This window comes from Aulonocara sp. 'chitande type north' Nkhata Bay, linkage group LG22 (assembly GCF_057382095.1).
Source record: "Aulonocara sp. 'chitande type north' Nkhata Bay isolate Kocher_YH1m ecotype deep benthic linkage group LG22, A_spYH_male_GT1.1, whole genome shotgun sequence".
In the NCBI taxonomy this organism is placed as follows: Eukaryota; Metazoa; Chordata; class Actinopteri; order Cichliformes; family Cichlidae; genus Aulonocara; species Aulonocara sp. 'chitande type north' Nkhata Bay.
In genome coordinates this window covers 24,887,953-25,032,131 of record NC_141364.1, presented here as the reverse complement: position 1 = coordinate 25,032,131, position 144,179 = coordinate 24,887,953, and the positions used below count along the sequence as shown (strand labels likewise).

The following is a 144,179-nucleotide window of genomic DNA, read 5'->3' as shown; positions in this document are numbered from 1 at the left end:
AGTCTCGTGTTTTTTGTATTACTGTCCCTGGAACACTCTCTCACAGTCTGTTTCTAAAACCTAAAGAGCATTATGGATTTGATCAACTGGTCTCTGAATGCTATTGACACCCTTTTCTCAACGAGAAGTATGGACTTGGGAGAGCTCGAGTGCCCTGGAGGGACTTTCCCTGCCGGATACACGATGGACGGGTGGCAGAAATGGAGGATCGTGTGCCTGGCGGGACTGTTGATCGAGGACGCTGAAGATATCTACCTATTCGAAACCATGATAACAGGGTTCTTGCTGATCGGAGCTGGCTTGGCCCTGGCTTATCGGAGAATTAAGAAAGCGGTACCGGCTGTTCAAACCCCCCCAAGGCTGAAACTCTCATTGAGATTTAAAGTTTCAGCTAATCTAATCTAATCTAATTCAGTTTCATTTATATATTGCCAAATCACAGTAACACTCCCCTCAGATGCTTTATATATATTGTAAAGTAAAGACCCTATAATAACCCTACAATATGGAGAAAACCCCAACAATCAGATGACCCCCTATTTTAAAAGAAAGCAGCTGGTGACGACAAAATGTGTTTCTGGTCTTGTGTAGTTATTAACACTTCTAACGTGAAGAGTGTGATTCAGCCCTGGTTCACATGTACAAATAGTTCTCAACTCCAAGCGGCTTTGGAGACCTTCACATAGTCTACATTTTTCAGCATGGAGTAAATGATTACTCAGAGTGTAAATGAAATATGTGAAAGTTATTAAGTTGTATATAATTGTGACTGAAATGAAACCAGGTCCAGTTTTAGGAATTGTTAAGGTTTACATATTTGTTTCTTGTTGTTGTTGTAAATGTCTGTTTTCACAGGCAGTCATTTATTTAAATTATGTAACTATAGGGCCTTAATGAGCCTTAATGTTTTGAATAGCTCTGCTTGCTTATGCAACTCTCAGTTTTCTTGTAAGCAAAGCTTTCTAAGAGGTTTCATATTCATATTTTAATTTTAGAATGTCCTTACAGGATAAATTAGCACTGAGTCAGAGTGGGGGCAGATGTGCCTTTCTTTCTGTGGCACTCTAAATCATGTTGAATGCTGGAAGATGGGGGCGTGGCCAGAAGTGAAAACATACTTGAAAAGTCAGTCCATAAAAACAGCACCTTTGTGACTGAGAAATGACATTTCATTTTAAAGCAGTAGGATCTTGACAGACATACTAAAATCCAGCTCTAACATTAAATTCATGGTGTTGTGATATTTATGTAAGGTCAGCGATGATGTTAATGATGTCCAAGTAAGATTGTGAGTTTTTGTGCGTGGTCAGGGACCAGAAGGCCAACTGCTTTACTATGCTTTTTCAATGCACTTCTATTTTCAACATGTGCTTTTGAGATTTTAGACATGCTGCATTTTAAAGCCTAACTTAATTTAACATCATTTTTTAGCTCCCTATCTTGTGTTCATCTCACCCAAACAATCATTCACTATCTGGTCACTATTTTCTCCTGCTGTCTGATAGAAATAACGCATGTGCATCTATATCTACATGTTTGAAGGATTTTACTATGTTTCTTGACAGTAGATGACTTTTAAATATCCAATGGAGAAACGGAGGATAACAAGATTCTCTAAACTGGTGAGTTTCCACGTTTGAATTCAAAAGAAGGGATTAACTTAAAAAATTCAAAGGGGGAAAAGTTTTCCGGGGCCAGTTTTATGCAGACTTGTGCTTCCATAGCAACGACTGCAATCGGCTGCATGTACACTGTTATTGCTGGCTTCAAAGCTTTATGCGTGATAGTGGCATTTGAGACATTCTTGGCTGCAATATACAGGCTTGAAATGTCACAAAATGAGGGGCTGTTGTAATTTACTGTGAAGAAAGTATGAAAATTGTAAATGCAAGCACTCACTGCACTGCTCTGACTTTGATTACTTCAGAATAAAGTAGAATATCTTATATGCAGTCTGTGTTCAGACATTTAAGTGGGATCAACATTTGATTTCAGTTTCTCTCCTTTGAGAACTTGTCCTTACAGCAAGGATACATATTGTACTTTTGGAGTAAAAGTACCTTAATAACTCTGTGACTTACTTACATCACATTTCTACGGCGTCATATTATAGTGGTAAAACTGTGTTTTAAAAAAGTTTGGGTTTCTTTGTTTTTGTGTGAGTTTACAACACAGAGATTAAGAGAAATGAAAAATGGGACAAAACATGCATGACTTAGATGGACTGATTCAATAATATGGCACTTTGCTTCTTCTTTAAGATGTTCGATTCAGGCTCATTTCCTGATACTGTCTACGTGACCACCGCCTTCCTCAGTGTTTGCATTTGGGTCTTCTTCCTCCCTCCCTCCACACGGTCTGCCAGTACACATCGTGAGATGTGAGTCATAATGTAAACCAAAACTAATGACAAGCCTTTAAAAAAATCAAACCGTAATTAATAAAACCAATGAAAGTCTAAGAAAACATATTTTATATTCCTTTTAACAAAGGAATCAATAGTTTTTATAAGCTATCCACTTTGGGAGAAGCTCGCAGCAAGCAAGTAAAGTCACTGTAAGTGGGTAGCCACTTTCTGAAATGTAGTGACAGTCAAAAATCAAAAAAATTGATTAGTGGATGCATATAGCAATCACTCTGAAAACACGGGGGAAGAAAACGATCCACTGTCTGTCTGAGGCTTCCTTTTCTGTAACGACTGATCAAAACAAAGTTATTAAAAAGATTTTGATCGCTGCCTCTCTGCCACTGAAAATGATCCACACTGAAGCACAAGCGCAGAGTTTTTGTGGAACTTTAATCAGAAAGACACAAGTTAAAATCAGCTACAGTGTAACTTAGTGCCTGTCCAAGAAAATAGCTCTTTCTTACAGAGAGTCTGACAAAATGTACAGCTCTGTCTTTTAAAGTCAACATCCAGGTGAAGGAACTTGTTAATTCATATTGTGAATTAACAAATTGCCTTCGTTTATTTCGTAAACAGAGGTGCCTTTGCTCTTGAATATATTTTAGCACTGGTAGTAATGACTGAAGAAGTTCTTGGACTGATACAGTTCGTCCAACAGTATTTGCAAACATATGTTCCACATGGAATAAGGAACAAAGAAAGCCTGAAGTCTGCTGTAAGTAGGCTGGGTTAGTCCAGACTTTGGCTCAGACTTTGTCTTTGTTTTTATACTTAAATATGCCAGCACCAGATGTATGTGGGTTTCCTTTTATTTTCCACAACCCACAAAAAATATCCACAAAGTCCAGTATTATCCACAACAAAGCAAGTACTGATTATCTGTCTTTGCTGGAGTGTCCCTGCAGAAACATGCATGCAATTGTACTTGTATTATAAAGTTAAGATATAATAGGAAAGTTAAGTTTGTAAGTCTATATTGAAAGAAAGAAAATATCAGAAATACAAAACTCTTTGACACTGATCATTTCAGGCATCATTTCAAGCTAGGAGTACCACTGATTATTAGGATGCCTGGGTCGTTGACCCAGGGTTTTGAGTTTATTGTGTTATTTATCATTTCTATTCTTTGGTTTCTTTGTTAGAGTTATGTCTTATGGTTTATGTCTCTGTGTAATCCTTAGTTGCTATATCCCCGTGTCCAGTCAGTGTCTGTCTGCCCTGGTCCCATGTCTCTGTTCCCTCTGTTGCAGTGCCTGCATGTGAGTTTGTGTCTTTACTTCAGTCTGTGTTATGTTTTCTGTTTTATTTTGAAGGTCCTTGTCTGATGTTAATGTATCTTGTTTTGCTTCCCCTTGTCTTGTTAGGCCTGATTTGCCCCAGCTGTGTTTCCCTCCTGTTACCCATTCCCTGATTGCTCCCTCTGTGTATTTAAGCCCTGTGTTTCTCTGTCTCTGTGTTGTGATCTATCCTCATCTTGCTGTGTGTTCTGCGTGCGTAGGTGTATTTTGTATTCTTAGTTTTGTTACCCTTTTGAGTTCAGCATTAAAGCTGTTTTGAGTTACTTTCTGTCTCTGGAGTCTGCACTTTGGGTCCTTCTCCTGCCTGCACACAGCCATCACATAACACTATTGTGGACATAAGCCCTAATCAGAGTATATAAATGATCAAAGTGATGTCTCTGAATTCCTTTTTTCGTATGACCGGCGGTCCACAATGAAAGAAGAGATTGATGATGAAAAAAATTCCTTCACAAAAATGTATTTTCCGTTGAATGATTATATAGTAGTTATGGGTCCTTTGTAAAACCCAAAATATAATACCTAAAATTAAAATGGAAAAATGCACACTGCTAAGTAAACATTTGTATTTTTACTTAAATTTTGAAAGTGTGGGAATCATAAAAATGGCTAGAGACTCATTTTATCTGTGAACACATGACATGTTCATGTTGCATTTTGAGCATCAGTACTGTTGAATATGCATTATGCTACTGTTCATCTTCTTCTGCGTAACCCATTCAGGGAAGGAGGCTGAAGCCCGTCCCAGCTGCTATAGGGTGAGAGGTGCGTTACACCCTGGAAGGTCACCAGTCTGTCGCAGGGCTAATAAGGAGACACAGACAACCACTCACTCATATCTATGGGCAATTTAGAATCAGCAAATCACCTAATGCCACTAACTGCATGCCTCTGGACTGTGGGAGAAAGTATCCAGGAAGACATGAGAAAGGGCAAACTCCACAGAGTCTGAAGTTTCAGCTGGCGATGATTTAAGTGTCTATCAGAAAGGCTCCAGCCAGATGGTGGATTCAAATCTAGGACTGTGAGGCAAAATGTGCTAACCACCACAACACGTTTGCTTCATGCACTCTAAGGTATTTCAGTAAAACCCTGAGCAGTATATACTTTTACAGCATACGTTTAAGTCTCTTAAAAGTGTGACATGAGATTTCTAAAGTTTAGATTTCATTCAGCTTCTCTTGGCCCTAAAAACCCAAATCCTGTCCTGCTTTCTCCCACAACTCAATCTTCTGAAATATAAAGCAGCCTTTTTAAAAAAAAAAACTTCAGTGTTGGTTGTTGACAATCAGGTAACCTGATGTAAGCCAACAAATAAAAACTTGCATGTTTTTAACTTAAATTATTCTCGGTAAAACAGTCTGGCACGGATGTGGCTGAAGTTTCTCAAGCCTTGTTAGTAAAAATATTAAGTCAGATTTTCCCCGCTACAGCATTATTGACTTACAAATCATTTTTTATGTTTTCTCACAGAGAGGTATTTCACAGAGCCAGGAGAGGAGTAAAATGTCTCTTTTCTTTTGACGGACTGTTTTATTTTCTCTTTATTTAATTTCTATATCTCTGTGGAAGAAGGTTATTAAAGCTATCTATTTCTTTTTATACAGTGTCTGAAGTGGATTTATAATGACTGAAAATTTGAGTTTTTTTAGTCTTTGAATGTGTGTTTTGCGTGTCTTGTGAGCCTCGTGCCAAAGCTGCAAATTAGGAAATGAGTAGCTGAAATGCATACGGATTTCTCTGGGGTGAGGCTTTGCAAAACTGAAAGCTGGTAATATGTCAAACACTTTGTGTGCCTAAACCATCATTTTGCACGTGTTTCATCTGTGTGTGTTTCACAGTGTGCAGGTGCACACCTCCCCTTTTTCCGTGCTTGCAGTTGCCGGTTGGCAGTGCATGCCAAATCACAGTGTTGTATTGCTGTAGTGTGTGTTGTACAGGCCCTCTGATATGCCAGTCATGGATGAGATAGTTAGAGACTTCAAAGTGGCTGAAAGTAGCTCAGAGTCAGTCTCAGTCTTTAGGCAGGCAGGTTCAGGTTTACCTGTCAAGCCTCTTAAAACATTTAATCCTGTTAATTCACAATGTAAGTCTGTTTGCTGCACAGTTCTCATCCACAACCAGGAGCTCAGCTTTTACTGAGTTTGTCTGAGACAAGTTAAGCTGGAAAGTCTTCCCAAGAAATATTACACGTGTCTGTGTAAGTGTGTGTACCAAACACAGGGGCCATGAGGGTTATTTCATTGGGCATGGCTCAGGGGGGTTGGGAAGCGCATCTGTAACCGGAAGGTCGCCGGTTTGATCCCCGGGCTCTCTGTCCTGGTCGTTGTGTCCTTGGGCAAGACACTTTACCCTACCGCCTACTGGTGTTGGCCAGAGGGGCCGATGGTGCAATATGGCAGCCAGTGTGTGAGAGTGAATGAATAGTGGCATTGTAAAGCGCTTTGGGTGCCTTGAAAAGCGCTATATAAATCCAATCCATTATTATTTCCAGGCAGGTAAAACTTAGGATCATTTGACTCTGTGATTTTATTCACACTGCGTAAAGACACAGTGTTAGCGTAAAATGTAAGATTCATTTTGAGTTTTTTTCTCTTGCTCCCTGGGACTTCTCAAAAGGTACAATGTAAATCTCAGAGATTAGAGATGTATTATTATGAGTTAAACTGAGTTTTGTCAAATGTTATTTTATCTTTTGTAGGTGAGTGCAGAATTCAAGAGAACACAACAATCCATTCACAGTCTATGTTCTTCTTCCAGCTGGATAGTGTGAAGGAATTTCTTTTATTTATGCATTGATCACATTGTTTATTAGTAATGCTTTTAGGTCACTTTTTTTAGCATGTCTGCCTCATACCCTGTTCAAGCAGTTAGACAGATGGTGTGAGTCTGCTAAGGAAATGGGGACATTCACACAGGAAGCCTGGCACCACAGATAGTGGAGTCTCTTGCCTTTTCTCCATTGTAAGAGGTAGCAAGAGACTATGAACATTTCTTTGGGGGAAGACCAAAGGTGTGAAAACAGCTGTGTACAGCCTTTTGTTTCTGTAGGAGGTATTTAAATCCAGAGCTGCTCTGGGTTCAGGAGAGACTGCCGGTCGTCTTGTCCCGCGATGATGGCTGCTCTCACCAAGCTTGGGTTTTTTTAATTTATTTTTTTATTAAAGGATGTTAGCTACCGCTCACTGTTTGTCTGCAGGCTTTATTAAATGGAAAACCTCCACAACAATAGTTTATCTGGAAACTCTATGAAGGCGTATGCAAAGAAAGCTGGACTACAAGAGAGAAATTTCAAGACCATTGTCCACATACTAGCCAGGTATTATAGCAAGGGAAAAGTGGGAGAAACTTCACTAAAAATGTGGCAATTTACTTTGAGTATCAAAGCCATATTGAAATTATGGATTGTTGTATCAGAGAATGGCAATGAACATGGGAAAAAGTAAAATTCATGTATACTTCTTCCCACTCCCTTTCAACATGTAAATTAATCAGAATGTTATTTTGTATGTAATTTGTATAGTATTTTTTTTCTCTTATTTCTTTTCTAAATGTACTTGTATATTGTTCACATGTTGAAATAAATTACCAATCAATCAATCAATCAATCAAAGTGGCACTAAAATATCTACTTTCTACTTACAGTATCTACCCTCTAGAATCTGGTAATAGTAATTTGTAGTGGGGAAACTAGTTCTAAACAACAGTATATCCACTGAAAGTGTGTACTGTGAACATGTATATTAAAACCTAAAACATGGTACATCATTGGCACCAGTCTTCAGTTAGATAGCAATTACCATTAAAACACAGGCTTCTACGTTTAAGCAGTGATACATGAAAGATGTGAACCCTTTTGGAATAGTTTCTCACACATTTTATGAACTGCTGAACAGATCGGTAGTGTCATATCTTCATGTAAGATGCATTTATACAAAACCAAATCCAAACATGGCAACCAAAAAAGTAAATAGCATAGAACGATTTGCAGATCTCCACCCATCTATTCTCTGCCTGCATGTCTTTAGACTGTGGGAGGAAGCCAGATAATTCGAAGGGAACCCGTGCAGAGGACACGCAAACTTGACACAACTTGAAACATCTCGGGCCAGATGGTGGATTCAAACCCAGGACCTTCTTACTGTGAGGTAAGAGTGCAAACTATTGCACCATGAGATGGGAAAATTGACAGCATGGCATTTGCACCACTCATAAACCCACATTTTATTTGCTATAGAAATTAGAAAAAAATATTGTTGAAACTAAATTAGGGCTGCCACAAACGATTATTTTGATAGTCGACTAGTCACCGATTATTTTTAATTAATCGACTAATCAGATCATGCATCCATTGGACGTAAAACGTACAGCTTATTGCACCAGCAGCATCTGCTCTTATTAACTATCATTACCTTACAGCTTTAAGTGTTTAAGCTATGTGCTAGCTAAAAATAAAGACAAGATGATAGTTAGTTTATTAAATTTTAATGACATCTGCAGATTGTTTCGGTGGAGTTTAATAAACTCAGCCGTGTGCTCCTTGCTATCTAAAATATAACAGGACACCGGAGTATATTCTTGAGCATCTCACACTTCTGATAATCAGCTGTCTGCTTGACGTTTATTCACCTGTGTAAAAACTATAACTTTAATCTCAGCCAAACCGATTTACTCAGGAACAAATAAAATACTGAAAAAAGCCAAACAATAACATTTTTAAGATATCCAAGTGACTTACATCATCTTTAACCTGAGTAGCGAAAGATGGCGGTGGGTTTGAAAACGATTTGCCGGGAGTCCGGTGTTCTCACCGGCTCTAGTGAGCCTTGAACCCTGGCTAGCTATCGAGCTGGTAGGAAACCGACGTCTCTGAAAACGTCGGAGCGCTTTTGAAAATATGTGGTGTCTTGATAAACTGAGCAGATATTTGAGGTTTACACAGTTACATTCTCGCCTGAAAATATGTTAAACGTTTATTTTGTGACCCAGAAAGAATAATAAGAGTAATATTAAAACTAACTAGCTGCCGCCATTGTTGGAAACTGAGCAGGTCCATGCTGGGCCACGCTATGAATTCTGGGATAGGTCGGGCCACGAAGTATACACCCGACCTATCCTTCAAATCTGGGGAAATGAAGGGCGCATTTGTCGGCCGCATTTGTCGGAGTCTTCGAATTTGGACAGTCTTCGTCGTGTCGCTGTAACGTAATCGGCCTACAAATGCGGGCACAGGAGAATGTGGTTCCTGAATTTGGACTCAGCTACGATACCGGACACTGCTTCTTCTTCTTCGGGGTTTAACGGCAGCTGGCATCCTTGTACATGCAGTGCTGCCATCTTCTGTTTCAGTCTGTTATTACACGCTTAATTCCTACTACTTATTCCTGCGTCTTTTGGGATCTTACAAAGCTTCAAACAACGCATCGACTATTATATTAGTCGTCGACGATTTTGATAGTCGACTAATCTTGGCAGCCCTAAACTAAATAGATCCTTTTAAGAAAAACTGTTAATTGTGAATTTGATGCAGCAACACAGCTCAACAAAGTTGGGACAGGACCAAGTTTCCCACTGCGTCGCCTCTCATATTCTTTTAACAGTCTGGAAATATCTGTGAACTTAGGAGAACAGCTGCAGGACTTTTAGTAGGGGAATCTCGTCTGGTACAGGATTCTATCTGCTTAAAAGTCCTGGTTTGTCATTGTTGTATTTTTTATTTTATAATTAGCCAAATGTTATCAGCTGGTGAAAGGTCTGGACCACAGTTTTTTTTAGACTAACTTAAATTACATGGTTTGGGTAAACTAATTTTAAAATTCCAATGTAGTACTCCAAAATTGGAGTCGCTATAGCTGACGCTATTAAATTCAGTTGGAGCAAATATAGCACATACGTTGGACAAACCTACTGAACTGAGCAAAGTTTGGATTTCCACTGTAGGAAGACCAAAGGATTTTAAGCCTATTTCTATAATAATAATAATAATAATAATAATAATAATAATAATAATAATAATAATAATAATAATAATAATAATAAAAAAAAACCTTGTGGATGTCTCAGTTGTGCATATTACACACGACAGACTACACACTAAATGAAACTAATTCAAGTGTGTGCTTGTGTTTTATGTGAGCCTCCTAACATGTTTTCTTTACTCAGTTAAACCCAATATGCAGCTCCCACGTCTCCGCAGAGGGTAGTTCTTAACTGTATCACAGCTGCCCCTGTCATGAGTTATGGCACTCTGTGATTCATTGAGCAATTCTGATGAGGTTATGAGCGAGCCAAGGACAAAGTTATCTCTCCTCTGCCCAACAGAAACACTGAGTTTATTAGCTTTTGAAGCAACAGACCTTTAAAGAAATGTTGAAAAAAAAAAATCGAAGCCTTTGTTTCCACACGTTAACTTGCCACTTCATACAGTATATGCATTAGTTGGCAGAATACATAACGTAGTAGGCAGGCAAGGAAAAGAAGGAAAAAAATGGAATGGGGAAAAATCCATTATACTGCTGCCTTGACTCATGGAACCTATATAGTGTAATTTATCCTGAAGCTTGTTCAAGTCAAAATGGCCCTATTTACAAAGTTCCATTACAACAATAAGATGAAAAAGAGAGAGGGAGTTACTGATAGGAGGAGAGAGCGGTGTCGCTGTGTGGGTGTGTATTTGTGACTTGTGGAGAATCATGTCCACAGCGTGTAATTGAATGACTTGAATTGGGTACTCCTCGATCCTCTGTTATTCCACCTGAACCCGGGGCAGAGAGGAGGAAATGGAGGAAGAATGGAGTCCAGAGGCTGATGAATTACCTCAAAGTAATCACATATCATCATTGTTCCTTTAGCAGATATAATAATTATGATAATTATGATGTAGTAATGTCATGTGTTCATGAGTGGTTTCATCTAAACAATAAAATAATTTTGGCCTGTTTTTCTTTTCGGCGTTGCCGCGGTTCTTAGGTTTGTGGATGTTTGTTTATGCACAGCTGTCTTAAGGTCCTACCACATTTCAGTCAGGTTAAAGTTTGGACTGGGCCAGTGAAACATACCGTCTTTTCTTTTTTAGACATTTTGTTGTAGATTTGCTGCTTTGTTTTGAGATGATTGTCCTGCTGCGTGGACCAGTTTCATCCAAGCTTTAGCTGATAGATGCTATATTACATTTGACTTTTGTGTGTACAGGAGTTCATGGCCCACTCAGTGCCCACGTGCTTTGGCTACAAAACAAACCAAAATCATCACCCCTCCTCCACCGTGCCTGATAGTTAGTATGTGGTATTTGTGCTGATGTGAGTTTGATTTTTACTACTGCACCTTATTGCCATTCTTTGGCAGTTATTCTGCCAATCCATGTACAAAAGAAAAGAGGTACAAAGCCCTTGCGTCACTGGATAATGTAAAGATTTATAAGCAGTTTTTTTGCACATTTAATAAACTCGTAATTGTTTGTTGGTAATAATTTATACTATAAATTCATGGTTGAGCCACAGTTATGGTCATACTTGCTCTTGGTTTGTATTTTTCTTTTTCTTTTTGGGTGAGTCAGCGTGAGGGTGGGGCATATATATTCATATATTCATAACATAGCTGTCAGTGTCGGGGTCGTAACCAGTGTTGGGCAAGTTACTTTGAAAAAGTAATTAATTATAGTTACTAGTTACTTCTTCAAAAAAGTAACTGAGTTACAATATTCTAAAAGTAACTAATTACTTGAAAAGTAACTATTGCGTTACTTTAAAAAAAAATGTCCAGGGTATAATTGGCCATTTTTAACTACTTTTGAGGTTTCCTCTACATTTCACCTTTAAAAACTGTTTACTTTGCCTTGTTTGGTATCATCCTTTTCAGCACAACCTCACGTGTCTGAATTTATAGTTATGTATTCATTTTGACATACTGTATTAACACAATTGATCTAAAATCAGACAAAAAACAAAAAAATTGGAGTAGAAAAAGTTATATTTTTTACTGTAACAATCAAAAACATGTTTAATGAATCATATTTCATAACTTTAAATGCAAATAGGGTGATCGTGGCTCAAAGAGTTGGCAGTTCGTCTTGTAACTGGAAGGTTGCCGGTTCGAGCAGTTAATTAAAAGTAGTCTAACATAGATTTAAACGCTGTAATTTGATTATTTTAATAAACCATGTAACTTGGATGGATTAGATGCTGGCATGACCACAGTGCACACATCTGATGTCGCTCACAGTGCTCCAAGGGACCGCTCAGGGAGTTTGTGTGTTCGCTCAGACACGTGAAAAATTAGAGGGAACATTGGTTATGTTTATACAACCCATAGTGGTCTCTGGGTGAAAGCATAGAAAGTGTGAAGGGCTCAATTGCTGTGTAACCCCTGAAGGCAGAAAGTATAAATCTGCTTGTTGTCAAATGTAGTTCAAACTTCTGCCATTCAGTTTTATAGCATGGAAATGGCATTCTCTCAGCATTTGATTTACTGTAAGCTGTCACTACACTGACCCTGAGAGGACAAAGTATCATAACGGGCTGGTCATCACGGAGGAGGAAGGTGCCTGTCTGATTCACACACATCCATGCATTAATATACACCAGCCCCTTATCGCTCTTGATCTTTTTCAAAGCTGGAGTAAATTCAAACAATCGCATTCACACAACCGCATGCATATGCATATACAGTTCACTTCTAGACACTGCCTGGGGAAGCAGACCTTCCTCCACTGCTTGTTTATGAACTCATCTGTTTTCTGTAGACGGGCCAGCGATGAGGACATTTATATCCTGTTGTGGTATGGCCACGTATTCGACATAATTAATCTGCTTTCTAATTTGCTCTCAGCGCTCCCGACTCATCGTGTCAACTTGTACAGCTATCTCATAACATGCCATAAAACTGCCTGCCGTTCACAGCCATCATCTGTTTCATTTGTAACATTTGAAGTTTCCTGGAGGGTTTTTTGCAAGGTTTTTCAAAGCACTTAGATGCTGAGGTGTCACATGTTGTTTGGTTAAAAATCATCTGAAACAGAAAACTTATTATTCAGAAGTGTATAGAGGAATTGTTGAAAAGAATAATCTGAATGTGTTACACATGCACCAAATATGTAAGCAGCAGTCAGACCAAAACTCTTGCACGAGCTGGCTTATTTTTCTTTTGTGTATTTGTACCAGTGTGTATGGGATGCGTTACTCCACCCACAGAAACCTTCACTTTTCACCCTAATGGGAGCCAGGGATCAATAATGCATCAGGCAACAGATGGGTGACTGTCCCTCCTATCATTTGTTGCATTTCCTCATCATTTCCCCATCCCATGTATTAGAAAACAAAGGTGAAAGAGGGAGATGAAGACAGGTTGACAGAAGAGGGACACAAAAAAAAGGGTAGGAGTGAATGAGCACACAACTCCAAGGCTATTTCTTGAAAGGCTTAAAAAGAACTGAAAAGTTTCACTTTTTTAGGTCAAAGCAAAATCTGTACCCACTGATCTTTGTGTTAGGAGAATTGAATGATTGACTATCAACATTGTGAGTATGCCCTTGAAGAAATAATTTCCAATGTTTTAGGTCAACATGTCTTCTTTTACTATGTATTTTAATGGAGTCACTGTGGCTGGATAAAATCAAAGTTTTCAAGGACAATACAGAATTTGATAACACACTAAGATAATGAATCGATTCTGGAGCATTTTTAATGCTTGGCATAAGAAAAACTTGTCAAAGTCTATACAGGTACATGCCAATGTTCAGTAAGGGCACAGATACAGAGAAAATGCAAACATTTTCTGTATCTGTCCTGTTTGAGTGACAGCAGGAAGGAAAAACTCCCTTTTAACAGGCTCAAGGAGGGGCAGCCTTCTGTCATAACTGGTTGGGTTCAGGGGGGGTCAGGACAAATGACAGTATCAGTTGTTAAACACTATAGCCTTCACGTAAGAAGTCATGGAATATTTTCAGACATCACAGATGCTGCTTCAGATTTCCAAGCTGTATGCATAGGGTAGAGTACAACAGCACAGGAAAGTAGCTATCAAGCTGAAGGACAACCTTTTCTGCAACCATTACAGGATCTTATTTATTGTCTTTCCATAAGTGTAAGCCTAACCACTGAGTCTGTTGGAGGCTGCCAGCAGCAGGAGAAGAGGAAGACTATAGAAAAGATTCATGATCGAGATGAAGGAGGACATGCAGAGGGTTGGTGTGACAGAAGAAGATGCTAGGGGCCGGGATGGAGGCAGATGATCTGCTGTGGTGACCCCTAAAGGAATATGCTGAAAGAAGAAGAATAAAACTGCTCAATGCTTAGTTTCCCCTAAAAATCTTTCCTGTCTTCCGTCCCTCTCCAGCAACTTTGAATGTTGTTCTGACAATCAGTAACAGACAAATTATGTGGTGTATCTCGAGGAAGCATGACTAAGATGGTGTAGCTGAATTGCTGCAAGCAGGTTACTCACCCGTTCATGTTTTACATGTTAAGTGCTACAAACCTCACCTTCAAAGTACAACCCTCAAATCAGAGGATTTTTGGAAGGCAAAAGCATTCTCCTGGAACATAATTCTGTAAGCCCACCCAAAGAGTAGAAACATTCTCAGCATTTCAATATATAAATTGTGTTTCGAGGTAAAACTTATGAGGCAGATTTTTTTTTTTGCAGTAGCATTGGTTTCAAGGTTTTTTGGCTGGTCTGCCATATTCATGCCACCTAACACAACAACCAATCACAGCAGATTGTCCTCCCAGCTGATCCAATTTTTCACAAGCCATTCTTTAGGTTCTTCTATTTCTCCTTTTTCAGTGGAAAATGCTCTAAGAGACAAGCATTCCAACTTTCAAAATAGGGTTCCAGATATAACAACAGAATAAAAAATGAAGTAAATGTAAAACATCCAAGTATGAATGTGACATTAAGTATTTTTTTTCGATGATAAAACACACTAACACAGGAGGTTTCTTTATCATGTTTGGTGCAACAGGAGGAACCTAAACCAAAAATCACTCCCAGAAGAACACACTGCTTTAATTTATATATATTTATAATAGAAAACTGTAATTACATTTAAATTATGTCAGATTCTTTAAAGTAGCTGAATCAAAGGCAGCACACTGATTGTATTTAGGTTTGAAGCACATGGACCTAATTGATCTGCGGTCTTTTGAGAACCAGCTACCAAAAGCTACAATAATTTCTTGAAATAATGTAATGTGTATGGCTTTTGAATCTTACGTAGAGTGAGGATAAAAAATACTAAAGCATGGGTCATGCTTTTCATCAATGTTTCACAGGAGCAGACCGGTCTCTGTGTATGACTCAAACTAAAGCAATGTTATACTGGCTGTGTCGGTGAGCCTGATCTCAACTTAACCTCTGCAATCACTCACCCAGAGGGTGTTCCTCTGCCTTGCTGCCCACAGGGGTTTTGTAGTCCCTCAAATCTATTTCCATGGATGTCCCAGTGGCACTGTCAATCATCCACGAGTGGGTCTGAATGCATACACAGCCCATGTCGCACTACCCTGTAGGGAACCTACCTCATCCATTTCCCTCGATGGGGGGTCACGTATTCTTTTACCTGTTTCACTTCTTCACTCTGCTCACTCTCCTTCCCTTCCCACTCCTGCTCTGTTGATCTTTCTCACCCCATCTCCTTTTAGTTTCCAGAAGGTAAGGTTGTGTAGTTCAGATGCTGCAGCCAGTTGGTGAGCCTGACTGCTTTAACATATCAAAGGTGCTGTGCAGGAAGAAAGCTCCTCATTATATTTCAGCCACCAACATCAAGCAACTGTGCATTTGTTAACCACACGCACTGGAGGGATTGGTCTTGGGGAGGGGATAGAGTCCATGCATTAAATTAACAGATTTGGAAAACATGACTCATTACTTTTGATCACTGTGCCTCACAAGTGTAACTTTTTTTTTCTCCACTGTTTTTGAAGTTATATTTTCAGTGACTCCAAAAGGCAGATATACTCTCTAGTTTAGGAACTAGTGCGACCTTGATACATACACAATTGTGACTGTCATTTTTCGTGCTCGTTTCTGTGCCTCGCTATCTGTTCGCCCACATCTCGCAGCAGCTTTAAACAATGCTCCAACTTTCTTTGAGTTCCTTGTGACTTTTTCCCCAGGCCCGTCTGTCCTTTTGTGCTGTCTGTGTGCGTCGTGATTCATTAGCTGTGCCGGGTAAGACGTTTGGACACCTTTTTTTGTGTGTGTGTTTTTCAAAGGAGCTGAAAAATGTAAGTAATTTGTTAGACATACACTGGACTGTTGAAGTTCACAAAAATGAACAGAAAGAAAAATGTCCCTTTGCTGCGCAGCAAATAATATATTTCATTTATGATTACAGTTGTGCTGCAGACACGGAGCCTTATTTGCACAGCCGCAGATGTACATGGACATGGCTGAACGCATTCTTCAGTCTTTTGACAGAGTAATTACCACTAGCACCGGATCAGTATTTTCACCTTCAGAGGTCTAGTTTAGTCATTGTATCTAATCGACTCCATTCTATTTAATATAATTCCATTCATAACTGTGCTGGAGGGGGGCACACTAGTCACATTACACTCAGTGGGACATGGCCTCGGGTTCTACACAGGTTTTTTGTGTGCGTGTGCGTGTGTGGTGGTGGGGTTACTAGCAAGAGGCAGAGCCAGTAATGTGAATTAAACTTGAATTTGCAAAGTAGTTCAGTGATGTGAACAATCTGTATACAAACATGACTCATTCCTGAAGGCTGTGGCACATATTAACATGAGGAAAACGCAAGTAAATACACAGCTGAGGTTGCTGGCTACATTATATCATATTCATAGGCAATAATTACCATATCCATTATTTAACATTATTCTTCATTAACTTGAGCTTGTGTAGTGGTTAACACATTTACCATACATGCAAAAGGAGACAAAAACCCAGCCTCAGGGGACGGAAAAAACAGTGCTGTTTTATTTTTGCTTTTTTGAAGGGCATCCAAATCAAACATGTGGATCCATCCACTGTGGTGACCCTTTGGGAAACAAGGAAACAGCTGAAATTACCTACTTGATTAATATGAACTTTACAAAAGTGTATTGGACTTTAAACGTAATTCAAATGTAAGACAAAGCAAATGGGTAAATTGCTGAATTGGTGGGAAACACAAGATTGCCATGTACTGTAAGGGATTAATCCCAGGCAAGCCACCTCCAGTGCCTGCCAGCCCACACTCTCTGGCTATATCCACATTAGCCCGGATAGATTTGAAAATGGCGTTTTTGTCTGAACACACGCCGCGTCCACACTAGCGTTTTCAGTCGTTTTCACAGAATTGTGCGTCCACATTGAAATGGCCAAAAATGCTTACGTACCAGTACTGCGCATGCGTGAGCCGACCACCAACACCCTGGTTACATGCTGCTAAAATCGGACCAGATTAAAGACCCTCAGCGATCCAGAGTCAAAGACAAGAGACCATCTTTTACAATGCTACTGCAGGTTCCCCTACAGACTCATATTATGACTTTGAGTTCCTCTGAGGCTCAGTTTTTTTTTCATATTGGGTCAAGCTAAACTACACCACTGGGATCACTTGATTTATATCATGAGTTAAAGCGAAAGAATGGCAGAGAAAATAAATGCGAAAGGTAATATTTACACCCTGAATATCATATTTTCATTATTGTTGTAATCCAACATCATAACTGAAAGAAAAATCAAGCCTATCAGCTGTACAGCAGTTGTTACAGGCAGGGAGTAATGGTACCGTGACATGTAAGAGAACAAGGTGGAAAAGAGTTATAACTGCAGGGACAGAGCGATGATTGATATTGTGGCATTACATCTAAATGAGAGGGGATAGAAGGAGGGGAAAGACAAGCGCTTGGGTTGCAATAAAGCTGTTTATCATATAAATGAAGAGCCCAGTTCATCTGCGCTAGAGGATAATAATCAATCGCTTGGCATGCAGATCTGTTTCTATATCCCTGCCATTTCTAGCCATCCCCATAATTTCAGTGTGTGTCTCAAACAAGTCTGCCTGTGTCTGTTTGCTTTGCTAATGCCTTTTATTTCACTTCATCACCTTTGACATGCTGTGTAAGCAAGAGGAGCTGTTGTCTTTGATAACACATTTAGATAATTTATTGATCAGCCAGCAGCATAATCTGGGTGTGTTGATTGTTTACATTTAGAATAATCGTTTCAAAACTGATTGTGAGAGGAAAGCAAATCAACCACACTGACAGTGCATAGCTATATTCTTGTATACAGTTGGCCTTGTTAATAAGTGTAAATCTTGTGAACAGTGAGTACACTGCACTCATATGAAACCAGGTCATCTTAGTTTGGTTGCCATCCAGCAGCAATGCATTCAGCAAATATGATTTGATGGATGCTGATAATGAATTACACTAATCAGACAGCTCTACAGCCATGATGGCCGTGTACACACTAACTGTCAATCTGTTTTGTGCCCACTTATCTGTGTCTGGACCACCAGTTCAGTGAGCTCAGCAAAGTATCCAAGATGTCTTTCTTTCAAGTCGCGTCCTCTACTGTTTCCTGGGAGATCTCAAAGGCAGTTCCAGGCAGGCCAGATATGTTTTTCCTATTGTACTTGCGGATATTCCCCAGAGTCTAGTGTGATGTGCTGGAAACAAGCTGATAAAAGCAGCCCGATTACATGCATAAAACACCATGACTACCGTTTTTGAGTATTAAAGAGCAACAGTTCTGCTCCTTGTATTCTATTGTACTACTTTCCAAATATATATATATATTCTTAAAACAACCACATTTTCAAGAAAGAGTTAGAATGTATAATGTAAAACTGGGGACAGTCAATTCTGGTTTGAGTAGACCTGAAGACACCCACAGCTTAACAAGGACCTGTTAAGAATTGGCTCCAAAAAGATGAAAATATATAAAAAATATAAAAACCTGAGAAACAGGAATGTAAATATAAACAGCATGCAGTTTAACAATGTCCTTTAACCCTGTATTAAATTCAAATTACAAATTTAGAAAGCTGGAAAAGTTGCAAAGTGGGAGCATGTTAATAATTCTTTGAAATTAACTTACATACACCAAAGTCTCCAAGGTCAACTTAATATGTTATTGGTTGAACGTGATGCCTTAAAAACTATGGTTCTTACAAATTTGGTGTGCATTGTCAACATATAGAAAGAACTGTATAAGAATTTAAAATATGTTGGATCTGATCTCTGAACTCCCCTTTAAGGTCAATAGATTCCTCTGAAGGTCAAAGTGTTGCACGAATGAGTCTGAAAGGTGGAATGACAGAGAACACAGATTTAAACTATGCAAAGTGGAGGCTGATTGGGCTAGAGTAACGATGACAGTACTGAGATTGTAGGGGAAGTGTGAGAAACTGTAATGGATGTAGAGAACAGAAAAGCAGCCTAATACACAGGAAACAGGCAGATGACTGATTGCAAATCTTATTGAACCTGTTGCATAAGCTTCACTTCATTCTGCTATGTTGGGCCAAATACCATAACTGAATTCTCTTCCATTCCTTCTCATGATCTGTCCTTATTTAAATGATATACAAAGCTGTCTAAAGAGCTTGGAAAAGAAGCATCTGGACTTCTTTAAGTTTCTTGAAGACGTTTCACCTCTCATCAGAGAAGCTTCTCGGAAAAATGGATGATGCCAGGACGTACAGTATAGACAAAAGTGCTGGAAAACCCCCATACCTTGCACCGAGAACAGCAGCTAAGCCATGGAAACCCATACCATGAAGCTACCGTGCACAGATTTTGTGGTAATGTTAATGCCAGAGAAAGTTTGGAACTGTGCAGTCATTAAGTCAGCAGCACTGTGTGTCTCAGCAGTTTGCAATCCTGCTCTCTGTCATTTTGTGACTTAGTTTCTATGGTTCCCTAAATGCTTCCACCTATTCAATAATGCCACTTACACTTGATTGTGGACTATCTCGGAGAGAGGAAATTTCAACAACCGACTCATTGCAAAGGTGGCATCTTATTACAGTACCACACTGAAACTTAATGAACCGTTCTTTCAGACTACAGCACCCATGACTTCCAAAAACAATTTTAAATTTACACTTTAAACAACAGGACAGTTTTCTATTTCACCTGTTAAATGGACAATATGAGAGAAAGAGTTTTCTTCTTTACATAGGGTTTCGGTTGGCATGGTCACATTTTAACTTGAATTTGTGCTCATTAACAGTGGTTTTTAAAAGTATTCCCCAGCTCATTCAGTGATTTCCACATCACTGCATGAGCTGAGGAGGTTATAGATCACGGCCACGTAGTAATGATTTTCACCCTAGTCCCTTGAGAATAGAGATTTCTCATTATTCTCTAAATCTTTTAATGATATTATGCGCTGTAATGACGAAATCCTGAAATCCTTTGCAGTTTTGATGTTGAAAAACAGTCCTAAATTGACAACTATTTGCTAAGTATTTGCTCTTTCACAGTGACAAATCCTTCTACATTCTTTTACTTCTGAAAGAATAAGCCATCCCTAGGATGATTTGTTTATCTCTAATCACATTATCAATGAACCTGATTTGTTGAAACATCTTTTTTTTCAGCATTTTGTGATTTTTTTAGCAACTTTTTAGTGTTTCTTTGCTTTTACTAATACTACAGCAATCTTCTTGGATCGTCAACTTGGGGTTGGTGGGAGCTACAACTTTCCAAGTTGGAAATCCCAAGGGGGGTGTTGATGAAAAAGAAAATTCCCACTGGGAACTCAATAAATTCCAACTTAACTGACTTAATCTGGAATGCACTGTGACATTAGCTGGTATAACGTTAGTTTACAACCAGCTGTTGCTGTTGAGTCGGCTCATTATCATCAGTCTGGAGGTGGGAGAGTCACGTCTTCAATCTGCTGAAAATCAGTAATTTGGGGAATAAATAATGCATGCATGTTTCCGTGGGTTAGAGCCCTAACGTCCGTTCAGGAGATGAGGTTTGAGGTTGGGAGGAAGAGGATGAAGTGGAAATAAGGGAGGAGAGAGGGCAGTGATGGAGGAGGAGAAAGACATGATGCGAAAGAGATGATGAAAATACACATGTTCAAACACTAAATGGTCATATATATAGCTTGAAATATCTATTTGTGATCTTTAAATGAAAAATAACTTAGAAGGTGTACTACGAATGTGACGCAAAACCCTTGCTGAACTCCAGGAAAACCAAGACGTGTAGAGCAGGGCGAGAGCAGATCAAACGGAAAACACAAAAACACAGAGTCAAGAGAGAAGACTCAACAAACAAACGTGACAGAGAGACAAGAGCAAGAGGAACTTAAAGGACCAAAAAAGCGACCTAACAAACTTATCAACAAAACTAAAGCGAGGGAATGAAGGCATGAAATGACAAAAACTCATAACCACAATCAAACCACTAACAGAAGACTATAAAGCCTGAACATTTATCGCTTCTCAATAACAAATTGCGAATCAACCAAAGCTCAAAACCATGGACCAAAAACCCAGAGAGCATGCGGGCATGAAACCTACATAAAGCGTGAAGTTTATAATAGGTTTATTGTTTAATGAGTCCAGATATATTCTAAGCAGTGTTAATTTCATTGGCCAGTAGCTTTACTCATAGTTTTCATCAGCAACCTTTTTTGTTCTTACGAAAACAAGATGATTTTTAGACTTTCATATACCCAAGTCATGAGTGTACATAAAGTGCCGTGTACCTCTGATAGTCTTATCTGGAGAAACAGCTTAAGTTCCAGCTGTTCAACTGATAGACTTTGTGTTTTGCATGTTAAAAGTTAAGCTCTATTTTACTCTTTTGAAGCAAACCTCTTCCTCACTTTTTATCCCATTAAAATCTTTGTTCTTTTGTCAGCTTGAACTGTTTCAACAAAGCTTTTGTCCAACCCACTACCCAGCACCCTTTGACTTTAGAGGCTTAACAATTACAAATCATGCTGAAAGTGCCACAAAGAGAAAAATACTGAAGATGAATAAAAGCCTGCTTTAGGATTTTCCTTTAAACTTCACTAAGGCAAGGATAGAGGGATTAATAACAAGGGATGCTAATGTGGCACAGCAGGGAAGCCCCTGCATTGTGGTATGTGACCTCTACTGTGTTTGATTATGGGCCTTTTCTTTTTCTTCAAATCTTTCTCTATAGAATAACCACTGCATTTAAAATAAAAATGAGTTCATGTCACATTCTCATGACATGTATTTTGATAAAAGTAGGAATGCCAACCATGCAGTAGCGCTGTCCGCTGTGATTGATGGGTGCCGTAAACGTGCACGCTGAGATGCACATCTTTAACCTCTGACATTGTCACATTCATTTCTCTTTAGATACAACTCCATCCCTGCGCATAAAAAATAAACAAATATTTGAATAAAATAAATACTATTTGTGACTTTGCTGTCTCCTGAATATAAAGTGAAGTGATTAGATGGAGACCTCCCACTGCTCAGAGAAAACTGCCGGTTGTGTAACTCACATTGGCACATCGACACCCCCCCCCCCCCCCCCCCCCATCCCACCATGCTGTCATTAACATACAGGCCATGTCTCACTGGCTGCCAACCTTTAGGCAGTGATTCCATCTTGTCGTGATACGCAGCAAGGGACTGCAGTAAAACTGCCATACTGCCAGGCTCTGACGGCTACAAAATTGCAGGAAGGCTGTGAAAGAGGAAAAGGAGAACAAAAAAAAAAACAAAAAAAATTACTACCTGCCTGGCACAACGTCAAGAAAAAAAAGGGTACTGAACTCACAGAGGAGCTACTTCACCTTATTTTCTTCTCTTGGTGTTGTTGTTGGGAGTTATTGATGTAACTGACCAGCCTATAAGGACAAGAGAAAAATCTATAGCGAGGAAGAAGATTTTCTTTCCCTTCAAAGTGGAAGCATCAGTGAAGGCAGCCAAGTTCCACTCATATGTTGTAGGTCATCCTATTGATTGTAAGTTAACTGTAATTGAACGTGACTGTGATCTGTTGTTAGGAAGAGACATGGCTCTTAGGTGTGCAGCTCACACGTCCCACAAGTAGTAATGCTCCACCGGTTTATGGCCGTCAGGGTTACAAAATTCAGAACCTGCTTCTCGTCAGCCTTTATCATCTCATCTCAGCGGATTTCTCTTTTAACCCCGGTGTCCTTGTTTTCTTTTTTGAGAAGGAAACAATATTTAACACAAAATGATCACCGGCAACCGCTATCTGAAGTCTGTAAGTCTGCCTGAGGCCAGTCTGTGTTACCTTCATGGAAGCTTTCAAGATAAGCCTTGATCATCAAGGACACTTTCAACTTGCATTTCTTAAGTACACTAATTAAGTGGACACATGTTACGAGGAAAAATGCCTGGTTCCAAGAAGAAGGGGACAGGCCTTAGACTTACCACGAAAACGTCTTATCGCAGATAATTTGCATACTTTCGCATTTGTAACATATCATAACCTTCAAAGGACACAGAGCAAATGCAAAACAGAAAAATCCACAATCTTCCATCTTCTGAAGCAGTTACCCTACTTACAGCAAAATTAATGCTGCAGAAAGCAATCCTCTTATGGTCTTTTTAACTTTCATATATGTGGGAAAAAATAATCGTATTATTCTGACTGTACATTTTGCTGCGATCTCTATGCTCAGATGCTAAATCATGCACATGTAGGTAATGTTGTATTTGGGAGTATTTGTCATATGCCATAAATAGAGGGAACCAAGGAGAGCTGAGTGAGTTTTCTCTTGCATTGTCAATGTATAACACTGCAGGCAATTTTACACTTGGTATACTTACTTACTTATATACTTACTGACCTTTCCCATATGGAAAAGAAATAGGAAAAACTTATAAAAGACTTGCATCAGCTTTAGCTCGCTTCATATAGTGAATCATATAAGGCTTATATGATTTACTCATGAAAGTGGCCACTTTCTCATTACTTTCGTATATTGTTTTTGTCACGGTCCTGGGTTGGTGACCCAGTGTTTTTGGTTTTGTATCTTTACTTTTGATTTTATTACGAAGTATGACTGTTTGTTTTGGTTTCTGTGCTAGAATTTCAGCTTCCTAGTTTTGGTAGTACTTCCTGAGTTCTTGTTTTTAGGTTTTGTTGTTTGGTTTCCCAGTGTTTATTCTGTGCTCCCTCTTCTCTGTGTTCCTTCTGTCTGTCCATGGTGTTATTTTGACTGCTCATGAGTCTGCTTCTGTTTAGTTCCGCGTCTCGTCTGGATCGCTCTGTCTGTCGTGTACTTCCTGTTTTACTTTGTAGGTCTTTGCCTTATGTCTGCGCGTTCAGCTTTGTGCTCTCCCTGTCTCGACAGTGTAATCAGCGTCAGCCGTGTCTCCCAGCTGTTTCCTCTTAGCTCTGTTCACCTCTTGTATTTAGTGTCTGCGTCTTCCCCTTCTCGTTGTAGTACCAGATTTTGCCTGTGTGTTCTAGTTTGTGTTTTTTGATTTCTGTTTTCTGCAGTCAGTGTTCAGTTCATGTTTTGTTTATCACCAGCAATAAAGCTATGGTTTTCAGTTGCAATTTGGTCTCCGCGAGTCCTGCTTTTGGATCCTCACCTCCGCCTACCCGCACACAAAGCCCTGACAGTTTTAGGAAGTATCCAAAACATACAAGTTTCATTTATATAATTTTTCAAGGGATCTTATATCTGTTTTCACTCTTGTATGCGTTTCACACAAGACAGATACAAACTATATAAGATTTATATATATCTTTTCCATATGGGTTTTGTCTTCCTGAGAGACGGAAACTTGTATTAATTATAATTATATTATATTATAATATTTCACATATCTTCTTTATGATTCTGAAATGTTGATTGCTATTTCACAATTACTTCCACTGGATGAAATGGCAAAGCCAATTTTGACATTTAATATAATCTTGATCTATTACTAATTTGAACTTCCAGTTGCCTCATGTTAAAAATATTGATCTTGACTTTTCCCTCCTGCAAGCTCCACCGTTGACAGTGATGATCAAAATGTTCTCTGAATTGTGCCAAACTTTGATCAAACTCGGCTGCCACCGTGCCAAATTACCAGCTGTAGGATGATAGGCTTTGGCCCCATTAAACGAACTGATAAAAAGGCGGCTTCATTCGGATCCGAATCCCTCTGTCAAAAGTAATTCCTGCTCTCGCACCATCCTTGAATTTAGAAATAGGATGACTCACAGCCTTCTTTCTGCCAACTAAAATCTGTTCACGTCTGTACAAACACATACGCGCATACAAGGACAGTTTCTTTCCGTCGACTGTCTCCTTGCATGCTTTCTGGAAGACCATAAGAATGAGCCTTGAAGTGGGCAAATAACAGGTTATCTTTTTTTCTGATTTACCCTCTTTAAAGCAGCCTTTGTCAATCATTTCGAGGTTCACTCACAATTGCAACATTTGCTGTCGTTATCGTGAATGATAAAATCACAAATGCAGACTCTGTGCCGTAAGTCAGAGAGAGGAAAAAATAAAAAACGTACAAACACAATCGATGGAAACTGGAGAGCTGGGCAACGCTATAGTGCTGCCGTCTAAAACCAAAACCAATCGTCATGACAAAGTATTTACACCGATTAACAGCTGTTGGAATAACACTTAACGAATTGTCAGTTTGAGTTGCAGTATCTTCATTTTACCTGACTCGCCCATGTCTGTTTCATTGAGGCACACACAGAGAGGAGCTGACGTAAAGCAGAGGAGACACATGCACGTAAACAGGGCACAGATGAGAGCACCAAAGCAGAATAAGAATGACTCTCACAGTGAGTAAAAGAAAGGAAACAGGATAAAGTTTGCTCCGGTGACAACGTTGGTTCTTCAGGTTTGTTACCAGTGGAACGCTGGCTGTGTTATTGAGACTGTAATTGGCACACTGCAGTTATAGTGCAAAAACAACGCTCAGCACCCTGGTGTTGACTACTTGTTTCACTCATGAGCGCTTAGAGACATGGTCTGCTGTTGAACTGTGCCCTGTGCGGAGGAACCGGGAAGATAATGTTACTCTTATAGCATTTTCTTCATTCTCTTTGGAGCTTGTTTCTCTTTACCATTTCTCCATATTTCCCTAGCTGTACTCTAACTTAATATAAAATTGTGGAGGAGGTTGGAGGCATTTAGTGCATTTATTTCTATGTTCCTTTATTGCAAGTATGCCATAAAGGACTTAACAGAGACAGGAGGGGAAAAAAGCTCACAAAATAGAATTCAGCACATCACCAACATTTGTTCATATTAGGTTGGTTTTGTTGCTATGGTAGCTCAAGTCTTCACAATAACACCACGAACATGGATGACATTATTTCAAAATGGGTTAGAGAAACACAATCACTCTTCTGTGACATAATAAAATTATTATTTAAAATAATTAAGGTAATCTCATTTGAAATGACAGCTAATTGTGTATAATGTTCATCAAAATGTCCCAGAGCTAAGCTTTGAATGCCTGGTTTAGTCTCCCCAAAAATGTTGAAATATCCAATATGACAAAGAAGCCAAGTAAATGATTTTCTTCAACCCTGGACCCAGAAGAATAATGAATTATGTTGGCTGACATTTGATACAGAGAAGACATATTTTAGACAGGGAGCTCAATTTGAAGAGAGATATATTTATGCAAATCTGTTACTCTGAGATAGCCACAAGAAGGAAGAATGAATCAAGAATTTTTTTTTTCCAGTGCATTTTTTTTCTCACTTCCTACAATGGAGCAAAACAGGCTGACTCCATTGCCTGTTCTCTGCCGATGGCCCCGCAAAACATGCAGAGAATGCTGCTGGCAGTAATAACAATCCAAAAAACTCATGGCCATTATATTAAGCATTCACTATCAAGTGTAGCTTATGTATTGTCACAAACAAATACAACTATGCAGTCATTTGTATACGTTAAATATCTCGGTTTAATAAAATGGAATGATGGAGTCTGTTGTTTGAAGTTCATTTCTTTAGCACTTTGGCATTCACTTGTTCCCAGGGACACGGAGACAAGTTTTTCATGGCCCATTGGCCTGATCTAATTTGGTGGAGGAGAACGCTCTATGTCTAAATTTGTCACTGCGGCCACAAGGTTGGCACCAGTGGATGGATCACTGAGCAGCGCCCCTGTCTCCCATATCAATTTCAAACCAATCCCTAAAAATACACCCAATTATATAGAGGAGAAGAGAGTGGCTTTTGTTGGTTTCCATATGTTCTGACCTGAAGATGTCCCCTGAATGAGGCTGAAACACACAGGGAAGCACTTGGTTATACGCGAGTTGCTGTGGCATAGTACGTCTCACATTTTGGGTAAGTCACACAAGGATCGAGTATTGGAGTCGTATCGCCCGGGCTTAAACAAGCAGTCAATTATCCTTTAGCCTTTTTTTCCTTCAGGTCCACCACTATTACAGCAAGTAGGAGCCTTGGGCTTCATACAAGAATTCTGTCCCATTTCGCTCGCCACGAGACTGCACAAGCTGTGTACTTCAAAAATAAGGACCAATTATGCCAGTACCTCCGAGCACCAATGGATGCCCCATCCTCTCTTCTGTCAACTGACAGCCTTTCAGGGCTGTCAAATCTACCCGCTAATCAGCTAATAACACCAACAATTGGTAATTAGGCTTCCCCAGAGTAAGCAATTAATTATTGGTTCACAACGTGCCTTCCCCCCACTAATAGTTTGGTAAAAAGACAGCCCGCTTGATGTTATGTTTAATAGTCATAAACTTTTATTGCCTCTCAAACACGAAGAGTCAATTACGTAGGCGAGTGAAGATGTTACAGGCCCTGCTGGGGAGAGAGGTTGATTAAGGGTGTTAAAGGCCCTGCAGCTTTAAAGGGACGGATGGAGAGTAAATAAACAGAGACAGATAATTACGGATTGGCAGAAAACAACAAGCTTTATTCTCTCTCTCTCTCTGTTGGAGCCAAGTCCTGGCCAATATTTTACTCAGTTACATCATGCCATATTTAAGTATTTGTCATGATCTTTAAGTTTTTATTATAATCTTGATCATTTTAGGTTATAATGTAATATGCTGTGCTCCATAAATTAATCCTGCTTTGTTAGTCTGTTGTTGTTGTAAAGTGTTGGTGGATGTCGTAAAGGGGGTGTGTATTTGACCCGCATGCGGAGGGGTGTGGGTAAAAGGTTAGGTAAGCAAGCAGGACGTGGAGCAACAGTTTTCTGACCGTCGCCGTTTTAATGTCATTTTTTGTTGTAACACAAAGGGAATGTAAACGGAGCTCCCACCAGAAGCATTTGTTTTGTACCTTTCGATTTGTAAGGAAAATAAATGTTTTGCCCCCTTTTTTCCTTCGCCTCGTTTTTTGCTACCGGAAGGCATCCAAGAGACTTAACAAGAGCACGAGTCAGAAACTTTACGTTCTGCAGAAGCGGCAAAGAAGGACCGAAGGTTGCCGCTATACTCTCCTTTCTCTCTCTCTCCTTCTATCTCTTTGTCTTTCCTTCTAACGTTTCCCCTTGACTTCACTCTCTGTCGTGTAATCTCTCTTTCTAATGACTCCTTTTTTTCTGTTCTTTTTTTTAGAAAGGCTCTCTGCTATTATCTTGATTATAGTCTTTTTGTTTCTTCCGTGTGATTGAGAGCTGAAAATCTTGATCTGTTTGGGGCTTACTGGATGATGCTAATGGTCTGGTTAGATCAGATTACAGCAGAATTTCTGTCCTTTACATTTTCATTGACTTCTCATGCATAGAAACTGTGTGTGCACGTGCATGCGCGCACACACACACACACACACACACACACACACACACACACACACACACACACACACACACACACACACACACAGAATCTGCTCTTGACAATGCAAAGGACTAAACATTTAAAAGTGTGCTTACACTTCAGTAAAGTTGATGCTGACAGTGCAAGTCTTTTGCACATATGGCAAAAATTGCATGCATATACGTTGCTGTCTCCAGTTCTGAATAAATGAATAATGATTATATTAATGGATGAATGAATCCATTAGGAACTTTAACATAAACGTGACAAACGTCTAGATGACATCACAGATGGATGAGGTCAATAATATTTCATAACCCAGGTCTGAGAAGGGCTTTAGTCTTTGAAAGAGATTCAAACCCAACTCTCCCAGGTAAAAGTGCCCTGTATAATTGATTACACGACCAGGGCTTTTACTAATATATTTCACTCAACCAGTATGGTCCCAAATAAGTTTCTTGAGCTTCCAAAGTCTCAAAACCGAGCCTAGATTAAGCAAAATATGTTTTTCTCTCTCAGTCCACAAATTGCACAGTATGCTGTAAGGGGTTTTTTTGGTTCAGCAATGAATGTTGATTTTCTTGTTGTCATTTTCATGAGGTGTCAGCATCATAAAACTGGAGAACTGCAGCTTTTCTTTATCACATCAAATGTAATGCCTTTGGTGTTGGACTAGTGTTTGAAAAAGATTGTAAGCCATGACTTTTCAAGAATTTATGAACGTACACACTCCAAACGTTTTGATTATCCTTTTAAAAAGCTGCCTGCATTTTATTTTGATTTTTTCTTTCTTTTAATTCATTTGTCCAGCCTAAAACCGAACCGAATACACAATGAGCACTTTTTCATGTCCTGAGTTGCTTTTGACAAAACACAAAACACAGACCAAAAAAATGCACTGCATATATTATCACATTAAAACATGTATTGACGTCATGTTGCTTGTGCTATTTTCAATTCTTTCTAAAATTTCTGTGATTTTTCTCTACAACTTTGTGCTGTAGGGTCTCACAGACCAACACATATTTGCAGACGAGCACAGATGGGAAGAAATCTCATCGCCAGATTTTTAGCTAAACCTCTGAACTTCCTCTATTTTCACCATAGGAGAGTACACATTTGTGAGATCATCTGGCTTTCCAAATTGGAAATTTAGCCTTGAAAACCTCTTGTGTATTTATGGGAGCAGTCTTTAGTCTTTAGAGTGTTCTCTGCACAGCAAATTGTACACCTTGACCATTCTCCTTTATCTTTCTCATACTTTAAAGTTTTTGATTCATGAAAAGCACCTTTTAAAGTCCCCAGTTTCACTGCAAGCACTGGTCTAAACACTTGAAGCAACGCTATGTTACTGTTGGGTATATTATATAATATTATATATATATATATATATATATATATATATATATATAGTTCCCACAATAGAATTTCAGCTTCACAATACTGCCATTGCAGACGATTGCCTGGTTTTAATGTCAAATAATTGCACCCTTTCAAAACAGTGGAACTGATCTTGGCAGAGGGAAAGCAGTTACAGTTTGGGCTTTCAGTGATTATGAGAACAAATTAATTGAGATAAAACATTTTTTTGTGCTGGTTTGAGTTTTACAATGATGTTTTGTGTCTGCGAAGGTTCTCAGTCATCCAGGTCATCGTAGTCAAAGGAACTTGCAAAGAAAAGCATCTGGACTTCTTTAAGTTGCTTGAAGACGTTTCACCTCTCATCCGAGAAGCTTCTTCAGTTCTAAGATCAAATGGTAGGGAGTCCCAGATTTAAACCTAGTGGGAGTATCCCCCCACAGAGGGACAAAAGGACCCCCTGATGATCCTCTAATCGCCTGAGCCAAGGTGTGAAAATGGGTGTGGGTCCCAATCAGCCAGGGTTTCGGGTGAGCTCATTGTGAAACCTGGCCCCACCTTATCATATATATATAAGATGGGGCCAGGCTTTACTTTGCAAGCTCCTTTCACAATGATGTTTTGTGTTATAATTCCAGAGCACCTCTTTCCCTCTTCTACTTCCAACATTCAAAATACATGCCCTACTTGGTTGTCGTATGCTTGGTTCAACTAAATGCAGGGAAAGAATATGTTTGTGTGGAGCATTGTGCCTAACAAATTTATGTCATGTAGGTTTATGAAACAGCTGCATTAAATTAACAGTATTGGTAATTGCTAAAATTCTCTTGTTATGTTTAGGTAATGGTCAATCCACCAGTATACACAATCTCTTTCATGAAAATGATGTTTTAATGTAATAATAAAATTATTATTAATATCCTCGAATTTTCAAAAAAAAAAAAAAAAGCAGAAAAAATAGCAAAAGCACAATATATTTTTTTGTTTAGGATCCCAGATTACAGGTATTTGCTTACATTCCGGAAGAGAAAAAATTGGTGATTGAATGTTGTCCTTGATTAATTTCTGACCTCTAGAGAGTGCCAGCTCAAATCTGGGTATAAAAGCATCAACTCATTTTGAGAGTATTCGTGTTTTCTTGTGTTTTATGAAAGATGGTCTTACAAATTTTAATCATGTAGGTACAAAAAACATTATTGAACAGCAGCTAACAATGACAAGTGATGGTGAAAGCGTTCAAGCCATTCCTTTAGGAAAAGAAGCAACAAAACACCTCAGTAAACATATTCTTTATTATGTCTAGCATCATATTCTTCATATGTTTGCAGTGGCTGTCCTGTGAGCACCATGTATCTCTGTAAAAATAAAGTTTTCATAAACTCAGAAACGCAGGCCTATATCTTGAGCTTTTTTAAGTATATCAAAATACATTAGCAAAGAAAAGTCTGCTACATAATAAGATTTGAGCAGTGTGTGGTCAATATCTAAAAAGGGCATACAAAAGAAAGACATATTAAGGTAGAGTGTTGATAAAACAGTAATAATTTCTATATTGTTAGATGCTAATCTGAAAGTGCTGGCTGAATCTAATCATTTTGATTACATTCTTTGCCACATGTTGGCTAAGTTGGTTAACAAGAGGAAACTTACCCGTTATGGTGACAAAGCACTGAAACTCGTTAACTTTTTAATGCTAGGTGTGTTTCCACGCACAGTAAAAATCATACTTGTTTTAAGAGCAGTGAAATCAGAGCCAGCTGCATCTTGCCTCACACGCTGGTCCCTTGTCAGTTCACCATCAGAGACCAGATGTTTATCCACAATGCACAACAGAAAAAGCTGCTGACCTGTCAGCTCGCCCAGCTCAATGGGAGAAGGACACTCACATGAAATTAAGACAGCTGCAGTTTCCCATGAACAACAAACAAGTAGAGCTTTCTGCGACAATAGCTGGCTGCAGCCACTAGATGCCAGTAATGTAAAGGATGGATGCAAAGAGGCAAAGAACTTTATGCTTTATGACAGCACTGTCTGCAATGAAAGGATAGATAATGCTTTGCTTTTGGCATGTTTTCATGTTTTTATGTCTATTTTTTATTTTTAGATATACCCTAATGGAACACAACTGGTTTCTGTGGTCCTTTGTGATAGCTTTTGCACACTCATGTATCTCATTTTACGATTGCATTAAGCAGCAGTTGACAGTTTTCAAACAGATTCTGTGCAGACCACGTAAAGAGGAACACCCTGTCACTCCAAACTGATTGTGTGCTCTTCTACTGGTGTCTGTGTTTAGGCGTAACATCACGACCACCCTGTAACCATGGAGTTAAATTTACATCATTTTCATCCATCATACTGATACAAAAGATTTCTTAAAATAACACAGTACTACTAACTATGACCTCTTTTCTCTGTACAAACACAAGACAGATAACACTAATGTCCTTTCAGGGCAGACGGTGTAGCAAAAACAATAAGCAGAACAGAAGACTGAATATAAGAAACATGACACGCATTACAAATCATCATCAATGCAGCAAAAAAGTTGACACGACTTATTAAAAGCCACGGGGACGTTTTACTTCTGTTTGTTTATGCTGATTGCACACAGTACAAAGGATCACTTTTATCTTTTTTTGCTTACCAGGGGTGCTGCGTATTGTGCCGTTAACACAAATTCAGTTTGTCGGTATCACTAAGCAAAAGCTTTTTCTGTGCGTGGCAGCAGAACTCAAATCACCTCTACAGGGAGTGCAGAATTATTAGGCAAGTTGTATTTTTGAGGAATAATTTTATTATTGAACAACAACCATGTTCTCAATGAACCAAAAAACTCATTAATATCAAAGCTGAATGTTTTTGGAAGTAGTTTTTAGTTTGTTTTTAGTTTTAGCTATTTTAGGGGGATATCTGTGTGTGCAGGTGACTATTACTGTGCATAATTATTAGGCAACTTAACAAAAAACAAATATATACCCATTTCAATTATTTATTTTTACCAGTGAAACCAATATAACATCTCCACATTCACAAATATACATTTCTGACATTCAAAAACAAAACAAAAACAAATCAGCGACCAATATAGCCACCTTTCTTTGCAAGGACACTCAAAAGCCTGCCATCCATGGATTCTGTCAGTGTTTTGATCTGTTCACCATCAACATTGCGTGCAGCAGCAACCACAGCCTCCCAGACACTGTTCAGAGAGGTGTACTGTTTTCCCTCCTTGTAAATCTCACATTTGATGATGGACCACAGGTTCTCAATGGGGTTCAGATCAGGTGAACAAGGTGGCCATGTCATTAGTTTTTCTTCTTTTATACCCTTTCTTGCCAGCCACGCTGTGGAGTACTTGGACGCGTGTGATGGAGCATTGTCCTGCATGAAAATCATGTTTTTCTTGAAGGATGCAGACTTCTTCCTGTACCACTGCTTGAAGAAGGTGTCTTCCAGAAACTGGCAGTAGGACTGGGAGTTGAGCTTGACTCCATCCTCAACCCGAAAAGGCCCCACAAGCTCATCTTTGATGATACCAGCCCAAACCAGTACTCCACCTCCACCTTGCTGGCGTCTGAGTCGGACTGGAGCTCTCTGCCCTTTACCAATCCAGCCACGGGCCCATCCATCTGGCCCATCAAGACTCACTCTCATTTCATCAGTCCATAAAACCTTAGAAAAACCAGTCTTGAGATATTTCTTGGCCCAGTCTTGACGTTTCAGCTTGTGTGTCTTGTTCAGTGGTGGTCGTCTTTCAGCCTTTCTTACCTTGGCCATGTCTCTGAGTATTGCACACCTTGTGCTTTTGGGCACTCCAGTCATGTTGCAGCTCTGAAATATGGCCAAACTGGTGGCAAGTGGCATCTTGGCAGCTGCACGCTTGACTTTTCTCAGTTCATGGGCAGTTATTTTGCGCCTTGGTTTTTCCACACACTTCTTGCGACCCTGTTGACTATTTTGAATGAAACGCTTGATTGTTCGATGATCACGCTTCAGAAGCTTTGCAATTTTGAGACTGCTGCATCCCTCTGCAAGATATCTCACTATTTTTGACTTTTCTGAGCCTGTCAAGTCCTTCTTTTGACCCATTTTGCCAAAGGAAAGGATGTTGCCTAATAATTATGCACACCTGATATAGGGTGTTGATGTCATTAGACCACACCCCTTCTCATTACAGAGATGCACATCACCTAATATGCTTAATTGGTAGTAGGCTTTCGAGCCTATACAGCTTGGAGTAAGACAACATGCATGAAGAGGATGATGTGGACAAAATACTCATTTGCCTAATAATTCTGCACTCCCTGTATTGCTATTAACAAAATTCAAACAGGCAAGCACTTTTACATTCATCAAAAAGCTGATAAGAGATATTATGCCTTTGCAACAAATTGACTAATCATTGCAACAACTACACAAAAAGAGATTCCTAAAAGGTAACGAATGAATAATCAAATATTAGTCTCAAATATAAATGGGTGCGGTTGCAGCTGAGTGACTCCTTTTCCTAAAAACAAAACTGCCATTGGTAGAGATGATTTCATTTGCTTCAAGTTATTACAAAAAAGTCATATAGCAAATGCTCTCAGTCATAAAGGTTTTTGTATTTCATTTCAGCGATTTAGACTGTTGAGATGCTAAGATTAAACTAAGATCCTTTTAACAGTTTGCTGTAATCAGAGAACAAATTGGCATTAAGATGACACACAGTTGTTTAATTAGTTAAGATGTCAGTGCAAGTTATATTTTAAGAAACTGGACCATTGTGTAAGAGGGCCAAATTAGAATTCAGCACCAAACCTGTAAATTACTGACTATGTTGCTGTGCAGCTGCATTTGTTTGCACTACAGCAAACATGAACAAACAGAAACACCTGAAATTTCTACATTTTTCTCACCAGTTCCTCTCGCCACCTGCTAGGGCCTGATGCTACGCTCTTCAACATCACTTGTCCAAGGCCTTTTTGTGGCTCTCAGCTGTTGACGGTGAGCTCCTCGTCTTTGCCCCCGTATGAGTAGCAAATTGCTTGTGGTGGCACTCCTTTGGCCTCGTCAGCCATCAATACCAAAACTATGGTGATTAGAGTTGGCCTACAACATAAAAGAAAAGGGTACTTTTAAAAATGTTTGTATGTAACAGAGTACTTGAAAATTTTAGCTTGAGACTCAACAAGCCAGTTGTGTGCACATACAGACACATGTGCATGTCTGCTTCTGTCTAGGGATAGTTTGTATTTTCTTTCTGTGTACTTTCAGAGCACTTTCCCTCCTGGCAGTCTGCAGGCTTTAAAAACTCTCCTAGAGATTAGTCCTGTGAGTTTCACAAAGCCTTTGTTGCCTTTAGCCTTTTTTTAAGCAATCGCAGAAGGTGTTGTTTGAGCCTTTCTTACATTTTTATAGGGTATTACTTTCAACGTTGCATCGCAGTTTTTCTAATTTGTCATCCCAGTTTCCCATCAGCTGTCGGTCATTCATTTGGGAAAAACGTTTCAGAAGAGCTATGTACATGAGGGAGGAAATGAGCTGAGACGGATGCACCAAAAACACACCCTAGGAGATGGAAGCAAACAAAGCAAAGGCGGGAATCCGATTGAAAGAATGGAGAGGAGAGAGCAAAGGAAAAAAGCGAGAGACTGAGAGAAAGATGGGAGGAAGCAGGTGAGCTACGAGCGTGCTGACCTTCTCCCTCGCTGTCAGAATAAAATAAACCTAGCAGCCCTCCAAGCCCTAGCCGGATCAGCCTGCCAGTCAATCAAATGTCCCATTAACATGTCAGAACAAACAAACCAACAAAAAAAAAAAAAAAATTCACAAAGCCGACCAAGCAAGAGGACGGATAGCTGGATGGATGCCTTGGCTTCGAGGAGGACTACCTATATGGCAGCGTAGCGAGAGATTGTGGATCTGTCGTCGCTCATTTTTCTCTGTCTCGGTTTACTTTTGCTCTTTCTGTCTGCAAACAACGACACAGCCACGCACCAGCACCCACAAGCCAAGCAGAGGAGAGGTTAGGGGACCATGTCTTTGCACATGCTTGGAGTATACTTTAAGATTTATGAAGAAATGTCTCCTAAAATATCACTGGAATCTTGCCTCTTTAGTCAGCGCGGCATTGAAGTAGGTCACATTTTGTGATCTTATAAGCAGCCCCAAATTATGCTGCAACACTCTTTCCCCATCTCATCTGCAGTTCACAAGGTGCAGAAGATGGTAGGAGGGAGGGAGCCGGGCTCGGTGACTGAGCTTCTCTGAGCAGGGATGCAGATTGTCTATTTGTTTAGATGTTTGGACTTTTAATCTTGTCAAGTGGGTTATAGAGCACAGCTGTTGGTATACAAAACCAGTAGGGTGGCTGATCTAATACATTGAGCTCTTTTTACCTCCCTGCTTGCCCCCCTAACCCCTCCCCACCACCACAACCCGTGTTTTTTTCTCTGTCTGCTTGTCTGTTTCCACGGCACAGACGGATCTACAGTGGCTCCTGGTGGAGCTCGGAGGTACTGATCAGAAAGCTTGAGGCAGCAAATGTGTGAAATCCTTGACCTAGTTGTTCATCTTGTGTACACCGAGTATCTCTCTCGCTAATCAAATCAATGTTTGGAAAAACCGGTAGACCTTTCTCAAAATGAATTGCGGATGAAGGAGACTAGCGCAGCCACCTCTGTTTGACAGATTAGCTCAGATCCATTGATTCTGCCGAAGAGAACGTAACAGTGGGGCTGGCACTGAACACAGATGCCTTCATGGATTCTGGCAACTGGGTGAGGGTTACGTCATATGAGAAAAACTTTAATATGCTGTACTGCATAAAAAGAGGGGAAAAAGAGATTTTCATACAAACAAAAAAAAGTTGGGGTTTTTCTTTTTTTTGCTTGTACATGGGTTGCGTGAAACAAATACTGTATTCTCAGATCCATCTCTCGGGCACAGCTGGAGGAGATGTATTGTTCATCTAATAAGCCCACATTGAGGCAGCAGTCATGGTGAGAAATTTCTTGTTCTCACATGCAATATTGATTAAGTTAGTATATGGACAAAATTCAAGCACAGAACATTAGATCACTTAAAGCTAAAAGTAAGAGAAGCTTTAAGTGGGAGAGAGCAGGTCATCATGTTTCTGTGCCTCAGAAGCAGATCAGCCTGTTCGTTTTCTCTTTTTCCCTCTATCACTGTCGACCAGGGGTGGTCTGGGGAATTTTGCACTGCCCGGCAAAAAGTACACAACACACAGTCTGAGAATTATTTCACTGCACAAACACAAGGTCTTTGTTTATGTTGTTCTTGGTGTTTGGCCAGGAGCTTTACCCAACTTTACTTCTCCTGTCACATTTTTTTCTTCCCTTCTCGTCTTTCTCCAGCGGAGTTCCACAGAAATACATCATTCAAATCTTCAATTTGGCTTCTTTAGCTTTAATTTTTAAATATTGTTTTGGAAATTATGAACATTTGTTTTCTTTGCCAAAGGAAGATTGATGCCATTTGTTTTCAGCCACATTAGAATTCATTTTTACAACTGCAAAATGAGAAGAAGCAAATCATAATGAATAAATAAATTAAAAAATGAAGGTACTTACTGGCCACTTTGTTAGGTACATTTCTCAAACAGCTCATATAATGCAGTTATCAAGCTGGCCTATCATGTGGCAGCACCACAATGAATTTAGGCATGTAGCCTTGGCCAAGACGACCTGCTGAAACTCAAACCAAGCAGCAAATTTTGAGTGACATTTCAGAAGCTGGCAATCGACTGGTATTTTCTCATGGAACTATCTCGATGGTTAAAAAATACCCTGGGTCAAAATCCCTTGTTGATGCCACAAGTCAGAGGAGAATGGCCAGACTGCTTTGAGCTGATAAGAAGGCAACTCAACTCAAATAACAATTTCAGTTACCATTTGAGTCAAATAACCATTTTCGTTACCATAAACCATAAACACACAACACATCAACCCTTGAAGCAAATGAAACGTAAAAGTATGAATCCATCGTTCGTTGTAGCAGCACTTCATGTTGTTGGTGGCGTAATGGTGTGGGAGATATTTTCTTGATATAGTTCGGGCCCATTAGCACCAACTGAGCGTTGGTTAAATGTGCAGCCTACCTAAGTGTTGTTGCTGATATTGTCCATCCTTATATATCCACAGTGTTTCCATCTTCTGCCTCCACCAGGATAACACACTATGTCACAAAACTAAAATAAACTCAAGCTGGTTTCTTTAACAAAACAGTGACTTCACTGTACTCAAATGGCCTCTACAGTCATTAGATCTCAATGTAATAGAGCACCTTTGGGATACAGAGGAAATTCGCATCATGGATGTGCAGCCTGTTAATCTGCAGCAACTTCGTGATTCCATCTTCTCAACATGGACCAAAATCTCTGAGGAATGTTTCAAACATCGCGCTGAATCTGGGCTGTGAAATTCAACGTACTTCTGAAGGCAAAAGGTTTGAAATAACCTGCTTTGCCCAGTGAATAAGATCTAGCATCACACACACCCTGACCATGAGGTTTTTGGCATTAAAAACAAAAGTGGTTCATTAATCTTCATTTTTATTTTAGTTGTGTTCTTGTGTTGTGGATGAAAAACCAAGCACACGTATTTCAAGGTCTAGTGAAGCCTCTTTCAAAATCTGCTTAAGTCACTCTGACCTGTGCCAAACACTAAAACATTTAATAAGTGTTTTGTTAGTCTTAACATTCCCAATCCTCTGATGAGATTTTAGTTGCCAGATTATACAAGTGTGATGCATGGCCCCTTGTCACACAGATCTTTAAACCAATGTTTTGTTTTGGGGGGTTTTAATGCACGTTGATGTGCATTCAAAAAAAAACTCTCAGGTGTAAAAGAAATATAAAGAGAAGAAAAAAATCTGATCAAACTGAATTTATGCCTCAGTTCTTCAAAGGACATGATAACATCAGAGTTTGGAGGATACAGATCTTGAATCCTTTCAAGCTCTTTAGAAGCACAAAGTTTAAATGTAGCATCAACTTTTCCTGGGGCGAGAAACTGGTTACCACATATTGGGGTATATTGTAACAAAGAGTTTGGTTCTTTTCAGTATTTTCTCACATAATTTGAATCACATGACTGGTAAATGGATTACCAGTCTGCTATTGCAGGGCTTAGTCACTGTTGCTTAAAACAACAAGATAAACTGAGCGGTGCAGCCCCGTGTCACTCACTGATACCATTGTTGTACAATATGAAAAGTCAAAATAGGAAAAAAAACATAGAAAATTGAAGGTAACAAAACCCAAAACATTTAAAACTATTTAAAGTTTTATATCTGGTCCCTCCATTTCTTCATATATTTCAAAAACTAAAACATTAAAGTGGAGTGCCAGCTGGTTGGAGGTGGTTGCAGTGACTCGATTTTAACTGAAGGGATTTTACAAAAAAAATCCAGATTTAATTTCCTGTTTAGGATTTTCAGCCATTTTTAACATAGTGAAACGTACTGTCTGATCAGTTTTGCAGCATTTAAAATCACAGAATTCTTCTTCTTCCATCAACTGTCATTGGGGGCGATTGTGGCTCAAAGAGTTGGCAGTTTGTCTTGTAACTGGAAGGTTGCCGGTTTGAACCCCAGCTCGGACAGTCTCGGTCGTTGTGTCCTTGGGCAAGACACTTCACCTGCCGCCTACTGGTGATGGCCAGAGGAGCCGATGGCGCGATATGGCAGCCTCGCTTCTGTCAGTCTGCCCCAGGGCAGCTGTGGCTACAACTGTAGCTTGCCTCCACCAGTGTGTGAATGTGAGAGTGAATGAATAGTGGCCTTGTAAAGTGCTTTGAGGGCCCCGAAAAGCGCTATATAAATGCAATCCGTTATTATTTCATCAATGAACACTAGTGATCTAACTCCATTAGCAGCTGCACATGCCCATGCCGTAATATTGCTTCTCCCATGTTTAACAAATAACGTTATATACTTTGAACGATAAGCTGCCCATGCTTTTCTCTTTCCATCATTTGTGAGGACATCTCTTGAGCGTAGGCTTTGATAATGATGTCTCTACCTCCTTGAGGATGTTTTATGTTGTAAAAGAGTTTTTCAGAACCATTTAAAGAATTCTGTGAAAGCTTCTATTAAAAACAAATGGCTGTATTTTCTCAAAGGCTAATTCTGTCATTTGCTAAACACCAGAAATTAAAGCTGAGTCTTCACTTCAATCATATGTTGATTGGCTGATTTAAAAACTGTGGTGGTGTACTGAGGCAAAGAAATTATAAGGACCTAACTGTACATACTCACAGAAAACACACTGGATCTTACCAGTATTTGGAAATGTTCTCATCCTGTGTATGAATGTTATGACTTGACCTATTTTGTTAGCACTGTGAGTTTATTAGTAAATTATAATCACTCTGAACCAACAGGCTCGTACCGTCTGCATATAACTGACATACAATTTACATACTACTACGCAACTTTTTACTAAATAAGCTAACAAGGTCACCTCCAGGTGAATTGGAGAATAGGATTACAATGTTGCAAGAGAGAAGTCAGCAGGAGAAAGTTTGACTGAAGAAACTAAAACAATAAAGTCCCAAAGAGGAAGCCAGAAAAGGCACAGTTTTCCAAAGTGTTTCCACTGAAGTAACAATTGGCTAATGTACTACGAGTGTTCTTGTTACACAAGGAAAAAAAGCAAAATAGGTAGAGGACAGGGAGCAAATTATCTGTGCAATGGTCTGTGCAATTTTATTGCAGTGGAACTTAATGAAATGCAATGAACAAAAAACAAAGAAAGAAAAAAATTCAGGTTGTACATGATCCAATGGGATAGTGCCAAGAGAATTAGACTGTAATTTTCAGCCTGAATGATAAACTAACTTTTTATTATTTTTATTAGCAAATATAGTAAAATGCTTTAGAATTTAGCAATCGTTTTTTGCTCTTATTTATCACAGAAAAAGGAAAGCATATTTTCTCCCCTTTATTGACTCATACAGTATATGTGTGTATAACTAACGTTCAAGTCTCTTGAAGGTAAACACAATTCATCCGAGCGTCTTTCAAAGAACAACCACACGGTGATTGTGTCTGTCACTGAGAACAAAAATATACATTAATAAATAAAAACCTGAAATGTAATTTCAGCCCACTGAAGATAAAACACCCCTCTGGTCGGCGTTGGGAGGGGTCAAGGCGGTGCCACGTGTGGCAGAGAGGCTGATGAAGGGCTCAAGGCTCTCTGACAACTTATTTTTGGTGGGTTTATCCGTCAACCCTGTTGATTCCATTAGCCGGGACCTGACAGTGAGTGGCTGTACTCCAAGCTCTATCAGTCTCCCATCAGATGCTAGCGAGAAAGGAGGGGAGAATGAGAGAGATGGAGAAATAGAATGTAAGAGAGGGAGAGGGGTAAATAATGGCTGGCCCTTTTACTGTATGAATCCTCCATAAAACACTGCTGCCTGTGATAACTGTATCAAACATTTGAAACTGATAATATGCATAGACAGTAATGAGATTACTGGCAGTATAATAATCTTGGGAGCAAATTTCACCCATGAATATGATGACACTGACAGAGGAAAAAAAATAAATTGAGGAGTACGATGACGACAGCCATTATGCTAGCATTAGAGACCAGAAGTATTATTCTGTCCCTGCTTGAAGTGGGTCAAAGCCCTAATGCCTTCTTTGTGGATGTGACAAAGTGTAAAGCTGCTGCCACTGCCTTGCCTTGTTATACCCCTTTCCCACGCACAGCTACATAAATCTCTTCCTCATTTACCGCTCACGCCATTGAAATTCAATTCCCTTGAAACTGGTTCTAAAAAAGATGCTTCGGGTCCGGCAAGTTATCGGTTTAGGCTATAGGCATTCCGATTTATGCCGTGCTGAATTACATCTGTGGAAATGGGAATGGGGTCAGACTGTTATATTTCATGTTTAAACCAAAGCTCATATTTTTGTCTGAGCTTCTTCACTTTCCTTCTGTCTTTATAAAAGGGACTGAATACTGGAATTTACTCCAAGTCTGAAATAACTTTTTTTTTTTCCCCCTCTCCCCTCTGCTGCTTCCTTTTGCTGCTCTCAGTCCATCAGCCTTGACTTATTAGTTGAATTTCCCTTCAGAATGTTCCAGGGATGGATCTTTCCAACATAATGATGATGGAAGTCACACTGAACAGGTCGGTAGTGTCTGTCATGGGTGGGGGGTGGGGGGGCTTTAACTACGAAATAAGTCACCAAATGACTGAGAAGAATGAAATATTACTCATTTAGGGGGTAATGAATTTGAACATGATTAAAAGTCTTTCATTTTGTTGAGCTCACATCCAAACAATCCGGGCGGGCAAAAACTGACTCAAAGTAAGAGTTTGACAGAACAATTTATATGATGCCTGGGAACTCATTAGCTTGAGAAAGCTAATTAAAGCTTTCTGAATGGTTCCTTGACCTGTGAAATCTGCAAGCCAGGCAACCGTGAGAGAAGACAGAACAAAGTAGAAATCTTGATTAAAACTCAATACAAACACGCTACAGGAATTGATTGTTTAAGCTCATTCCGTGTCATGTGGGTTAGGTGTTGTGGGGTCTTATTGTAGTTTGAGACGCCACTGTAAAGAGAGGAAGGAGAAAAGAATCATGTTACTCAGTTTCATAATTAAAATATATACTAGCGATACTACCATATAGTTTTTGCTTAATAATGAAAAAAATAATATCCACTTTTGCGCTTTCAAAAGCAAACTTTCAGCACTCTGCTTTCTTTTCTCTCCAACAGAGTAAAATTATTATTATTTTATTATTCATTACACATCTCAGTACTGAGAGGAAATGACACTGTTACTCACTTGATTTATGGCCATGGTGAATATGTTTTGGTTTTTGGTCAAATTACTAGGTCCAGGTCTTGTTTATTACAGTACTGCGGTAATTTTGTACAATTTGGAAGAACCTACTTTGCCATTTTTTAAATTTAAAATAAATAATTTCGAATAAATGGCAAAGTAGATCACACTTTAGGGTGTTTACTATACAACTGATAGGTAACATCACTTCCTTTTGCCTTAGTTAAGATTAAAAAAAATTTAATAAATAAACCCAGATGATGATATCCAAAAGTCCTTCAGAATTTTTGGACATTACATCAGTTTTGGACATCATTGTATATAAATGATGGCCACAACCACAGCATCTATAATGGCCACAGCCATCATTTATATACAGTCTATGCTTTTTAAAGGTTAAGAGCAAACTTAACACATTTTTAGTACAGAAAAAAAAATCTAACGGTCATATAAAAAACTGTTTTAAAACACAATTTGTAGAACCAGGACCTGCTTATCGGTGATAGCTGTTTACACAACCCTTTTTCACCCTATAAGGATTTCCTATACACTTTGATGTTGACACAGCGTATGTGCGTGTGTCACTGCACCCACTAATTACAGTGAAGTAATCAATGACCGTAGCTGTTACTGTGGTTAAATTTAACTTGAATCATTACTGCTAATAAAATCTGTATCACCTTTTGTTTAACTGATTTGGCACTGTATTTTCATTGAAAGGAACAAACAAGCAGACGACAACTGTTTCACCAAATACACAATATTTATCACACAGTTTGAAAACTGTCTATAATATGTTATTAGTCCATTAGGTGAACAATTATAATAGCAACAATTAACTTTTCTATCAATTTGTAGAGCAATGAAATATTAGTAATAGTAGTTCAAAACAGTTGTAATCAGCTTATTATACCTAAGTCTATAGGATATAATGCAGGTAGGTTCAGCTTATGGCATCCTTTCTTTTCTAAAATATGCCCTATCAAATGAGGAGCAAAGGCAGCCTGAGGTGTGTAATCTGTTAATGCATCCCTCTGCTCCACTGTTACACTCTGCTGTGATTGAATATATTTTAAAAGCCACCGGGAGGGTCAGTCACTCTGCAAGCTGATGTGTCTTGCGAATTTTACTTTATACAGTTCACTTTAAAGTAAATCCAGAGTGAGTGACAGATTATGTTTTATTCAGAGACCCCCCTGCTCTGAGAGACAGTGCAACGTGAGGATGTAAGAAGGGGCATAAATGTAGCATTAGACCTTTGGGGGTTGTCCCTGCTTTCAATTTCTGCATGGCAATTTGGCTTGACACACAAGACCAAAGAACTGGAAAGGTTATGCTAGAAAAAAAATTAAAAAATCTTCTTGACCTTGGCTAAATAAAGGTGGAACGGAGGGACAAAGTAAAGGAAGAATAAGAAAGTATAAAAGGTCTTTTTCCTTTTTTTTAAAGGGTGGATCCCACAGGTGTTTCTCCTGTCTGACCTCGACAAAGTGAAAGAAAATGGGCTAAACTCATCTGAGTGCCTGCAGGAAATTCAAGTCACAGACAGAGAGCAGGACGGGAAAAGGAGGTTAGCACCCTCTGTGGAATTAGAGGCAGTGTTCGCCTGACTGAGGGCTTTGGAAGACGCAGACGTTCACACAGGGGATTGTCTAGCAAAAAAAAAAAAAAGCGGGATCACGATCTGAGATACTATGATGCATAAAGACTTCAGCTTGCGTGCGTGGCATCATTTCAGTTTACATAAGCAGTTTCAGAACTTCTGCTGCTGAAATAAAGTGCAAAAGTAAGTTAACGTAAATCACTGTTTAACACTCCTGCCAGATATGTTTTTCTATTCAGAGCTGAATAAATAACACTTTGATTCAGAAAAATCAACAGCTGTCAAATACTGTGAAGTAAACAGCAGTAACACAGTTTGTCTGTCAGAATTTCGAGCCCATACAATCTGCCATATACAACACAGAAAAAGCCCCAGAGTTTTGAGCTAGCTTCAAGAGTCGGGTGGGAAGGACTGGATTCAATATGTTAGCCTTTTGTGCACCCTCAGCATTCTTTATTCAATTTTTGCATCCCACCTCCCCCATCTTTTTATATCATATTTATAGTGCTTTTATTCTCTGTCTTTCTCATTTTTGCCACGTGCAAACACACACTCACACACACGTACACACCAAGTGACGACTTCGACATGATCTTTCATTCAGGCCAGCGGCTGAGCTTAATGCGGTCCTGGGCTCCTGAGTTCCTTTCAAATGAGTTTTTCTATTATGCTTCTCTTCTCCAGCCACCGCAGGGCTAGTCCCTCACAGCCACGAAGCTGAGCACGAATACTAAGCTTTGTGTGTGTTTGTGTGTGTCAAAGAGAATGAAGTTTGCTACAGGGTTTTCATGCAACTGTAAAACAAATAGTTGATAGGTTCCTTTGTTCCCTGAGACTGCATTTTTACTGTGCTATGAGGTACATCTTCTATCTATAGAAACACCCCAACATACTGTAAGGTCTGCAACACCCCCGCCCTGAAGAGCCAAGATGAATGCTCCTAGAACTTTGGCACAACTCTAATAGAGTTCCAAATTAAATCACGCTCATTGATCATCCTCCCTCTTTATCTTCTTTCTCTGATTGGGTGTTCTGATCTTCTCCTTGATGTTCTGCTCATTAGCATCCCTGAAACACAGCAACAAATACCCAAATGCTGCTCACACTGCTTCAGTGTCTCCGTGCATTGATTATTGGCCTATATTTACAAATACAGAGCTTCTATATGTCATTATATTAGTAAAGACTCCTACCAGAAACTCACAGTCATGCATGCCTTCACCAGAATGTGTTCTTAAAGAATGTTAATAAATCCAGTTCTCTTGAAAATACAGCAATCGTAGTGGCATCAACCTCTTCTGCTAATATAGCATCCCATTTTCATAATAGATAAATGGACAAGTGAATAAATAGTGAATGATATGCAGACACGTATCTGTGTTTGTTTTCTGATTCTTTCCCGTGGGTGCTTTTTGGGGCACCTTAGCAGATATTTAAAAAAATCACACTCTCTAAACACGCAGTAATCTCTATAAGACACGGGGGCACAGCTCTCCAGCATGACAAGTATTCTGGATGAGGGCAAGCTGCTCCACAAATCTAACCCATAGTATTGAAAAGTGCTGAAATGTGTCATCACAGATAAATTTCAAGACCATAAGCCTATATTTGGCGGGATTCTCTGATCATTATCGTCTTATGATTCCCCCCTCACAGTATTTTATGTATTTTTAGGCAATCACAGAGAGAGTGTGACACAAACAGAATGACTAAGTAGAAGAACAGTGTGGATACGTGTGTGTATCTATGTGTGTATGTGAGTGCTTGCATTACAGAAGTGCAAAAAGATATGCCAAGTGTGGAATAATGGTTTGGCATGTGTGAAAATGAACACAGTGATTGGGATTAATGACCTTATGGAAGCCTAAAGTGGGCATAATGAGCTGGAAAAGGCATATTCTAGATAAACCCGCTGGAATGGTAATGGAACAAACTGCTGGAGTCAGGGCCCAGCGTTGAGAGATATTGACTGTAGATTTGGACCTGATGGATTTCATTGCTGCGCACCTTAGGCTGATGAAACTCCTTGATACTGCATTAGAATGAACTTTTCTTTTACTGGTCTAAGTGTTACAGTACGTTGAGCGGTATCAATCCTAAGTAGTGGTTAGTATGTACTGAGCTTGTATGTATTTGTAGTTGTACAGATAATATTCTTGTTTAAACATCCTCTAAAAATTCACACTCAGCTAAATTAGCTTGCATAAGCAGTTATTTCTTATGGAAAGTGCTAGCATTTTGATTGACAAGGAAATATTTTTTAGTGTAAGTAAAACTGTTATAACAGTTATATAATAATAAAAATACACTGACTGCAGTTCCACTCATGGCCATTTGAGGCTGGCTCCAAAAGCAAATCCCAATAGAAACCCATGTTAAAACATCACACTTCAGCTTTGTAATAAACATATTTATAGACTGCTAAGGAAAAACAAGGTTTTTGTTCTTTAGGCTCAACCTTCATAAGAACTCATTAAGTGGCGTGTTTTGTTTGAAGTGTTGGCTCCTTTTCAAGCATTAACAGAACTACATGCCATGCAGGAGTTAAAGTTGGCGAGAACAATCGACACCAACGTTCCAGCACCTTCACTAAATGAGTAATTAAGTCTGGTAGGCCCAACCACTGTGAGAGATGGCTGCCCCTTCCTGAGCCTGCTGCTCCAGAGGTTTCTTCCTGTTAAAAGGGAGTTTTTCGTTTTTCCTTCCCACTGTCACCAAGTACTCACTCACATGTGCTTGTTGGGGTTTACACTTTAAGATTGTGGCATTATACAGTGGGGCAAAAAAGTATTTAGTCAGCCACCGATTGTGCAAGTTCCCCCACCTAAAATGATGACAGAGGTCAGTAATTTGCACCAGAGGTACACTTCAACTGTGAGAGACAGAATGTGAAAAAAAAATCCATGAATCCACATGGTAGGATTTGTAAAGAATTTATTCGTAAATCAGGGTGGAAAATAAGTATTTGGTCAATAACAAAAATACAACTCAATACTTTGTAACATAACCTTTGTTGGCAATAACAGAGGTCAAAGGTTGACTATAGGTCTTTACCAGGTTTGCACACACAGTAGCTGGTATTTTGGCCCATTCCTCCATGCAGATCTTCTCGAGAGCAGTGATGTTTTGGGGCTGTCGCCGAGCAACACGGACTTTCAACTCCCGCCACAGATTTTCTATGGGGTTGAGGTCTGGAGACTGGCTAGGCCACTCCAGGACTTTCAAATGCTTCTTACGGAGCCACTCCTTTGTTGCCCGGGCGGTGTGTTTTGGATCATTGTCATGTTGGAAGACCCAGCCTCGTTTCATCTTCAAAGTTCTCACTGATGGAAGGAGGTTTTGGCTCAAAATCTCACGATACATGGCCCCATTCATTCTGTCCTTAACACGGATCAGTCGTTCTGTCCCCTTGGCAGAAAAACAGCCCCATAGCATGATGTTTCCACCCCCATGCTTCACAGTAGGTATGGTGTTCTTGGGACGCAACTCAGTATTCTTCTTCCTCCAAACACGACGAGTTGAGTTTATACCAAAAAGTTCTACTTTGGTTTCATCTGACCACATGACATTCTCCCAATCCTCTGCTGTATCATCCATGTGCTCTCTGGCAAACTTCAGACGGGCCTGGACATGCACCGGCTTCAGCAGCGGAACACGTCTGGCACTGCGGGATTTGATTCCCTGCCGTTGTAGTGTGTTACTGATGGTGACCTTTGTTACTTTGGTCCCAGCTCTCTGCAGGTCATTCACCAGGTCCCCCCGTGTGGTTCTGGGATCTTTGCTCACCGTTCTCATGATCATTTTGACCCCACGGGATGAGATCTTGCGTGGAGCCCCAGATCGAGGGAGATTATCAGTGGTCTTGTATGTCTTCCATTTTCTGATGATTGCTCCCACAGTTGATTTTTTCACACCAAGCTGCTTGCCTATTGTAGATTCACTCTTCCCAGTCTGGTGCAGGTCTACAATACTTTTCCTGGTGTCCTTCGAAAGCTCTTTGGTCTTGGCCATGGCGGAGTTTGGAGTCTGACTGTTTGAGGCTGTGGACAGGTGTCTTTTATACAGATGATGAGTTCAAACAGGTGCCATTCATACAGGTAACGAGTGGGGGACAGAAAAGCTTCTTACAGAAGACGTTACAGGTCTGTGAGAGCCAGAGATTTTCCATGTTTGAGGTGACCAAATACTTATTTTTCACCCTAATTTACAAATAAATTCTTTACAAATCCTACCATGTGAATTCATGGATTTTTTTTCACATTCTGTCTCTCACAGTTGAAGTGTACCTCTGGTGCAAATTACTGACCTCTGTCATCATTTTAAGTGGGGGAACTTGCACAATCGGTGGCTGACTAAATACTTTTTTGCCCCACTGTGTATATATATAGAATATAAACCAGCTTGAGGCCGGTGATTTTGCTATATATAAACGAATATATATGAACTGAGTTAATACATAATACTTTTGAGCCCCTGTAATGGTGACATGGTGCATGTTACTTATATTCTCAGGCATCCTGAACAGGCCACTTTTATAATACCAGCAAACATTATGGTTTCTAGTGCAATTTGGCACTTTTCCAGGGAGAGAGAAACATTTGAGATATAGAAAGATGTAAGAAAAAGAGAGCAAGAGAGGAGGATGAGAGATTATTTTCAAAAGAAAAGCCTACCCAGAAAGATCGTTTGATAACCTGGAAAACATCCTAATTTATTTTGTATGTGTGTATGTATGTATGTATGTATATATGTACGTACGTATGACTGGGATCTAAAATGTTGGCTCTATGCATATAGTGTTGATAAAGTTTTTTGCATTATTTAACGGCAGCATAAAAACCTGGTTTACTACAGTTTAGTGCAGGCTAAACTGGTTAGTTTGCAGTACTGTGCTGTGAGACTGGATTAAGGGTAGCAGGAATCAATTTAAATTTAAAGTGATGATGCTGATTAGATTCACAGGCTGAATTTTACATTTTATAATTGCTTTATACTATCAAGGGGTTGGAAATCAGCCACTACCGCTCACAAAACATCCGCTTGTATCTTCTTGGATTTCCAGTTGGCTAAATCCACAAAGAACAGGGAATCTCAGAGCAGCAGCCTCACAGGTCAGCTGATCACAGGCGATGCGCAAAGTAAAATCTACTGGAGCTAACAATGCAAATTATGATGTGATTTCTTTCCAAGTGATTCTATTCCACATGCTGCACAGCTACACCCAATCTTAGGGTTCCCCCATCTGCCAAATCCCGCTTTAACCCCTGCTGGCAAGTAGCACAGCCTGTTAGTGAAATTGTGTGTACTCTAGGTGCAAGCTTGCTAGCCTTATCTGGTAACTCAGCACTTTGGCCTCTCATCTAAATGTCTTCTTTTTTTTCCACTCTGTCCTGTGAGAGCTCACTTTTTTCGAAGAGGTCGGACCCGGCCTCTTTCTTGTTTTGCTTGTTTGGCATCTTCTGTGGATCCCACAGGTTCTGTTCATCTGTTTCTTGTCAAGGTCGGGAAAGAAAGTGGAACTTTACTATGTTGTAAAAAGTGGTGAGAGAAAAGCTAGAAGAGGGTAAAAGGAAAACTCAGAGCTGGATGCTCCTACCATTCATCTTAAAATCCTGTACTATCCTGAGCCCCTTTTTCAAAGTGCAGATATACTGTAATTATCGCATATTCTAAATTGTAAACATGTACCGCTGACTATTATCCATCCAGAAACTGATGCCTTTGTAAATGTATTTGTCAAAGAACATTAGTCCTAAATAATGTATCCTGCAGGGTTCTCTATTGAATGCAGAGTTTAAATAATGAAAAAGATGATTTAAAATCACAAATCAAATTATGTAATCTATTATTTAACGGTTCCTGTTTAGCAAGGGGCTTCCAAGTACAGACTAAATGCTAAATGTACTTTTTAAATTTACTATGAAGCACTGGCAAACAGATTTGATGGATAACATCCGAGAAGTTGACTTCTACAGAAAATCATCCTCAGCAGCTGCCCCTTGGCTTTTTTTCACTGTCATTCACCGAGTCTGGACCTTTCTTAGAGTTGCTGCCGGCTGTTGGGACAGATGTCTCTGGTTGTCACTCGGAATGGGGTTTCAGTGGGGCTTGAGAGAGCTGGAGGTGAAAAGCACCAAGGCCATCAAGTGAAGGATGTAAAAGTAGCCCACTGGGGGTATCACCTGTTCCAAATGGAATAGTGGAGAGCAAATGAGAAGGGTGGGCTGGAAGGAGAGGGGTGAAATGGAGGGTGAGGAGGATGAAATGAAGCACAGAAAAGAGCGTTTGGTGAACATGTGTCATGCACAGCTGCTGTCTTGGTGCCTGCCGGAAATGCTCGAGGCTCTAAGCCTCCACTGTGGAGACCACAGTGAGGAAGGGGTCAGGGAGGCATGCAGAAAGGGAAGTCAAAGGTTCTGTGTGGGTGAAGAAGATATGGAAGAGAGTGAGGTCATAAAGGTGTAACAAGACTGCAGGGTGATGGAAAAAATATAAAAGTACTATGTCCAGAAAAAACAAAAAGCAAAAGAGTTTTTGTCTTTATATGAGTTGAAATCACACACCTGTCCCAGCAGACTCATAGTCTTTAATAACTTTTGCTCATTCATGTCCGCCAGCAGTATCACTCCATGTGGACCGGGTCTGCAGATTTATGAGGCCAGGTTGGTGAGTGGTACGGGAGATGAGTCAGGGAATGAGCAGAAGATGATTTGGGTAAAGCTTCTGTTGCTCTCCCAAAGGTCCTCCTGATCATCACAGTTCCCCTGTAGAGACTATGAGTCAGCTCAGTGCTTCTTTGATCCTGTCACATGCTCATCGTGTCACACAGAGAGGGACGTGGGCACCAGGGTAGAACACACACGCACACACTCGTGCACTGAGTACCCACACAGTTCCTCTGGTAAAATATGATCTTTGCTGACATTTAGGTCTGTTGTCATCACTCTAGTGGTTGTGTCATGTTGGCAAATAGCTTTGAATTCGTGTGTGTGTGTATGTGTGTGTGTGTCTGTCTGTGTGCACGCTCATGAGAGTAGGTAGGTGTTTTTGCGCCGTATGTCTTACTGTGTTGGTAAATGACCCTTGGAGATCTCCGGGACCTGATTCTGCTCCACATGAGAAAAAGGCATCCTGTAATTCTTACAGATAGATCTCCTCATTCTTAGTGATGTAACATTTTCGGTATTCTTTGTGAATACAAAGGGTTTTGATACCTAATTGATACCAAATTTTCAAACAAACTTGGAGTAACCCTTAAAGGTTACGCTATGTGACCGTCTGCGGTAATGTATAATGACTTGAAAGAAATATAACAGGAATAACTTCTCAGCCTCAGGTTTCCAGCTGTCCGTGTCCATGTCCGCAGCCAAGTGGCTTAAGACAAAAAAAGCAGGTATAGCCTTTTAATGAGAAGTTGGGCTGCAAGGAGGCTGTATGAAGGCTGAAACTGCTTGAGTAGTGCACCCCATATGAGATTTCCAAGTTGGAGTCTCGAAAGGGCAGAAACTTTATCATCAGCTGATGTGGGCTGAACCAGGCTTGCTTGCTGAGCTGAAGCCTACTTGAAGTTGTGCTATACTCAGTTGTTATAAGCAAATTTCCTTTGGACAGAAGTGTAGCAGAAAATTAATAAACTCTTGAGGGCCATCCACACAGAAAGCAATTTGCAGTGATGTGGCAACTGGAGTCCACAGAAAGTCAATGACATGTGACGACTTCAAGCAATGACAGGTGAAGCGAGCGTGTTCCGAGTTGAACTTTTCTCAGCCTCGAGGCGAGTGACTGGAATGACTCCCAATGAGATTGAACAATACTACTGATTGGAAGATGACAGGGTAGTAAATACATTAGAGAACTGCCTTGTGTGGACACTCCTTCAGTACTATGAAGAGCAATTCTTCAAAACATTCACCTCACATAGCCAAATCTGTAAAACTGCCAAAGGAAGCTTAAAAAAAGACAGAAAAATAGCTTAAGAACAGAAAATACCTTCACAGGGTTTATCTTTTTCATTTTATGAGAGAAATACTGATAGAAATTTCTTTCTGAAAATGGATTGCACATCCAAAACTAAGTAATGCTAAGTAAGTATGCTGGTCAGCCCTGATCTTCTGTCAGTGTCCTTCTCCCAGGTGTTGTAGAATCCATGTCAACACACATTGTTCTTTCTTTGCTTCTTTTCTTCAGTACCTCACCTCACCAGGTCCTTGATGCCAACCCACAGACAAGTGAAACTGAGCAGTTTGGAACATGAGGGTATTCTGTGTGTACGTGTGTGTGTGTATGCCTGGATGTGTATGTGTGTGTGTGTGTGTTGACCCACTTTCACACAGGGAGAGAGACCGAGAGAGGTAGAGCTGTGAAAGTTCTTCCCCCTTCCTTCCTTTTCTCTACCTCCGCTGACTCTCCCTCGCTGCCCCGGCATCCAAGGGATGCAGCGGTGACTATGGCAACACTGCAGCAGTGAGCAGATCAGACTCCTTACTCTTGCGCCGTTTTTTTTTCTTCCTTTCCTTTCTGTCTTCTTACACTTTTTTTTTCTCACTCCTGTTTGTCAGCTCAAGGCTGTGTCACGGGTCTGCATCTAGATGTTGTCTTTATAATTACAAAGATCCCTATCTTCTGATTTATTTAGTATGCCTGCACTGGGACTTTGCTCAGCAGTAAGCCTCTAATTTAGCCTAATTTGCATTAGGCTTTTTATTTCCTACATTTTTTTTTTCCAGTGCGGTGGATATTCAAAAGGCTGACGTAAATACGACATAAAGTTCAACTTCAACACGTACAAATTGTTGTAGGAGACAAAACTCTGAGGTTGCATCCCACTTCACTCGCAGTGTGAGAAAGAATGCGGGTTGATTGCCACTGCAAAAGGTTTTTTCAGGGGGGGGAAATCATGAGGATGCTGTCCTGAACAACCTGTTGTCGCAGAGGGATGATGTCGTGCTGCTGACTCTTGCTCGGCCCACTTGTGATTCCTAGATAACACCGCATCTGAGACTATTCTCTCCTGTGTTTCGTGTGTGTGTGTTGTGTGTGAGTGTGTCTGTGTGCCTACCATCTCATTGGCACAGCAAAGCCACCCCTGCCCAGCAGTTTGAAGCTGAGGACTCCTGGCAAAGACAGAAGGGCTTTTGGGACCTGCAACCGTATGAATTTTTCATTCACTTGCCTCTGCCAACTCTCGCCCCTCTTTCTCTCCCTTTATCTCGGTCTCACTAGGCTGCTCCCTCTCTCACTGACAAGTATTGTCTCTTGCTCAGTCTCCAATAGCACACCTGGTACCTGCGCAAGCGGAGAGAGTAAACACAAAAGCAACCCCCACGCTACCCCCACAGCCCTGATGAAACACTCCCTCAAACGCACCGTGTAGCCTGCAGATGGAGTAAATGGCTCCTAGACCACGGTGGCTGGTATTCTACATTCCCATGTTTTGTTTTTTTTAAATCTCCCTCCTCCTTCTCAGGGTCCCTGAGGCTGGGTATGTAGAGAGAGGGCAGATGAATGGAAAGGAATCCATTCTGCAGGGCAGTGTTAGCAAAAACAAGGGAAAAAAATACACGAGAATGTGAATGAATTCACACTGGAATTGCACTGAAGGCACTACAGAAAAGAGTAAGCACTGCATCGGCAAACGCACAACCTATCCTAGCCGGTAGCCGCAAATCTCATCCCTCTGCGTAGCACTTTGTGTAGTCATTGGAGGGGTGCTGGCAAATATTTAGAAGCGAGATGACATCCACTGTGCGATTAAGTCCTTTCTGCGCTAAGCTGCCCTGACGAGATGGCAGATGAAAGAGTAAACAAGGATTTTTTTTTTCCACTTTTTGTCATCTTCCTTATGCGTCACTTCTGCATCCGTGCACACACAACAGACAAAAACAATGACTGCGCGAGACAACCTGACATGTCCTTTTCATGGGCCAGAAAATAGAGCTGTCAAGTGGCGGTGGCACAGACAAGCCACTGAATCTGGATGGATTCCTCAAGCAAAATTGACTTTCCGAAAGCAGTTGAACCCACAGGCCATGACATTTTAGATCTCAGCTCCAGAGACATTTAAGATCTCAGTGGGTGACATGTTACCTTTGCCCATTGTCTGTGCTTGAATCTATATGGCTTGGCAGGTCCCGGAGATACAGGTAATGCCCAACATGCAACGATCCTGTGTTATGTTAGTGTGGAACATGTGTGAGATGGGCACTTCTGTGGAGCTCCCAAGACTCGTCTTTGCGTGAGTCTTGGGAGAAGCGGTTGCCTTCACATGCTCAGTGCATTCTTTAAAAAGTTAGGAGTTTCCCTTGATCAATTATTGATCAAAGCCATTTACAAAACACTGCCAAAAGTCACGAGTGTGTACTGTGATTCATGGTGTTCATGTGTATGAAAGTGTGTTTCTGACTATGCGGCACTGAAAGAGAAAACAGAGGGGCATGGAGAGAGGGAAAGGATGAAGCAACAAAGGTATAAATGAGGAAAATAGGGATGGGGAGCACATGTGCATGTGGCTTCACAGCGAAAATGAGATGTGTTTTACCTGTTTCGTGATATGCTCTGTGGGGAGAGGGATTCCAAAGGCTCCTTTGGAAAAATGACACAGAATTTGTCACATGCTCTACGGTGTACAAGTATGATATATTACATTCAAATCAGAACACGTTCCTATATCCCAGTAAATCACAATGGATGCTGTCAGACTGTCACACAGGATTTGTTCTATTATTAAGTGACTAGGGAGCAGATCCAAGTCCTGTAAATCATGCTGCAGAGAAAATCTGAAATTATACCCTTTTAAATACAGGTGGTACGAGTCAAATTTGTAGGAGACAAGGCTGGACTGGGACAAAAAATCGGCCCGGGCATTTTGACTAGAGACCGGCCCACCAGGATAAAGATTGAAAATGTGACGTCATTCAGGGGTAAAACCACAAAGGATTCTGGGAATTTGTGGCAAGAGGTACTAGCGCACGCAGGCTTTCAATTGAACTCAGTTACACAGCGATAAAGAGAAACCCAAAAAATGGCAAGAAGCTGTTGTATTATTAACTGCAATAGCATGGCAGCCACGGGAAGCCGACGGGTAAAGAGATCGTTTTTTTTTTTTTATCGGATTATGTCGTTGAAGAGAAATTTTTTAAGCCATGTTTCCGAAGTAAAAGCTGACGGATGGTCTGGATATACCAAATATAACGTCTCAGAACACTCCAGCTCACAGGTTAGTCTGCTCCAAGCATTCCCACAAAGGTCAGAGTTTTGTAGTAGTTAATGCGTCATTTTTCTTAACATAATTGGTGAAATAGGTTACAAGCAAGTCTGGCGCTGAACAGAAATTGTCGCGCTATGCTCCTTTGTTTATTGTGCATAAATAGTGAATTGTCCTGACACAATATTGTGTTTCGCTTCTGTTATTACCATGGTACATTGACAAAAACATATACTTTTATTCACAGGATAAAACAGTTGTTTTGTATCACTAATTGTCCAGTGCGATTACAACATACAATATTATTGTCACTGCTACATTTCTGTAACGCGAACCAGAAATTATTTCCACTACTAATTAATTACCGTTGAGCTCAAAGGTTATATTAATAAACTGTTAACGAATGTGTATTTATGACGACGATTTGTGAGACTGGTAAACTTACCTTTGTTCGTACGATGGTCTTTCGTTCTACACGGTGCATTTCAAGGTCCTGTACCCATCCGTCGGTAAACTGTACCTGGGCTTGTTGCAGTGACCTGAAGTTACTAAACTTCATGAGTGTGTGCACTCACTCCAAGAACCGTATAATTATAAATATGAGCGTGGTGAAAATTGGGCAGCACGCTAACGTCTTTTGTCCACTCTGTGTGCTCGTAAGGGTCTAACCCTTTCACTCTGATTTTTCCTCGTATCTTTTCTTTGTCTTTTCGTCGAGTCTGTCTTTGACCGGCATTGTTCTCCTTTTGTTTTGTACATTCCTTTTTTGTGCGGCAAAGAAAAAACAAGAAGGTATTGGAACCGGAGAATGAACGTTTTGCGGTGCTGCAAATTCTTGCATTTGATGCGGTACTTGGATTGTTTTGCCAAGAGTTCCCGGCATGCAATGCGCGAAAATCACGTGATTGCTAAACAAGGGGGAGGCACCCTCCCCCTTGTTTAGCAATTACGGCCTCCTCGGCTGTAATTGGTCCAGCCCATAGTCGATCATGACCAATTGGCCAATCCAACACCTTTCATTATATATACCCTTCCTAAAAAAAAATTAAAAAAATCCATCGGCCCATAAAAACAAAAAATCGCCAGCGGCCCACCAGGCAAATGCCCGGTATGCCCGATGGCCAGTCCAGCTATGGTAGGAGATGTTACTTTCAATCAAGATGACTTGCCAGTTTAAAAGTTGCAGGATGCCACAGGTTGGACTTAAGCTGCAAGTATGCATGAGAACGAAACACCAGGCAGGATGAACCTTATGAAAGAAGATACGTGATTTCATCTAAATAATGAATCAGTCTCACTCATTGTCACATTTATTTTTTATTTAGGCATCAGTGCATTTTGTCCCAGGCCTCAGACTGCTGGTACCGTAGCTCTGCTTTTGAATGAAATTACTGTTTATTGGATTTGAATACATGGCATTATTGGAACTTCTCATTGCAGCCAAGCCTGCTGTCTGTGTTTTTCTTGTTTGTTTGTTTTTAATTTCTTATCTTGTCATAATAATTAAAAGGCAGGAATTAAAAAAAAAATGTGTGTAGCCTTAATGCATTTAATCATTTTTTTCAGTGCTGTTTTTTGTACACTTCCTGATCAGCCTACAAGACTCAGTAAAACAGCAGCATGACAGTGGATGAGCATTGACTGTGACATGGTGCAGATTACAAAACTGTTCTGTCTTTTCATTAATAAAGGCTTATACAATGTCAGCCTTTCATTTTCCATTATTTTACCACTTTCTGTTACATTTATATTGGCGTAATTATGTAGCTTGCTAAGAAAAATGTTGTTTTTTTTAAAGTACTACCTTAAACGTTACAGTGTGTGTAGTCTCACAGCTAGATTGCTGTCAGCTGAGTTCTGTTTTCTTACTCTTCCCAGTTAAAATGCATTATGTACTATGGTGGTTGCTGAAGGAAAACATATCATAATCAGCTAAGAGAGAGCAAAAACATGGCATATTTCAACTACTGTTTGTGCAAAAAAAAAAAAAACAAGAAAAAAAAAACCCTTCAGTTGATCCAAAATGCTATTATGACATAACTGATAGGAACTAGAAAGACAGAGTATATATATCTCATACTGTCTCCTCTTCACTGGCCAAAATCCATCTCATTACATATAGGTCTTGAATTTTCAGACTGCGTCTTATCTTATAGACCTTACAGAACCATATCACCCCAATACAGAATTTTAATTATTTTAATAATTCTATTTATTTCAAAGTAGAATGAGAAGCTGAGCCTTCAGCTTGCATGTCCACCTTCAGTGGAATCGGCCCTTGTAATGTAAATGTAATGTGTTCATTACAAGATCACGTTTTGAAAGAGTTTCATCATTTCAGTCTGGGGTTGAAAAATATAGTTCAGCGTTTGTTTGTGTTTTAAACTTAAAGTACTTGAAAAACCTTCAGACTTGGCAACTTAGCCAAGCCCACATCTGGCCTATTAACCAATAACTGATCACAGCAGAAAAGAGCATTGCTCTGGCTCATCCAGTCTGGCACCAGCTTAAGCTAATCTACCCTTACAGTTGTCAGGCCCGAGGAGGAATCATAGCAGAGTTTAGTTAATAGCAACATACCTACATGTTAGCCACAAGTAGATTAAATGTTAACTGTTTAACCATAAACCTTGTTTTTGCTGGTATAGCATTATCAAATAAAACCAGAAATGCCCTATTGTTGTCTATAAGGTTATATAGTCTGCTGTATTTCACTACAGGGAACTTTATATACTTTTGAAAACTACTTTTTGGGGATTTTGTTATTTTTTTCATGGTGACTGCTCACTGTCATGGTTGTGTGCTCCAGAAAACAGCATCCCTCCTTCTGACTATCCTAGAGGACCTGGCCAGACACACACTGCCCAAGAGACAGGCTGCCATTTTCATAAAATTAAAAATGCAACCTCAGAGAATAATCTGCATGCACTGGTTGTGAAATACAGTATCTTTGTAGACATGTTAACTGCAAGACTAGGTTACAATGGATGCAGAAATTTCTATGCTAACATATGCAACTCTGTAACTGCAAATCTTGCAGTAAAAAAAAGTGCAGCATGCTGGCATTTGTTAATTGTCCAGTTTAAGCATTCCTGTTTTATATGCTTTGTATCTTTTTTTCAGTCTGTAATTGCACATTTTTTGCTCTGACCAGTATTATACTACAGCATAATGGCAGTATGGTGTGTATGCATATAGATCGGAATACTTAAAAATATTACAGTATCTATTTTCATTGTAGACTATGAGGGGCCGTACAAGCCAAAATTCATACTTTGACTCTCACATACATATATTCTTCTTTCACACACATATATTTTCACTCTCACATACATATATTCTTCTTTCATGCACATATACTTTCACTCTCACATACATATATTCTTCTTTCATGCACATGTATTGTCACTCTCACATACATATATTCTTCTTTCACACACATATACTTTCACTCTCACATACATATATTCTTCTTTCACACACATATATTTTCACTCTCACATACATATATTCTTCTTTCATGCACATATACTTTCACTCTCACATACATATATTCTTCTTTCATGCACATATACTTTCACTCTCACATACATATATTCTTCTTTCATGCACATATACTTTCACTCTCACATACATATATTCTTCTTTCATGCACATATACTTTCACTCTCACATACATATATTCTTCTTTCATGCACATATACTTTCACTCTCACATACATATATTCTTCTTTCACACACATATACTTTCACTCTCACATACATATATTCTTCTTTCATGCACATGTATTGTCACTCTCACATACATATATTTTCACTCTCACATACATATATTGTCATCTCGCACACCTTTATTCTTAATTCATATCCATGTATATTCACTCTCACATAAATCCATTAATCTTCCTTTCACACACATGTATTCTATTTTTCTTAATGCTACATATTTTTATGTTGACATATATTTATTCTCCTTGCAGGTGCAGCCCTTTCTAGTCATACATATATATACATACCCTTTACCTTTCAACACATATATATTTGTACTCCTATACTCATATACACATACAATCCCAGTGTTTATCCTTTACCCTTGCATACATACACTCTGACATTCACATCTGCATTTCCTAACACAGGAAGTTAATCCTTTAAGCAGGAAGTTATTCTTAAACCAGGAAATGTAATACACTTGGAGAACTTACTTGACATACCCAGACCTAAACCAGAAGAACCAAGCAATGAAGCTGTTCAAAGTTGTCCTGCTTTCTTTGCTAGTATTGCAGTTAATTTGTCGAGTAAGTAGTAATGAAAATGACATTAGAACTTTTTTAAATAATGTATTAGAATGTTTGGAACAAATTCAAAGAGAAGCTACAGATTCTTTTGTTCGTCAGAGGCTCCATAGAGAACTTGGTGATCACATTCAAACCTTATCTGGAATTTTGTCCATCTCAAGATTTGTTGACGATGCAAGAAATAGAGAAGCAGTGAATACATTACAGTCCTTAAATGGATGGCTAATTTTTTTACTGACTGCTTATGAAACCAGACAAGGAACTACATCTGAGAACAGACTTGTCTTGCTACCTCCACCTCTCATGACTTGCTCTCAAGGTCGACCGCGATACAGCATTTCAAGAGAGCAAATATCTCATTTAGTATCTCTTGGAATGAACTGGCAAAGCATTGCAACATGCTTAGGGGTTAGCTCCCGTACTCTGTACAGGCACAGAGAGGACCTTGGCATTGAGCCACTGACTTATGCAACATTATCCGATGAAAACCTGAACAGGGTTGTTAGGGAAATCCTTCAGTATACCACAAATGCAGGTGAACGATATGTGCATGGCAGCTTGAGATCACGTGGGTTACGAATCCAAAGGTGGCGTGTAAGACAAAGTCTACAAGAAATTGAGCCCTTTGGACGTTCCCTCAGAAGACGCAATGCAATACGTCGACGACTGTACAGTGTTCCTTTCCCCAATCAGTTATGGTGAGAAAATTCTAACAGAAAAACAGTCCTGATTCTAAGTCTATAGCGAAATGGATTATCTAAAGCAAAATAACTCATTGTTTTATTTACTCAAACGTGTGCATATCCTTGACCATGTCATAGTTTCCCCATACATAACTTCTACTTATTTCATTTTTCTATAGGCATATAGATGGAAACCACAAACTTGTGAGATGGAGGATGGTGTTCCATGGCTGTGTGGATGGTTTCAGTAGAACCATCATCTACCTTGCGTGTTTAGATAACAACAGGGCATCAAGTGTTTTGTCACTGTTCATGGTTGGTGTTCAGAACTTTGGAATGCCATCCAGCGTGAGATGTGATCATGGACTAGAAAACACTGGTGTTTTGGAGAACTAGAAAGCACTAGAGCAAAGAAAAATAGTTTCAATGCACAATAAGTAAATTTCATTTCATTGTCAGATAGGCTGTTAAAAATTCGCTGCCTATTTCAAATAAAATAAAATTTGCCAGCAATACAGCATTATCATTTGACTCTGTAGACATTATTCAAAAAACTGTTTTGTTAACAGCAAATATAAATATCATATATGCATATAAATATCTGAGGATGGATTACACTCCTTCACAACACTGGTTACAGTATTGGATTGCAACAAATATGGTGTGTTTAATTGGCTACTGTAAAACATTTGTATTTGAAACTAACCTTTCGCTCTGCAGGCTTGCTAGTATAGCCTGGTTAAGTTCCTCATCATCAGAAGACATGTCAGATGGTGGAGTCATGATTGAAAGGTAGTTATCGTAGTTTACAGATTGACTGTGTGTTGATGTAGAGGGTAATGCTGAACAATGATTCTCTGGATTCCTGGTCTGGTAGGGTGAGCTTGAGGTATTTCGGCACGTCAGGACCAGAACTGGATCACTTAAAGATGCAGATGATGAGGTAGAAGGCTGACTAGTGGAAGGGTAGATTTCCAATGAAGACACTGGTAACTGGCTGAAGGAAATGTTTGTTGAAGCGCTGCTGTACTTGTGTGAGATACTACTTTCATGGGTCAAGGCAGGAGTTTCCGTTAATAATGTTCCATTACAAACTGATGAGGCAGGAGATTGCGTCGGAGCAGAGATTGGTTGGAAGGCAGCTGTTGAACTGGCAAAACTGTCTGAAGATGATGAGCGCAGCTGCCTTGATGAAACAGGGTTTTCTTCACAGTTTTCCTCACTGCTGTAGCTTGTAATATCATCCTTAGAAATAAAATAATAATTATAATAATTCACATATATTGAATTTGAACATTAAATACCATATATCCAACCTCTTCTGCTTATTCTTATCAGAGGTGGGGTGGTTGGAGCCTATCCCAGCTACCATAGGGTGAGAAATTTCAAGAGTTAATAGATCTTTCTCACAATTACTTTTACATACTAGGCAGACAAAATTGTAACACATCTCCTGAACAGCAGTAGTCTTACGTTCTATAATTCACAAACAGTCCAACAGAGCAGCTGTAAATTTAGTCAATACCAGAGCTTAGGATTAACATTTTAAAAAAGGAACATTAACTTGGTACTATTCTATCCAACTACAAAAGGTGAAAGGCAAGTTTAAAAAGAACAGACATGAGAAAGTTCAAAGGTTGTTTATGCACCAATTTCTGGTCTTCATATTATTACTGTACAGTGCTATGTAGATTCATTCAAAAGTCAAATAACGTACCAAAATTGGTTTTGATGGTCTGATGTATAGGGCTTTCGATTTATAAATTTTATGTATGAGATTTGCATCCAGCTCCTGTCCTGCTCGCAGTTTGGGCGCAATCAGTCTGTTGCCACAAGCCATCAGAAACTCCAGGCTGGAAAACAGTTACAGTAAGTTGTAAAATGTTTAAAATCCAAAACAGCAAAAATGTTCCAATAACTTTTTTAGAGCTAATCTTGTTTTCCTCTTTGAATCAGACTGAAACCAGTAGTAACAGAAGTAAACTTTATACAAATGTCAAAAAAGTATGCCAAAAATGGAGTGTTCAAGAAAGGATAACTGATTTGGTTCTTTTATTTTAGTTTACTGATTCATGTCTACCTGTTCTCTGACTTAAATCGTTATGTAAAGCTTTGAAATGCCTAGATATCGAAAAGACTACTGACAAAAGCTGTGTTGCATTAGGTTTCGACTGCTAGCACAACCTACCTTACATCAATAGAAAGTTTATCTCCAAAGGCGTCCCTTATTTGTTCAGAGACAGTTTTCTGGTCCCAGGATTTTTGGAATTCAAATCCATTCAATATATGCCCTTGTTCATGTAAATGTTGTTTTGTGCGATGCTTGACAACAACACTGCTTGATGGCCGTGGAAGAAGGATGACATCTTTGTTGAAAGTATCATGATAATGTGTCTTGGCCCTATAAAACAAAACAGAAACTATATTCAGATTTATGTATCTTTTGTTTTATTTACCTATACTTAGACACTATCAGTTCCTTAAGAAAGTTGCTAATGTCACTTGGTAGTGACCAGCTTACACGTTAAACTGTTGCTAAGCTTTTATGAATAAAATAAAATGTTACACAGTTTATATAAAAAAAAAACAGTATCGCAGCTAGCCATTTAGCCCACTTGAATATGTTTAAAGTTGCTTGTGCATGTAAGAGTTGAGTATAATAGCAAACACAAATAACAGAAACATAATTTGAAAGAAAAAAAATGCATAAAGTAATAGCATGCCTATAAATTGCCTTTGAAAAAAAATGGAAAATGTACGTAAAATAGAAAATGTTTTGGGGTTTGACCATTTTAATTCACTGACGCTTGAATTAAATAAATAAATAAATAAATAAATAAATATATAGTACAATGCATAAGGATTTTTTTTACTGCTCTACAAAGAGGCATACAAAGAAACATTTGCTATTACTTTTTACTTTGACTAAAGAACAAAAAAGACACCGATCATATTTCTTTTTTTCTTATTTCATACACTGTAGAAACTGGACTGAAGGCATGACTTGGCATCCATGTTTATCTACCTTTACAGTGGTACAGATATTGATCCACTCACAACACAGAGTTGGATTGATGTCTTCTAGCAAGATTAAAATTCTACCCCAAAAAATAAATAAATAAATAAATAAATACAAAACTAAACAAAAACAACAAGAAAATTAACCCAACCTTTTATTTAGCAGGCTAATGTAGCTACCACCTCCCACATTAATAAAGAAGATTTAATAAAGTAATCTTAAAGTAAGCATCAACTTACACTCGGGTCACAAGTACAAACAGCCACTAATATTGAAATAAATGCCACGGTCTTTACTGTTTTTAATGTGGATGCTGCTGAATAAATTAGCTAGGGCTAAAAATTTATAAGGGTAAAAAAGTGCGTTGCTAAATCAGCAAAGCACATTTCGTATTTTGTATTTCGCAGTTGTATAGTTAAGTGGCAAACTGTTTTGTTCTTACCTTTTCCTTGATCTGCAGTTCCAGTTGCCAAAGTGTTTTTGGGTCTGATATCGCAAAGACTGCCCCACTCCAGTCGAACTCCGTGTAGCTACTTGACTCGTTGAAGATACCCGGGTGTTAGCTGGTCTAAAAAGTTCCCTCATCTCACTTTCCACCGTGCTGTGGGTAACACTGGGTGCAGTTGAGCCCGTCCCATCTCGATCAAGTGACGAGGACAACGATGTGACCGTTTCAGGAGATGATAAAATATTTCTTAACAACCCGACAGCTTGCTGAAGAACTCGAGTTTCTTCTCCCCCCCTCCATGCTGTCAGACACTTGAAAGTGACCCGCGCGTGCTTCTCAGCCAATCACAGCGGTACAGACACCCAGCCTTCCGTTTCCATTAAACTCCTTCCGTTTCCACTATACTCTTTCATTCACATACATTATTCTCTTGCATACATATATTTTCTTCAGATATGTATGCATTCTCTTCTTACATACATATATTATTTGTAAGATTAAATGCATTTTGAATGCATGTAAATGAGAGCAAAATGTAGGAATGCATAAATGAAAATGCATGTATGTTAGAGTGCAAATGTGTAAATATGTAGATTAAAATACATGTATAAGAGAGCATAATATTGCAATGTGTGTGTTAAATATGTGTAAACATGAGAATAAAAATATCTAAATATAAAAATTAAAATAAAACTACGTGAGAGTGAAAGTATATGTATGTGAAAGAAGAATATATGTGTGTGAGAGTGAAAATATATGTGTGTGAAAGAAGAATGTATGTGTGTGAGAATGAAAATATATGTGTGTGAAAGAAGAATGTATGTGTGTGAGAGTGAAAATATATGTGTGTGGAAGAAGAATGTATGTGTGTGAGAGTGAAAATATATGTGTGTGGAAGAAGAATGTATGTGTGTGAGAGTGAAAATATATGTGTGTGGAAGAAGAATGTATGTGTGTGAGAGTGAAAATATATGTGTGTGAGAGTGAAAATATATGTGTGTGAGAGTGAAAATATATGTGTGTGAGAGTGAAAATATGTGTGTGAGAGTGAAAATATGTGTGTGGAAGAAGAATGTATGTGTGTGAGAGTGAAAATATATGTGTGTGAGAGTGAAAATATATGTGTGTGGAAGAAGAATGTATGTGTGTGAGAGTGAAAGAATAAATTTTGGCTTGTACGGCCCCTCATAGTAGACACACATGTCAGTCTGCGCTATCATGTGCTATTAGTATGGCTGTCAAGAAATTAAAACTGTAATTGTGATTGATCGCATCACGTTGTGCAGAAATTTATCGCGCAATTGCAATTATTCAGGGAATAATCACTGCTGTCACACTGCTACATTGATGGCTCCTGTATGGTGTGCTGGACACTATGTGTACTTACTTTGCTTTCACTGTTTAGCTGTTTTGCTACATCCATAAAATAATAGGCACATACCTCTTCATGCTGTCCCTCCTTTATTTTCATGAGTGTCAAAGCATGTAATTGCAGTTCCCACTGTCTGTAATGGGCTGTAACCCACACTAACTACTGTATGATGTTTTGCCCTCTCTGCCCTAATGATGACTGTGGCTCTTGCATGCAACTCATAAGCTGAGTCATTGACTTTCATCCAAAGTATGTCACACATACCTACCAGTACAAAGTGGCCACCCATTGGCAGCGGCAGCAGCCATAATTGATATTATTAAATCAAATCATAACATACAAAGTATATAACAAAATGTCTTCTTTATTTCAGTGATGATTTTTCTTGCATATTCCATTTAATAACTGACAATTAGGATTAATGTAACTAATTATATGTCATTACATGGTTAAGATTTCCAGCACTTCCAGATTTTGCTTATCTGATGCTTTAGAAAAATAGTAACATAGAAACATTGCATTGATTGTTTTTCAGTCAACACTATTGAGGTTTGTAACATATTACCAGGGCTGCAGTTGAATAGTTTTTCTTAGGGGTGTACGTCTCTGAAAGAGGTGATACGTTAAGAAGGCATACTAAGAGCTGACTGAATTCTCTGAATACTAAGCAAAGCTTCAGTGCTTACTTTATCTCCTTTAGCATAGTACATAGTGGAATATCCTTTATGTCACGTAGTTGTTTTTCTTTTCTGAAGCAATTTGTAACATGAGTTTATAAAATTCTTCAATAAATTAAAAGAAAAATCTGGTGTGTGAAAATGTTCAAAGTTTAAATGTGTCAAATTGGGTGCAGTTAAGACTCAAATGCAGGACTCACAAACAGATGTGCATAAATTCAAACCAGCCTTTTGTTTGTTGAAATGGTCCAACAAAGTATATGAAAGCCTAAAACATAAAGCAAACAGTGGGATCTACAGTGGGGCAAAAAAGTATTTAGTCAACCACCGATTGTACAAGTTCCCCCACTTAAAATGATGACAGAGGTCAGTAATTTGCACCAGAGGTACACTTCAACTGTGAGAGACAGAATGTGAAAAAAAAATCCATGAATCCACATGGTAGGATTTGTAAAGAATTTATTTGTAAATTAGGGTGGAAAATAAGTATTTGGTCACCTCAAACAAGGAAAATCTCTGGCTCTCACAGACCTGTAACATCTTCTGTAAGAAGCTTTTCTGTCCCCCACTCGTTACCTGTATGAATGGCACCTGTTTGAACTCATCATCTGTATAAAAGACACCTGTCCACAGCCTCAAACATTCAGACTCCAAACTCCGCCATGGCCAAGACCAAAGAGCTTTCGAAGGACACCAGGAAAAGTATTGTAGACCTGCACCAGACTGGGAAGAGTGAATCTACAATAGGCAAGCAGCTTGGTGTGAAAAAATCAACTGTGGGAGCAATCATCAGAAAATGGAAGACATACAAGACCACTGATAATCTCCCTCGATCTGGGGCTCCACGCAAGATCTCATCCCGTGGGGTCAAAATGATCATGAGAACGGTGAGCAAAGATCCCAGAACCACACGGGGGGACCTGGTGAATGACCTGCAGAGAGCTGGGACCAAAGTAACAAAGGTCACCATCAGTAACACACTACAACGGCAGGGAATCAAATCCCGCAGTGCCAGACGTGTTCCGCTGCTGAAGCCAGTGCATGTCCAGGCCCGTCTGAAGTTTGCCAGAGAGCACATGGATGATACAGCAGAGGATTGGGAGAATGTCATGTGGTCAGATGAAACCAAAGTAGAACTTTTTGGTATAAACTCAACTCGTCGTGTTTGGAGGAAGAAGAATACTGAGTTGCATCCCAAGAACACCATACCTACTGCGAAGCATGGGGGTGGAAACATCATGCTATGGGGCTGTTTTTCTGCCAAGGGGACAGGACGACTGATCCGTGTTAAGGACAGAATGAATGGGGCCATGTATCGTGAGATTTTGAGCCAAAACCTCCTTCCATCAGTGAGAACTTTGAAGATGAAACGAGGCTGGGTCTTCCAACATGACAATGATCCAAAACACACCGCCCGGGCAACAAAGGAGTGGCTCCGTAAGAAGCATTTGAAAGTCCTGGAGTGGCCTAGCCAGTCTCCAGACCTCAACCCCATAGAAAATCTGTGGCGGGAGTTGAAAGTCCGTGTTGCTCGGCAACAGCCCCAAAACATCACTGCTCTCGAGAAGATCTGCATGGAGGAATGGGCCAAAATACCAGCTACTGTGTGTGCAAACCTGGTAAAGACCTATAGTAAACGTTTGACCTCTGTTATTGCCAACAAAGGTTATGTTACAAAGTATTGAGTTGTATTTTTGTTATTGACCAAATACTTATTTTCCACCCTGATTTACGAATAAATTCTTTACAAATCCTACCATGTGAATTCATGGATTTTTTTTTCACATTCTGTCTCTCACAGTTGAAGTGTACCTCTGGTGCAAATTACTGACCTCTGTCATCATTTTAGGTGGGGGAACTTGCACAATCGGTGGCTGACTAAATACTTTTTTGCCCCACTGTAAATACTTCAACAAAGAGAAAAATGAGGCAAGGTGGGCAAATAGACTTCTGACAAAGAACAAATGGAAACTGGAAATATACACACAAAAACACAGAGGGCAATCAGGGGAAGGGAAACGGTCGGGGAACAAGAACCAGTTGAAACTAATCAAGACAAATGACACAAACCAGGATACAAAAGGAACAAAAACTCAGACTGAGTGTAGAGCCACACGATGCACACCAAAGCAAAGAAAACCCTGAAAGCTATAAATCAAAGGCTTCAAATGTCAGAACTCACAGACTATAACCAAAATAGAGAACACATAATAATAAACCAATTCAATTCATCCTTTTTATAGAATTGGACAACAATATGACATGATATAAGAATATTTCCAGAACTTTCCTTTGGAGAGACACCACTGCTTTTTTCCACTTAGACAACCTTCCGTTCCTTCATGCACTAACTCGACTAGACGCTGGAACCCTTCCACAGAGATCTTGGCCCATGCTGATTTGATAGCATCACACCAATATTCCGCGGCCACATTAATGCATCTGATGGCACATTATGCTGCAGGAAGCATCCATCTGAAAAATGCATAGATGGTGATGATTAACGGCTGAACTTGGTCAGCAGTAAACTCTGTAAAATTCAAGTGATGCTTAGTGTGATCTAAGTGATATGATTGGTTGTGTTCAGTAACTGGCCCTTGTAGTATTTTCTTTTAAAGTCACAGATGAAGAATCTACAGTGTAACCCATTTGCTTGTGCGTGTTCCATGACATTCTTTGGTACACTGCTGCATAAAGTGAGTTTACATTTATGAACACATCTTACCACTCTTTCTTTCATCTATGATGCATTTCTGTCCCAGGGATTGCCTCCGCTGTCGTGATGTGGTTTTGTTTTTTTTTTGGTTTGGTTGGTTGTTTTTTTGCTTCTTTTTGCTTCTGTCCCCAGAAAACTCGGTAATGTGTAAATATCCCGTTGTGAAGGCTGATTGTCAGATAGTGGAACCATCGCTTCTGTAACGATCATACCATATTCAAATCTCAAGTCTTGCCCATTCCAATATTTAGCCGAACAGCAATGGAGCCTATCAACTCTGTCTGCTTGCCTTATGTCTTATTTACACATCAGGCAGTATGAAAAGACAAGCTGTTTGCATAATAGTGAGGTATGAATGGAGGGAGTCTTTTCTTCTTCTCTTTTTTTGAGAGAGGTATTTGCAAGCTGATAGAAGAGAAACACCAGACAGTTCCACTGGAGGTATTTTATTGATGATTGGATTTTGACAACAGCAAATAATAACAACAACAATAAAAAATTCAGCTATATTCTACATCATTATGTGGCACTCAGCTATGATTTTTATACCCTGAACAACATCTCAGTTTCTTGACACCAAAGGTTTGTATTTATTAATTTTTTTCAAGTAGCATAAAAGTTAACATAGCTTTTATCAAACACGTATTTTCACCCTTTTCAATGTCACCAGTTGAGTTAAAGCCCTCTTTCGTGCAAGGGTTTCTAAAGTGATTTTCCTGAGGTAGTACCCAATCTCCTCCCTAATGTCCTCTGTAGCCTTCAGTTAACCATCTGCTGGGAAGGGAGCACATGGCAGAAGATGTGTTAATGAATGCACACTTATATAATCCAGACCTGTGGTGGAGGGAAAGACAGAGTGCACGAGTGGCAGGCCAGATCCACATCACTTGACACTCCACCAAGTATAAAAGAGAACAATAATAAGGTTTCTTTGTGCCACTAGTGCCTCCAAGTGGCCCGAGAAGGCAATTTTTCCCTTCTTCCTTCTTTCCCCTTTCAAACGTGACATGACAGCTGCTGTTTTCCCTTTTCTCTTTCTATAAAGAAAAACCCAAAAGACATAGGAGCTGATGTATCGCACGCGACAAGGTAATATACGGATGGTATTGCTTTTTCGATGACCACTGCTAAATGGGCAGCATGCTGACACAGTAAACCACAACGCAACGACGACTGTTACAGATTGGTCCTTAGCCCTCCTTCTTTCCACCTCCTGCCAAAATGCCATACCTAGCCCTTGCCCTGGCCAACCATCATATCCCCCCCTTATGAATCAAAGACAATGGAGTAGAAGAGAGAGATGAGGGCTTCCAAGCAATTGGCTCTGCCTCACCATTTTTTTTCTTTTCTCTCTCTTGCAGTGTGTACATTTCCTACTTCTCTGCATCGAGCTGTCTAGCTGGGTTGGATGATAAATCCTGAGGCGAGTTTTAAAGCACCAACAGAATACAAACTGCCCAGGCTACGCTTTGTTCACACAGGTTAATATACACATCAGGGCAGCATATATGGGAGTGCTTGCCCACCCTTTCCTCTGCCCTTTCACCCATCTGCTCATGTATCACTCTTTATCTGTGTTGCTTTCAGTTTTGTTGGACTAAGTTGGCTTATTGACACGAGCAATCATCAGAAACAATACTGCTGATGCAGTAGGCAAACAAAGCCAGCAAAACAACTGCTACTGAATATTCACATTGTATTGTTGTTGTCAAGTTTGAGTATTCTCAGTCCATTTTTTATTCATTCTTCTACTTACCAAGCATGACTTTAAATCGATATTGCAGCATTTTAAAACAATACTTGGATTCAGTGGTATCAGTGGAAAGATCTATACTACTCTGCTATCTGTCCACTTTATGCTACAGTCACACTGGGGAAGGCAGTGCTTGAAGACTGCGGCACGACCAAAATCATTACAACCATGAACTTGCGATCTCATTGCCTTTGAAATGGATGCTTCACAACTTCATCAAAGCTACTTTGTTGTGTCAGGATGGCAATGAAATGGCAACATGATGGAGTCAGTGTGTTATCACAGTTGAACGTGGTCAAGGTTGCCATTACATACAAAACATGTTTTGTGCTAATAGATAGATTATTGGTAGAAACACAAATGATTTAACTGCAAAATCACAAAGACCCACAGCAATCTCTCTATTTTAAAGAGTTCCCATTTATCTGTTTGCCTTTATAGATTAAACAAAATATATTTCCAAACTGCCAAGAAGTCTGAGAGTGATATGGTTTGCTGAGTAACCAAGCTGTGTTGTTTCATTCAAATAGGTTCACTTCTAACGCCTATAAACAGCATGGCAACATGGCAAATGCGATTGGTTGAGTTAACAGTGGTTACATCCACCTTTTATAGGTGTGTTTGCCAAAAAGCGGGCAAACTTTATTCTTGTTGTTAGCTGATTCATTGATTCACTGCTAAACCAGGATAGAAAGTAAGGACTGAACTAGCATAGCACAAAACACTAGCATAAAAAAGCAAGTGAAGTAAATTGCGCTAAACTGCCACATAGACATTTCTAGCTAGCTTATAGCTATTATCTCAAACTGCTAGCTCCACGCTAGCAGTTTGGGTTAAAAGATCACAGGCCTTTTACACAGTGAACATTTTTTATTTTGTTAGATATTCAAGTCATTTACAGAAATGATGCCAGAAACATTTAAAATGGGAAATCTGTCACGGTTCTGGGTCCGTTGGACCCAGTATTTTGAGTTTATTATGTTTTGGTTTTAGTTTGCATCAGGGATTGTTTAGTTCTCCGTGTTGCCGTTTGCCTCTCCTTTTGTGTCCAATAAATCACCTTTTACACCTTCACGACTGCCTGCGTGTGGATCCTCCTTTTCCTTTTCTACACGGCTCTTCTCACTCGCCGTGACAGTACGGACCAGCCAGATATGGATCCAGCGGCATTCACCCCACCCACAGAGCTTCGAAAGCTCATAACGGACTCAGTGTCAAAACTAATCAACCTGTGGCTCGAGCATGAGGGAGAAGCGTTTCTCTACGTTCTGGAAGTCAGGCTGCAACAGCTTATTTCTGATTATCCCTGGCTATTGGACTCACTGCACCCGCTCGTGCAAAACTTCATCCTCCACGAACTACACCTCCAACCCCAAGCTATTGCTTGCCCGCTCGCTTCAACGGAGGACGTGCCGTCCGTACCGCCGGATGAGGAGTTACCCGGCCCATCGGAGCCGTCTCCACGGAGGAAGCGACGTTTGCGCCGCCGGCGCGGCACCCCACAGCCGGAGTTCAGAATGTCAGAGCAGCCGGCTGTGGTGAGTGAAAGGGACACTTTTGTTGACTCTGTTGCTTCTGTGACTGTTGTTTCTGGGACTGTTTTTTGCGTATCTACTGAGGATAACAATGATTTTTCTGTCTCACCCATGGCCACTGCTTCAAAGACTGTTTCTCCTATGCCCACGCTCTGTGTTTTTCCTGATAATGTTCTCCCATCCACACTTTCACCACAGTTTAACGTTGGGTCTGCAGTACAGTTATCAGTTCAGCCAGCAGCCCAGCTGCCCTCAGTTCAGCCAGCAGCCCAGCTGCCCTCAGTTCAGCCAGCAGCCCAGCTGCCCTCAGTTCAGCCAGCAGCCCAGCTGCCCTCAGTTCAGCCAGCAGCCCAGCTGCCCTCAGTTCAGTCAGCCACTCCACCACCTATTACAACTTCGCCACCTGTAGCTCAGTTGCCACCAGTTCAGCAGCCTACCCACTCGTTCATTCAGCCTCCATCCTCACTGTCTCGTTCTAAGCAGGGAACACACTTCACCACAATATCTGCTGGTTCTCTTAAGCTGGCCATGTCAGAGACAGTTGCTCCCTCTAGGGCCTCCCCAGAGGCTGGGTGTCAGTCACCAGCCAACTCTGGACCCCTAGAGGTCAAGACGCCAGCGCCAGCAGCCTCACCGGAGAACTCACCAGAACAGTCTCAGCTCTCAGCACCCCTTGAGAGTTCAAGTGAGTTCACCCGTCCGCCTCCGTCCTCTGCTGAGTGTATTAGGGAACACTTTCAGCCCTCTGAGGACTGCATCCCACTGTTGCTGCCTGAGTCTAGCCACTGTGCTGCTCAGTCCCAGCCAGTGTCCACACTGGCGGAGGTCTCCGTACCTGCTGCTTCAGTGTCTGTTTCCACTGAAGGGCCAGAGGAGCCCGTCCAGCCTCAAGTCTCGTCTGCTGGGGGTTCTGGAGGACCCAGCCAGCCTCAAGTCTCGTCTGCTGGGGGTTCTGGAGAACCCAGCCAGCCTCAAGTCTCGTCTGCTGGAGGGCCCGAGGAGCCCGTCCAGCCTCAAGCCACGTCTGCTGGAGGGCCCGAGGAGCCCGTCCAGCCTCAAGCCACGTCTGCTGGAGGGCCCGAGGAGCCCGTCCAGCCTCATGCCACGTCAGCTGGGGGTTCAGGAGAACCGCACCAGCCTCATGCCACGTCAGCTGGAGGGTCCGAGGGGCCCGTCCAGCCTCGCGTCTCCGCTGGAGGGTCCGAGGGGCCCATTCAGCTGCCTGCTGCTCCATCAGCTCCGCCCACGCCGTCGTCTGGTCCAGCCTCCGCTCCGGCTTCGGCTTCAGCTTCAGCCTCGTCTGGTCCGGCCTTCACTTCAGCTTCGTCTGGTCCGGCCTTCACTTCAGCCTCGCCTGGTCCGGCCTTCACTTCAGCCTCGCCTGGTCCGGCCTCGCCTGGTCCGGCCTCGCCTGGTCCTGCCTCGCCTGGTCCTGCCTCGCCTGGTCCTGCCTCGCCTGGTCCTGTGGTTGCCACGCCGCCATCAGAGCCAGCTCGACCTGTTCCGCCTAGCCTCTGCCGGCCGTTTTCCAGGCCTATTAGGTGGCATCATGACCTTCGGGAACGGCCTCCGGAAAAGGTTTGTCGCCGCCGCTGGCATCGTGGCCGCCCTCCGGACTTCTGTTGCCACCCCCGCCTTCTGCGTGGACGACCTCCTACGCGCCGCCACTGCCTTCCGCATTGCCGGCCTCCAGAACTGCATTCGCGCCGCCGTTGCCGTCCGCACGGTCGGCCCCCGGACCTGCTCCGTCGCCGCCGTTGCCGTGTGCACGGTCGGCCTCCAGAACTGTTTGCCCGTCGCCGCCGTTGCCGTGTGCACGGTCGGCCTCCTGAACTGTTTGCCCGTCGCCGCCGTTGCCGTGTGCACGGTCGGCCTCCTGAACTGTTTGCCCGTCGCCGCCGTTGCTGTGTGCATGGTCGGCCCCCTGACTGTGTTATGGACTAGTGCACAGTCGTGTTTTGGTTCTGGACTCTTGTGCTCCTTGTTTTTTTTTTTTGTTTGGTCTCTGTCCCTCCTTCCTGGGCCCCCTCCGCCCGCCCTGGTCTGGTGCTCGGTTTTGTTCTGTTTTCTGTTTGGGGCTGTCGGGAGCCAGCCCCTGGAGGGGGGGTACTGTCACGGTTCTGGGTCCGTTGGACCCAGTATTTTGAGTTTATTATGTTTTGGTTTTAGTTTGCATCAGGGATTGTTTTCTTGTTCTCTTGTGGTGTTTATGATGATGATTATGATTATTATTTGAGTTTCATGTTTAAGGATTTGTTCTCTGTTGTATCTCACGTTTAGTTTAGTTCAGGTTCCATGTGTCATTCTGTCTGTCTCTCAGTGTCAGGTCTGCGTCTTGGTGTGGTGTTCTCATTTCCTGTTTTATTGTGAAGGTCTGGGTCTCATGTGAGTGTGTTCAGTTTTACCTCTGTCTCGTCTTGTTGATCATTCCCAGCTGTGTCCACCACCTGTGTGTAATTCCCCTGTGTTTCTCTGGGTGTATTTAAGTCATGTCCTCCGTTATTGTAGTTGCTGGTCCGTCTGTGTATCTACCATGTCTCACCCGTGTGTTCTCCCTGCTGTCCATCATCATTCTCCTCTGCTCATTCTCATTCAGGTTTGTGCTTTGTAGTTTTAGTTGTTTCCCAGTATAGTTTAGTTCTCCGTGTTGCCGTTTGCCTCTCCTTTTGTGTCCAATAAATCACCTTTTACACCTTCACGACTGCCTGCGTGTGGATCCTCCTTTTCCTTTTCTACACGGCTCTTCTCACTCGCCGTGACAAAATCTTAAATGTGTCTTGCACATTTTCTAAGCACCGCTGCATTACCATTTCATGGGATGTTAGTGCCTCTGAAAACAAGAATTTAATACTGAGATGTGTTGGGCTAAGCAATGCTCGTGCAAACAGTGTAGATTTGCAGTGATTAATCTGCCTGAGAAGAGATTAAGTATTAGATTGTAGAACTATTTGCATTGGGTATGAGAGGCTAATAGAGATACAAGTGCAATCTCAACCTATAAAAGAGCATTTTACACATTCTGTTTTGGAGATGGCACTTTTCTTCCTTTTGTTGGGAAATCCCCTTTCTGTGAGCTAACATATATCATTAACACACTGGCACAAATGTTGATAATATAATAATACATTTCTAAAGTTACTGTGTTCTTTTCTCTCTGCCAATAAATAACCACTTTAATAATCTGGGAACAAGGCAAGCAGACACACTGTGACCTAGACTATGGTAGGCTTCACTGGACCTGAACACAACCATTTTAGCTGTTGAGCCAGCAGGCCAAATCAAGTGGTCTTTATTAAAGTCGCTTTGATGGATTCACCTCTGGCCTCCCCTGCTGTGATCTATCGCCTGTCCAGCTCTTGGAGGTCGTAATAAACTTGTTTAGCAAGAGGGTCACTGCATGCAAGCAGGGTGTGAGTGTGTGTATGTGCACGCGGGGGGGCGGGAGTAGTTTCCTGCTTGTAAAGTCTGTTTTGTGGATCAGGTGGATCATATATCATATGTGGATCATATACAGCCTTTCATCCATGGCTGCTGGCCCCGGATCCACTAGTAATGATGTGTCTAGTTTCTCCACAGGTTATAGTGTTGTAGCATATATTTATACACACACTTTTAAGATATCAGGCACAGTGCCAGTGTAGTAGATTTTCTTAATAGAGTAGTAAATCAGGAGGCTGCCATCTTTCAAGTTTGTCTTCACATGCTTGTTTGTTAGATTTAGGCACAAAAACTATTTTGTTAGTATCTGTTCTTAATTGAGGTTAAATTAGGCCATTTTAAAATGTTAAACATGTTTATGTTTTTAATCTTACATGGGGGACATGGGTCATTCCAAAGATGAGGAGCGCACGGTACATCCATTCACATGGCTGGAAGAAAATGGTTAAAGCCTTTTTAAAGCATAATATAGATAGTTATAAGATCTTGCATAAACAACTTGTGGGGTCATTTTTAGGAATTTTCCTGATTTTGGATATACTGTACACTGTATTACCAAAAGTACTGGCTCATCTGCCTTCAAAAATATATAATAATAATAATAATAATAATAATAATAATAATAATAATAATAATAATAAATTGTATTTATGAGCACCTTTCAAGTCACCCAAGGACACTTTACAATAGGATAAAACACTTAGTAAAACAATAGCAGAATAAGAACAATAAAACGAAAGCAGAATATAAAATTAACAAACAGTGGATTTACAGTGAATAGTGATTTAAACTGGGGGAGAGAACCAATGTTTCTTATTTCTGGGGGCAGAGAGTTCCACAGCCTGGGAGCAGAGCAGCTGAAAGCTCTGCTTCCCATGGTGGTGAGGCGGAAGGAAGGTACAGCAAGCTGGAGAAGAAGATCGAAGTGAACGGGCAGAACAGGTAGTGGTTAACAGGTCAGAAAGGTAAGGAGGAGCGAGGTTATGAATGGCCTTGAAGGTGAGCAGAATAAGTCTGAATATTATCCGGAATTTCACAGGGAGCCAGTGAAGTTCCTGAAGAACAGGGGTGATGTGCTGGTAAGAGGGGTTCTGGTGATAATGTGAGCAGCAGTGTTCTGAACCAGTTGAAGCTTATGGAGGGATTTTTGGGGGAGACCATGCAGAAGAGAATTGCAGTAGTCAATACGGGAGGTAACAAGACTGTGGACAAGAATGGACGTACACTGGGTGGAAAGAGAAGGAAGCAATCTGTTAATGTTACGTAGATGGAAGTAGGCAGAACGGGTGAGATTATTGATGTGAGATTTATAGGAAAGTGAACCGTCTAGGATGACACCAAGGCTCTTAACCTGCGGAGAAGGGAAAACTGTGGAGTTATCGATGGTGAGTGAGAAATGGTTCGCCTTCAAAAGGTTGGATTTGGCGCCAATAAGGAGGATCTTAGTTTTAAAATTAGAGGTAAACCAGGATTTTAACTCGGATAGACACTCTGAAAGGGAGGGAGGTGGGAGGGAGGACTTAGGTTTGCAAGAGAGATATAACTGGGTGTCATCAGCAAAACAGTGAAACTGAAGATCAAATTTGCGGAAAATGGTACCTAGAGGGAGGATGTATATTATGAAGAGAAGAGGGCCTAAAACTGAGCCTTGAGGTACACCAGAGGTGACGGGGAAGAGACGAGAGCGGAATGATCTTAGTTGAATAAACTGGGAACGGTCGAGGCGATATGATTGAAATCAGGCGAGGGGCGTGTCAGAGATGCCGAGAGAGGAAAGTCTGCTTAGAAGTACAGAGTGAGAAATGGTGTCGAAGGCTGAACTCAGATCTAAAAGGACGAGAATGGTGAGAAGACCAGAGTCAGCTCCGATTAGAAGATCGTTAGTGACTTTAAGTAAAGCAGTTTCTGTACTGTGACATGAGCGAAAACCAGATTGAAATCTCTCGTAGATATTATTATTAACCAGGTATAAATGAAGTTGAGCTGCAACCACTTTTTCGAGTATCTTAGAAATGAAGGGTAAATTTATGAACTTGAGTGACATTGGATTCTTAACCCGGAGGGTTTAATATAATGCTGCCCCACCCTTTGCATCTATAATAACTGCAGCTCTACTAGGCAGGCTTTTCACCAGTTTTAGGAGTGTTAATGGGAATTTTTGACCATTCTTCCAAAAACACATTTGTGAGGTCACACACTGATGTTGGATGAAAAGGCCTGGCTTATAGTGTGTGCTTTAATTCATCCCAAAGGTGTTCTGTCAGGTTGAGGTCAGGACTCTGTGCAGGACAGCCAAGTTCTTCCACACCAAACTCCATCATTCATGTCTTTATGGTATTTGCAGTCATGGTGCGCAGTCATGTTGTATCCATTTCATGTTCCCATCTTTGTGAACTGTTCCCACAAAGATGGCAACATGAAATTGTCCAAAGTGTCTTGGTATGATGAAGTGTTAAGAGTTCCTTTCACTAGAACTAAAGGGCTGAGTCCAACTCCTGTAAAAAACAAAAACAAAAAACCTCCACCAAACTTTACACTTGGCAATCAAACAACCACCAAACCCAGACTTAACCAGTGTCAGCGTGCTTTACTCCTCTGCGTCCATCATGGTATTGCGCTTCGTGATGTAAGGCATTGCAGCTGCTCAGCCATGGAAACCCATTCCATGAATCTCTCTACGTGCTGTTCTTGAGCTCTAGCACTTGACTGTGCATAAAGTTGGTGACCTCTGAGCACCAAGCACCTCTGCATCCACTGACCCCGCTCTATGATTTTATTTGGAATACTACTTCATACCTGAGTTGCTGTCGTTCCCAATCACTTCCACCAACAGTGTATTGTGGAATATTTAGTAGTGAGGAAATTTAATGACTGGACTTGTTACACATCCTATGATGGTACCACACAGGAATTAGCTGAGCTCCTGAGAGGGACACATTCTTTCAAAATTGGAACACCTGAATTTAATGATTTGAATGGGTGAGTGACTATTACTATAGTCTATTTTTGTCATACATTTTTGTAATAAATAGATGGCAACCATTTGACCCGGTAATGTGTGTCCACTACTTCAATGTTCCACTGACATTGTTTCCATGTTATTTAAACTCATTATACAGTAAAAGAAAGCTTGTTTCTGTGACATAAGATTATAGATTGCCAGTTATCATCCACATGTGTCATCTGCCAGTTAACTGACTGCTGTCTCCATCCATTCACTTTTTAATGAGCGCTGCAGGGCTCAGCGTTATCGGACTGTTCAACTTTTATGTAGCAAGATGGAGACGAGAGCTTTGCACTGTGGGTTGTAGGAACTGTGTAAAATTGTATATGTTTTTACTATTTGGGCAAAGTCCAAATGTAATTTACAGCTATGTTTATAGGTGTTATTTCAAATGTTTCATTTTTCAAAGCAAATCACAGCGGTGAAAGAGTATGATTTACATTTATCAGCTAAATCTCTCACAAATAAACATTATGAAATATGGTTGTTGAAAGAAGCAGGCAAAGCCTGAAGATACCGCAAAGGGCAGAGGCTGATATTATTGCTGTTCTTTATGGCGTTGTTTTATGAACAATGGTAAAACTTTAAAGAATAGGTTATCTTTCGCTCTGCGCACATTACAGATATCACAAACACCAAATCCAAGTTGACAAAGCAGTCAGTGTGAAATGAAATACAGAAGCATTCAAGACATTTTTTTTTTTTGGGGGGGGGGGGGGGGTTCTTGGTTTCTCTGATCTCCTTTTTATTATCTATCTATCTATCTATCTATCTATCTATCTATCTATCTATCTATCTATCTATCTATCTCGTGTTGTAATAAGATAATCATGTTGCAAGTTAAATATTGCGTTATGTATGGTATCATAGGAAACAGCAATATTTACATTGTAATGACAGGCTGAGAGATACTCATATCAAACAGTGATAACAGGAGACAAGAGACTAAGTAATATAAAGACCAGTTTATATTAGTCATCCAAGTTATTGTTATAGATTCCACAGTGCTTCTTAACCAAGTGTAACACATTTTATAAACTTTACAATAGCCGTGCAGATAATGTTCATAGATTGATTGATTTACACACCACTTATTAATCAATTAGTAAATAAGATTCATTATTATTCTATTGTTAAGCAGTAAAAAAAAAAAAGTACAAAATAAACAAAAATTAATTTATCCTTTATTAATGATGGCTGTTATAAAGTGTCACCAAATTATCTTACATCAAATACACAACAAAAGTTTTCATTGCTTCATCTTTTAGCCACAGCAGATCATCTACCTCCATCTCACCCTATGCCTAGCACACTAATGCTCCTTTTCTGTGCCCACGAACATCCTCTGTGGTCTTCCTGTTTTCCTCCCGCCTTGCAGCTCCCTCTTCCACATCCTTGTTTGATATATCCACCGTCCCTCCTCCTCTGTCCAAACTATTTCAGCCTCGCCTCTTTTAACTTTATCTCTAAACTGCTCAACCTGAGCTGTCTCTCTGATGTACTCACTTTCTATCCATCCTTAAAAGTAAGTTTTGTTATAACATTTCTAAAGTTTCATCATTTATTAGGGGTTGCATAACTGGTTTTTAAACTGCATAAAGTGATGTGTTATTTCTTCTTTTTTTTCTTTTGTCTGTAGCCAAGCTCATACTCTGTCTCCTTCCTCTCACAGCTGAACAATCCTTATTAAAATATAGCCCGAGTACCTTTGTGAATAGTTCCGGTTCGTGGATTTCCTCACTCAGGAATTCACAGTCATTTGCGGTGAGTCTGAATATATGTCCCCAGGCGATTGCTAAAGCACCCCTCCAAAATGTCCACAAGCTGAAATCACCGAAAGCCTTCTTTGAGTGTCTTCCCAAAAATACACATTTTCTTGGATATTGTATATTTCTGTTTAACGGTGATGACATTCACTTCACAATCCGGTGGCAAGTACATGCCAACATCATCAGAAATTAGCTGGGCGAACCATCATGGTTGTCATGGTAGCGATCACATTTGGACCCTTCCAGTAGTACCACTTAATACTATTGTAGCGAACCACGCTGGAGGAGGCAGGGTAATATATGCCGTTCAGGTTGGACGGACCACAAGCGTCAAACCACCATCCTGCAGAAGAGGAAGTGTGGCAAAAAGTTCAAGGTAAAAGTCAGAATTAATTGAATGCAAGCTCATGAAATGTAACACCCAAATGTACAGCTGTAAGTCAGCAGTAACTTTATACTGGCGCAGAAGGGAAATGAAATGCACTTCAGGACATTTACAAGGGAGTGGATATCGTTTTTTTTTTTTCTTTACAAGACGGGTTATGAGGAGAGACAGATTGAGATGATGTGGGTTGAGCGACAGCAGGTGACTGATGCAACGTTACCTCCTGACGCGAGCTGCGCACACTTGCAGGTGCAGCGGTCATTGTCTCTGTCCTTGGTGCTGAACTGGCTTCCAGCGTGGGAGAGGCTGCTGGTTCGTCCAGCTGTGCCGCTGAAGCCCTCGGCATGAAGGCTAGAGAGGAAAAAAAAATGAATATAGAAATTCAGCAAAAAAGCTCAGCTGCAGGCGCTCCTATTCATTATTTAAAGCCATGTTGGGCAACTTGTTGGATGCTGCAAATGACAGTGAGTGGAAACTGCCCCCAAACTGGCTGAAGCTCAGTATCTCTAAAGTAATCCAATCGTGTTCTGCTAAACTGAACACGGCACAGTTGTGTTTACTAACCCAGTTTGTCTGTATTTCAATAATACCACAGGATACCAACAGGATGAGGTTGACGAATTGGCTTCTTACTGTTCACTTTTCCTTTGTCGAACTTTGATTCTTCACAGCTTCTGGCAATATCTGACTTTACAATTTGGTTTTAGTAAACCGCTTCCTAAAGAGGGCACAATCCGATGTTCCTCTCTTTCACCGTTCCTTCTTCTTATTAAGAAACTCTGTAAGAGGGGTGTATTTTTGGATGAAAGCCTGTCGAGCTCATCATTAAATTCAAATAAAATTTGTCAATTTATTATTTTACAAAGATAAAACAAAAAGAAACAGATGAATAGAAATATGTAAAGTTATATACCACAATATAATATCATATCCTTTTTATCATATGTACAGTACGACTCCAGCATTCCTATTGTTACCCCATTGTTGTCTCAACATCAGTATAAAAAGTAACCTAAAGAAGTTCTCATTATTTTTCTTCCATGCTGTGCTTTGTGAAGCAGCGGCGCCTGTAAGAAATCTCTATCCAACTTAAATTGATTCGCTCAATTATTTTCATACACCAGCCCGGCAATTGGGTGTGTGTGCGTTTCTGCGTCTGATTCCGCATCTGTGTGTGAGAGTGTGTGTGTGCGCGCACATCACGACTGCTTTAAAGAGAGCAGACAAGGTCAGTCTCGCTGTTTGGCATCTCCTCTGCCCTGTCATTTTGTCTAGTTAGTGACACACTCTCCCCTGAGTTATGTGACCCCCCTCTCCTCCTCCCATGTAGCCTGGGGCACGCTGTCTGTGAGGACTAAGTGAAGAATCCTCCTCTTGAATTTGTAAGTTCACCGCAGGGCAGGACAACACATCGTGAGACGAAGGGGGGGTGAAGGAGATAATGGTGCTGGTGCTGGGGGGCAGGAAAAAAGCTAGAACAGCACAGAGTTCATTAACAGAATTTCAATCAAATTTAATTACTTTTTTTTTGTTCCCCAACAATACTCATCTTAAATTTTATATTGTGAGGTATAGTGGTGCAACAATACAGAGAGAACCCAACTGATCCGTGAGCAGAACCAGGTTAAGCCGTCTGTCACGACCAGTCAAGATGTGGGGAAAGGTTCAGCCATGCATGAGGATGGGTTTTTTCATGCTAATTCAATGATGTGATGCAAATTAGGACCAATCAAATTAGTCAGAATGGCAACAGCAAGCTTACAGAATATGCTACTGGAAAGAGTGGCCTACAGAAGGTGTCAGCTCCTCCAGCACCCCCGAAAAACATTTGCATTAGCCATGACTTCCAGATGTGTTTTATTTTTTCTCTTTTCCCTCAGCTATTATACCAATACCACAGACCACAGGCTAACCCTTTTCAAGGTGACTGTCTTTTATATTGTTATTGTATGGCTTAATGACAGAGATACAGTTACGCTAAAAGAATGTCGACTACTTTCCCTGCTATAAGTGCAGCTATTCTTGGCTTCCTCGAAGGGAAAGGTGGTCTGTCATATCGATGATTAATGTATGAATCTTGTTACTGAGTTTTAGGTGAAGACCTTGATGCAGCTCTGGGGAGTGCACCGAATGCACCGAGGATGAGAACTGCTCTGGCTGACGAGCTGCATAGCACCACAGTTCCAGCTGGGGAGTTGCAATAAAAAAAACAACCCAGCTTCTTCGGGGTGCTAGCTGAATCTGATGCACATTGAACTGGTTAGACAGAACGTGGTTATATGCACTCAGGTGCTTCAACTCACACAGTGTAGCCTACAGCTAAATGTTGAAAGGCTGCGTTTCATCACGCTAATTATGGGGATGAAACTCAGGCAAATGCAATTTTGCTGCCCTATTAGGCGTCTTGGAAGCATACCTCCACATATGATTATGATTTGTCATCTCTCAGAGCATCAATCTCCATAAACGTTCCCCAAACAAGGGCAAATTCCTGTGAATTTCTATCTAATCTAACCTCATATTACATTTCTGTCTGTTTTAGAAGCTACATGGCTTCGGCATTCTCACACCTCACCCCACCCCGACTCCCCCACACACACACATAATCTTGTTAGTGATTGCTGGGTTACCAAAGGGCTTTGTGTGAGTTGTCAGTTTCTGGCTGCGAGCAGGTATTGCTTAGTGTTCCTGTTATACTCTAGTGGATGTGGCTTTGGGGATTTTCAGGGGGAAACAGCAGGTGCATTGATGGGAAAAGAAAAATAGAGGCAAACTAAAAGTGCCCGCTTGCCCTCCACTTGGCTCATCATTTTGAATGACATTCTTTTAGAAACAGTCCAATTGCTGCCTCCACTTCAGCGGTCGCAGATTTAAAAAAAAAACCCAGAAAAATGAAAACATAGAGACGAATTTTAACCGTTGATAACGGCTTCTAATCCGAGAGTCCCGCGCCCGCATCAAAGGTGACAGCTGAAGAGGTGTCACTGTACCGCCATTATAGTGTTCACAACAGACAGCTCTTAATATAGCACTTACACTGACTTCTGAAATAAAACACCTTCATTAAGAGCCGATTCATGTCATGTTTCTGAGAAAGTGGGAAAAAGAAATAATTAAATTTTCGATCAGAGTGTGGGTGTTTTAAGTGGGCATGTTGTCAAGTCTTGCCCAATCATGTACTAATTACCAAGTCATTCAATAAGACAAGAAAAGCATTGCTGCAAGCTAAAGAAACACAAGTTACAGTTCATGCTTTTTGGTTACCTGTAGTTTTTGTCCTCTCCGTCTATGTAGAAGTGGTCATAATGCGAATAGGCTTCATTCCCCTCTCTGTCTCTTAGCTGGACATGCAGACTGTAATCCTGGGAGCTGGTCAGCTCGTGGATGATATCATTCCCCAGCCAGTGTTCCCCAGACGACTCTCCAAAACCCTGGATTAGACACAAAGAAAAAGACACAATAGAAAAAAGAAAATATCCTAACAAGGGGGGGATGCTTTTATCAGCAGCCTGCCAAGTATGTTCAGAGTTAATATGAAAATGGACCTCAATTTAAGAAGTGAAACATATCATTCTGATGGGCTAAGACTGAATAAAGGAAGTGAAATACTCAACTCCCAAAGCTAAAGACCGGTCAGCTGACATGTTAATTTACTTCAAAATCCCAAAGCACAAAATCTCCACAAGCAAATGTAAAATACAAATTAAAATAACAGTTGGCTTTGTGAGTTTGTAGGCTGTTTGTTTGAACTTTAGACCTGGACAATAACAATATTTTTAGTATTATTGATAAACAGCAATAAATTATACAAAACCTTCACACACAAACACACTCCACTGCCTAAAATATAACACTGGTTGGTAGTTCGATCCCTGGCTGCTTCGCAGTCTACATGCTAAATGATACTTGATACTAAACCCTGACTTTCTCCTGATGTGTTCATTATGGGAGTGTGTCAATATAGATAAAAAGAACTAAGGCACAGGTGAGCGTGTGTGTGTCTGTGTGTGTGAATGAGACAGGTATAAAGTGCTTTAAGTGCTCGAGGACAGTTGGAAAGCGATATATAAGAATCAGCCCTACTCTCTATAGCATTAACAATTTAGCATTAGCTAACTGCACTTCATTTCCCAGCACTGTACAATGTAGAAGTTGTGCAACAGTTAGCAATGGCAAAAAGTGAATAATAGCTGGAATTCATAAATAATGCAGACTGATATCAGCTACCTCACACTGAGATCTCTGTGCATTTATAGGCTTAGCAGCCATTTCTTCTCTCATTATTTTACTGGTGTAATGTGAGAGACCCAGCCGGTCAGGCACGAAGAACAAGAAAACCATCATACAAAAAGTCAAATAATGATGTCTGTGCCCATAAACGAAGTTAAAATAAACAGATCTAGGCTTGATCATAAAGTAAGACAGCACATTAACCACTTAAACAAAAAAAAAACAATCCAAAAAATACAAACAAACTCTGTCTACACTGACCCAAACTGATATAAACACACATGAATCAGTCTAACACGGCCAGTTTGTCCAGTGAAGATTCGGGTAGTACTACCAAAATCAAGTGACCTCCAGAAACATCAAGGCGACATTGCTCATTACAAACGTTACTTTTAAATCTGATGGTTACAGTAATTTTAGTATTCACTGTACTGTATAAACTATAGTCAGTTATTTTGCTTTTCTAAATAGCAATTGCCTTTTCCTTAAATCCTCAGTGGCACAATTAAGCCCAAGGAAAGCAAAGAAGAAGATGCCCCAAGCAGATATGGAGGCAATCTTTCATGGATAAACTGAAAGCTGCTGACCCAATCGCCAAAATAACTTTCAGAGAGCACAGGATGTGATGTGGAGACAAACTGTCTAAGTCCTATATTCCATAAGGAGTAAAGAGGATTAAACAAAAGTAAGGAAATAGTGAGCGATAGTGCTAAGAAGAAATAATACAAATAATAGTCTGTAACTGAGCACAAACTGCTAAATATGGGGGAATGAAATGGCTTGCAGAAAAGCCCAGTTTTGTCAGATACCATCTGTGTGTCACCATGAGAAAACACCGAGCGTGGGTCTGTCGTGCTACATCTGCCATGCGATTCTGAGCCATCTCCTGTTGGGCTTCAGCCCAAAATGGGAGCACTTCAGAAGTGAGGCATTTGGTCTGCACAGGTAATTTCTTTTTTATTGACCACTGTTCAATGTTCAATGCAGTTCCTGTGTCTGACTTGCAAAAAAACCCCAAACAAACACACACACACACCGAGGACTGTTTCGAGGAGGTGGAAACAGCTCGGTGCAACTCGGCCAGGTCCATTGAATTCCCAGGGTCAGCGCTTGGCACATCCCGTCCTTTCGTGACACATCGGTCTCACTTTTGTGGTGCTACATAACTGACTGGGTTATGCTACACGACTGGCTTTAAAAAAAAATGTTTATGTCTTAAATATAAGTTACCTTGTTTCCCTGTCAAACTTGCTTTTTGCTGTATTTTTTTTTTTTTTTGTTCAAATAAAGAGCTGTGGAACATTTATTATCTTTCCAGCACATCTGGGTGCAAAATTCGATGAACTCTGAGACAACCTCTTTGAGAATACTGTGTGTGGACCAGGGCAAGTGAAGCATTATGGTTCATACGTTATCTGGCATCTACAGGGGCCCCTGTCCTCCCACGCCACAGCTGGAGCCAAATATTTATCATCCACTTGTAAAAATATTGTCCTTCAATAGTTTTTAAGGCGTTTTTTGTTCCCCTCTTTCTCCCACTCTCTCTGTTTGCAGTCACACTCCGCTATGCATTTAATTTCCAAACCGAGCAATGACAATTGATTTCTTGGCATAGGTGAAAGAAAAATTGCTCTTCCATTCAGTCAAAAATCCCAAATTTGTTTTGTCTGTAAAAGCTTTACAAGCACTGGCTTTTTTTTTTTTTGTTGTGCAACACTTTGTAAATGGAATCAGAAAAAAAGAGCATTATTTAAATTCCAAGCAAAATGAAAGCCAAAGGTGCTAAAACATGCTCGATTCCCAGCCAAAGCGCTGGAGCAACTTCACAGTCTCTCAAGCGCAATTGTATTGTATCCAGTTTGTTTTAGGGTGGTCTTTGCATTTGGAAATTCGGTTTCTTTCATCAACGCACTCATATCCCTGCACAGGAAGGCTTAGGGGAATCTGAGGATGGATGCAAATAATAGTGCTGCGTGACACGTGAGTGTGTGTGTGTTTGTGCATTTTTGTTTATGTGGATGTGTGGGAGTATGGCTGGGACAGGGAGTGAGAGCAGGTGCAATAACATGGGGGGGCTGTGGAGAACATAAGGGCGGCCAAATACAACAAGCGCAGGTCACCCGGGATCACAGGCGAGCTGCTTTCCCTCACCTCTCTGTGTCAAAGCACCCGTGGAAAGTTATTGAAACCTCCTGTCCAGTCCTGCAATACTGATACCATAAGACCTGAGCTTAAAAGTGGCCCTGCCATCTGGCTGGGGAACCCACCGTTTTGTAATCCCTCCACCCACGATGGAAGTCGACGGAACCGTTTCTTCTGTGCTGAATCACCGTCCAACCCCCGCCTCTGGTCTTCATATCACAAAACACCTGCAAATAGAAAACAGCTAAAACAAGCTATTATTCATTAGGGGTGAGTGTCTACAAGAAGTACATCTGAAGCTGTCTTTAAAGAAGACCTGTTCTTGGTAGTCCAAGAACCACCACATTAAGTCCCCTTCAAGTTTGTGCGTGCATCAATACGTTTTTATCCAACTAAAGAAGCATCAGAGCAACTGCAGCTGATACAGAACATAGAGCATTTGCCACAGTGATTGTTCTCTATTCAGAAGAGGCAAAACATTCATTTGGACTCCTGCTTCAAGCCACCTGGTGAATGCCGATCCTGTATTCCCCACCAGCTGCTGTGAGGGCTCTCTGGCTTTTTATCAGCTAACTGCTTGGCTTTGTTAACCAGCTTGTCACTGATTGTTGGTTGGCATTAAGTTGGTGCAGAGCAGATCCATTGGAGATGTTTTTTTTCAAATGGCATTAAGACTGAATGAAAAGAAAGAAGTCTGATGCTGTAAATTCGAAACAATCAACTAAAAGAGTCTAAAATGCAGGAAGTCCTGCAGCAGATTTACTTTGCAAATAAGTATTTAATTTAATGACATACAAAAAGTATTTATTTTATATTCAAAAATGAAAAAAAAATGTTCTAAAACATCTCAATAGTCTATGAAGTATCATACAAATGATACAAATGATGAACATATGTCAGACATTGAGTATTCCCTATGTTTCCCATTTTAAACCATCTGAGACTGACGTCTAATCTTTCCTGAGTCTATGTATCCTTAAAGAGGGATTAATCTGAAAATGTCACTTCTTAAGGAACCAAAGCTGTCTACACTAAGTGAAGAATTGACATGAAGAAATAAAACACACCGCAGCCTTTCTGTTATTTAAAGCATGCCTCGGAAACCTCGGGAACTCTGCGTCTAAGGTTGTCACAATGATACAACCCAGGTGGGAAAGAAAAAACTTCACCTCACCATGTTCTCTTATCCCTTGTGTAGCAGCTGAGGACGAGGCTTCTGCGTTTCTGGTTACACAGTCTGCTTTCTTTCTTGCTTGGCCGCAGGTTTTTCCATGGATTTTTGGACAAACTAATATGAATTCATTTTACTTGTTTGTCTCGTGACAGATCTTGAAATCTAAACTTGTCCAGGGACTTACTTTAGATATCTGAGGTATTTAATTGGACCTCTTCCAGCCTCCTTCAGGTGTGCTAAATGAATTTCTCCCATGGGTGGTAAGATTAGATACTTCAGTGATTCATTTTAATTGAACGCTTGTACTCACCATACCTCAAAGCAGTGTTGGACTAGTGTTCTTTGGCACTATGTTTGAATATCTATAAAATGTTGTCTCCTCAAATTATAAATGTTGTCAGCGACAGTTGTGTTTCAGAAACAATCTTACACTCTGGAATGTGGATACAACCAATAGTTGCTTGAATGTCTTCAACCAACCAAACCTCAATTCAGTTTTATTTATATAGCACCAAATTACAACAAGAGTGGCCACAATGTGCTGTATATCATAACAACTCAGAAAGCCTCAGCAATCAGGGAACTCTCTTTGAGCAAGCACTTGGTAACCGTGGGAAGGAAAAAAAACTCCCCGTTAACAGGAAGAAAGCTCCCAAAGAACCAGGCTCAGGGAGGGGCAGATCAGTTGAGGGAGAACTGGTCACGGCATATAAGCATCCACAATGCAGGTTAATTTTTTTTAGTAAGAAATTAAAGTGTTCAGATGGTTCCGAGAATTTCATTTACCCTGAAATACACAGCAGACCAGCAGTGTTGTGTGATTATACTCTGGCACATTAGGCCAATGTTCTGACCTTAAAGGCATCACACCGAATACAAAAACAGGGTCTTGAAATAGAATTCTCAATTTAAGTCATTTCCCAAATGTGGTTGTTACTCTGATTTAGACCAGATTCATATTTAATACTCCAAATAGGCTTGTTATTGGCCAAGAAAGGCATGCCAGGGCCAAATCCATTACAATAAAGCACTGGAAGCTCAAGGGTCATTAGGATTTTCAAGAAAAAAAAAATAATGACTTTATGGTCAATGTGATAAAGGGACTTTCTACGAATGGAGTTCTCAAAAACATACAGAAAAGAGACACAAAAAAGGAAGAAAAGAAGAAAAAAACAGACCCTTAACTATGTGGTTTTGTAATCATTATCATCATTCACAGAGCCTAATGGATGGCCCGCTAAATCTGCCTCATATAACCAGTTTATGCATTAAACATGTATTCTTGTATTCCTTTTGTCTGTAGAGAAAGCTGGCTTTCGGCTTTGAAAATAGGGCAATTTGTATGTGCCCCACTTTTATGCAGCCACCCAGCTTGCCAGCCACATTGCAACTTGAATTAGATGGCGTAGATTGAAAGCAGCAATGATTTCACGAGTACTAACTTGTATCAGTGGAAATGTACACTGGCCCCAGTTGGCAGGAAACACATGGCACCAGTGCCTAACACCTGGCTGCCTTGCCCACAGGAAATAAAGAGGAAGAACAGGGGGTGGGGGAGGAGGGCAGAGGCAGTAGGAGTTGGTGCCAACAGCTAACTAGACTGAAAATAATGAATAAAACAACACTGCTTCAGCCTGTCTTTTTTGCCCTGTGAGGCTTTGAGAGTTAAGATCCCCAGAATGCTAGATGTGACTCAGAATATGAATAGCCTGCTGGTGGATGTCATGGTTGACTTACCAAGGGCTAGTTACTTGAGATCAGTAGAGGTACCTCTTAGGCTTTTCTGACTTTGCATTCTGCAGTGCACTCTCGCTCACCATAAAGCCTGCAGGGCATAATGCTCCTGTTGCTTATTATTTTAGCTCTCTGTAACACAGCATGACATCTCCATCACCTCTACACCAAATCCCTAGTATATTACCATGACATCAGACTAGTTTTGTTTTTTCTCCCTGTATTTATTGCAGCTCAAAATAATGACTCTGGGTTGGGGAAAAAAAACTATAAAATTAATCCAAGTTAAAATAACTCTAGTGTTAAATTGTGTGAGACACACAGACCAAAAGAAAGTTTCATGTCAGAGTCGGTTAGGTGATATTTGCAAGAAAAGGCCAGTGGCCTTTAAAGTCTTACTACCTTGACAGTCTGTGTGGAGTTGTGGAGGCGTATGCTATATATTCCACTTTCTTTCACTCCAGATCGCAGGATCTCTGCACAGTCCCTGAAACTAAGCGGCTCCTCCTTGGGCATATTGGAGATTTCTGAAGAAACATGCAAACATGTGTTTACAGATGGCAACCTTACGGGTTTTGCACACAAATCCCAACCCCATATGTGAGTTCTCTCGAAGCTTTACACTCTGCTTTAAGCCTTTTGTGTCTGCAGTGTAAGCATGTACATATATAGCATGTCTCAGATGTTAATTACAAGCTGCCTTTGGCTATATTTGTTTAGAAATTGATATTTATAGTGCCATTTGCACAGTAAACTTACTAAGGCTTACCATTGCAGTGATTGGCCACAGCGAGCAGCTGCTGCACAGTATCTGTGAGCATGGCCTGCTGTCTCTGTAGTAAGGTGCTGTTAAGAGAAGAGCTGCCCAGTTCGTGCTGAAGCTGACTGACCAGTTGGCTCTGCCTCTCGAGAAGCTCTTGAAGCTGCTGCTTCTCGCTCTGCAGACCTTTTAGCTCCCTCCCATACCGACCCTCCAAGGTTAAGAGCCTTTGTTCCAGAAAACTGTCAAAGCAAAGAAAGAGAAAGTGAATTTTTCTACTTTATAGAACATTCTTGAAAAGAGAGGAAAAAATTAATGAAAAATACATCTGAAGCAGCACTAACACCATTGTTAAATGCATATTGTTTGGAGGATGAAGATTAAAAGCGTGTGTGTGTGGGGGGGGGGGGGGGGGGGTGCAGAATCCATCCATTCAGCATTTACCTTTCACAGTGGAGACTGCACAAACTTGCACATTTATACAAGGATGACTAATAGACATCAGCTCCACAGTCTCATTGGGCTAACATCATATAAACACCTGTACCACAGCAGCACTCGCAGATGGCCTGCATGCTAAGCTGCTCGATCATAGCAATGAGGTAACAACCTGATTGCGTGTGTGTGTGTGTGCGTGTGTGTGTGCGCGCGCGCGCCACACAAGTGGCACACCCCCACGTCCAAACGAGCACCATAAATCCCTGCAGCTTGATCTTTATGGCTTTGACTAATGAGTCTACAGCAGTTATTTATTGAAACAATCCAGCCACCTAGATTGAACAAGCTACTTCTGAGCTCCGTGAACACGCAGATGGATCTTCAATCTCCCACTTTAGGCAGCAGCTCAGTATGTGGCCGGGAAAGAAAGCTGGATCAATCGAAACCACTTTTTTTTTCTTTTCACTCACTTCCATTTTATTTTTTTGCTTTGTGGGAAAACACTCGATGAGAAATTGTTCTCCATTATGGGCGCTTTGCTTCAATCACAGTGCAAAGCATGGCATAAAGGCAGCACAGCAATGTTTCAATGATTGTGTAAGTTGACGGAACATTTCTTGTGCGACCTGGGCAATTATACTGTTCTGGTTATGATATTCTGCTATTTACTATTATTATTCTAAAATATACACTGGTACTAGTCTTGCTGCAGTGTGCTGTACTTCCTGCCAATACTAGTTCACATATAATGCCTATGAAAGCAAACATGCCTCTCTGCCCCTTCTTAGCTTGGCAGCAGTTCAAAAACTGGCCCCATGCCCTTAATGCTCAGCAGCAGTAGCCTCATCCAACTAGTGGAGCCCTTATTTCCCTTTCATTCCACAGCTGCCTCTCCGCAAATCTGCTATTACATTTCTAATTTCATGCACCCTGTCATGGAGTTTACCCTTGTCAAGACGGATTCATTTATCTACACGTCCGATCTGCGTCACCGTCTTGAAAGATGAGGGCCGAAGGGCAGAACGGGGGGTCGAGCGGGGCCAGATGTGTAACAGATGCTAGAACGCTGGAGGACTGTGTTCTCTGTTGGTCACACTTGGTAGAGATGGATGGAATGATAAACAAGCGGATAGAAAGAAAGAAAGAAAACTGGCTCCCTTTCAATCCACCCAGAGCCCAGCCCTTAACCTCCTGGCCTTTACTTGACCCTGTGTTCCTAGAGAGAAGAAAGGGAAACCCCTCCTAACTGCACTGCCCATTTACTAGCAAACACACACAAACACACACGCTTATACAATGCGCATTATGTCTAATTGCCCTCTAGTTCACAATTGATGAGCTCATTCAACATATTTCTTTGCAGTTGCAGTATGGGAAGGGCCAGTTTATGCATGTGCATATACAGTGCATTAATCTCTGCGGGGCTTTTATAGTCTCCCTTTCAAAATACCCATGAAGTGGCCTTTTCCTGAGAAAGCATTCTTTTTCAAAGGAGTATTTGCTTTTTTATGTTTCATCTTATTTCATTAGCAAAGGAAAAACCGATGAGGAAAATAGCACGAACCAAGTCTTACAGACAGATTTTTAAAAAATCAAAGAAAAACTCATTATCGCACGTAGAGTTTTAGGGAGGGTTTTACTGATGAAGCATTTTCAAGTGCTCTAAAATGTGCTCTAATGTCTTTTGAGAAGTGTGTGTGTGTATGTGTTCTCACCTGTTTTTATCACTGAGGCGAGAGATCTCTTGAGTCTGCAGAAGTATATGTTTCTCCAGCCGGTTAGTGAAGAGTGAGTACTCAAGTAGCTGAATCTCCAGGCGGCTTGTCTGGTTTAACACCTATAGATTGATAAAAAAACAATAAGCAAGAAAAAAAATCTATCACACATTAAAGAAGATTGAATGAGAACGGTGAGAGATGTGGAGTGGAAAAATAAAGGGCGCTCGCCGGGAATTCATAAAAAGGACCCTTGGGGATAAACTGTCCATCACAAAGCTCGTGAAATTGCCTTCTTTGATCTTATAATCAAAACTTAAGCAAGGATGATCTCATGTGCACCTGTGACATGTTTTGAAGTCGCGGTTAAAACAAAAACTTGAACAAAGCTGCTCGGATTATTTGCACAGGTTGCAAATTTTATATAAGCTTTGATAAGAGAGAAAGAAAGCAACGGGACCAAAAACAGCCTGGTCTGTAATAACAAAATCTGTGGCATAATTGAAGACACATCTGTGTTGTGCTACCAAGCTTTGTGTTTTAATTGGCTTGTTGTCAGACGCAAAGCTCGACTCACTGTGTCAATCAAGCTGTTTTAGAGCATTTCCCGCCACCTTTGGGCATGGCTTCTCAGCGGGTTACATCTGATTTACATTTAATTAGCTGTTCACCGAGCGTTTCCCAAGTGACATCATTTGTTTTTGCATGGGTGTGGCCCCCACAGTTTTTCATTTGGACTGGCTGCAAATAGGTTCGCTCTGGTCTTTGCTGATAGGCTTACCTGGGTCTCAACATCTGTCAGTTTACGAGTCTGCTCTGCTGATTGGCTGAGGAGGTTGGTTCCCATCTCGAGCATGGCAGCTGTCTGGGTGTGTACCGCAGTTCTCTTTATTTCCTCCACCCCGGAGCGCACATTCTCGTTGATGAAGTTCTCCAGCTGTGGGGAGAACAGGCTGATAATTTTCTCATTCTGTGTTGGTAATAATCAGATTTTATCCATGCACTGCATATGAAGGATGGAGGTGGCCACCATGAAGTCACCCATTAGTTTGTGGAAATTGTGAAGCCTCAGTATTAGCATTTTAATTTTATGGAGTCAGAACCACCACATTTAGACCAGAGGGAGTCGAGTGCTAAGTTGTGAGCAAAGTGATTGGAAACGACAGAGGTGAAGACTCTCAGACAGTAGTTGACTACCAGCTACAGCTCCCTTTGTTGGCAGCTGTGGTCAGTAAATAGCATAGGAAGCTGTGTGTATGGCACATCGGTCAATCAACAGTCACAACACTTAATGTAGGCCTTGCAAAAATCCAATCCATGCAGTTGCGAACAATAATCCTCAGATCACTAGTAGCCTGAAAAGGCTCCTGAATAATAATAAGAAAGACTTTAAACGTGGGGACGGGAAGGAACTGAGGAGAGTTCAGGGGGACCTAACAGTGAAGCTGAGGAAATGCAAGGATTCCTACAGGAGGAAGCTGGAGGTTAAAGTTGAGCAGAATGAGAAGAATGAAAAACAAATCACTGGTTTTAAGGTGACAGACAGACAACCAGTGAGCAACCTGGAGAGGGCAAATGAGGTAAACCTTTTTACCTCATTTGCAGGTTTAGTTCACAGCCCTCCACACACACTCACTACCTTTACTGATTTTTTTTTCCTTTCTCCTCTTCTTCCCCTTCCTCCCCCTACTTAACTAAGACTCCTGGCCTCCTCCTGGTGCTTGCCTTGTGTCTGTGATCCTAACGCCATTTATGACGCCATTTTGAAGAAGGAGTAGATAGCAAACATCCTGTCTGGTTCCTGCACCAGAGACGTCAACACTATCAGAGCATAAAGACTATCGAGCAGTTGCTCTCATATTGTATGCAACAGAAGTACTGGAGAGACTAGTTTTGGTCCTATTGAAAATGCATGGAATAACTTCTCTTGGCCTTCCACAGTTACATACAGAACAAATCTAAATACAATCATCCACATACTGCAGAGGGTTTACTCCCATCTAAATAGTAAGAAGGATCACTTCTGCTGCTGTCTCCATTCCTGTTCATCTTGTACACCTCAGACTTTCAGTACAACTCTAAGTCATTAAGAGCAGGAGGAGGAGTGCAGGACACTAGTGGATGACTTTGTTGAGAGATTTGGAAGAAATCTTTCACTTCTTTGTGTTATTAATAGTAGAGAGATAATGATCGACCGCATAAGGAAATAGATAGCTGTACGGCCCTGGGGCAGGATCTGTGTTCAGATGAGCACTGTATTTACTGCCAGGCTGTAAAAGGTTATTTTAGTGGCTAAAGTTGAGCATTTTAACACAAAGGTCTATGAGGGCTTACTGATTTACTTGAAGCTGGCCTCAAATGGCCACTAGGGGAACTGCAGTTTTTTGACAATTCATTTTTCAGCCCCAAGGGATTGCTGCTTGATTTTAGCAGGCAATGTGCTTTATGTATTCACTAGGACATTGATGCAGTATGAAAGACTGAACCTTGAAGTCGTGTGCCCTTTTTTTTTTACCTCAATCTTTTCAGACACTGTGATGGAGTCACAGAATTTAGTATCCCCGGGGCATTTGCAGTGTATTTCCACTCATCTATCCATCCATCTACAGGTTTACCTCAGGCCAATCACCTAACATTCATAAAATGATGGAATATATAGGCATTTCAGTGGGTATGCAGAAAGAGAAGCGAAAGCATATACTGGGAGTTTGACATCAAGATATTCATGAGCAGGACTTCAGAGATAGTCACCTAAACTCTGTAATCAATCACAAGCACCGAGAGAGAAGCATTGGCTAAAACCCATCATATGTTACACCGGGAGTAAAAATAGGATGACATCCATCTTGTTCCAATAAATAGATTTTCTTATTAATGTGGTCTGTTTGAGAAAACGGCATCAGGAAGTCCAATTTCACTTTTTCTACTGTGAATGATACAGTTTTGTTTGACGTTTAACGGGCAATGGCCTGTGCCTTTTGCAATAAAGCAGAGTAGAATATCGAACTCGAGAACATTAATATTTATGATTTTTCTGGGGAGAAAAGATCAGACTGTACTCATTAAACCACACAAGTGGAAAATTAAGTCTCTGAGGAGAAAGCACTCAAAATTATCCAGCTAATGAGTGGCTATCCACAAAAATCGAAGGAAATTCAAACCAGACAATTGTTTGTTTGGTGGTTTATTTGTTTGCTTGTTTGTTTCTTCGCCTAAAAAAATATGTGGAGGAATGGGGTCATTATAATTCTTTCTATTAAGTTTAAAAAATACTAACTTAAGTGGGATAATAAAGATGAATCTGCACTCAAACTGTTTGCTTGCTAGTAATCTTTCTCTTTGTCTCTTGAACTTTCCCATTCTTTTAAAGTGTCTCCCTTCAATCTTTCTCTGTAAATCCCTCCCTCATATTTTACTATTTTAGGACAACTGAGACTGCGGGGGGGGGGGGGGAAATCCGTTCATAATGAAGGTTATGAAGAGATTACCAAGCGGATTAAAGCAGACTCCAAAGAAGAACCAAAGATCCCTGCATCGTAATCAGCCTTATGCATTCAGGGCTGCTATCGGCCTGCCTGTCCAAAGTGTTCCTATTACATCCTTTCTTCCAGAGCTCAATTCAGAAGTCTTGATGTACTCCATCCCCCTTCTGCCAAATGCTCGCTCGCTGTTGCTGTCGCTCGCTGCACTATGCAGCCAGATAAATTGCTTTTGGGATGTAACATAATTCCGTTTTATTGTGTATATACGAAAGAGAGAAGGGATCGGTGCTGAGAAAATCATAGGACTTCCCTGATATCTTAATTACTGAGCAAATGGACGCGCTTGTTCTTGGTTACAATTGCAGAAGGGAGGGGAAACATGTGTGCACGTTGTTTTGGCAAATGACCATGATAGACGGAGGCGCAACAGGATGGGTACGACTGCGAGAATGGAAATAGTGATTTGACAGTGCAAAAGCAGAAATCTAGAGAAACTTCTGTGTGAAACTTTTGTGACTTGCTCTTTAATCATACAGATTTTTTCTGCCACCACCTCTATGCAATGGAAGAGACAGAGAGTCTGTTTAAGCTGTGCAGTGTACAAAAAACTCTAGATGCATTTCACACTGCGACCTGTTTTCACAGCAGCAAAGTCTGTTAAAAGATTTGCCTCTGGTTGACACCATGTTCTGTAGGTTGAACAGGGCAACGACAAAGAATATAAATCAATGTGGCTGCTGATTTTGTTTTTCACCTGGGGTTGGCAGTTCCTGCTTGTCAGGAAAAAAACAGACACACCCACCTGATGAATCCAGACTTTTTGATTTTTCATCATGTTATTCACATCTTAGTAGTTAATAGATGGACTGGCAGCAATGTTAAACAGCATTAGTTCAACTGAGGTCCCAGCAGATCTGTTTATCTCCAGCTGCGGGACAACTCCAAGCCACTTTGCAACCCACCTCTACATCAGCTCCACCCTTCATCCTGTGTTTCGCTTAACCTGTGGTGTATCTGTTGTCACTGATATCTGCATTATTATCTGCTGCAGGGTGATGTTCATCTCTCCATCTTATGCTCGTATTTATGTTTTTCTAATGATGGGTCTGGTACCAAGAACAGAAGCATGCTACCCAGATGTTAGCTAATGCAATATTTTTTTAGGGATAGGTATATTTTTAGAAAGTCCAAAAATGCATCCCAGTAACTTCGGAGATACCCTGAATTGTCCTTTAACACCATGACAACACTAACCTTTGTAGTTTTGACTGCAATGTCTGGATCTATTACTGGATAAATCGGACAGCTGGGGTCCTGACATTACAATTTAGCTCAAAGCACCAACACAGCCAGTAGCATGAGGGCAGAATTTTATTCTTGTCTCGGTGTCACTTTATTTATTGCTGTGAGGACTGCCAAGACACCCACAGACTGTGGTAAAGAAAAAGAAAAACTCAACTAAACAAAACTGCAGCATAAGTGAAACTGTGTCTTTGTAATTGAGATGAGCACTTAAGATTTAATAATTCAGCAGTCAGAATCAGACCACTTACGAAGGAAAAATGTGTGTAAGTCTATGAAAGTTAATGGAGCCCAATCGAGTGATGTAAGTAATGTGGTAGAAATACTTTGGTTTAATGAAATATTGAGCAGCCAAAATATCAGGTCACCAGTGGTCAGCTAGCTACCTTGATCTGTGCAATATTTCTGCATTAGCATAATAACCACAGCCTCTGAAACATACTAAGAAAAGCAGCCAAGCCCTCAGGGCAGCAGAGAGCAAAAGGGACACGATGGGGGTGATGTTGGGGGTTGTTCCAAAAGAAAACAAACACCAGTTTCTTCTTGGAAACACCAGGAGGAATCTGGAGCATTAATACAGTCCTGTTGGACTTCACTCAGAGTTTACTCTGTGGAACATGGTGGATTAGTATGTGTGTGTGTGTGCTCCTAAATCTGTATGCGTGGGTGTGTGTTTTCTTTCATAGGGTTTTGGTAGAAAGCTCACAGTAAGGGTCGTAGCATCCCAGGGGAGCTTTGAGGGAGATCGTAGGTTTCACAGAAACACCGACACACACTCATACCTGTGCCTGAAGCTCTTCCAGATCCACACCACCACGTTCCTCCAAAACCTGCAGAATGCAGATAGGCTTAATGAGCCTCACAAGGTGCTGAAAAAGCTTTGCCATCTGGGGTCAAAGTTCAGCGTACCCTTGTGCAATTGAAAAGAAAGGTCTCTCTAGAGTAATGCTGTGTTTTTGTTGAAATCCCACCTACAGTTTGATCATTTATGCATCAGTTTAGTCTGCTGGGGGTTACTTGTTGAAATGTTGGATCGTTTAGTTTCATTCCAGACGTTATGTGGAGGATGTTGGCAACGGAGCGCGATGTGTGTCAGCAGAGGCTTTTCTGTACATGTTGTGGGACTGTTTTACTGCTTTTTGTTTATAGCCGCTTATATCACATCTCTGGTGGAGAAAGTGGAAAGTTAGAGTCCAAGATGAGTCCAAGATGAGAGCAGCATGTGAAGATTTAAATTCTACAGTTCAGCTCGAGCTTTGTAAACGATATGCGTGAGGACAAAATGTTTTTTTCTTCCTTTTTCCATATTTCAAACACACACGTATATATTTATAATATGACCCCACGAGATGCTTCCTATGGAAGGCGTGACTCCAGTTCATAGATGGAGTATCACGCAGAGCGAATACACAGGGGTATATCAGTGTGTGCTTTTATGTGTGTGTTTCGATTCCATTTCAGGTGAACGTGAGCAGAATGGGAGAAGGTTTTGAGAGCTCATGATCGATGAGACACATTCATCACATCAGAGGTGCGGATAGAAATGACAAAGTTGGATGGAAAAGAATTAGAGCTGGGCGATATATCGAGTTTTTAAAACATATCGATATATTTTTATACGAGATATAAGATGTGACAATATCCTTTATATCGATATAGTCTATGTTACGTTATAATTATAGTTGTGGAGCTGCAAGTTTGCCTCTCTTTCGTCCACTTTTGTCTCTACGCAACGTTACTCCGCCTCGCCTTCACTGAAGACAACTCCCCCTCCTACCCCATCGCTTCACGTGCAGGCAGCGACAAGACGGACACGGCAAATCTCCGTTAACGAGTTACTGCGCATCGCCCCATGCGTGGGGCTGGACGGCGTCAACGTGCTAACGAGCTAAACATGCTAACGAGCTAACCGCGCTAACGAGCTAACAGCGCTAACCCTAAAATCCTTTCATTCTCTCAAAAGTTGATAGCGCGCCTTATGTATGAATTCTGGTTGTGCTTGGTGGCCGCGAACCGATTTTATGTGGTACACGGCGTTCAGCAATCTGTCAAAAATGTTTGAGTACGACTTTGGTAAGCTACGGAGCTGCACCGCTTGATAGATTGTCGGCGCATTACGGCTACCGAGGAGCTTCGCGGAGTGATACGTACTGTGCATCAACGTAATATTACCGTATTGTGTGTGTATAAGGACCATAAATGGCACCTGTAAGAGACGTGGTTATGAAGCGGATTTCAAACTCCAGGCTATCAGTCACACAGTAAAACTTGGGAACAGAGCAGCTGTAAAATCTGTCTGTCTTTGTTATTACGCTCAGCGTCTTTTAGTTTACATTTTGACTGCACAATTGTGAGCTCTTTGTTTAGCACAAAAACAACCTTGTTTTCTTTTATTTATGGAGCATTATTATTTAATGAATGCTCATAATTTAATTTTGAGTAATTTTTCATGTACATCTGTGCTGTATGTTAATAAAAGTGCCTGTGTGACATCTGGGACACAGCTTTGACTAAGAACTCTTTTTGTTCTTACTTTATGGCTTAAAAAAAATATCGAGATATATATCTTATATCGCCATCCAGCTAAAAAATATCGAGATATGAATTTTGGGTCATATCGCCCAGCCCTAAAAAGAATTGTCAGGAGGGAAAGGAAAGAATTAAAAATGAGTGTATATGGTGGGAAGGGTGAAGTGACAGCAACGGAGGAAACATTTTGGCATTCACAAAACCACATTTTCATATCCTCAGATATGTGTTTGCACTCAGTCGGCCAGTCTAAACACCCAACACAAATTCTTATAATCAAACTGGGGATTAACGCATACCATAAATATACTGGCGGAGATGGAGACGAGAATAGACAGATGGGTGGAGAGGGGTGACCTGTCAGTCACTCAGTCAGTCTGTCCAAAACAATGGCCCAACACTGATTCCCTGCCCAGATAACCTTAGGAATGGAAACTCCACTGTGAAGCCATTTTACATTACATCATTTCATTTTACTCAGTCATAATCTGAGTCAACCGGAGCTACAAAGGCTAACAATCCAATGAGGACAAAATGTGTCCAACACCATCTTACTGAGAAAGGATGATACTGTTTTTATGTACATTGGGTTTGGTACAGAGAGCATTTGAGTTGACTTTGGCTCATAAATCCACTAAAACATGAGTCAAGAGTAGAAGTTTTGTATACTTGTTGCTCGTGGGGGCGAAAACACTCATTTAGAAGGTTTAACCATGTGAGACATATTTGGCATGATATTATAAAACTTTTTTTTTATCCATTCTTCTTCCACTTGCATGCAACAGGGAGTTCTGACATCCCAGTGGTCTTAAATTCAGACACACACTCATACACTAGGTATTGTCATGGAGCCAGATATCCATACAGCAAGCATCCAGGAAATCCCAGCTAAGCAGTGAACTTATCAATAATGAGGGCTTGTCAACAGATGTTATCGGATGGAGCACTCTGTGGACATCCGGTGCTTCTACAGCATTTAGTTTGAAGATCTGCGAGCTGAAAGCGACATTGCAAAAAAAGACAAGAAGAACACGGTATGGCAGGAGGAAGTGGTCGCCTTAGTCAACAGTTCAGAAACCTTACCTTCTGCAGCCACTGAGTGTTATTCTCCATGGCACTCTCCAGACTCTGCAGCTTCCTCTCTTGCCAGGAAGGCCTCTCCTTTTGGGCCTTGCTCTCCTTGGTTTGGCTTGTATCGGGCTCGGCCTCAGGTGGGGAGTCCCTTTGCAGGATATTTGTGACCTGGAAGTCCTTTAAGGGATGGCAGTGTTCCACCTCAGGGAGGATGAAAGTGTAGCTGCAGGGGCCGTGCTGCACACGGTGCTGCTGGCGCTCTGAGGCAATCGCGATGGCCAGCACATAGGCCAGGTAGGTGAAGGTCAGGGCCAGCAGGCGGCCCATGTCAGGGTCAAGAGAGGTAAAGGGATGGGAGAAGAGAGATGGAAGAAGGTTCCACCACACCTGGGAGAACTGGCAAGGGAGTGAGATCAATTTCTCCTTTTGCCCTTTCTATATTTTTCTGTCCCTGAATGCTCTGCCTCTGTCTTCTTCCTGTATTCTCAGTCCAACTCCTGCTGCTCCAGCCTCTGTTTTATCACTTTCACTTGTCCTCTTTTGGCTGATCCTCCACTTTGCTGCTGCATCCAGAAGTCTTTCTCCAGTCCAGTTCGTAGTCCAGCTGTTCTTTGTGAGGGGTGGATACAAAAACACACACACACAGGAAAAAAGGCAATTGTTTCCTATTGTAACTCCAACACCCGGCCAGCCAGCACATGCAGCTCAGCCCAGGAAGCCAACAGCAGACTTCCCTCCCACCGTTTATCTCTCTTTTGAAAAGTTGCTTTCCTCACTGCCGTCTACTCAAGCTCCTGGAGTCCATACATTGGTCTGGATGAGAGAGGGGAGAGGAGTGAAGAGAGGCCTGCTTCAGGATGTTGGCTGAAGCGGTAAAGCTCTTAAAGCAGTAGAGAGAGAGAGCTGTGTACCTCACCACACACACCTCTTGAGCACATAATCAGTCAACCACCCTTCCCTCTTTTACTTTCTCCCTCCCTCTTGGGCTACTCCTGTTTGCAGGGGGGTTAGAAGAGGAAGCTGCAAAAATTACACACAGCTCACCACAAGAGCCAAAAACTAGGAACTCTCTTTGAAAACCTTTTGCTCCTTCTCATTCTCTCTTTCCTTCTCTCCACTTCCTGTGTCTTTTTAATTTAAAACCGTTTTACTGGCATGTCAATTATTATTTGGTAAAGAACATGTTTACCTGAAACGATACAAAAAAACTGACTATGTCAAATTCTTATCTTTTGATTAGGAATCACGTTTGTTATGTTGCAGTACTGATTAATACTAGTTTGGTGTTTTCAAACCCTGCAGTACGATGCCTGTTTTGCCTTCAGTTGTTGGCTAAACTGATATTTGCTCAGTCTTTCATTTAGATTATTTACAATCTAAATGAAACTAGCAGAAACAAGCCTATTACTATGGCTCTGCTGTAAACATGCATAATCAAAAGAAGAAGAGAACATTTTGGACATTTTCTCTTCCAGGTGTACTGGAGGGTGTCCCACCTGTGGACTTCATTGTCCTTTTGCACCTGTATTGTTGAGGTATTGACATGGAGTTGGAGCTTCAAGGTGGTTGCTACCTGCCATGGTGGTAATCCCTGAACCAGATGGAGGACACGGGAGATGAAGGGATCCATCGCTCTAAGGAGTTCTGTCGGGCTTGTTTAGCCTGTGGGACTCCTGAGACAGCTGAAAGGTAGCGGCAGCCCAAGAGAAGTGTGGCTCCGGAAGTAGTTGAAGCAAAAACATGGGTGTGGGAAGAATTCAGTGAGGTCACAGAACAAGATTTTTGGTCCACCTTGAAGCAAAAGCGATGCTCTGCTCACTCTGTATAGTGCCTCAAGACTTATACTGTAAGGTTAATCTCTTACAATAATACAGAGAGAACAGAGAAAACCTTCACAATCAGATGACCCCATACGAACAAGCACTTTGGCAAGAGTGGGAAGGAAAAACTCCCTTTCAACAGAAGAAACCCTCTGGCAGAACCAGGCTTAGGCAGAGGCAGCCATCTTGAGTGAAGGAAGAAAGAATCTGGGTAATGATTCGCCTATCACCAGTGGTGAGGTCACTTAGGTAATTGAAGAGCTCCTTGGTGGCAGAGCCCTTGAGGTGGATGAATCAGCCTGTCTGTGAAGGTCTACAACCAGGCACTGGAGAGGAAAACCCATCCATTGGTTGAACCTAAGATTCAGGAGGAACAATGTCGGTTTCATTCTTTCGGAAGATTGGATCAGCTCTATATAGGGTTTGTGGGAGTTTCCCCAATCAGTCTACATGTGCTTTGTGGACTTGGAGAAGGCATTCCAACATTTCCCTCATGTGGTACCTGTTGGAGGTGCTCAGGAGGAATGAGATAGCTGACCCTTTGTTACAAATCCCATACAACCAGAGTGAGAGCTTAGTCCACATTGCTGGCAATCAGTTGAACTCAATCCAAGTGGGTGTCTAAATTTTCCAGGGTTGACTTTTGTCACAGATTCTGTTCGTAATTTTTAAATAAATTCTAGGGGTATCCAAATGGCTAAAGTCTTCCTCGTTGGTGATTTCAGGATCTCATCTTTGCTGGCCTGCAAGTGCTGTCAGTGGAGGAGAAAATGGATGGATGGATGCATTGACATTAATTAATTTATTTATTTATCATTTATCATTAGTTAATTTATGTTGTAATTTATGTTAGGTCAGTCTGTCTTGTCTCTGCTAGCCAGCTAACCAGGCCTCTTAGTTAGCTAGTTTAGTGTTTTCTGTTAATTTATGTTGTAAATTTATGTTGCATGTAGCACCTTGGTCCTGGAGGAACGTTGTTTCGCTTCACTGTGTACTTACTGTATATGGTTGAAGTGACAATAAAGCCAACTTGACTTGACATATTTTGAAGGCTACTCCAATACTCACTAGTGAAAACTCCTCTGGTTAATGTGGTTGTATAGATGTTTGTTGGAAATAAGTTATCCTTCTGCTACTGTGACCAACGGCCTGAGTAAACACTTTGCTAATGCGTTAAAGGTTCAGTTATAAACCTTACTAAAGACTACCTGATGTGCATTTAGTAAATTATGGTAACCATGAGAAGAAAAGGGACAATAAATACTCATCCGAGAGGTGAAACATCTTCAAGCAACTTAAAGAACTCCAGACGCTTTTCTTTGTAAGCTCCTTTGACTACAATGACCTGGATGACTGAGAACCTTCACAGACATACGACAATAAATATGGTATACAAGTGATTGAGAATCTGGCACCATCACATAGTATTAATTTGGCAATCAGATCCACAACTGGCTGGACACATTTGATGAGATCAGATGAGACTAGCCAAAAAGATTATCTCAGGGCCTTTTACAACAGTACCAGTGTATGGTATCAGTAACCAATGGATGCTATGACAGTAGCTATATATGTTTTTATACAGTCTCCATGCTAAGAAAAAAGCCCTTGTATGCATTGCAGCAGTGGAATAAGGAGTAAAGGTACTGCATCTTGGAGAACAATAATATAATAACACAATAATAATCTAAAATTTAATAACAATTTTGACCAAATGACAACACAAGCTAAAATAAACATAAAGGTCTCTTCATTCAAAAGCTTTAGAAGAAGCACTCACAACTCTTAAATTATTCATAGATTTTTATTGCTCCAACCGAGTAATAATGGTAAGTGGTCATAATGTATATTGCCTCCACTGTTTGAATACTCCATATCTATCTTTCTGCCTGCAGACACTCCACTCCAGGGACGCTACTGAGGCAAGCTCCACCCTCAGGTTTTTTTTACTACGAGGACAGGAAATCTCACCAAAAGAAATGCATAGGCTTATACCTTAAGTGTCAAGGCACATACACACTGCTGTGTTGTTTAAGTTTGTCATATTTTGGTAAAACATGCATAAGCCCGCCATGTCCATTCCTATTATGGCAAGCAGGGACAAATCTGTATGTGTTATTTCCTGTCCTCACAGCAGTGCCTGTTCCGGAAGTGTCCCCACAGCGCAGCCAGACCTCTCTCACCAAACCTGCCTCTCCATCCATTTCCATTTCCCCATCTACACAATTATGTTTCGTTCATATTACTGCTATTCTCTGATGTGTCACAAATGCCCCCTCTGCCTTATCTCCTGCTGCACTGTGAAAGATTCGGTCCACACTACAGCACATATGATCCACTTAATCATAGCTTGAATGGGTGAATACACCACAGGGCACCATGCTCACTTTCAACACATCCTTTTTTTGTTCCTTCCCAATACTCTACTGTGACAGTGATCAAGCACTACTGACTCAAACAAGCTGAAAACATCATTCTCAAAGGATAAGAGGAAAGGAAGTTGGCCCGTCACACATCCGACTTGAAGGCTTCTAGTTTGCTTCCTGTGATCAATACTCCCAAAGAGTGAGAGACTCATACTTGACTTCCTAATTCACAGATTTGGGTCTTTTTTTTCTATTGCATTAAGACAGCCAGTGTACAGTATGAACGTCTCAATCTCATATATAATTTTCCAGTGTTTTAGACTCTGGACCCTTAACATGTCGCACATTCCACTCCGCTGCTGTTGTGTGGACGTTTAATGACCCAGCAGCTTTAAAGCTCAGTGTGCGGCCACATCACTCAGCATACCAGTGACTCGGATCTGCACACCAGCTCATACCCATCTGAGTGATGCTGAGCTGAGTCAGTGTGAAATCTTCAGAAAACAAGACAAAAAATATTTACTTCAGCCTCAGACTATTGCTTTGGTTTTGTTTGATTCAGTGCGGCCTCGTTCTCTGTAGACATCAGTGAGACATACATCAGACTGACTCGTGTCTTATTAAATGATTTCCAACTACTGTCGTTTTTGCTTCTTGCTATGGAGAACAGTCAATTGTTGCTTTAATTGCATAAATCAAAGAACATGGATTCAAGAGTTTTGTTTTGGTTCTCAGTTTTCCCACTGAGGCACAGATACTGGTTTTTATGTGTTAAACATTTTACATGTGAGACCGATCTTCTATGAGGTGATATAGCAAGTGTATTGGGTAACAAGATGTAGCAGAGTAGTGATCTCGTGCAAACTCAATGATACCACAATATCCAGAGGGAGAACTCAGAACCTTGTTCCCCCCTGTGGCCTCTTTCGGGAGAATAAAAAAAGAGCCCACATTTTATTGCACGTATTTTTTCATATAAAGACAGGCTGAAGAGAAAGACGGGATTAGATCTTTTTGGCAGGAGATGGGACCGAATGAACAGCAATGAACCAGGCTGCAATCTAAGAGGGTCACGCCAAAGAGAAATACATCAATATGATTATTTATGGAGATGGCTTAAACAATCGTGCTGCTTCAGGTCTGTTGAATGTCGACAAATACTCCATGTATCATCTGACCGGTTCCAGTGTTCAATGACAGCATGAAAGTAAATATTTAATATGTAACATTTAACAGAGTCTGCTTTCAGTTAAGCAACTGGATATGAGTCGAAGTGAAAAGTGACTGTTGCTGTGCGTTGAGAGGAGTTTGAACGCGGTCCAGTGTTCTTTCATAAAATAAATAACTGCTTATAAACCTACATCCAACCTTACATCCATTTCTATAACGCTAATATTATCACACTTAATTTTATCTGTGAAATCAGATACAATTGGAAGACTTAAAGAAATGGTTTGCTCCAAAATCAGATTTGCATACTTTTCCCTCTGGAGTGTCACGCTTTTCGTAAATCTAGATTGTTTGGATGTATCGGAAAGAATGGCTGAAAAGATGTCTTCCTACTTTTAAATATAACCAGTGAAATCAGAAGAAACAACATTGCCTCTTATAGAATGATAAAATAGTAGGTGCTGTGAAACTAAAAGACTATTTGAATCAAATGCCAACGCAAGCTAAATTTGGAACTCTTTAGCCAAAAGCTAGCTTAAGTCTTTTAAATTATTCATAGATTTTAAATGCTCTTAACGAGCAATAATTATAAGTGGTCATAATGCAGAATGCATCCACTGTTTGGATACTCCATATCTATCTTTCTCCCTGCAGACATCAATTCTGCTGATGCAAACTCCAATCTCAGGTTTGCTCCACTAGGAGGATAGGAAACACTATCAAAATAAAACACAAGAAATAATACTTTCACTGTCAAACTTTTAAGTTCATTAATGAGCTTAGGAGCAGTGTTGTTTTTTCTGCATGTTTTTTTACGTTTATTAAACAAAGCAATGCGAAGTCGATCAGATTATTTTATTAATTTAATAGTGTCCCATTAATGTTTAAATGGTCGTAATGGACCACCACTTCTGAGTCAAACAGGAACAAGTCTGTCAAATGGCATAAAGATGTCTTCAATTTTGCATATATAATGGCGGGTACTTCCCTTTATGATGCTCAAAAGGCCAAAACGAAATATTTAAAAGAAATAGCAGTACAGTGAATTTCAATTAAATCATAAAAGTCATGTAGCCTTGTCCCTCATCCGATCACAGTACATACACAGCACAAGTGCATATCTCCTTTGATCAGTCACCGTACAGCAATATTTTTTAGATATTGTTCATACTGAAATGTCACACATTCTCACATTTTCTGTTTTATCAAACAAAGTTTTGGTGTGGAAAGAAATTTCCCAGAGTCTGGAATTCATGGGATCCTATAGTCGAGTGCTCTCCCAAGGGAGCCCTGGTTGCTTAGTTCAGTGTCTCCTGTCAGGCCGAGGTATTTCCCACTGCTCCCCAAAGGACCTGAATCAATCCGCCTGCTGGATTTGAAGGTCACATTCAGCGTCCCCTCCTCCCTGATCTGGGTCTAGCTGCTGGGTTTTTTCCTAATCTGCCCCACTCATCACCATGTCCTGTGAAAGTGACAGAAATGTCAAGCGACAATTTTTAAAATGTATTTATTTTTGGTTAAATTAAATTCACAAGGAAAAAAAATGTAAATTAATTTTAGATTATTTCACCGAATCCCAACTTGCTGAAAACTTATGGCCATTCACTTCCATTTTGTTATTCTAGTGGAGCAGTGGGGAGTTATCTGCCCCATGGTACAGCTTTGCGCTGTGGGCCCCATCACTCCACACAGCAAACTAAACCTTCCATCTGGGCAGGATGGAAGGACCAGAGAGCAAGAGCAGAACTGCACCAGATTCCCTTTAAATATATATTCTTCTAAAATAATTTTTACTGCAAAAACACCATCCTCTACACCAGCTGTCACTCAGAGATGTCCACAGATTTGTTTGTTAAATGTGACACATTTTAAAAAGCACCTAAAGCAGGTATTTAAAGCAAGTTAAACAGTGATGACGATGGTAGCATAGCTTTGCTGTCTCCCGTCGTGCTGTTTCTGGGAGAACAAGGCAACCAGGCAACAGCAAGCCCAGGGGAACTGCTCTGAAGAGAAAACAAAGTTTAGCTCAGCTAATTTAAACTGGAAGTAATGTGAACTCAAATGAACCACATCTGACAAGCCAAAGAGTGAGAAAGGTCTTTCTGCTCAGCGCTCATTTAACATATGCTGTGCGGCTAAAATTTAAAAAACTCCTTATGTATTCATTCGTTTGTGGTTCAAATCCCTCGTTGTAAAGGTGCTTGAAGATGACATAATCACAAACTGTTAGGTCCAGCAAAAACACAGCTCCACATTCAGAGCCGGAGACTGAATAGAAAGCCAAATGCCATAGAGAGTGATTCACCCGTGGACCCTTTGATTGTGTACACAATGATATGCCTTCATTTCCATGGAGACTAAACAAATAGAGCGGTCGGTGTTCCTCTTTCTCGATACGAGAGAGTTTTTACCTCTGCTCACTTGCCTATCAAAGCAAATAGGCTATTCCAAAGAGGAAATTCTTACACTTGCCAAAAACCCCAAAAAACAATCTATTATTGACAATAAAACTCAACCATACTGCAATTTAAAAAAAAAGAAAAAAAAAAGAAAGAAAGACAAACAGTTTTCTGTAACTGATCATGGCTTATGGAGATAAAAAAAAAAAGGTGTTGACAAATGAGCAATTTCTCCCTTTAACTCTAAATCTTAACACATACAGGTAAAGAGTTGTGAGAATGCGGTGCTCAGTCTGTGTTCAAACCTGCCAAATAGTCTACACAGACAATTTAACAGCGCTCGTAAAAACAGGAACATTAGGCAAAGCATGTCCAGATCCACGTATGTCTCTCATTGAACTTCCTTGTCCATCCTTTGCTTGCGAACCACTTCTCTCCTAATCAAAAACATCCCGACTTGGCTCTCCTGCAGCTCTGCCTTTTATAAATTTCTTAATGTACATTGCATTTCGATTCACCTGTGACACACGCAGTCTGTTATGAGAACGATGCCTGATGCACAGCCCAGAGAGCATTTTTGTAGCAAGCTGTCTCTTGTAAAACACGCAATTACTTCGAGAAACGGGCAGATGAATAGCGTGATGCGGTCTGTTTTTAACCACTGCTGCTTCCTGCCCATTGATGACCTGTGCAAAAATCTTTACAGAATCGGTTTGTGAATCTTGGCAAGGATGTGACAATGGCAATGAATGAGCTAATGCACATATTAAATAATAATAAAAATTATTTCTTTCATCAAGTTTACTGTCACCTTTAACTGGTCTGTTTCCATTCACTGTCTCTGGTTAGACAAGCCTTCAGTGGCTTCACACATGATCCTGCTCTAGAGGCTTCTAACTGCAGTGTGTGAGCGAGGTAGTGTGTGTGTGTGTGTGTGTGTGTGTGTGCATGTGTGTGTGTGTGTGTGTGTGTGTGTGTGTGTGTGTGTGTGTGTGTGTGTGTGTGTGTGTGTGAGATTGGGAGGCACCTCTCTTGTTTTGCAGCGAGATTAGGTAATGCAAAGCAGTTTATAGATGAAACACATATTGAAAGCAGCTGCTTTTCTCAGGATTGACTGTGTTGTGTGTTGAGTATCAAGAACATGTCAACAGTCCAGCATGCCCTACATATGGCTTTGCGTGCCTGTACTTACATTAGATTTCACGTGGAACACATGCAGTATGACTTCTGACCTTGCACACTCTCAGTAGTCTGTTTCCTTTACCTGACACTGTGCACCCGGGTCCACTTTTCAACTTTACGCTTTTTAATCTGGGGGGTGCTTTGTGTGTGAGTATGCACATATCTATGTGTGTATGTCTGAGCATGTGCATACAGAGTAAATGCTTTCAGTGTCTGGCTATGGAGGCGGTAACGGGTTCGCTAATTGGAGTTCATTAGCTTCCTTTTCAGAGGACTTTAGATGTGTGTTAGCTTGTCACAGTGAGCTACAGCTTTATTTGCTTATCTTACACATAATAGATGGGAAGGGGTGAAATATGCCAAAAAAAAGAAAAATACCAACAGAGTGTGACCACACCTCTGTGACGTTAAGATATGTGATTAAGAGTTAATTAAAAGCTAATGTGCTAGTTAGCCTAAAGCTACCTGTTAAGCTAATCCCATTTTAGCAGAACTTCTTAAACAGCATCGCTAAGCTGGAAAAGATGATGAACTTCACATCTGTGTTAAATGTTAATCAGAAATTAGAATTTTCACTCAGAAGTGTAAGATGAAAAGGAGAGTAAATTCAGATAAAGCTAGTCGTGGCACCGTGCCCAGATGGTTTTAGCTTGGCAGTGCTGCCTTATGTCAGGGTTTCCAACTCTCATGTTTTTAGCTTGACACGTCCACTTTTTCTCTCTCTGTCTCACGCTCTCATGTTGCCCAAATACATTTCACTGTAAATAAGAGGAAGCTTTGAACTCCCTCATTCATGGGCGAATGCATAGGACAAAAGCTGTACACCATGTTTTTTCCACCCTACATAGCATCACTACAGAGTTAACATGTCACACAGTGTAACAGATATAATGATGGTACTTCTGTTAAAATAAGGAGAAAAGCAAAGACCTCTACATAACAAACACATTTTGAATAGTTTCTATTTCTACAAGTTCACATGGAATATAAACTGAAATGTCCATGTGTGATGGCCTCTCCCTATTTTAAGCCAGTTCATGACACTTGTAAATAAACTTTTAGAAAGTCAAGAAAAAGACTTGAGCCTGTGATAAGTGAGATGAGCAAGTCTCAGTGAATGCATCCAGATACTGAGAAAACATTAAGGCTTAGTTTCCCAGACATGGATTAAGCATAATCCTAGACTACAAAACCTTTTCAGTGTAGATAGCTGAATTTGAATTTTGGTCAACAATGTAGTTTAAAAAATGGTGGTGGTAGCTGGGCCCCCTGTGGTGGGTGAGGTTTACCCTGAGTTCTATAATTCTTTGGATGTTGTGGGGCTTTAAACCTCATGTGGATCAGACTTCTTGGCCTCCTTGTGAAGTTCTGTTCCAGGGTACTGGGGAGGAGAGGAGATTAGTGAAGAACAATCCAGATTGTCCTGGTTGCTGAACACTGGACTCGCTCCTTATCCTCCTCAGCATATTCAAGGTTGAGTGGAAGTTTGTCTAACCAGTCTATATGTTTTTTCTGGACCTGGAGTAGACATTCAACTGCATTCCTTAGAGCGTCCTGTGGGGAGTGCTTTGGGAGTGTGGGGTATTAGGCCTGCAGGCTCCCCGGTTCCTGCACAAAAGCAGTGAGCAGTGAGAACATTCCTGACACTAAGGTGGGATTTGGACTCAATCAGGGCTGCCCTTTGTCTATGATTCTTTTCATAACTTTTAAGGACATAACATCTGACACATTCAAGGGGTGGAGGGTGGTCTCAGGACCTTGCAGATGATGTGGTCTTTTGGATTTTTTTTTTTTTTTGCAGCTCTTGTGGGACGCTTCCAGCCTGCAGTGGTCAGTATTTATCAAAAAATGATCACATAATAGTGGTGAACCACTGGTAGGACCTTGGGTGGCTAAGGTTTAGTGATGCACGTGAGGAGGCAATGCTGGTCCATGTGGTCCAGTCCAACAGAGGATAGAAACCACAAAGCAAAAATGGTTCAGGAATGGTTTGAGGAGCACAACAATAAGTTTGAGGTGTTGACTTGGCCTCCAAATTCCCCAGATCTCAATCCAGTCAAGCATCGTGGGATGTGCTGGTCAAACAAATATGATCCACAGAGGCCCCACCTCGTAACATGCAGAAGGATCTGTTGCCAGATACCACAGCACACCTTCAGGGGTCTAGTGGAATCCATGCCTCAGACAAAATATTAGACAGGTGGTCATAATGTTATGCTACGCAGCAGTATTAGGCAGCAGCATGATTCATATAAGCAACTCTACGCATAGGACCCGTAATTACTTGAAAAAGCCAGTAATAGTAATAATAAATGACACTGTGTTTTTCTTTGCTTCAGATAGGTGAGCTGTTATACATTTCCCCAAATATGAAATAACTTTAATAATAAGTTATAATAATTCTAAATAATATTATGGCAACTTAAACTGAAATTGTGACTTTTACAAATGTAGCCCCAATCTCAAATACTGTCTCTAAATCTCACTCCTGCTGTTATCTGAAAGTTGGCAACCCCGCTTACAATAGAACAGTGAGTGCATAGTAACACCTGCAGTCTCTGAGAAAAGCAGACAACAAAATAGATTTTAGTCTTTTTTATTAATATGACTAAATTTAATGTGATTTCCCGTGAAGTGGAGAATGGAACATTTCCAGCTCACTCTGACAAAGCGTTTTGCTGCAGTGCATTTGGGAAAGACTGAAACGATGATCATCAATATGTATTCCTTCAAAAGAATGCTGAACAAAACCGCCAAAGAAAACACTAAAGCAAGACTTTAGCAAAACATTAAGTCAGTGCATGTCTGCACATACAAATGGGCACTAAATCCCAATCATAGATGAGTGCATAAATGTAGCTAATCTAACAATCTGACACAAATACACATAGGCTGCAGGAACACCTCAAGTGCAAATTTTACAGAAAACCTCTGAACATTATGTCCCTGTGAATTATGGTTTTAATGCTTCATCTGTTCCCATTAGGCTATCCATCACGCCGGTGCTCACTTAGTCATGGAGCGGTTTCATCGAGGGGGGAGAAGCGCAAGGGGAGACAGGAGGAGGTGTGCACATGTAAGAGCACGAAAACCACAGAGCAAAGGGTTGAGAGAAAGAAATAAGACGGGGGGGAGGAAGGTGTGCGTGGGGGGGGTGAGAGGGGTGTCATGCAAATAAGCGGTGGGAAATGAAAGGATTAAAGAAAGAGAGGGGGATGTTGAAGTGACCTGAAAGGAGATAAAATGCGAGGACAAAATGGACGAGCAACAGCAGCGGTGCGGAGACAGAGCCGAGAAAAGGGGTCATTTAGACAGATTGATGGTGATGAGGGAAGGCTTGAGATCCCTCCAATACTGATAGCTACTCACGACTGCTCTGTCTGACAAAAATGGGTCCGTGTTTGTTTCTGTACGCGCGCGTCTGTGCGTTTCCTCGTTTGCTCATTGTATTGTCCCCTGCAATACGGGCTTTAGAAAAGTGGCCTTGACACCAGGTGGGAACCAAAACACAGCACTAGGCTGTTTAGACTTGCATGATCTAAACTATCAATTTTAGCTCAGCCTGTGAATTCAGAGGCTGGTTTTTGCAGGTCACTGGTTGTTTCCGTCTGTTTGCATTTGGGGGAGATTAGAGAAAACGGATAAAATGTACTATTAAAGCCAGTAATTGTACGCTGAAACACACAATTATGCAAAAATGTGTTCCGTAATGCCAGCTTATTATAGTGACTTGTTCTATGAAATTGGCGCCGGCCCATCTACCCAACGTGGTATTAACTGTGTCGTAGCTTATCAGCAGCGATTGAATATTGATTCGCATAAGCTTGTCTGACTGCATGCCTCCGTCATGTTAAACATTTTCCATTTCCATTTCCATGTCCCTGTTGTCAGATCAGGGACAAATACTTGTAGAGCTTTTGCAGTGAATACAAATTTTACTCCTGCAAACAGCTATTACTTCCAAACATCCTTGATGCTAGACCTTGTAATTTTCTTGTTTAAAGAAAACTAAATCTCACTCCATTGTGTTTGTTTGCCTGGCAATCTGGCAGCGCCCAAGGAAATTGCATTTCCACGGCAGCGTCTCTGTTTTACCTTCATCCCCTTTTTAGCTGCACTTTTTAAATCTAGAAACCTTGTTATTCAACTTTTGATTGCCTTAACTCCATTATGCAACCGTGGCTCCGCTGACCTCCAGTGATTGGTCATTGCTTTTCCATCCAGTGTGCCGAATGCCGGGCCACCCGGGTTGTTTCTGTTGAGGAAATATCAGCTCAGATGGAGGTGTTAAAGTAAAATGTTGTCAGTGATATGGATCACTGGCCACAGAGGGTTTCAATCAACCATGCAATATGAAGGGAAAAGACATGGCAACTCTGTCCAAAATGTCATTGACAAATGCGCGGTGCAGGAGCTCTGAAGGTTGCATGTTATTGGGAGAGGTGGGAGGAATGACAAGGATTGAAAGAGTGAAAGATAAAGAGATGGATGAGGCTGGATGCGAGGCAGTAGGGGAGGGAGATAACGCAAATGAAGAAAAATAGGAATTTGAAGGAAGGAGAAGAAGTCGCTTTTGCTTTTTTGTAGGTTGCGGTTCAAACTTAAAACTAACAAGTCTTATCTTAAGTGATCACCACGGGAGGTGAAGTAAGAATTCTTCACAGTGAGGTTTGAGGGAGGAAAGATGATTTCAGTTTACAGATGTGCTTTTTCAAACAAACCTGCTCGGAGAAAAAGATGGAAAAAATAAAAGATTGAAGATGCAGCAAACCATATGCCCATCCTGGCCCACTTTGTCCATCCCTAAGCAGCAGCAGGCAAAGATTACTTCCTGTTACTTATTACCAAATTTGTATGTTTGAAGTAAGAAAAAGAATGCAGTTGTATGCTTCTTGAGAGGACCCGTTGCTCAATTTGTAGTGCACATTGCCATAAACCCCAGGAAAACTCTAAACCGAGACCTAAATGCTGTGCGATATCGAGCTGATCGTGTACCATCTGGTGTTACTCAAGAAGTTGATTCAAATTACTTGTGCGAGTGTGCTGTTTGGAGAACTTTGGTTGGCGCCAGTTTAAATGTTTCTACTTTGAAAATACATGTAAGACAATATCTGCAAAGGATCCGTTGCAATTCGTTGAAAGTGTGAAGGTGAATTTATGCGTTTTCAGCCAGGTGTCGTTTTTCTGTCAACATGTATACATCTGTGGTTATAAGTTTAGAGCGAAAAATATTTGGGATTTGAACTTAATGATACCCAAATGTGGTTTATTTGTCCGTAATGCTTTCTGTCACGAATTACAGAGAAATTATTTCTAACTTGTTAGCTAGCCCAAGTACACCAAAGCAGTTATAGTAGGTCCAGATCACTAAACGAGAACCCTCTGTCTCAGTGGAGTCTGCACTGTTGGCAAGTTTGACAAAAATGCCTAAACACATTGGATTGTGCTTAATTTAATCCTTTAAACAAAAACAGAGCTGACGATTAACTAAATAAGTCGTACAATTTATGTAAATGCAATTTAAGTATATAATTTAAATTCATGTTGTTTAGTTAATACAATATTGTAAAATACTCTGTTGTGTCTGTAATGCAGTTTAACATGTTTCAACATAGCACATGTCATTGTGTAATTCACTTGTTCCGGTTGTGGCTCTTTTTCTTACAGTACCTTAAATGTTCTCCTGACTTAACTGGTGATTGACAAGGCAAGTGATTTTTGGGCACTAGGACAGAGACGGAAAATAGTGTCACTGTCTAGCTCATAAATATATATTAAGAAATAGCGTAGCTTTAAAGTTGATATGAAAAGCAGTTGTATAGAGACATTTCTTGTTGCGGCAAACACACTCAGATAAGAGGCGTGTGGAGGCTGTTGAGCTTTAATGTTTCGGGGAGCTTAGAGGTTAGGTGTGGTTCTGAACCGTGCCAGGGATTACATATTTATTGTTTTGGGACGGGTTTCAGAGTAATATTGTGTATATTTTCAAGGAAATGTGTAGGCTTTTATCTGTCATCATGGGCCTATTAAAATATTACACGGGCTATTTCATAAAGCAGATATAGATTTTTAAAAAAAGCATTGACTGCTCTGCTTTATTCTTTGCTGAAATCAATTCAGAGCTTATGCTGGACTGTCACAGCAGGCATAAGATTTAATTACAGCTCTCTTTAACAGTTTAAATGTGCCTTTGTTAATAATCCCTGTGTGCATTCCATTCAGTGTTAATACTGTAATTATGAAACATGTTTACACAGCTTCATACTTTGTAACTGTAATTTAGAAGTTAATTCTTGTTTGTTTGTTGGTTGTTTTTTTTTACTTGTTTTATGCGTAAATGATTTGCAAGCAATGTTATGAGACAGATAAGCAGTGATAAATAAGGAAAGCTTGGTTTCATAAGACTTCCAAACTCAATTCCAATTTATTTCTTTTCTTTGTGTGTGTGTGCGTGTGTGTGTGTGCGTGTGTCTGTGTGTGTGTTCCTCAGCTTCCTCACAGCAGTTTTGTTAGTCACTCCCAATCCAACACATAGGAATGACTTGCCTCAGTCGCTTCCACTCATACACACAAAAAAAACAATCAGCAACTGAACTTGGTGACCAGTCAGTGCTCTTTGTTAGTGTTGAGCAGTTTGCTAAATTAATGCTACATCTGTGTAGTACAATGTTTTTCTCATCACTCTTGTTGTGCAAATCTTTTTGGCTAGCTTGCTGAATCGTGCTATTACTACTGTTTTTTCTTTATTAACCTCCTAAGACCCAAAGTCTTCCACGGCATGCATTTTTAATTTCTCTTTGATATTGGGACCCGATGAATATAAAATGAATTTTCTTTTACCTGATTTCTATTTGTAAGAAAAATAAGAGCCACATATGAGGATATTGGTTTAAAATTTTGATAGAACAGTAGCAGTATAATGTCCTCGAAAGTGAATATCAGGCCCTTGTAGAGGAAAATTGAGTATTTTGGTCTAAATAACCCAAAATGTGACGTCCACATATGTGGACGTCAGGTCCTAGGAGGTTAATTTCGTTTCATATGCATATTAATAAGCAGAAGACAAAAGATGGAACCCCCCCCCCCCCCCCCCCATTAAAAAAAGAACTTACAATGTCAAGATCTTACTTATCTTTATGTTAAAAAGCACATTTATCATATATGCAGTAACAAATTCACGAGATCGTTTAAACAACCTGCATGTTGAATATTGTTGTAAATGAAGATACATTTTTTGTTTTTGTTTTTTTTTTAAAAAACATCTTAATTTTAAAGAAAGACACGCATTTTGCAGTGTGGTTACACACCTCCTTTCTGTTGAACAAGCATACAGTTAGAGTTAGCTGATACAGCTGAATCTTTGAGACATTCATTTCGATCATCCAGGGAGCACAGAGCCGGTTGTATGAGACCATTGTGTTGCTGAAGTGCTTTTTCAGACCAAATTGGACATTGCTGCATTATGGATTTATTGTGATTTATTTGATGTTCTACACAGCTATCAGCCTAACAAAACATATGTCACTCTTTTTTTTTTTTTCAAGTAGAATATGCCGGTAGTCCAAAATAACCCCAACCTGTATCCCTGGTTTTGTTCTTGGATGAGATGGATACCTTGATGGCACACAGCAGGGTTTATGCTGGAAGCAGGGCAGAGGGGATTTAAGGTTAGTTTATTTTTGCTAAATCGGATTTTGATAAATATACATAACATTTTTCAAAAGCCTAATAAATGACTTTCCATGTTAAATCTTGAGGATTAAAGGATTGTAAGAAGAGATGTAGCTGCAAAGGCCGAAGAAAGGAGAAGCAATAGTCCAACAAAAAGTAACCTCAAAGACAATGGGCTTTTTGATTGAAAGGAATGAATGCAACACTTGGGTAAAGAAGAGGATCAGTGCTGTAATATCTAGGCTAGGTGTGTTATCAGTGCAAAAAGTCAAACTTGGATCAATCAACAGTTTCAACTAAAGTAAAATAAAATAAAATAAATTCTATTAAATTAACGGTAAATGGACGGGTTCTTACATAGTGCTCTTCTACTCTACTCTTCCTCATTCGCCCATTTACACCCACTCATACAATCACTTTTTCTACACCTAAATGCTTTAAATCTAACATTCAGACACATTCTTACTCTGATGAACACTCCAGAGAGCAACGTGGGGCTCAGTATCTTACCCAAGGATACTTAGGCATGCAGACTGGAGAAGCAATGGATTGAACTACTAGTAAAACATCAACAGCGGCACCTCCAGGAACTGCAACAACAAATTCCAAAGTGCTGGAATTCAGATTGAATCTAGTTGTGCAATAGCCTTTTTTTCTACTACAGAGCGATAAAACTAAGTATCGTAACTCTTAGCATTTCTTGAAATCTAATTTAATGACCAGCAGGGGGCAACTTTTCTGTCTGCACTGAAACATCCAGATGGACACAAGTCTTCAGCTTCCTGGGTGTGTCACCTCCATAAACACTTTCATGCTGACTTCCTGCTGTTTATGGTCTTAACCGCTAGCATCGAGTTTCAAGGAACTCAACGTGACACTCATTTAAAAAATTTGGTCCCCATTAAAATCAAACAGTAGATCGAAGCGGGGCATGCTGTTGTGCTGGCCTGTATCGTGATTGACAAATGGCTAGCATGTGAATGTGGAGAGTGCCTTGGTTTCAAAACACCAAAATGGCAAGGCTTCACAACACGACTTCACCCCCTCCAAAAAAAATGTGTGACATCATGATTGCTGCGTCCATCCTTTGTATATGCTCTATGTGTAAAGCGCATGCGGTACTCTAATCCATAATAAGCCTGAAGACTTTAAACATAATCTCTTTGTTCCTACTTTACATCTGCAACAAATTTATTGTGATAATGTGGATTCACTGGTTGGTATTTATAATGTTTGAAGTTTGGAAATCTCACACCGAGAGCCCAAAAAGGATTTAAAGACCACATCGATTTGTGCCAGACCACCTCCACAGGCCAATATATTTCACCAATTATGTTTGCTGAGAACAGCATTTCATCATCCAAATACTTAAATCAATTTCACAAGAGGTTGAGAAAAATTGTAGGGGATACAACTACAATATCTCGCTACTATAATAATGTCACATCATGAAATATTTGTATGTGTTGGCTAAAGCTAGCGCAGTATAAAAACAATAATAAGAAACCACAGCATGAGACAATCCTTGATCCCCCTTTTTTATCCCTTATCTATGTTTGGTGGTGAAGCACAGGTCTGGGCTTTGGTCCGACATACTACATGTGCCATGCTCTGTTGCCTAGAAACCCCTCACCTTGCTCAGACTAGGGTCAACTTCTGCTAATCAGGGTGTTTTATTTATTTATCCCCCCTGCACACATACACACACTCACACACACACACATCAAATCTGTGCTGCAGTCACGACTTAGTCAGCCAATGTGTCTGGGCCAGTTCTCACAGTGCAGCTGGGTCTTGCCACTACATCAGGTTCAGCTCAGGTACCAGGCTCAGTGAGAAGCTGGGTGACCCTCTCGGTGACCGGTGCTTTCAAAGTGGCTTGCAGTGCAAAGTGTGCATAGATATGACTATTTTTATTCTAGGACCAGTAAAGCTTTTGAACATGGAACGGAAAAAAACATATGAATGCTCTGTCCTGTGAACATTTAGTTCTCTCACACACATACGCACACCCCTACTGCGGAGCCAGCTCCACAACTGACTCCGCAAAATGCCTTTACTTAAAATACCTTTGCTCACGGAAATCTTCAGTAATTTTACATATGAGCTGAGCCTCGACCTCCAACTGAGTGGAGTTTTTCACACCAAGAGAACAACCGCAAAACACCCTAAATGAATACGCTTCACAGCGATATAAACTAACATCCTCTGCCTGCATATCATCAGCCTGTCAGTGTGTACCTCTACTCCCCTGTGCTCTGACAGTAAACTATGCCATTTTAGCAGACGGCCAGAAGTTGTACTGTCTTCTGGGTTTTGCTTAGAAAAAAACCCTAACCAGTTCTTAATGACCTCTTTTATTATCACTCCACCACTACTCTTCACACCTGCACTCAAGAATAATATTTACCCTGTCTGTCATCATCACACGGTGGATGTGTGTCTTCCTGCCTTTGTGTCAGGGTCTAATGATGACTACCATTCTCCGCTTCTCTCAGGCGTCTTATTAGAGAGGGGAGTAGACACGCTCTGTCTGTGTGAAATAGGTCTTTCTCAGGAAAAGTGGGAGCAGAGGGCTGAATACCGGCAAAAAACCCAAAGCTCCCTGGTCAGTCATAATATATCAATTAGACACAACTTGAATGCAAAAGCATGCCCTTTCTGTGTGTGTGTGTTTATGTGTGTTTGTGAGGACTAAAAATTGGATTGCTACTGTACTTGTGGGGACCAACAGTCCCTATGGGGACAAAATGCCCATCCCCATGAGTTTGAAGGCATTTTTGAGCCTCAAAATGTGGTTTTAGTGTCAGGGTTACAATTAGGTTATGGTTAGGTTCAGGGCAAGGGTTAGGGTTAGTGGCAACAGAAAGCATTATGTCAAATATATGTCCTCCCTAAGATATAAAGACAAGTGTGTGTGTGTGTGTGTGTGTGTGTGTGTGTGTGTGTGTGTGTGTGTGTGTGTGTGTGTGTGTGTGTGTGTGTGTGTATGAGTTGAGATCAGTTAATAACTGAGTCGGTGCTGTGGTGGGGACGTGTGATGAATTTGGGTGGCATGCTGCACTGATCTTGTTGTGAGCCACAGTGTGATCACTTGCATTTGGAAAAACAAGAGTTAAGTCACTCACACACACGCACACACACACACACACACACCCCTTGAGAGTTTAAACAGAAAGAGGGGGAAAAGAGGCAAAGGGAGGAGTGAGAGAACGGAGGGAGACGCCAGTGTTTTCAGTCTCTGTTTTCAAACTTTGAGAAGGCTTGGGAGTCATTTGTAATGAGAAAGACAACAACTGGATCATGATTCTTCTCAGCTTTCACCCATGAAAAGATCAGCACAGCGGGATTTTTGGATGCAGATGCATCTCCATGCATTTGCTACACCCAGTTTTTTTTGCGTGAAATTTGATGCGCCTGTGTGTCGTAGCAATGTTTTATAAGCTTTCGAGATTTTGATGGGAAAATGCAAACTCGGATAAATGCTGGTGCACCGTGGGAGCTTGTCTGCTAAACTGATTTGCCAGGCTCATTCACTGTGTGTTATTCCAGCCCCTTTTTCAGTGTTGTATGTCTGTTGTTGGCATTTTAACAAAGCCATCTAACTCAAATGGTATCATTTGTGACAGACAGAGTTCTGGCAATAGTCAGATGAGATGGATATCTTTAAAGGTCCCAAAGGATCCATCACATTTAAAATGCACAAAGTAAGCCTATATTTTTTGGCATGATTAAGCTTAGTGAGAATGGGGCAAATTTTCACTAAAACTGCAACCGTTTCTTAATCATAATGAAATATTATCCTAAAATTAATCAGCAAGTGAAAACAAAATGAAACAAAGGCAAACAACAGACAACTCTTCTGGCTTTTAAAAAGTGGCTGTTACCTTTTGGCATCCAGTATTGCAGTGGGCAGCGAGTCAAGAGCCTAAGCAGGTTCTGGCAGAGTGGCATCATTTTATGTGAGATCATATAATGTGATGATATGATGCTGATGTCTGAATTTTGATTAAACATGTTGACCACTCGTGCTTTTCTGTTCACAATGAACCTCGAGCTAGCAGTTTGCTTACTGTAGAGATTATGGATTTTCCCAGCACTTGGTTTTCTCATACAGCTCTGAGCAATAAAAGAAACAAATGTGTTTATATGAATTGTTATTTCATACAGAACCCATTCTCAATGCAGCATTTTGCCCGTGTGTTGTTTCTATTTGAATGTTACAGTCATGTGAAAAAGAAAGTTTTCACATGACTGTATCCAATCCTGTGAACATCCAAGTTGCTCACTTACTGCTCCCATATGATGTAAGTAGGTAAGTAGCAGCCAGGTGTTGATAATTAAATGACTGATCATCAGCAAGCGTGAGCACCTCTATAAAACTGGAAGTTTTAGCAGCTTGCTGGTGTGAAGCATTCAGGTGTGTGTTAACACAATGCCACAATCTTCCCAGGAGTCGTTGTCTCAGCACATTCACTCTGAGGTCAGAACATGTGATGCTCAGAGAATTGCAACAAAACAACGAGCTAGATCTCAGATTCTACAAGCTTCAGTTGGTCTGTTAAATGTTAAAGTTAATGATTATAATTAGAACAAAAAACTGAACAAAGTACTGCTTCTGTGGAAGAGTTGCCAGGAGAAAGTCTCTCCTCTACAAGATCATGGCTGCAAAGCTCAGGTTTGCAAAGTTGCATTTGAACGCAAGTTCTGGAACAACAAGACCTAAATAAAAATGTTTGGCCAAAATATACAGCACCACATTTAGCAAAAACCAAACACAGTATATCAGCACAAGCATCTCATACCAACTGTCAAGCATGGTGGTGGTGGAGGGATGATGATTTTGGCTTGTTTTGCAGCCACTAGACCTGGGTGCCTTGCCTAATTGACCATCAACTTCTCTGTGTGCCAACGCATAGTACAGTCGAATGTAAGACCATCTGTCCTAACGCTAAAGCTTGACTGAAATCGAATCATGCAACATCCGAAGCACAGAAGGGACTCTATAACAGAATGGCTGAAAAAGAAAAGTATCAAAGTGTTGCAATGGCCCAGTCAAAGTCCAGACTTCAACCTCATTGAAATGCTCACACACACCTCAATGAACTGAAGCCATTTAAAGAAAAGTGCCCCAAAATTCATCCACATCAATGTGAAACGCTGATAAAGTCATAAAGAAAATGATTGCTTTGAGTCATTGCTCCTAAAGGTGGTTCTACAAGCTACTGAATCATGCAGTCTAGTTCGTTTTGAACAGGATTATAAAGAGTCATACGAAAACTTTCTTTTTCATATGATTGTAGATATTAGAGAAAAAAAGAGTTGTCCTCTTTCTCACAGCTCATCACACAACCCACAGACTTACCAGCAAAATACCAACATAACTGTACACGTATATGCACTATATCCATTTATAAAAGCATGTGAGACATAAAAGGAACAATACATAAGGTTCTTTTTCATTAAACTAAGTTTGACTCTCTTACAGCCTAAAGCTCTGAACTCTGCATTTGAGCTTCTTTTGAATCACTTTTTGTATTTCTCAGATTAATTGCATCTAAAATGAGTTCCTACTTGATGTTGCAACAGTCAACGGCTTGAAGGAAATGACTCATGGGAATTACAAGAAAGTACTATTTCTCATTTGCAGAACTTCGCTGACATTGACTTTTTAAAGATATTTGTGGGAGAGGTGCCACTGAAGTTAACACTTCGCAAAGGCATAATAAAGCAGAGGGCTGCTGCCTCCACAATGCCTGCTCATGGCCCCTGAAAAAAGGAAGATTCGGTGCACTCTTTTTAGATATGACTACACAAAGCACACGCCTTATATTATATCTTCATAATAATTTGGCTTATTTCATGAATGTACAGTATTGGCATCAAATGAAATCCTTTTCTGACTTAAGAAGCCAGTTGAACCCTTTTTTCTCTTGTATTGAATACTTTATATTCTAAAAGAAAAAAGCTGACATTGACGTTGTTTTGACACAAAAGACAAGTGTAAAATGTATTATACATAAACACTCAAATGGCTTTCTGCATGTTGCGTTTTAATTATTCTTGTTAATACTTTTTTTTGGTGGGGTTTTTTTTCAGCATGACGTAGTTTAGAGTTAATCCTTTGAGTAAAGTATGAAAAATGTAATACCAATTAATTTTGATTTAGCGAGTGATAGATTTGCAAATGGAAATGGGGAAAAACAAATCCAGCACAAAAGCCACCACTGAGATGTTTTCCCTAATTTATTGTTCGTGGGGGTGTGTTGAGATCCCCTGCAAAGTGTAATGGATCTCAATTCACTAATAAATGCATTTCCATTCAACATACTCAGTACTGTCTTTATTATCACAGAGGACAGCAAATGCCCCGTTGATGGAGATCTTAGAGGCCCACTGGCATCTCTTGATGTGTCTTTGCTGCCATCTAGTGGCCACAGAGGCTAACACCGGTGTAATAAAATTTCGGTACTATAGGGGTCACTGTGAGGTCATTTTTCACTGTTTTGCTAGTTTTTAGAGGCCACTTTGGATTAGTGTGGGAGCGAACGTGCTCTTTGCTTAATGACCACTAGATGTCAGTAAGTGACTTTGCTTGGTGATCAGGTGCATTATTTGGAAGTGCTCGCTCATCCCCTCTGTTAGCAAAGAAGATGCAGACACCCATTTTTGTGAACAAGCTTGAAAGTCACCAGTGCCTCCTCACTCACTGAATCACATCCATTTACATTTTTTTCTGAGGTTATTTTAGTACAGTGCGAGAAAACAAAACAAAAGGCAAGATGTGAATAAGGGAGGAATTTGATGAAATGCTTGTGATTACACTCCAGTGTCATTAACTGCTCAGATCCCCCCAAATTTGGGAAGTTTGGTAAATCCTGCCCAACAGGATTTAGAAACTACACGTGTGTATGTGTGTGTTTTTACACTGTTGAGCCTGAGACAGAGAATTTTTCTTCTGCTTCCAGGGGCCAGCACTGGGGGCTGGACAACACCTCTCTTACTCTCTTTGCCCTACTCCCTCCCCACCCTCTTCAACTTGCCATCCATCCTGTGGGCTGTGCACACAGCACCCCCGACCTCCCCTCCTCCTCCTTCTTCTCTGACAGCTTTGCTCCACCAGCTCTGCACTGTGCCGGCCTTGAGAGGAGTAAGGGAGCAGAAAGAGGCACTAGAAGAGAGGATTTGCTCAACCGAGGAGAGACGGACAGGGGAGAGGGACCATGGCTGCTCTCTCTGCCTTGCTGAAGACCTGGGTTATTCTGCAGACCTTGTGCCTGGTTTTGGCTCAAGTGGTGAGTGGCACAGAAGAGCTCAAAACTTGATCGGGGCTCAAGGGTTCAGGGGGTAAGGGCCCTCGGTAAGGGTCCAGTCGGCTATGGATATCTTCAGGTGATCTTGTAGGTTTCGTGCCATCTTGGGCTGGATGAAGGGATTAAATAACCACAGCATGGAAGCAAGGATATAAGTGTGATGAGTACCCAGCTTTATAGAATGAATGTAGAAGAAAATGATTTTCAGGGGTGGAAGCTATCTTGTGGATCTTTCATGGATCACCCTTATCGTACACGGACTCTTAGGTCTTTCTAACCACGGCGCCCCCTCTTTTTTAAGGCACGGATTCATCATTACCTAGGCTACCTTTACAGGGGCCAAGAGGAGCACTATTTAACCAAGAATGATGGGATTTATTTTTTCAGTTTTTTGGGGGTCAAATCTTTGCAGCCATGCCAGATTTAAGGGGGGTAAAAGTCAGTGTGCACTGACACCGACACACAAACTTTGTCCACTGAGCGTGAAAGCTGTTATTCAAACAGACACCTACACATTATCTTCTGGACTTACAGGAGTTTTCACTTTCAAGGATCATTCTGTGTTTTGTTTTGGGGGTTTTAACACCTGAAGAATTCAAAGTGGGATTTATTCTTTTATCACTTGATGGACTGACCCTTGCAATAAAATGTTGTTCAAGACAGGCAGTAGGATGGAGAAGGAGGGGGGTGGGTTGGGTGGGGGTAAACAGTGCCAGTCTTTTAGCCCTTCCTCCCACATTCCTCCTCGATCCTTTGTGTTTACCTCCTCAAAGATGCCAGTTTTATCATGTTATTTTTGTTGCAATGGTCCATGTTAAACTCACTCGGCTTTCAGAGTTGCCCACCTTAACCTGCAGTAACCACTCCGATATTTGGTTCTATGATGGAGGCTTAGGTTATATTTCCTTATTTGGGAAAATAAAACATACATCAAATGTGTTTTCATTTTTATAAAAATCCATGAAAATTAATATCCACTATGATATTACAATATATATTTAACATCTGTTAGTTATATATTCCACAATGATACTGCATCCTGATTGTTGCTACAGGCTACTGCACAGAGTGAATTAGTAAATGTTGCTGTTTGACCTTTTTTCCTCTCTGTCTGTGTTTCAGAGGGGTCCACCTGGACCTCCGGGCCCGCCAGGCCCACCCGGCCCCTCTGGCACTCCTGGGTCAGATGGCATTGATGTGAGTATCCACACAGGTTTGCCAAATAGGTTTTCCCACAAAGCTCCTCATTGTGCTGGAGAAATACCAAATCAGGAGGTGTGGCGCAGTACTGAATTCATACCAGCAGAGAGCGCTGCAAATGAAAACACCGGCACAAAAGAGCTCTGTTCCCAGCAGAGAGAGGGGTCTTTGAGAAGAGATCCTTGCCTCAGACCCGAGTTTGGGTCACAGTAACGTGATATGTGCGAGTTACTCAAAGGGTTAACAACAGGCAAAGTTGTGTAAATGTGTTGGAAACAGAAGCTGCTCTAGAGCAGTGTGGAGATAGCATGCTTTATGGCTCAATACCAAATCAAATGTAAAAAGTCTCTTTTTTTATTAGCATTTTAGCCAAAAAACTATTTTTAAAAGGCTCTTTATCTATCAATAAACGGTGTCAGTCTAGCATGTTATTAAACCTGTCACTCTTTGCTCACTCATCCAAAGGCTTAACAGTGGGATCAAAGCCTGATAGAAAACGCAGCCAGTGTAGACACACTTCAGAGTCCATCTAAAGATTGCTTATAATATCAACACTGGAGCAACTGATTAACATCTGCCCGTGCACCTCTCTGTGCTCAGTACAGTATATATTTATGTGGCACATTTTTCTCATGCTGTCTCGTGAAATTTGCGACGTGATAAATCTTCCTAAATTCATTTCTATGAGGCGATGCGTAGCAATGAAAGGCATTTAGGTGATGAATATGATACAGTTGTGAACACAAAGGTGTAACCATGGCGTGTACTGTATGTTTAGTTGGGTTAACACATGCCCTTTGTCTATCTGCAGGGAGAGAAAGGGCGTCCCGGGTCACCTGGCCCACCAGTAAGTCTGTACTGTCACGGTGCCAGTTTAATTTTGCAGCAACTTTAACTTGTGATTTACTTGAACACGGTTTTTACGGTGTGGATTTTGCTGTAGGGGCAGAAGGGAGAGCCAGGAGAGCCAGGTCCTGACGGATCACCCGGGGAGAATGGCATTGATGTAAGTAAACTGTGTGCAAGAGAGAATGAAAAAAGGAGAAAAACTTTTAAAAATATTGCTTCCAGATTTTGAACTTCAATTTTGAAATGTATTTTCACAAGTTTTACAGCTTTTCCTTCAGACAAACACCTCCTCCATGGCCATTCATACGATGCCAAAGTAATTAAATGATAGATTTCTGTAATTTTGTGCATTTACTTGTTACAACTCAAGGCCAAAGAGTCATGCTGACAGGGTTTTTTCATTTACTACAGCAGCGTTTCTTTATCATGAAGAAAAAATGAGACATACTGTTGAAATTGTGCTTCTTTTTCATATATTAAGATATCCATTGATTAAATGTGTAGTTAGATTTCTCTACATTGACAGAAAGGGTAGCTTCACTGATGTAAGAGCAAAACGGGTTGTTTGTGGCCTGCGATGTAAAATAAGTTTAACATCCCTGCACTACAGGCTCAGTCTTGTTTGTTGTCCTATATCCTGGATGATCTTTACAACATGCTATGTTTGTGATAGCACAGTCTGAGCACCCACAGGTCAGTGTTTTGTAGCCAGGATATCAGGTTCAAAGCTACTACCAGAAGTTTTAGGACTACATTTCACAAACTCAATCCCTCTTCTTTGCTTTTAATATGTTTACCTCCATGCAACCACATCACGCTAAAATATGACTAGATAATAAAATACGCACTACAAGTGGTCTGTAAAAAGAAACCAGAAAGCTTGATTTTGTTGTACCTCACAGATTATTCATTTTTTTATCCAGGTATCTGTTTTAACAGTGCTGAAAGGGGCTGGTTAATATTATTATTTTTTTCCTACATATTTACACCAGGTTTTTCCCCAGCTTTCCACAGAGAACATGAAACCTATCGAGAGTGGAGTTTGTCCAATTGTCATTGGAATAGATCAGTTTACATAAGAGCTTAGAATATTAGTAGGTGTTGGTGACGTTAATCTGGTCTATATACTACACATTACTTGTTTTGCTCATGTATGTTTGTTTTAACTATAAAATAAGAGGCATATTATTATGGCATTGCAAGTCCTAACTACTGCCACTGTGCAGAGACAGAGACTCGTATATAACTGTGTCCTAGCTTTTTCAATTTGAGTTGCTGCTTCAGATGGAACTTGAGCATCAGTGCCAAACGGTCACATGCTAACAGAAGCACAAACACACACACACACACACACACACACACACACACACACACACACACACACACACACACACACAAAACCAGGCATTCCTCAGAGGTTAAGCCAGTAATCTGCCCCGGAATCTCAGTCTCAGGTTTGTTTCCCAATTACTTACCTGAACCAAGTCAACTTTGATTAAATGTGAGGTTAACCCTCCTGTGATGTTAATTATGTTTCATTTGTGACAGTTTTCAGTATATACTGCATAGCACATCTACCCGATTTCATTTCTTTCTGTTTGCCTCCAGGGTTTGATTGGAGCAAAGGGTGACCGAGGTCCTATCGGGAGACCTGGACCAAAGGCAAGTGTCTAAACCTTAACCTAAAAAGATTATTAGTGCAAAATCACAATTGTGCTGCTGTTCTGTGTGAAATCTGTTTGTGCTGCTGGTGGAATACTCTGAAAGGTTCAGATTTATAGAAATATAAAATCTCTGGGTAATGTTCCCTATGCCCTGTCACTGTGATGTTGAGAATGACGTCGAACTCCTGCTTGCAGGGGAAAGCGTGAGAATCGCTGTGTTGTTAAGGACTTTCTTTCATTCATCCTGGTGTGCTGTTTTCATTTCAAAAAGATATTGTCATTGTCATCTATATGTGTAATAATACCACAGTTAACCATCACAGATATGTTACTGATTTCTGTTGTTTGCAGGGTCAACCAGGTCCAACTGGTGAGCCCGGAACTCCTGTGAGTAAATCAATTTTTAACTGTCACTTTTTTTGGTTTTTGCAAACATTTTAAAAGAACTTAATATACAAAATGTCAACTCTAGTTTTCTGACAACTGCAGTTACAATGTAGCATCATAAACTGTACACAACAAACAGACACCATCACTTATTTCTTTGCATTTTACAACCCTGAGGTTTTGACTTTCCCATCCTATGAAACCATTTCTCCTTTTTGTTTTAGACAGAGAGAGTAGCAGATAGGGACTCATGACTCGGTGTAGTTAACAGGTGCATTTCTAATTCACTGTGGGAAAACAGAATGCCAGTTCCAGGTATTAAGACACAGCCTATTCAAAGAGAAGCTGAATAGCTTACCCCTTGAAGCTTATTTATATTGCTGTGGGAAATCTTTGTAAAGCAGATATAATCTGCTTAAGTGGCCATTGCCAGCTTGCACCATTGGGCATTATATATTAATTAACTTGTGATCACATCTTGGTGTTTTTTTTCCCCCTTCATGGGTTCCTGATCTTTGTTGTGGTCGTCGTGTTTTTCCGATTCTTCACATTGATTCCAATAATTTTAGCAATCTCCCTTTAGGATTTGATGATGATAGCCTCCATATGCGGAATTACCATCATCTTATAATCAGTGTTGGGAAGGTTACTTTTAAAATGTATTCCATTACAGAATACAGAATACATGCCCCAAAATGTATTCTGTAACGTATTCCGTTACGTTACTCAATGACAGTAACGTATTCTGAATACTTTGGATTACTTAATATATTATCATGCTTTTTACAACAACGTGAATGTACTATTGCTGTGTGATTCATTACTGTTACTGAAGGTCCGCGACTCCGAACTGTAGTAAAGGGACCTCTGACTAATACGGCGGGGTCCCTGTCGGCTCGTAGCCGAAAAATAGCTTTACTTTGTTGTGTGGGTCAACTTTTCTTGCGAGAGACAGAGAGAGGCGTTGAAAGACTGCTCCAACGGAACTTATTGTTTTCGGAGGAAAACACGAACACGGTGTACAGTCGAGTCTTAATAGCTTACTTACAACTGGGCTCGTCAGGCACTCTTCTTGGCTGCAGTGGTTATTATTATATTTACATGCTTCCAGCTCCCGTTTTTTCTCAATGACAACTCGTACCTTTCCATTATCCTTTTTTCTCCCTCCTCGCGCTCACAGACCCATAACGTGTATGGCAGTCCATTCTCCCTGCAGCACGGACTACACTGCCCATGATGCTACATTCTTTAGGGCTATGCCTGTAGCATTCTGCCTTAGCACAACAACAACGAAAAGGCGCTCTCTCACCCAGGAAACACACAGTCCAGAGAGAGAGCGTCGCCCTGTAACCATGGCAACCGTAACGCTGCCCCCTGGAACAACAGAACGTAGCTGTCAAACAAAACCGAAACAGTCCTGACCCGCGACAAAATGAAACAGGAAAGTACCGCAGTGTAATCCATTTATTTCAACAAAGTAACTGTATTCTGAATACCACCTTTTTAAACGGTAACTGTAACGGAATACAGTTAGGGGAGACCGGGGATAGTTGTAACGTGGGTCAGTTGTAACACTTCCAATTTCTCCAATCAGGGCTAAGTTTCAAATGATGTGACTCATCCTGTGCATGCCCAATTCAGTTCTGCTATCACATGTGAAAAATCAGCACATTTTGTCAAACACAGACAATTTAACACGAAAAAAAGTAATTTGTATGCCAAAAAGTAAGTTTTTCTACTTTATTTCAATTTCTAATAGCATTATCTGCTTTGCAGTTAAACTCATCAAACTTGAATTATGTTATTTGTATGTCTATGGGGATATATTCTGTGTAGGTCTTTAGTGCTAATGTTTTAGCCGTTGGCTGTAATGTAAGCTAGTTCATGGCTATAGGAGTCTGGGTCAGTTGTAACAGCAACAGTCTGGGTTAGTTGTAACAATAATGCAGATGTTAGAACTTACCACACTATTACTTTAACTTATATTAAACAAGTTGGGGCAACAACATCAGCAGAGAGAGGTTCACTGGTCACATTTGTATATGCGGTTAATGCCATTGGCAACACAATTCCTCCACTGTTTGTGTTCCCACACATACATTATGCAGACCTCTGTGTCAGAGATGGACCAGTAGGAAGCACTGGTAGTGGAAATAAGTCAGGATGGGTGCAAGAAACAGATTTCCTCATCTTTCTGAAGCACTTTGCAAACCACACCAAGGTAAACCCTGAAAAAAATAATGGAATTGCGATGCTGGTGAACAACTACATTTTTTCAGCTTCATTGTTATGTTTAAAATTGGTGCAAGAGTTGTAGATTATAATGCCCACTGAGCCAATGAGGCCAAACTCAAGGAAGACCAACCAAAATTAATGAAATATTCATTTGCAGAAAATTCCATAATTTGTCTTTTTTGGGGGGTTGGAATATGTTCAAAAGCTAGATTTCTGCATTCTGTCACACACACACATAGCTACATAAATGGCTCTAAGTGCATTCATGTGTTGAATAAACAAAGATTACATGTTAATGTTTTGTTAGTACCCTTATTTCATTGTGTTACATTTCACCCCAGGATATGTTACAACTAACCCAGACTATGGGGTTAATTGTAACATTTCACTCTTTGTGTTTGAGACCATACCATGCAATGGGTAACTGTGCTGCAGAGAAAATAGTTGCACTATTTAATAGCAGAGACATGTAAATACTTTGCATTACATTTTGAATCCACTACCTTAAAAGAGCTCCAATTTACAGACAGAAATGTCAAAAATGTTACAACTATCCCCGGTCTCCCCTACTTATATTTTGTATTTTAAATACGTAACGGCGGTACATGTATTCCGTTACTCCCCAACACTGCTTATAATGAGGAAAATTATTATTATACTCTCACTGATTCATTCAGAAAATGTGTTGGAAAAAGCAGCCAGAAATGCACAGGAGCAATCGACGAGACAAGACACAACAGTGGTTGCAGATTATGTTGCAGATTATGTACAGAAATATTTAACAGTCCACGAGGGCTGGCTTGCTTTAAGTGGTCGTGTGAGAAACTGCAGTTTTTGGCACTAAAGATTTTCAGCCTTCAGAGGTTGCTCTCCACTACTTATATGCAAAGCCAAAAGGCTTTTCGTGTGGCTCCTATATATCATTCATTTCATTTTTTTCTGTTCAGTTACTCTGAGTGATGAATAAGTGATACCCAGTATTTAATATGTATTATGATTGGCACCATTCGAAACACTACCCAGTGATGGAAAGGAAACAACTCATCTCTTATATTATTTTATGAGGCAGCCATGCAATTTACTGCCAGGGACCTTCAGTCAAAATGTTTAGATAACACTTTTTTCTAATATCTCTATTTAATCTGTTATGCATGTATTCGAGAGACGTGCAATATCTGACTTTCTAACTGATCTCTAACAGCTTACTGGATCTTGTTGTTGTAGATCCAGTAAGCAGTTTGAAACCTAGAAATTCCCTGAGAACATAACTATCAGATAGAGATTAGAATAGAATAGTTTCATAATATACAAGTACATTCATGTAAGGCTGTATTGAAGTTCAGTGCTTGAGTAACTGTGCTCTCTGTATATTAATATAAAATGACTAATTGGCTAACATTATCTCATAGGGCTCTCGGGATACTTAAGAAATGAGTTATGATTGACTGAATTAGGCATTCTTTGCGAGCCTGCTCAGTTCTCTAACAAACATATTGCAACACAGCTGGTTTTTTAAGGCAACCTCCTTAGTGCCTTTTAGGTCACGCATGAATGCCTGACCAGCTGTGCCTCAATTTGGGTTCAGTTTATCCAAATGTGCTGTAAGATTTCTGCAGCTGACACGAGCCTGATGCAATCCTTAATAAAGGAGTCACACTCCATATTGTCATTAGATTCAGCCATTCCACACAAGCGATCATGAAGCATCAGCTGTAGCAGTCTTTCGCCACTAGGTGGTGCTCGATGTCCATCTATTGCACATCTTTGTAAGTCCAGCGTCATTCAATGTCATGCTTGAGCACAACACTATTAGTTAATCCGTTATTTAGCGTTAACAGGCGTACTGTCTGGGGGCTGTGCCGTACACCCAGCTGTCTTACGCTCCACAGACAGGAGATCCAGCCCTGTGGGCTGTTCTTCCTCCAAGAAGGCTTACTTACTTAATTACTTTGTTTATAATTAATTCCAAGCAAAAGACACAGCAAACACAGACTGATTGTGTTCTGTGTCTTTGTTCCTGAGCGCTATTTAACCTGCACTGACACTGTACACACACATTACTGAATTCCTGCATTTGTTTTTAATTGGCTTTTGGAAACATTAATTGATACTCTGATGGATTGGTTCCACTTGTTACACAGTAATTTAACCCCTTGTCACTTTTGTCCACACAGGGACCTGGCCTTCCAGGACTGGCTGTAAGTAGCTTCTCTGGTATTGTGCAGTTATGCCTTCAACTCTTTAAAGTGTGGCAATAATTTGTCTCTGGTGGGATAAGTACATATCATCTTGTTTGTCACGCTCACTAACATAACTGTCCTGTATAGGGTATTCCAGGCCCAATTGGTCTCCCTGGTGAGATCGGACCAACTGGACCAAAGGTAAGGAAACTCCAGCTTCAGTTTATTATGGGGGCCTTTGTAACTTCTCAGAAGCTCTTAGTCACAATTTCTTACTCTCCTCACAAACATTTAGGGTATCCTTGGACCACCGGGACCTCCAGGACTTCCTGGACCTCCGGGCAAGCCGGTAATTGCGAGGAAAAATCGTATGAATTGTCATCTTTCTTTCTGACTCTATGTCACAAAGATCCTCGAGCTAAACACAAAACCACCTTTTGAAAAGCCTGTTTTTTAAAAAAAACCCATACACTAGTGTATCATATGTAGGTTTCCTTGTTGTTGTAGATCCATTAAGCAATTAGAAATCTGGAAAGATAGCATAAGCAACAGCCATTAACTGAAGCATTGCTTAAGACAGCAATCTCAGCATGTCAGCTGGTCTCAGTGCCTGCCACATCAGCTGATGCTCACCTGTGCATCCTATTAGCAAGTCTGATGTAGGGCATGCTATTCAAGCTGCTCCAACCGGCATAAAGTTCATGCTGCTTCTGCAAGCCGCATTGGGCCTAACATCTACTTCTACAATAGCGCCTCTATTTTATGCTATTTTCTGACTTATTCAGCGTCACGTTCTCTGTTGTTGGTGTCTGCTCTGGTCTTGATGCTACGCTATATGCTGTTAGGCCTCCTTAGCATGTGTGGTGAGGTTCCAAATATAAATAGTGCAGATGGAACAATTAGCCTGATATTAGTAAATGTTACATTAACATAAAAAAATAATACCTGTTTGAACATGAAATATTTTATAATTGTATTGTTTACTTGCAGAACAGTTTATAGCGCTCTAGAGGACAAACATTCACAACGCCACTGCCTCATCCCAATTCCATTACACATAAGCACTAAAGCGCTGCTTGAATGTACTCAAAGTTAATCCACAGAAAGGATGTCACAGTAAACAATACATGAAGGCACTGAGACTGGTGAGATCGGCTTTAAAAACTTAATAAATAAGCTACCGGGAGTTCATTAGGCTTAATCAGGCGTACATTTTCATCAGTCTAATTGTTGCTGACTGAAATGACTGAATGAGATCACAGGCAAGGACATACTGCTGATGCCATGCTTAATGCGTGCTCTATCCAGCACACAGTTAATGTTGGCGTGTGTGTTTTTAATGCGCCGAATGGTAACAAAACACCAAGCGCAGCCAGAGATGACTGCTGCTTGAACAAGTCCCAACAGACACTAAGTGGTGATGCACTAAAAACAGTTTTAAGAGGTATGCTTTTAAGTCATTTTCCAGCGGCGTATGAACTCTCCTGTGTGCATCTCTGTGATTCCAAGAAGGGGAGGGGGGTGCTTCATTGAGAGTGATGTTCCCAGCCCAGGGGAGTGTATTTGTTTAGCTTTAGTGCTGTCCTAGGGTAAATAAACCCCCATTAGATCAGTGGGCTGTCTCATCTGGCTGTTGCAGAAATACATCAGCACCTGTAGAGATACTTTAACTTTCTAACTCAATCTATAAACAGAGAGGGGGAAAAATGGAGGAAGAAATAGATGGAGTGAAAGAGGGAGAGAGTGCTGGCTCAGCTTGGGAGGGTGGTAGACGCAACTGACTGCCAACTGTGACTGGGTGACTTTGCTCATCCATGTATCTGTCTGTCTGCTTAGGGTCCTCCAGGCAAGTTTATTGTTGGAGAAGAGGGTAGTGCAGATTTCGAGGTAAGATCTAAAGATTCCTCCTCTCTTGCAAATCTATTCTGACACAACTTCACATTTTATAACCCATACACTGCATATCCTTCTCACTATCTTTTCCCAGTGTCCTCTCAACTGCCCAGCAGGACCTAAAGGCCCACAGGGACTGCAGGGAGTCAAGGTGAGTAATCTGTCTGATTCAGGCATCAGTGATCGTTTCGCATTACCAAATTATTATGACACCATCCTGCCTAATTGTTTCCCCTCTAGGGACACAAAGGACGTGCCGGTGCTCTCGGAGATCCTGGCAGCATTGGAAGACCGGTGAGCTGCTACAATCTCCGCTTGAGAGGATATGCGCGTGCACTCAGACACCCATACGTGTACATGCCGTACAGTTGCTTTTGCACACTCACCCACCGTACAGGACCAAGGGGAGGCGAGGATTAGCTTTAATGAAGCCCCCTGAGGCACATGACTGGCATTAATCTGGCTGCGATTAGTCAGGCCTGGCCCTGGCTCTGGAGTCAGCACGCAGCAAGCCAGATGAAAGGGGTGGTGAGGAGCCAGGTACATGAAGAGTTGGATGAGAGAGTCAGGGTTAGCGCGGGCCTCTCACCTCGCTGTATTAAGCAGAGCTAATGAGCATACTGTGGGCTCCAAGGGAGCGGCTAGCCAAGCCCCAGGAATTAGCCTCTGATCTTCCCACACAAGGAGCTTTCTGGCAGCGCTTGCTTTAGATGCTCAAAACACTCAACGCATCAAGCAAGCGCTCCTCCGAGGCCGACCAGTATTTTAAAGGAGCTGCCTGGCTCTCTTTTCTTCTAAAACACAATGAAAGCTGTTTACATCCTCACCAGTTGTTTAAATGGATACCAACAGGGTTTGCTGTATCACTGATGCCCACGTGATGCCAAAGATGGAGTAAGACTATCAGATTTATCTTTAAAGTGCGAAAAAAAAAACAAGAACTTAATGAACCTGCTGAGGATGGCGAGCAAGATTCTGGAAACCCAGCAAAAATAATATTTCTTTATTGGCATATAAACAAATGGTTTGAAGTGTCCAGTTCAGGGGTCGCATCATTAAAAGGCCAGGCTAATAGACTGCTCAGGCTAAACTGAGTGTTGATGAAAAGTGTGTAACTTCAGCAGGGAAACAATTAGGCCAGCTTAGCTTATTGTTGAGCTGAGCATCTAACTGAGTTCCTAAATCCTCCCAGTAACGCGAAAATCTCCCTGATTATGTTTGTTTAATCCGTGGCCTTCTGGATATGCAAGAACAAGTCGTGCTTTCGGGGAGTAACAATTGGCGCTTTGACTATTATTCCCGGTTTGCCCAAGATTTCAGTCTTTATGCTAAGCTTATCCCGACTTATCCCGGCACAAGAGCGCCATCGAGTCTTCGTTTCCGCCCCTTTAACAGTCTTGGCAAACCCATTATGCGCTGATTGAACTGCTTCAGGTGCTGAAGACCACCAGAGGATGGTGTGAGCAGGCTGCAGATCATCGATACATGCAGATATCAGAAACGGGTTTCAATTAGATTTTTTGGTAAATGTTTGCAAGTCAAACATATAGAGACAAAACTAAATGAAATCTGTGGTTTGATTAAACGTTTTTCAAGGTTTCACAATTGCTTCCCGGCACATATGCTACAGGGCGAAGCACATACTTATTATTATTAATAATCTTTTTTTTTGTTCTTCATCAGGGCCCCAAGGGAGAAGTTGGCATCTCTGGGGAGCAGGGCATCCCAGGACCTTCAGTATGATGATAATTGAATATTTATAATTTTCATATTATAATCTACATAGTATCATCTCAAATAGCCATTTCTTGTGGACAACGGTGTCTGTCTTACCATAGTTTGCCTCTCTTCTAAGGGTCCCATGGGTCTGAGTGGTTATCCAGGAATGATGGGTCCCAAAGGAGAACCAGTGAGTACTACACTCAGTTTATCACATATAAAAAGCATATTGGCTTTTTGTTTTTCTCCCTCTTTCTCTCTCTCTCAGTACTGCTCTCATTCTTAGATGAGCACCAAGGAGGCACAGCCAGACTTGCCCCCACTCTACAAACATCATCCATTACCAGCAATGGGGACATATGGAAATGATGCTAACACAAATCTCTCTCCCTCTCTAATGAGTTGGGGTTGTCTGGGTCCACGGTGCCTCCATCTGTAGTTAATGATCCGCTGTAGCCATCCGTCTTACTGTTAACATTAGCCACGTTAGCCAAGTTAGCACCCCGGCTTAGTGCCAAAGCAAGAGTGCCTGGCTCTCTGTGTAGCTCCCATTAAAGAAGTGAGTTAAGCTCTAATTATCCCTTTATCACAATGAGTGGTAGGCTACCGCGACTTAGCTCCCTCTCTGATCCGAACAGATTGATGGCACTTTGTTGTTTTCCCTCAGGGCCCTGGTGGGTACAAGGGCATCGGCGGACCAGTAGGACCTCCTGGGCCACCTGTAAGAACGCACACACTTAAAGACACGCAAATACAAATTCAGCTACTCATATAAAGAGGTATATTCATACACTGAATTCACTAAGGCAACTGTGAGTCTGCTCTTTTCTTTTCAGGGTGAAGAAGGACCTCGTGGACCACCTGGAGAGCCAGGCGATAAAGGAGACAAAGTGGGTGACTCTTGTAGTGGTTTCCCTGAAAGTTTTTTTTTTTTTTTTGTCAAGGCAGTGGTGTGTGTAAAAAAAAAAAGAAGAAGCTATTTCAGAGCTTGAATGGAGGCAGCGATACTGATGTGCGCCGTGGCTCTACTGAGGCTGATTTCTTTATCTTCTGCAGGGCAGCCGAGGTATCCAAGGCCCACAGGGTGCAGTTGGCAAAAAGGGAGAGAATGTGAGTGAACGCACTTTTGTTTTTTCAGGCCACAGTTGTGGAGGTGCTTGGCAAGGTGTGCCAAATGAAGTCCACTGACTCATCTGCCTGCTTTTTCAGGGTCTGCCGGGTATTGATGGGAAAGATGGCACACCTGGCATTCCTGGAATCAAGGTAAGTGTGTGCCAGCAGTGATAATGATGAGTAACTTCAATCGGAGGTGAAAAAAACAAAAACATTAATTTATTCTTCTTCTGCTCTCATTTATGCAGGGTGGCCCCGGTCAGGCCGGGATGCCCGGTCCTCCTGGTCCTCAGGGAGCAGCGGTGAGTGATCATTCGACGGGGGCGTGCGTGTTTTGTCGGAGAACTGTTCGACAACGCCGCCAAAAAAAAAAGCACATGCAAATAAACAGTCATTGTCACTCAGACCACGTAGAAGCGCAATCTGTTCTTCTCTTGAATTCAACAAAGCCAGAACACAGACAAGGGAAACCAGCTTGAAGCGGTGTGTAAAATTTCGGTGTGTTTTGTTTTCTGGGCAGTCATCCAGGTTAACAGTGACCCCGTGACCCATGCTGCTTTAGAATAAAAAGCACCTTGAAAATGGCATTCTCTCTTCAACCGCAAGCAATTTATCACAATCAGACCAGTGGGTAGACATAAGTGTGTGTTTGTGCGCGCGCCGTTCTGACTAACGGGTAATGGAGCATGAGATGTGCACTGCATGAGATGCTGCGCGGTCACTGCAGTGACACTAACACTCCCTAAAACTCATACACTGCAACTTAGCCTGCTTTATGTCAAACTGTGATACAGCAACCACACACACACACACATAACATCACTGCAAGGTCTACAACTGTGGCAATCACACCACAAGCCTATTTTTACCATTATCATTATATCAAACTGCATTATTACCGCCAACTGCCGACGCCTACGTAGCCATGTGCATTTCACGCTTGCGTTCCTGAAACGTGTCTGATGTGCAGATATGTAGCTTTGATTAGGACTGTTTTCAGCATTGTTTATTCCATCTTCAGGGATTACCTGGCAGCCCAGGAGCTAAAGGTGGACCTGGAGCAAAGGTATGCCTTCTACATGTTCATACTGCAAGTTTGAGATAATGCAGCCCGGGGTATGTACATGAATTCCCTGTGAGCCAAAGCTTAGGCTTCAGACTCCTCTAAACACCAAGTTTCCAGACAGTGCTTCCACTCTCGTCTCCATATGTCAGTGAGAGTGGATATTGCTAACATTGCCATTTTAGACACACACAGCTCTGGCAGTGAGAAGAGAAGCCCCAGCCACCTGCTTTTTAAACCTTTTGTCTGAGAGATGCGTAAAGGGAGGGGAACTACAACAACTTGTTTCAGACTCTTGATGAACTAAGAAGATTTAACCCCCCCACTCTATGTTGGACTGTGAATCGTGTACATTTTCTCTAATAGAGTCCATGAATAAAAATGATGTGGAAATGAGCATAACAGGTTTTCATGTTCTTGTAATGTGTGTAATGTGTGCCTTTCTTTTAATATTCTTCTTATAATATTCTTTTTCTAGGGGGAACCTGGACCTAGAGGTCATGTTGGCTTGCCTGGGCCCTCTGGACCTTTGGTAAATATATGATTGTTTCTCTTCTTTGTGGTCAACTTGAATTTCAGGGTTTTTTTAATATAGCACCAAATCGCAACAACAGGCACCTCAACAGTCTTTATATTGTAATATAAAGACTGTGGTAATAGATAACAATCAGATGACTCCCTATGAGCAAGCGCTTGGCAACAGAGGGAATGAAAAGTAAGGATCTGGTTAGTGTCTACCCAGATGCTTACTCTGGATGGCATTCATAGCAAAGTAGAAAAACCGTTAAAAGCTATAGCATATAGTGAATAATTGTACTTTCTCCCTTTCTCAGGGTGAGCCTGGTATTCCTGGTGAGCCTGGTATGCAAGGAATCCCTGGACCTAAGGTACAAACCTGAATATCACAATAAAACACTAGCGGCAGCTGCTGCTTACTCACCTCACCTGATGTCCGCAGGGCGACAGAGGGGAGCGAGGACCAGTTGGGCCACAGGGAGCAGCCGGCAAGCCTGTAAGCTGCACCGTGTCTTTTTCAGACATCATAACGCGCTCTTTACTTCAAACACATCATGCAGCAGAGCTTCTGTTTTCCCCTCACAGGGAAGCAAAGGAGAGAGAGGGCCCATCGGTGTGCCTGGCGCCCAGGGTCTCAGTGGAACAAAGGGAGACAAGGTCTGTGGACTTTGTGATAATGCAGTTACACAAAGCTGCATATTGGGGGCAGTGTTTACTCACTAATAGAACGCGAACCCCCCACAGTGAAACCCTTGAATGAGTGAAGCAATATAAATGATAATCTAGGCATAATCATGTTCCTTGTTTTAGAAATGAGGCAACATCTTTCTTAGTTTGTGGTCTCTGGTGTCGCTGGTTTCAATCAGTACTGAATCCTTGTTTTTCTGAGGATAATCCAGTTTACATTTGTCCACATTTACATTTACTCCGTCTCTCCTGCCAGGGCTTCCAAGGAAAAGTCGGGTCAAAGGGGGGCATTGTGAGTAGCACCTCTTTTAAACTGCACCACTGGCTCCGTACTTAAGAATACTTTCAAGAGCCTTTTTCATTCCCCTTATTCTTCGTTACCTCTCTGTCGCTTTTAGGGTGACCCCGGAGTCGAGGGATTGGCCGGCGAAAAAGGCGAAAAGGTAAAAACGTGGACATTTGTTCCAGCACAGACTTAAGCTGCTTTAAAGTAGTTGGTGGTTTTTGTTGCCATAAGGACCACAAAAAGTTTCCAAGTTTGAAAAGAAAAAGGAAATAAATAAATGCAACTTTTAGGCTTTAGATAAAAAAAAAAAAGGTTTAAACATTTGGTTCTGGAGGCATCAAAGCAGAGAGTTGTATACAAGAAAATGTTGGAAGCATTACCAAAGTTAAGAAGAAGAAGAGGATGCCTGTTTTTTTTTTCAAATTTGCATACAAATCCCCATTATAATCCAGATGGCAAATAAGCTATTTACATGACAGTGAGGCAATGATGCACATTTGGGTCTTTGAAGCTGCATTTTTAGATGTTCATTTACAATATTCATCCTTGAATTATTGCTCAGTGAGTGTCTCCGAGGCGCAAATGATGGATGGAAATGATGAATGGGGAAAATGACTTTCTGTCTTTGCTGTGACAGGGTTTGTCTGGCGAACCTGGGCCCAAAGGACAGGTGAGAGTTACAACGAGTAGAAATCTGACTGCAGGGATGGACTTGTTTTGCTTTATTCTTTCCTTAGTCATATCCACCTTTCTATAAGTCAACCCTGACCTTTAACTCTGTAACCCAAAGCCTATGGTATTAATTATAAGAGTTAATTCTCATTATTCATGATGTGTTGGGCCTCACTGGGTTGATTCTCTTTTTTCTTCACAGCAAGGAATCAGGGGTGACACTGGACACAATGGACCCACTGGAGATCCTGGCAAACCAGGAGACCAGGGACCACTGGGGCTGCCCGGTCCTAGGGGGCTTAATGGAGAACGAGGAGTACCCGGTATGCCGGGCATTCAGGGACCAGCAGTGAGTCCAGTTCCACTCTTAATCACAGACACATACAGACAGAACACCAATCAGTGTTTAGTCAGTGCTCAGTGTTCTCCTCCTCTCTCCAGGGACGTGATGCATCTGACCAGCATATTGTTGAGGTTGTGCTGAAGATGATGCAGGGTGAGCATCTAGACCTGCTTTAATCTCCTGAGGAAACATCAAAGATCAGTTAATCAAAATGATGATGTCCTCTCTTCCGTTACAGAGAGGCTAGCGGCCGTGGCAGTAAGCGCCAAGAGGGCTGTGCTTGGTGGTGCAGGTGTAATGGGGTCTCCCGGACCGCCTGGACCTCCAGGGGCATCTGGGCCTCAGGGACCACATGGCTTACCTGGTGCCCGCGGCATCCCCGGCATTATTGGAGCACCTGGGCAAATTGGAAACACAGGGCTTAAGGGTAAAACTAAACATTAGTACTTTTGCATATTGTTGAACTTCTCAGGCATTAAACGTGTTTTTTTAAACGTGTTTTTTTTCTTTCATCTACCTCAGGAAAAAGAGGTCCAAAGGGAGTGAGAGGTGATCCAGGTAGACCTCACTCAGGTCCACCAGGAGCTCCAGGAATACAAGGTAAGACCTGAAGCCTTCTAAATGAACCTGTAAGGTAAGATTTTGTGCATATTCCTAGGCAATTCAGTTCAATTTGATTCAATTCAGTTTATTTCATGACGTTTTAACAAACACTGTCAGCTCAGGGCACTTTATATTATAGGGTTAAAGACCCTCCAATAATACAGAGAAAACCCTGGCAATCAGACAACCCACCATGAACATGCACTTGGTGACAGTGGGGAGGAAAAACACACTTTTATAAGGAGTTAAGTTGTGTTAAGCTGATGTAAATTACATGATATCACAGGATCTGTCAAATCTGTGTAATTCCACCTCCATCATGGCTGGGCCTCAGCAGAATGCCACTAAAAACTGTGCAAATCACACAGTACTCACTGTCACTGCAATCTGAGGGCAGAACCACAAAATCTAGTGACATTGCCACCTAAAACTTTGTTATAAAAAACAAAAAAAAACCCTTCTTGTTTACAGCATACTCTCATTTTCAAATTTTAAGATGCAAATGGGAGTGCCAGAGGGATGGAGAATTTTTGAATAGTAATATTCTGGTGACTGGGCCAAAAGTCAACACAGCTGCTGCATAAACGTAACTTACAATGGATTCACTTGTGAAATCAAGAAATTTTAAGATTCTGGACAGCCTTTAAAAAAAAGTGCAGTGTGCGTGTGACACAGCAATACAATCAAATGCAGTAAAGTCAGAACCTGTGTATGAGCTCAAATGTGTCTCTTCATCCCTTCACATGGATTTTGTTGGTCTCTAAAGAAGCAGAGAAGCTTCAGTGGACATTTAAGTCACATGTACATCAACGTGTACTCACAAAGTGTGTCTCAATTGCACTTCGCCTACATTCAACCTAGCTTTTATACCTCAGTCGAGTGTAACAATCTTTTCTTGGGGCACTGTAGTAGTCCTTCCACAAAGTTTTTTTCATGAACACAGATAAGAAGAGGAAGAAGAAAGGTACTGCAAGCAACTGAAGGACCTGACATTACTGCTCTCGCCACAGGAGAGCCTGCTGAAAGGCATTTTAAAGGCATCATTAACTCCAGTAATTTAACAGATGCTCTTGAATGAGAATGTAATAGGCTTGCAACAGCACACGCTAATTCAAATACAGGGAAACACACTCACACTTCTGTGTGCACACATGCACACAACTTAAATATATGCATGCATACAGTACACACATGTAATCCAAGTCCAGAATGGGGTTTCCAACCCTTAGAATGAAATTTGGTGCAGTTAATCTTTTTGACCCCTCGAAATCAGTTAAATCCCATCTGATGTTAAACTCTGTCACTCTGCAGGCCCCCCCGGTATCGATGGAGTGGCTCGGGACGGTAGGCCCGGAGAGAGAGGACCTCAGGGAACACCTGGAGAGGCCGGTCGCCCCGGTAAGTCGGGCCCGCCGGGTCTCCCGGGATTCTGCGAGGCAGCGATGTGCCTGGCCGCGTCTGCTTACACCTCACCGAGACTACAGGAGGCGGGAACGATCAAAGGACCCAATGTTTAGAGGCCCCGTCTCCCCATAAGCAGATCACAGCACCTGGGAGAGAGGGAGCAAGGCAAGGAAAAAAAAAAAGGCGAGAGACCACTCTTCTCAACATCAAGAACGAGAGGTGGGGGGGGACAATAATAGTACATTGACTGCATGTGTAGCCCCCCCCACCGCTCCTTCCTAGAACTGACAACCTGAAGTTTTGACTGGTGGGACATCATGATCTTAATCCTCCACATCACCATGACAACAGCAGCTCACAGCCACCCACCTCCGTCTGAAAT

General features: G+C 40.9%; 3 protein-coding genes across 3 annotated transcripts in view; 1 reads left to right on the top strand and 2 right to left on the bottom strand.

Moving 5' to 3' along the window:
* Positions 1–45,168: 45,168 nt before the first annotated feature.
* On the bottom strand, positions 45,169–64,155 carry LOC147304265 (uncharacterized). Its single transcript, XM_086279501.1, has 5 exons — positions 63,828–64,155; positions 62,555–62,767; positions 62,084–62,219; positions 61,073–61,611; positions 45,169–45,250 (listed from the first exon to the last, which is right to left on the bottom strand). The coding sequence occupies exons 1-5, from the start codon at positions 63,968–63,970 to the stop codon at positions 45,169–45,171; spliced, it is 1,113 nt and encodes a 370-aa protein (XP_086135627.1). The 5' UTR covers positions 63,971–64,155.
* A 15,052-nt stretch (positions 64,156–79,207) lies between these two features.
* On the bottom strand, positions 79,208–102,027 carry angpt2b (angiopoietin 2b). Its single transcript, XM_086279760.1, has 9 exons — positions 101,072–102,027; positions 93,457–93,612; positions 92,676–92,797; positions 90,532–90,764; positions 90,165–90,289; positions 86,980–87,081; positions 83,747–83,913; positions 80,703–80,833; positions 79,208–80,440 (listed from the first exon to the last, which is right to left on the bottom strand). The coding sequence occupies exons 1-9, from the start codon at positions 101,387–101,389 to the stop codon at positions 80,280–80,282; spliced, it is 1,515 nt and encodes a 504-aa protein (XP_086135886.1). The 5' UTR covers positions 101,390–102,027; the 3' UTR covers positions 79,208–80,279.
* Positions 102,028–124,750: 22,723 nt separating this feature from the next.
* Positions 124,751–144,179, top strand: part of col9a2 (procollagen, type IX, alpha 2) — a 21,057-nt gene continuing 1,628 nt past the window's right edge. Inside the window, exons 1-32 of the mRNA XM_086279758.1 lie at positions 124,751–124,965; positions 126,106–126,180; positions 126,995–127,030; positions 127,127–127,189; positions 128,641–128,694; positions 129,048–129,083; positions 133,493–133,516; positions 133,646–133,699; positions 133,794–133,847; positions 135,335–135,385; positions 135,486–135,542; positions 135,632–135,685; positions 137,075–137,128; positions 137,247–137,300; positions 137,778–137,831; positions 137,947–138,000; positions 138,167–138,220; positions 138,320–138,373; positions 138,472–138,525; positions 139,245–139,289; positions 139,765–139,818; positions 140,120–140,173; positions 140,245–140,298; positions 140,388–140,459; positions 140,746–140,781; positions 140,888–140,932; positions 141,413–141,445; positions 141,650–141,796; positions 141,889–141,943; positions 142,029–142,217; positions 142,313–142,390; positions 143,705–144,179. The exon at positions 143,705–144,179 is cut by the window's right edge and continues 1,628 nt beyond it. Coding sequence (XP_086135884.1) covers positions 124,894–124,965; positions 126,106–126,180; positions 126,995–127,030; positions 127,127–127,189; positions 128,641–128,694; positions 129,048–129,083; positions 133,493–133,516; positions 133,646–133,699; positions 133,794–133,847; positions 135,335–135,385; positions 135,486–135,542; positions 135,632–135,685; positions 137,075–137,128; positions 137,247–137,300; positions 137,778–137,831; positions 137,947–138,000; positions 138,167–138,220; positions 138,320–138,373; positions 138,472–138,525; positions 139,245–139,289; positions 139,765–139,818; positions 140,120–140,173; positions 140,245–140,298; positions 140,388–140,459; positions 140,746–140,781; positions 140,888–140,932; positions 141,413–141,445; positions 141,650–141,796; positions 141,889–141,943; positions 142,029–142,217; positions 142,313–142,390; positions 143,705–143,910 — 2,076 coding nt within the window. The 5' untranslated portion in view covers positions 124,751–124,893 and the 3' untranslated portion in view covers positions 143,911–144,179. The remainder of the gene's footprint in view (positions 124,966–126,105; positions 126,181–126,994; positions 127,031–127,126; positions 127,190–128,640; positions 128,695–129,047; positions 129,084–133,492; positions 133,517–133,645; positions 133,700–133,793; positions 133,848–135,334; positions 135,386–135,485; positions 135,543–135,631; positions 135,686–137,074; positions 137,129–137,246; positions 137,301–137,777; positions 137,832–137,946; positions 138,001–138,166; positions 138,221–138,319; positions 138,374–138,471; positions 138,526–139,244; positions 139,290–139,764; positions 139,819–140,119; positions 140,174–140,244; positions 140,299–140,387; positions 140,460–140,745; positions 140,782–140,887; positions 140,933–141,412; positions 141,446–141,649; positions 141,797–141,888; positions 141,944–142,028; positions 142,218–142,312; positions 142,391–143,704) is intronic.

Bases quoted from the DNA above. Each gene is read 5' to 3' on its own strand.
- LOC147304265 (XM_086279501.1), bottom strand. From the start codon at position 63,970: ATGAGGGAACTTTTTAGACCAGCTAACACCCGGGTATCTTCAACGAGT. The intron at 62,768-63,827 runs GTAAGAACAAAA...TTTGTTTTATAG, and splicing joins AACTGCAGATCAAGGAAAAG to GGCCAAGACACATTATCATG. The intron at 61,612-62,083 runs GTACGTTATTTG...TTTATTTCTAAG, and splicing joins GACCATCAAAACCAATTTTG to GATGATATTACAAGCTACAG.
- angpt2b (XM_086279760.1), bottom strand. From the start codon at position 101,389: ATGGGCCGCCTGCTGGCCCTGACCTTCACCTACCTGGCCTATGTGCTG. The intron at 93,613-101,071 runs GTAAGGTTTCTG...TTCTCCCCACAG, and splicing joins ACACTCAGTGGCTGCAGAAG to CTGGAGAACTTCATCAACGA. The intron at 90,765-92,675 runs GTGAGAACACAT...TTGCTTTGACAG, and splicing joins CGCCTCAGTGATAAAAACAG to TTTTCTGGAACAAAGGCTCT.